Source organism: Natator depressus, chromosome 20, assembly GCF_965152275.1.
Source record: "Natator depressus isolate rNatDep1 chromosome 20, rNatDep2.hap1, whole genome shotgun sequence".
In the NCBI taxonomy this organism is placed as follows: domain Eukaryota; kingdom Metazoa; phylum Chordata; order Testudines; family Cheloniidae; genus Natator; species Natator depressus.
Window position 1 is genome coordinate 19249021 of NC_134253.1, and position 143621 is coordinate 19392641.

The window sequence follows — 143621 nt, forward strand, 5'->3', positions numbered from 1 at the left end:
AACGAAAAATGCAGGCCATACTTACAGGATGAGAGACTCTATCCCAAGAAGCAATGATGCTGAAAACCACTTGAGTCATGGCAGAGAATCAGTTGAGCATAAGGTGTCCCAATGCGAAGTTGTGGCCAAAAGGGCTGAAATGATCCTTAGAGGCATAAAGAGAGGAATCTTGACTAAGAGTAAAGAAGTTCTTTTCCCTCTGAATATGACGCTCATGTGAGCACTGCTGGACTGCTGTGTCCAGATCAGGTGTCCACAATTCAAGCAGGATGCTGATAAATTAGAGAGGATTCAGAGAAGAGTCCCAAGAATTCTCAAAGGATTGGAAAAGATACCTCTAGTGATAGACTCAAGGAGCTCAATCTATTTAGCTTTACAAAGAGAAGGTTAAGGAGTGACTTGAGGACAGTCTAGAACTACTCACATGGGGAGCACATTGTGAGAATGGGTTCTTCCCATTAGCAAACAAAGGGATAAGAAGATTCAATGGGGGAAAATGAAGCTAGACTAATTCAGACTGGTAATAAGGCATTGATTTTTAATGGTAATTTTAATTAACCATTGGAACAATTTACCAAGGGTTGTAGTGGATTCTCTGTCACTAGCAAATTTAAAATCAAGATTGAACGTTTTTCTAAAAGATACACTCTAGTTCCAACAGAGTCTATTTCGGGGAAGTTCAATGTTATGCAGGAGGTCAGACCGGATAATCACAAGGGTTCCTTTTGGCCTTGGAATCTAAGTAACTAGGAATCTAATAATAGGATGACACAGGTGTATTATGGCCCCGAGTTTGGCTCATTGTAGCTGGAACCTGGTCTGAAATATAGCTATAGGTCTCCCGGGGGGTGGGAGGGGGAGATGAAATTCCCACAGCTTCATAATGCTAAAGAAAACGTATTAGAAGTGTGATCAGTGATAAGTGTTCTTTAATGTCGTATGTTTGTCCAGGTGAAAAAGCACAAGAAGTTTCTTATGATCATACTGATCAGGGCCTTAAGTGACCCTTTCAGTTCTGAAGTCATTGGCGAGAGCATGAAAGCAGTGGCCAAAGTCCTGAAGGAGCTGAAAGAGAAGGACATAGGTTCTTCCTTCAGAGACCTCACCAACAGATCCGGACCTACTTTGACAACGTATGTGACCAGAACTCTCCAGCCCCAGTTCAACCGATCTTGATTAGACTCCATTTACTCCCTGGGCATTGCTCATGTCAGAGTGAAGAGATGTTTCGGCCCCAGGGAAGAGAGGTGTTTTACGGAGGAGGAGAACATTAGGAGGATGGGGATGACATCCCTGCTTCCACAGTCTCCCCCTTCTGTTCTTCTTTCTTGCCACTGAGAACCTCAAAGAAAGTCTGAATACTAGATTAGGTAGCTAGATAACCATGAAAAGGAGGTTCCAAGGTACAATAGAGAGTGTTGGGCCTGCTCTATACCATTTTTACATGAGAGGGTTGGAATGATTCCATTTTGCAGAGAATTCTGAGATTTCAAATTTTGGTTTTGTTCCTATTTGTGGGAATCCCTCTCCCCAAACTTCAAAACTCTTTGTGAAACAGAATGACTATTCTCAGCCGAGCTCTATTGAAAGCCTTGGGTCCGGGCAGTCTGCTCTCAATCTATCCCGGTGCTGGGAACCCAGGAAACTGTGGGAGCTAGAAGTGCCAGGGAGTTGCCAATTTGAGAGCTGGGGTCCCAGACGCTGGGGGTTTGGAAGCCCACGATCCCAGTCAGCCTGCTAGATGGGCTTCCAAGGAGCTGAATGGGTGCACTGGCAAGACAGCAGGCAGGTTTCTAAGGACCCCTGCCTGGCTTCTGGAGGAATTTCATCCAAATGGAACTGTCGCTAAAATAGTTTGATGAATCAGCAAATTCGAATCAAAAATTAGTTCATGAAAGTGTTTCCGACTAGCTGTAGTTGGAATCCCTCGACTTGAGCGTAGAAGAGATGGCTGTGCGAAGTACGTGATGTGATTGTCCCTTAGTTACTAACTTGTGGGGCTTTCTTGGCTGTAGGAGGACGATGCTCTTCGTTTATTGTCCTTTGTCCTGTTTGGCATCCTGGCCCGCCTGACCAAAAGAAAATGGAAGGGCTATTTCGCCGAGCAGGTTAGACAGAGCTGGGTCACACTTCTGCTTCACCTGCAAGACCCGAACCCCAGGGTTTCAGTGGTAAGACCGAGAGTGACTTATTTACTAAGCCAAAGGAATCTTCCTCCCAATGCCAGGGGAGCTCTGCTATTCCTGCCTGCTGTGGAGGCCCAAATTCTCCCCTCAGTTCATTGCCCTCCTGCTGAGTCAGTTCCCGCCAGGTTGCTCCATGGCTGCCTCACCAGAATCCAGGATAGGTCATGGGTCTGAGCTCGACAGCTCTCTATTCCTGTCTGTCTCTGCACCCCAGCCCCCTGCCTCCCCAGAACAGAAGAGAGACCTGGTGAAGCAGCTTTCATAAGTAGATCTGTTCCAAAAAGACATTGATGCTACCTCCAGGTTGCAGTGGAAGCTCTCCCCTCTATTAGTCATTCTTGCATGTTTTCTGCCAATTACATCCAGATGAATCCCTTTTTATCCTGGAATAGATGAGCAGTCAAGCAGATGAGTTCCCTTTGAATGACCAAAGCGCTCAGTAGGGAACAATTAAATGGTGTGACACGCTTTCTTTTTTTCAGGAATGCAGAGCTACGTTTCACCTCTGTGTCCCCTTTTTGGGACTGAAGAGGCTCCAAACTGCCGTGAATCAACACCTTGATGGCACAGCCAAGCTGAAGCCTGAAGAGCTCCAGGTGGACATTTGCAGACACCTTGTGAGTGAGCTGTTGAAGTGTCTGAGATTCTTGACTGGAGTGGCATGTGGTGGTATAGAGGTGTGGGGGGGATGTGTGATGGGTAATGGAAATAACGGTCAGAGTGGGATATATGACTGAGGGTGACGGAAAATGTAAATCTGCCACAGATCCCCATTTTTCCCACGTCCACCCAGTCACCTGTTCTTTCTCTGATTTACCTGTGGCTCGTAAAAGCATGTGCTGGCAGTCAAAGGGCACTTCTAGCCAGAGAGAGCTCATGTGTCCCTGATTTCCTCTAGGCCAAAGAGAATGCCGAGCTGCTGGAGAACTTGTACAAAAGCACCATCACGTACTTCTTTAGCAGCTGGGAAGAAATCCGGGCAGTTGCAGCCAAGTTAGCTGGTGAGAGATGATGCCCAGTGTCCCTTTTGGTATTCCCATTGAGGGGGAGAGAAAAAAATCCCACTGTGCAGCACTGAGCTGCCACTAATCTCTCTGTGCCTCAGCATCCCATACATAAATGGGGATGTTAATATCCCTACCTCTCCAGTGTGGTGGTCGGAGGAAATCATGACTTGCTATAAAGTGCTTTGGGATTGTTGCAGGGAAAGCACGGTGCAGTCATTTAGTAGTAGAGGCTGGGACACTGTCTCATAGGGCATGTTTACACTTGGAGCTGGGGTCTAATTCCCAGCTTGATGAGACATACCCGCACTAGCCCTGAGTGCTAAAAATAGAGAGTAGCTGCGATGGCAGGAGCAGCAGGAGGTTTAACCACCCCAAGTATGTCCCATCCAAACCCCAAAGTCGATTCTCAAGGTGGCTAGCTCCTCCCACTGCTCGTGCTGCTTTAGCTACATTCTAATTTTAGCATGCGAGCGCTGTGCGAGCTAGTGTGGGCCTGTCCCATTGAACTGGGAGTGATCCCCCTCGCTCAAAGTGCAGACCCACCCACAGTGTTGCTCAGTGCTCTTCACTACTACTTCATCATTGGGAGGCATGCAGCCCACATGCCCTCAGCGCCTGCTGTTTCAGGTTCCTGGCCACACCACCTTGTCAAGGAGGCAAAAGGTTCCTCCGCTTTGGCCGTCTGCCCTCTTCTCCCAAGCATACCCAGGTGAGACAGGCAGGCATTGTGGCCTAAGTCTCACCTATCAGTCACCTTGTGGGATCCCTGCTTAGAACTCACTTATTCCTGGCCCCAGTCCTTTGCTCAGACCACTAGACCAAGACACTAGCTTAGTATGTCTCCAATAAGTGACAGCAGTGGCAAGAGGAACACAGACTCTTTAAAGCAAATGGGTTTTGTGTAAACATTCTTAAAAAAAAAAAAGTCTTTCTCATTCTCTTCAGTGTGGACTCTAAACTGCACTAGCATCCTCTTGCCCACAGCTCACCCTTAGGCCCACAGTAGGAGAGGCCAAAGACCTGTCTAGGGGCTGCTAATATCACTTTGCATTCAACAAGGGAAGGTTTTATTGTTGTTGTTTGTTTTCCATTGTGTATTTAGGCATCATCCTGGAACACACAGACAGGCAGCGTATGAAATGGCTGGACCTGGAACATCTGTTGATCTGTAAGTAATAAATACAGCTGAAGTTCTGCTCATCCGTGAGTTCTAAAGGAATTTAGCTGACAAGCAGCAGTAACCGATACCACTGGTGCAAAGTGCATCAGCCACACATCAAGGGACAAATTCACTCTCGCCCAGTAGAAAGTCAGCTTTAATTTCCCCTGAAGGAGGCAGCTGCAGAGGGTGTGATGTGAGTCCGTGCATCTCCTGGTTGTCCTGGCAAGGCCCCCTCCGCAGCCAGTGCTATCCACTCTTTGGGCTTTATTGGCTCTCTGTGGACTCCCCAGGTGAGGAGAAATTGTAGCCACTTTCTGCTACCCCAAATTTCCCACCAGCAATTTTTCTTCCAGTAGGTGCCCTGCATCCTGCACAAAGCAGCTTGGACTTGGCCTCTGTTCAATTCCAGGGTTATTGGAGCTCAGACCGTGGCTCCTGAATAGAGATGGAAAATAAACTGAAAAGTGGAAGCTATTGAAACAATGGACCTTCTTCCATTTACAGCAGAGTGGATGACTTTCTGGTCAAGTCAGGGTCTCCCCGCTTGTTGGGAGCACGGAAGGGAGCCAATGGAGGAACCTAAAGCTTTCTTTCTATTGGAGAGCTTGTGTAGCGTGGTATTCAGAGGTAGTAAGTCTCCAGCTATTTCAGGCACAGGTGACAATATGAAAAGTGAGGCATATTCATCTCTCATGTATTTTCCATCCCAATAGAAGGACTGAGCCCAGTTTCACATTTTACCATGTGATCATTCTGCTCTGGTACTTCAAGATTCTGTGATCACGCTTAGCTGTGATTTGACAGTCTGTACACTAACATGTTGTCCTCTGTCATTTCAGCTCTCCGGGTCCTCAAGAAAGACCCAAGTCCCTCTGTCCAGCTGGTGGCAACTGAGGTCCTAAATGACATCTGTCCTGGCCGAGTGCTTGGGGAATGAAGCGGGAGACAAAGAGAACAAGGCGGTCCAGTAGTATAAGGCCCTACCGTCAATCAAACGTTAACCCCACCCTTGGCCCTCGTAAGCCTTGCCCACCGGTCACTGGAAGTCCCAAGCCATGAGGTATTACTTCCAGGGTCAAGGCAGACAAATGACCGGAAGCAACGTGTGTCATGTGACCCCTCTAAGAACTCCTCCCATTGTCCTCTACCAATCGGGATGGGGTTTGCCCTGATAGGAACGCCCCAAGAGAAGATTTGACCAATCGCGGGAGTTCCGGGGCAGGATGACCTGTCTGGAAGTGGTTCGTGTGACCCCTCTAAGAATTCCTCCCACCACTGTCTACCAATCAGTAGGTGTTTGAGCCACTGGGGACCACCCCGAGAGGAGGTCTGACCAATCATGGGGAGTTGCGGGGTGGGGTGATCTGTCTGGAAGTGGTTTGTGTGACCCCTCTAAGAATTCCTCCCACCGCCCTCTACCAATCAGGAGGGGTTTGAGCCACTGGGGACCACCCCGAGAGGAGATTTGACCAACTGGGGGGAGTTCCGGGGTGGAGTGACCCGTCTGGAAGTGCTTCGTGTGACCCCTCTAAGAACTCCTCCCTCCACCTTCTACCAATCGCGATGGGTTTCGGCTGCAGAGGACTGCCCTGAGAAGAGATTTGACCAAAATGGGGCATGTTCTCGGATTGGGTGAACCGTCCAGAAGAGGGTCCTGTGAGCCCTCTAAGAACTCCTCCCAACGCCCTCTGCCAATCAGAGTGCAGCACCATCACCCCATAAGTCCCAGCGCTGGGCAGAGTAAGCTATCTCTTACCAAGAAGACATGTTTTAGAAATTGTGGAAAGGCTGAAAGGAAACATGGACTCCTTTACCACCCCGTGAGACCTCCAGATTTTGTTTTAGCTCCGAGGACCTTTGGAGTTGTGTGGAGAAAGCGCTACGGCAGTGACGGTTCCGAGGAGGGCCCTTTGACTCTACCGTTGATGGATACGTCGGAACCCGACCCCAAAATCCAAACCTTTGTGAGGCACCCCGATGAGTGTGACAGCCTCTCATTGTCCATGCCCTAAAGTTGGAAGGCGATTGTGGCTTGGGGGAGTCACAAGGTGAACGGGAAAGATGGCGCTCAGGTAAATGAATGATTAAGAAGCGACGGTCGATCATGGGGGTGTAATGGGGTTAGGAATCAACCTGGCATTGCATAAATCTAAAAACAGGCAGTGGGGTGCTTACACTGTTTTTTGTCTGAAAATCTCTCAACAGCTCGACGATGCCTTTCTGGAGGCCTTTGAGAAGTTGCACGTCGGTAGCCCTGTGGGAGTAAATCCATCGCGCATCAGCTGTTTTTGCTCCTGTCTGAGACCCAGATCTCAAGAGGAAAATCCAGAAAAGGACAAAAATGGAAGAATGAACCAGCTCAGACTCCCTCATGGTAGGGATCATGGCGTCCTTTGTTTCAGGCGGCTGTAAAAGATTGTGTTAAACCAGGCGATTAATAAAACTTATTTAAATGTGTCAGAATGAACGTGTCCCCCTCCATACTTGTGTTCGTAAAAGACGGTCCCAGGAACAGTCATGTCTCCACAGACGGCTCTGTTAAAGAAAATCTGTTAAACCCCCAGGAAAGTTGGGGGCTTTGACGGGGTCAATCTTCTTTTTCAAGTGGCCAAAAAGCATCCTAAAACTTTAAATAGAAGACAGGTAAGAGCTTGGCTTTCACACCAGGATGCTTACACTTTACACAAACCAGCTCAAATACGTTTTAAAAGAACCAGGACCGTTGTTTCAGATGTGGACGCGCAATGGCAGGCAAATTTGGTCCGTATGCACCGCTTCTCCAAACACAACAGCGGTTTTAAGTACATCTTAACAGTGATAGACATTCTATCCAAATATGCCTGGGCCTTAGGCCTAAAAGACAAGATGAGCGGTGAGGAATCCAAGGCCTTTAAAGCTATTTCTTGCCAAGGTCGCGTGCCTCAAAAATGACAAACTAATCGGTGGAAAGAATTTTGAAACAAACCTTTTAGCAGATTGTTGAAACGGCACAGCGTTAACGCTTTTTGTTACTGATAATGAAGTCAAAGCAGGGGTTGTGGAGTGATTTTAACAGAACTTGAAAAAGATGTGGAGGATGTGGTGATATTTTACAGCCCATAACGCCTTTCGCCACATTGACCTGTTACCTGACTTTATGAAGAGTTACAACCAGAGCTTTTACAGAACTCTACGTACCAGACCCGCTGATGTTAACCCTTCCAATTCTCTGAAGATATGGAAACCGGTTGATAGAGACGGTTTTAAAATAAAACCGGTTGTTGCCCCTTTTAGAAAAGGCGACCACGTGAGACTATCTAAAACCAAAGGAGCTTTTGAAAAAGGTTGTGAACAGATGTTTACCAATGAGATATTTATAGTGGATGAAGCCTTAACCAGGAGCCCGAGACCTGTATACCGATTAAAAGATTACGAGGGTGAGACAGTTACTGGATCTTTTTACCCTGAAGATTTACAAAAAGTAAACCCCAAACAAGACAAGATTTGCAGGATCAAAAAAGTTCTAGCGGAGAAAGGAAAAGGGAGAAAAAAGCAGCTACTGGTGAAATGGTTTGTGGGTGGGGGGGGCGATAAGTTTACCAGCTGGGTGGAAGCTTCTCAATTCTGACGTTTAGACACAAACAAACAAAAAGATTCCTCCTGCAAAGACTGAGGGAGTGAAAAATGAGCGACAGCGGGTTTTACATGACTTTGCCCAGCAATGCCAGCTCTGCAGTTTTTCCTCAAAACACCAGCTCGAACTTTACAATACAGCTAATTAAACCCTTAGATCTCCCGGGTGCCTGGGAGGTGGGGTTAGTGGAAATACAACACCCGCACAGCTGGAACGCTATCAACGAGGACACCCCTTTTGAAATCACCTTTGAAGATATGGCATAGAGTTTTATCCTATGACGAGGTTATTACTCGTCCATACCCGAATGATTGGATCATATGAACAGTACCATGGCTCGTCCTCCCCCACCGCCTGAGGTGGTCATGAACGATGACCCTGTGGGTAGAAAAGTTACCCTGAAATCCGCTGATTTTACTTTTATGTTTTCTACCAGCAGGGAGCTAGCTAACATTCTAGGTTTGGGCCCCAAGCGCAGCGTCCAAAAATTCCCCTTCTGGGCAGACATCACAGGGGGAGTTAATTCCCTGTATCTGCACACAGATATTGTAGAACACCAGTTTGTGAGGGACTTTTCTGTTCCCCTGTTACGCTGTGTCCCTGTCTGAGGAAGGAACAATGAGTTTGTCACCATCACCTACGATAAACCTCATCACGTTCCTGTCAGAAAACACCACATCGATACCATTACCATTGAAATAAAGACAGATCAGAACAGATACGTCTCATTTGTTGAACGGAGTGGATGTGAAAATTTAAATTGACGCGCAGATAAGACGCTTTCTGTTTAATGGGCAGTGCAGCTGAAGGCTTTAAATTGCGCATTGTATCAGCATCCCTTTTTGTGAAGAAAGTACGGGTGGCCCTGAGCGTTCGTCTGGGGCACGCGGAGTCCCTGCTTACCACAAATGCTAAATATCCCGTGGACCGTGTGGGAATGAAAGTGTTTAGCATCCCCGTGGGCAGCAGGGTCAATAACCAGGAGAACCTGTTTTTTGGGACAGTTACCCAAAATGCTTGTCCTAGGGTTTGTCTTATGCCTTGAGTGGAAGTTACACTAAAAATCCCTTTCATTTTAAACATTATGATATTAATTTTGTGGCCTTGTATGTGGATGGTGAACAGATACCAACCAAGCCTCTGCAACCAGACTTCGAGGCAGGATGCTGCGTGAGAGAATACATGAATCTGGTACAGACACTGGTAAACACATGACAGATCGTTCTCTGTTAATCGACCGTGAGGAGTTTCCACAGGGTTACACCTTGTTTGCCTTTGACCTGTCTCCCGACCAGGAATGCGCCGATGACTATTCCCTGATTCAAACCGGGAACCTGAGAGCAGAAATATGTTTTGGGAAGGCTTTAACCATCACCATCAATCTGATCGTGCATGGGGTTTTTGACAACATCATAGAGAGAAATCAGAGGAGAGACGTTCTGCTTGACCATATGTGAACATGGACACCGTGCAGCTCTCGTGTGTCTTATCAAGGTGCCTTACACAAAAAAGAATTTCTTAGATGTGTTCCCTTGTGATTTGGCTCCCTGGCGACAAGCTGTCTCAGAGACCCCTAGGTTTGTATCGCGCATCCACACAACCAACCTGGTGAACAATGGCTTGCCTTGTGTCTGGCGGAGCGTAACCGTGGAGAGTTTTTAGACTCATACGGGCACCCCCCGAAGAGCATGTTGTTTCCTAAAAGCATTATGAAATTTTTAAACAAAAATGCCACAGGCATTGTGTTTCACAATAGATAATTACAAGACCCCCGCTCTGTCGCCTGCGGCTATCACTGAGTGTTTTTCTTACATCATCGGAGCAAGGGTTTATCTTGTGACCGGATTTTAAAATTGTATTCTAACGACTTAGTGCAAAACGACCAGATGGTGATGAATTTTGTAAAAAATACATTTAAATTCTTGGGCATGCCTAGCCTTGCTCAAAATGTGTTTCAAGAAGCCCAGACATGTGTATCTTGCAATGCTTTTTATAGCCATGTTATCCAATATTCTCAGGCATAACAGACAATGTTTTGTTTGGCATTATCCAACACATTTTTTACAAAGTAACTTTTCCCACTGTTGCTAGGCCCTGTGAGAATTGCAGAAAAGGGGTGTTTCCACCTCGTATCCATTTTAAAATCCGTAGGGCAGGGTTTTAAACCCTTCTCCTAGGACCCTCTTGTTGTAAATGACTTTCTGTGTTTTCTTAAGGGTTTTGGTCTCTATTTACCACTGATTTTTGTTCCTTACGATAGAGGGCTGCTGCACCTCTCTCTTTTTTGAGGTGTTTTCTCGCAGGCCCATGCAATAGTCCAGGACTAGATCTTTCAAACTGTCAAAGTTGATCTTTTGACAGTTTGCCAAGTTCAGGGTAATACCTTTGACTTTCATACAGGCCTTTCCTCCCGACAGCTTATACCCGTACGTTTTCGGGCCTGCCGACACAAACTCGGTGATGTGTTGATCTGGCGGGATCTCGCTCGTGAGGGAATTTAGAAAGAATTTAGCGATTTGGCGTTTAGCGGGGTTAAACCTGATCTCGTGTTGGCACAAACGCACGCCTTCTTTCTGGTAGAAATAGTTCATGTACTTATTTTGTTTTTCTTCGTCTGTGCACCAGCTGGGATACCCTGAAGCCTCTTGTTTCTGGCGGAGGTGTCATTTGATGTACTCTGAAAAGAGTTCATCAGATTTTTCATTAAAAAGCCAGATTTCATATATTTTTGCCACCGCGTACCCCTTCGCTATGGCCGCGTTCAATTCCACCGTGCACCAAGTCCCCAGGATGGCCCTCTCCTCGTCAGTATGGATGCACATCTCCCGCTGCTCAGTTTCCGCACAGGTTCGGCATATCGGGAACATAAGTTTGCCACCCACTCTGACAGGTAACAATGGGAAAAAGAAGCCTTGGGTGGGGTACACTTTAACTTTTGCAATTCCGAAATAATTTGCAAGGGGTCCAAATTTGTCATAAACTCTATTGGGGTGTCATAAACTCTATACCGATAGGGTATTCTTTGGTTTTCTTTACAAAAGGGTAGAAGCTGGTAAAATCATAATAGTGGATTTCTTCCCCGGAGTTAAGTTTGTAATATAGGCGGATAGCGTTTGTCCTCCCCCCAAAAAGAGCATCACTAGGCATGAGAGGCTAGGGCAACTGGGCTCATTTTAAATGCCTGCAAGCTCCCTGTCTGTTTCTGTCCTCACTTCCCACTCTTGCTCCCAAAGAGTCCTCACTACAAAACCAAGTTGTTTCAGATAGTCGGTCTTGAGCTGCGTCTTGTAATAAAGAAACCCAAAAGTTGTCCCCGTCATAGGGTTTTGTGCTTTTTCACAATGACAGGTGGCACAAGCGTGGAAAAGAACACCCGTTAAACTCCAAGGCTGTGTGTACCCTGTCAACACTGGCATAACCCTCTAAAGAGTAGGAGCCTACCTCTAGTTCCCCACCCTGTAAAGCATGCCGTATTTGTATAGTTTCTTTGTGAGAGGTATTCAACAGCCACTGAATAGATGGGGTTGAATATCTTTTTCTGCCTGTGATCATTGTCTGGAGGGAGAAGAGCTACCGTGTTAGGCTCCAAAAACAGAAACCTGTACATAGCCATGCAGACAGATGCCAGTGTTATGTATCAGAATGGATCTATACCCAGTTTTATCTCGGTGAATTTACCAGGTTCTCTCTCTACTAGATCTCCCTTCTCCATCATTTTCATAATCTCTTTTCTGTATAGGATACAAGGCTGTCTCAAAATTTTGACATCCTGCTGACAGTAATACGCGAGCTCTTTCTGCAAGTCAAATGTCTCCTCCCTGTGGGCCTGCTACCAGTCGAGAAACTCTGCTTTTTCCCTGGGCATCATGCTTTCTACACCATAGTGCTCCACACATAGGGGATAGGCCGCACGTCATTTTGATTTTTGAAAGTGTTCAAAAAATGTGGAAAATACCCTTTGCACCCTTCAAACCCCATCACCTGCGGGAGCTTACCAAGCTTCATGGGCAAGAAGTTTAAAGAGTCTAGAAAACGAATGCCCAGAGCCTTAACTTCCACACACATTAGTTTACTACCCTGAGTGATCAGTTCTAGGCACATCTTTTCCTTCAGTAACTGTCTAATGATGAAGTATGCATCATAACCTTTGGAATTGTGCGCCTGGAACGTGTAGACCCGGAACTCTTTGCCAATAAAGGTCTGAACAAACATAGAAAGACACTCATCACCCTTAAATTCCCAGGACTTTTCCGGCTTGAGGGACATAGCAAAAATGTAATTGGGAGTGTGCAACCCAGTCTCCTTTGTGTATTCGGAATCATAACAAATACACTTTTCTGAGGATTCGGGCTTTCTAAGGCTGTCTATAAAACCGAGGTGACCGTCTACATCACCAGCGATCAAACCCTGACCCTGCTTACAGCGCCTCCCTTTACACCTGTGAGGCTTGTCCACGTAAGACTGACCCTTATCGCACAATGTTTTAGACAGGCATTCAGCTTGTTCTGTCGATTCCCAGTCGATGTGTCTGTCTAAACGCTCTCTGGACTGACAATACAGTCTACGGCGAGGACACCTCAGCTGCACGTCCACGCTGTCTGAGCATGTTACGCTCAAGCAGAGGCAGCAGCTGGACCTGCAAGAGTGGCCGTGACTGTGCACCGTGGGGCAAAACTCACCATAATTTTTTGCTCCGAACAACTTTTTCACAACCAGAATCCCATAGTAATGCTCATCATGCAACAGGATGAAATAAGTCTTGGGGTAAACTGCCCCCCCGTTTAAAAAAAGCCCCTTTCGCCGCATACAGCACCACCTGTATGTTGACTCCTAAATGCTGTTCAGACATTGCTACGTCACTGAGCATAATCTTTTTTTGATCTGACCAGCCCAGTTTCTCATGCAACTTTCTCGCCCCCACTAACGATTCCGTGTCCGTAGGTTTATGGTCGGTCATGACGGCCAAGAGCCCACGCGCAAAACACAGATTGGTAGCCGTGTAAGTCAGGTCTACTAAACATTGTCTCTTTTTTATGGATGATTTGACTACTGAGGATAGAATTTAAAACTCTACGAGCGGCCCCCACCCCTGCTTTTTTACAACTGTCACAACGAGGTGCAATGTCCCATTGACATGCAACTCTATTGCTCTGTGGCAGCTTTGAGGTCTGATTGAAGAAATCCTCAGCAGACAGCTCATCCCTAGTTCTTCAGACCGAAAATAATGGGTTAGTTAAATTACGGCTCTCTAAATGTAACTGAACATAATCATCAGGGTCTACCCTACCATTAACGTCATGGAGAACTAACTGTATCCCCCTGTGTATGGCTTCAACAACCTGCTGAGCTGAATTTATTTGCTCAAGATTGACAAAATGAAATTCCTCACAATACACCGACCCCCCCCAAATCTAGGTAATTCACGTTGCCAACTTCTCACTCTCTCCATACACACCTCTGCATTTTCAGGGTTACTTGGGGGTTCCTCTACGGGACCATCTACATCAGATGCTATTTGAGAGTCAGACTGTGAGGCGCTTCCGTGAGGGTCATCGGGAGGAGATGGGGACCCATCATTCTGGAGAGCCCTCTGGGGAATTTTCGAAACCAGACTCTGTGTGAGAGTCTGATTCCACCTCCCCATTTTCAGACATGCCAGTTTGTGAGCCTCCAGTCGAGGGCATCTCTTTTTGTCCCCCCTCTCCATTACCTCTTTAGCCCTTTTTAAAATTTTTACAACGACCCTGGCCTGGAACTTTTTGGCAGCCATTTGTTTGTCCCCCCTTTTGTTTACACCTGAGCTGATGTGTATCCTTGAGGGTGCCCCTTTTACCCAGGCCCCTTTCCACGACTAGTCACGCCTGCGCAGAGCCAAAAATTGAAGTATTTTTCAAAAAGTCACCCACCAAAGCTTTTGCTTTGTTGATGTGCTTTCCAGCCCTCCTTTCTTTTAGACCCCCTGAAGATACACCGTTCACCGGTATTCTGAACGAAGCATCATATTTTCCCCAAACCTTTTTAGAATACCGTTCTTTTAGAACCCCCGAGGATACAGCGTCCCTCAGTCTTCTGAAGGAAGCATCGTAGGTGGGCGTTTTCACTCACGGTTTTCTCAGGGCTTGGTGTGGAGGTGGCCGCTGAGGAACTGGAGTTGTGTTTGCGTGGTTGGTTTTTACCAGAGTCTTTGGTTTTGTCTTTGGGTTTGACGTATTTGAGGTTTGGACTGCCCTGATGCTTCATCTGCACTCTTGGGCTGTTTTGAGTTGTAAAAGGTCTCCAAGCAGATTTCTGGTTCTTTGGCTGGTCTGGTGGAGGTGTCCCTGTAGCTCTGACTACAGCATTGTCAGGAGAACTGCACATACCCGATTAGGGGGGAAGGAACATATAACAAAACTTAACTTTACCATCTTTCTCACCCACACCGATGTATTTACTTAAAATACAAAACCTCATAACCTCACAAACACAGTATATTGACTGGGCTTCATCCATCCATCTGGTGAATTTTTCTTTTCAGCTGTCTCTTTTCTTTTTCTTTTAAGCTTGTTTACCCTCTGGTCTAAGGGTCTCTCATGTTTTGACCTTACTCTGGAGCAGACAATATTATTATTATTATTATTATTATTGTAAATTACATGAAACTGTCTTGTAAACTTAAAAATAAAATATTCATTAGGGTGTTTGTCTATTTAAAAAGTCAGAGCTTTAAAACAAAATAATCCATTTCAGGCTGTACAACAAACAGGATTTTTGAGTTTATTTCTACCACTTTAAAACAAAAAACAACAAACCTGCAAACATTTTTTTAAATACACCTCATTTTGCAAAATAAAAACCAAACTGCTTTTAAAATCAACTTTTAAAATCCAGTTTAAAACACATTTTGCACAGTAAAAAAACACCCTGTTAGTTTGAAATACACCATTACCATCAGTTTGCAGCCATATACTTTAAAAAAAAAACCACCTATGTTTTTTTACAGAGAGAGAGAGAGAGAGAGAGAGTTTAAAACACAGTTTGCAACAAAATACTTTTCAATAAACCCACATGCATTTAAAAGCCAATTGCAGAAAGTTACGCCCCCCACCCCCCACCCCACCCCACCCCCATGTGTGTTTGGGCCTTTGGATTAAAGAACAAGCAAAAATGTTAGTTAGTATTACCCCCAAATCCCTATCCAACCTGTGTAATACCTGAAGTTATTAAGCAAAACTCCAGTTAAAATAGTTTTTACCTTGGCCCGGTGATGAAATGCAGTTTAAAGTGACTGGTTCCATGCAAAACAGATCACACTGCAAGAAACATAGGCACCATTATTTACTAAGACAGCATGGCCAACGAGTGATAGAATAGAATATATATTTTCAGAGTTAAAAACAGGGAGCATGGCTCCTTTTGCAGTCCAGCAGCCATTCAAGAGAGTTTCTGTTGAAAGAGTCTCCAAAATACCTGAGGTTTTTACACCATCCTAAGCCTTTGTTTCAAACAGACTTCAAAATAGGAGCTAGCAGGTTGATTTGATCGCTACAACTCTCAAATAATAGCTACTTCAGGACGTTAGGCACCCCTCCCTAACATTCCCTTTTGTGATCTGGGGTGGGGGAATTTGTTATACCAATAAAATAAAAACCAGCAGGATCTTATTAAAAGGGAAAAGGCAAAATGCCACATTTATTGTGAATACAGAAAGAATCATAGTAAGCAGTTAGTTATAGCTATAACATTCCATTCAATTTCATATTTATTCACACATTCATTCATACACACACACACACACACACAGAGGTTCTGCAAGGTTGTTATCAGAGTTACCAGCCTTAGAGTTGCTCATGCCAAGCCACTGGCCAGGTGACCTGGAGACGAGGAGGGAGCAGGGCCTTGTCAGATGCACATCTGACGCTCCTGGAAGTTGGTTTGCAGAATCAGACCCCAAAGTTTTCCGTTTCTAGAGTCCATTTTTATAGGAATTTATTCGTATGCCAGCCTATGGGAATTGCTTCATCATGCTGTTGCTGAATCAATCAGCAGATGGCACATTCCTGACGGCTCCGTCTTGTTCTTCGGTTCTCCCATCCTTGAGGCTGTTGGGTGGATTCCAGTCTGCCCTCCGGGGGTCCTCTGGTTGACGCCTTCTTTGGCCGACGGACACTGGATTCTTAGGCTGGCACCTCCCTGATCATTCAGTTATTATCCACACCAAGCATCCATCCACATACATCCTCTATCTCTATTTTAAAGCACAATCGTTAACAAAGCCAGATAAATACAACAAAAGGGCAGGGAGTCTCTGTGTGCTGTTTCTGTTGTTACAAAGTATTGCTTTGAGAACAGACTCCGTCTAGGATGTACTAACACAATTAGCAGCTTGCAACTTTCACCCGGCGAGGGAGAGAAACAGTCCCAAAACCCAAGAGACCTCTTAATTAGTAATACCCTGGAATTTAAACTATGGGGAATCAAACTCATTTGTGATTTTAATACAGAACTTCTTTAGTATGATCCAACAAATTAAGCTGTCTGCACAACCGAGCTGCTTTTGGCCACATTTTTTTCCTTTTAGTTAAAATGCATTTTTCTGTAGGGCCTTCTTACAGTATTAAACAGTAAATCACGAATCCGTAATGTAACTGTACCCATTTCCAAGTGGGGACCCTTTGCAGATCTCAGTAAATGTCTTTGGGGCTTGTTTTTTAAACATGTTTCTTTCATGCTTCAAGTTTGGGGTGGGGGTTGAAATAAAATGGTTGTATCACAACCATAATAAGCACCCACAGCTTTTAAAAATTTCTCTTTCGAGCAAATGATTGTTCTAAAGCATGGTGAAGATTTGTGAACCCTTCAAACATTTCAGTTTGGGGTTAGACCCGTGTGTGTGTGTGTGTGTGTGTGTGTGTGTTTGTGTGTGTGTGGTGGGATTTTTTGGTTGGTTGTTTTGGGTTTTTTGGGTAAATATAGTATTTTAAACTTTTAATGGCTTTGAATTGCTAGAAAGAGTGACCCATAGCATTCAAACAACTCCTGGGTCATATTTAAACTGTCCAGTAGAGTTCTGCCAGTTCCTGGGTCATTTTCACTGTCCAATAGTGCTCTACCAACTCCAGGGATTATATTTAAACTGCCCAATAGCATCTGCGAATTCCTGAGGTTTTATTTCATTTCATATTAATCCGAACTCACCCACCCACCTCCCTTACTATGGGTGCACACCCATCAAATTTATCCCTATAGCAACAAGGGTAAGGAATCACAGTTACCTTCGCTATTCAGTGGGGGTGTGGTTCAAACCATTCAGTTCAACAGGATGAGTCAACTCTATTGTACTCAAACACATGTCTGAACCATCCCTGTTTTGTTTTTGTGTTGTAAGCAGAGGCAGGATGAGCTCTACCCTGAGATCTGGTGGTGAGTTGTGGAAAAGGACTTCAGGAGCTGATCTCCTTTGCACAGGACACTCACCCCACCTAGCATGAGCCCACAGGAGCCCAAATGGTCACTTTGGCTGCTGTGGGATCCCCAGTTTCTCTGTTCTTGGGGCAGGAAGAATAAAGTGTTGTTATCCTGATGATGTGAATCAAGGACAGTGGAACTGTCCTTGGCCTTTTATGACGGAGGGACTCGCCATCAACTAAGTAGCACTCGCTAGGCAAGGGACAAGGATTCCAAAAGCCAGTGAATTGAGAGAGTTTGGAGGTTTGTGTCTAGTGGTGTGAGCTTCCTTCTGAGGGCTCCAAACACCAATTACACTTTCTCTCCATTGTGTAATGTCAGAGGTAATTTTGATTCTATTAGGAGTTTGGTTACAGACTGCAGAGCTGAATTCACTTTGGGTTCAAGGTGCCCCAGCTCTGAGGCCCCCCTACTACTTAACACAGTATTCAGTGATTTCAACTTGTTGTAGGGGAGCTTCAGTGCCCCACTGGTGGGGGCTTGACCCGGTTTTGCGTCATGTTACTGGAATGGAGCTTCTAGATACTGAACCCAGCCCCTGTTGTGGCCAACTCTGATGGGCAGAAGGGTTACACTGTAAACACATTTTTAGGATTTGTTCCCCTCCCACTTTACAGCTTTTTGCTATAAATGGGTCTCTTTTACACAAAGACACAAGACCTAGGTTCTCACAAACCATTTTTTTAAATTTAAAAATCATACAGCTTCTTGAAAACAAACCCAGATGCTCCATTAAAACTTTTAGCTCACTTAAGGGCCAGAGACCTTCTAACAGAAACACAGATAATCACAAAGCCCTTTTCATTCAATTTTTTAAAATGTACAGCGACCAAGTTTTATATTGCACATTTGTCCCCTCATCATTCTCTCAATTAATCCTTTTAGATTTCTTACAAATAGTCTTTTTCTTAAGCAGGGTTCTGTCCCTTTTTGTGTGGACCAGGCAGTCAATGTAACGCTGTAAGCAGGCATCTTCCGGTTTGGACATTTTCTTTAAAACACGGTCAGGGTCTCCACTGAATTGCACAGCATTTCTCAAGGTCACCCCTTGCGCTAAATGTTCTTGGGTTAGGCACAGACGTTGCATAACATAACCTATGGCAATAATAGTCTTCAATAAGCTTTCCAAACACAGCTCAGCACACAGGCCCCAGAACTTGCAGTTTCTAGCCATTGAAGTCCAAGTCACAGTCATGGTGCCATTGGGCTGGGGCATCTATGACACAGCCCTCACAATTTTCAAAAAGCTTTTCCCTAAGACAGTGATGAAGAACAGCATAAACAGCAACGCGTACAATAGTCCGCATAACATTTTTACGCTCGTGACGTGGCACTGGCTCAGCGAGTTCCATGCCAGGCCTCCTCCTAAACTCCTCCTAGCCGTCCTCCTCGGAGTCATCTTCCACAATTTCTAGCGGCGTTGAGCAAAAAGAAGACGGGCCTGGTTCACCTTTCCTGCTTGATGCAACGCCGTCCAGGGCCTCCGGGTCCTCTAGAAAGGCATCGTCAAGCTGTCGAGAGATTTTCAGACAAGAAACAAGCGTAAGTGCCCACTGCTTGTTTTCAGATTTACACAACCCCTGGTTCCTAACCCCATTACACCCAATCATCGACCGTCGCTTCTTAATCATTCATTTACCTGAGCTACGTCTTTTCCATTCAACTTGTCTGCCAGTGCCTCCCCCAAGCCATGATCGCCTTCCTCCTCCAGGGTGGCGGATGACGAGAGGCCACCATGCTCATCGGGGTGTCTCATGAGCGGTTGGGCTTCAGGGTCGGATTCTGGCATATCCATCAATGGCTGGGCCAAAGGAATCCCCTTGGCTTCTCTCTCATCCTCTTCAGAACTGTCGCTGCTGTAGCGCTTTCTCCACACAACTCCAAAGGTCCTCGGGGCTAAAACAAAGTCTGAAGTTCTCACAGGGGTGGTAAAGGAGTCCACGTTTCCTCTCAACCTTTCCACAATTTCTAAACCACGTCTTCTTGGTAAGAGATGGCCTCCTCTTCCCAGCACTGGGACTTATGAGGTGATGGTGCTGCACTCTGATTGGCAGAGGGTGTTGGAAGGAGTCCTTAGAGGGGTCACACGATCCTCTTCTGGGCAGTTGAGCCCGTCCCAGAACCCACCCTATTTTGGTTGAATCTCCTTTTGGGGCTGTCCAATGTGGCCAAAACCCATCGTGATTGGTAGAGGGTGGTGGGAGAAGTTCTTAGAGGGGTCACACGAGCCACTTCCTGATGGGTCACCCCGTCCCAGAATTCCCCCCAATTGGACAAATCTCCTCTCGGGGTGGTCCCCAGCGGCTGAAAACCCTCCTGATTGGTAGAGGGCAGTGGGAGGAGTTCTTAGAGGGGTCACACAAACCCCGGAACTCCCCCTGATTGGTCAAATCTTCTCTCGAGGCGTTCCTGTGGGGGCAAAATCCATCCTGATCAGCAGAGGACAGTGGGAGGAGTTCTTACAGGGGTCACATGACACACCTTGCTTCCGGACATGTGTCCGCCTTGACCCCGGAAGTAATACTCCCATGAGGTGGGACTTCCAGTGACCCGTGTGCAGGGCTTACGGGGCCAAGGGGTGGGGTTAACGTTCGATTGATGGTAGGGCCCTTATACTACTCGCTCCCGCTACCCAAAATTGGAACAAGAGAGACTATAATACTGGAGAGAAAGAAAGGAATGTTTTAAATGTTTTAAATTCTTGTACTGTGCTGTAAATTCTTTTCCCTAAATTAATTCAAAACATTAATTTGTATTTTTTATTTTTCTATTTTTTTGTTGTTGTTTTATAACACAATACAGCAACTAGAATACTGGCCAGTATTATACTTTTATAAATAGAATACAACAACCATAATGCTGGCCCGTATTAGCCATTCTGCTACTGCTCAGATGCTGTAAGGGAGAGAAGGATCAGGCCCTGTAAAGTAGGCTGGGTTGATTTTTTATGACTCCAAGTGTTTTTATTACACATCAGGACATCTAGTCATTCTGATGGACGTGCAGCCTCTGGACACGCTCAGTGATAAGCATGTACACTGCTTGCTCAGGGGTCATTACTATAGAAACAGCCAAGTACTGGCCCAGATCCTCAAATACACCTGAGCTTTAGACTTTGGGTTGTTCTAAATTACGCTGGCTTGTAACAGCCATTGCTGTACGGGAGATTGCTGTAGCACCGGGGTCGGCAACGTTTGGCACGCAGCCCCCCAAGGTTAGCCCCGTGGCGGGCCGGGCCAGTTTTTTTACCTGCCGCGTCCGCAGGTTTGGCCGATCGCGGATCCCACTGGCCGCGGTTCCCCACTGCAGGCCAACGGGGGCTGCAGGAAGCCGTGGCCAGCACATCCCTCGCCCCGCGCTGCTTCCCGCAGTAAAACAGAAGGTTTATTAGACGACAGGAACATGGTCTAATACAGAGCTTGTAGGTGCAGAGAACCGGACCCTTCAGCTGGGGGGAGGGTCCATTTTGGGGGGCAGTGAGCCAGACAACCACATCTGCCCTTCACTCCATGTCCCAGCCAGCCCCAAACTGAAACTCCCTCCAGCCCCTCCTCCTCTGGGCTTTGTCCCTTTCCCCGGCCAGGAGGGCACCTGATTCCTTTGTTCTCCAACCCTTTAGCTCTCACCTTGCAGGGGGGAAGGGCCCAGGCCATCAGTTGCCAGGAAACAGGGTGTCGGCCATTCTCTGTGTCCAGACCCCTGCACACACCTGCCCTCTAGGGCTCTGCAACGATCATACACCCTTACCCCACCACCTAGATCCTTAAGAACTGCCTGGGGAAACCGAGGCACCCCCACACTATTCAGAGGAAACATTAAGAACAGTCCCACTTCGTCACACTGGGTATGAGATTTTGCTGTTTGTGCAGGGAGCTGGGAGCCCCAGGGCGCCCTGGTTAACCCTGGGACTTGGTGCCTCGCCAAGAGGCCCTGCAATGAGTGTTGGGCTGAAACCCAGCCAGCTTGGTTTACATCCGGCCCACAACAGCGTCAGATGGAGCGAACAGGCCAAAGTGAAAGCAGAGCCACTCCCCAAGCCTCTGGGAAAGACTGACCTGCCTTGCGGGGCGGGTGTGCAATTCTTAGCTTCTGCCTCCCTCCCGCCTGCTGTTAACGGGAGGCAAACAGAGACTGCAATAAACCCCTCTGGTAGGAACGAGCCTGCGCCACTGGGGAACGGAGCCACCCGGAGCGGATTAAAAGCCCTAGTCCCAGAGCCAGGGCAAGCGCTCTCCTCTGGACAGCGGTTGGGGACGTCATACAGGGCGGCTTTCGGGCCCAGGGTTCATCCTGGCGCTTCAGCTGCTAGTGACCTAGGGCCTCCTGTTCTGCAGCACTGAGTCCCACAGCTGCACTGAAGTCACTGGGGCAGATCCACTGCTCGTGTCAGTGACCACGGCTCCAGGAACGGGGCTGGAGAATGTGCTGTGCCCCTGAACAGGGCTGGGACAAACTGCCCCAGACGAGGTCTGCCCCGATGGGAGCTGTGGGGAGCCCAGTGTACTGGAAGCTGCTGCTGCCCCGGAGTTTGTGATGGAGAATGTGGGGTGACGGGGGAGGGAGGGGCAATTCAGCACAAACAGCTCCTTTCGATTTCCTCCCAGCCACCCCAGCATGCCTGGGGACTCCCCTCCCCAATCAATCAAAGCCCAAGACGGGGATCTGAAGCTCTATATGAAGTTAATCCTCCGCCAGCTGACGTAACCCACGCGCCTTCTGGGTGTGGTGTTGTGTCCCATCGAGTGGCACCAAGACCATTCGAGAGAGAGAGAAGATGAGTCTGCTCTGCAGCCGTCGCTAACAGCCAGGGGGCTTTTAGCTCATGCAATAGAGGCTCATGCACTAAGCTCCAGAGGCCCCAGGTTGGATCCCCACCCACCGACGACCAGGGTCTGTGGGTGTGACGCTGGCGTGGCTGGCAAGGGGCAGCAGGAAGGGTTTCCACTGAGCGTTAAGGGAAGGGAACTTGCTGGCTGTGGCACGGTGCAGCTGTCTGGTTGGCACACCGGGAAAGGAACATGGAGAAGAGCTCCAGCCCTGGCTGCGTCCCCAGCTCTTGTCTTGGCGTTCTAAGAGGCTAACAGATGCAGTGCGAGCTTTGAAAGCCAACACACCGTGTTCTGGGCCTGGAGCAGCGGCTGGGAAGCGTTCCCAATCAACAACCGCCCCGGGATCCCTGTAATCCACACCAGAGTGCAGGGGGAGGGGAGGGAGCTGGAGGGCCTTTGAAAACACAGACAGCTTGATGCCAGCCTTCCCTGGCTGCATGAAGCTATCCTCCAGAACCATGCCACCAAGGGCCCAGTCCTGCAGCGGGACAGCCGGAGGGTTGGTGTCGCTATCCTCCCATTCTACAGAGGGGGAAACTGAGGCACAGAGCTGGGCCACGTCAGGGCGCAGCTGGGGATGGAGCCCGTCAGATCCTCATGAGCTGCTGTGCGGTGCTAGCGCTTGTGTCTGCGCCAGCTATAAACACAGGCCCCCTTGTGCAGGCCCAGCCGTCCGTCCCCTGGCGGGCAGCAGTGCCCATGCAGGAGCACCCACGCAGCCCCCCACCGCCCTCGGCTGCAAAGCAGCCCCAGCCCCACGGCAGGGTTACGTTCTCCTCCCCTGCCCTGTGTTCTGGCTCCTCCAGGACCCTTCACGAGGCTGGCAGGGGAGCGCTGAGCTTGGAGCCTGGCCAGGCTGGAGCTGGCCCAAAGGAAACACCTCCACGGTCTTTCCAGGTGCCACCCAGTCCCCCAGCGCATGCAGGAAGGTTTGGGGTAATCACACACACACTGGGTCTCCCAGTCACCAACGCTTTGCCCGGAGCCTGGCTCGGAGGGAAGCGCAGACCCAGTCCAGCCAGCCTTGACGTCCCTCTCCGCGGAGCTGGGAGCGCGCCTGGAGCTGCCAGCCCAGTCCTGTCTACTCAGCGAACGGCTTGCTGCTGCTCTTTCCCGGGTCTCCTCCTCCCTCCCCAGCCCTGGAGCCAGACGAACACCCACACACAGGCCTACTGTGCCCATGGCTGTACAGCGGCTGCAGGGCTGCAGCCATCGCGTCCTGGACATATTCAAGGGGAGCCCGATGGGATTGGCCAGGCAAGGAGGGCATGAGCCCTGCCCAGCTAGGATGGGGCACTGTCCCCAGGCTGCTGCATCAAAGCCAGCCCTGGCTAGGAGCGATTCTGCAACCCAGGAGAGATTCTGCAACCATCCGCCTGCTGGAGAAAGACATCAAGGTGAACTTGTCCCAGCTTGGAACTCCTTGTAGCCAATGGGATACATTTGGGTTAGGAAAAAGAAAAGAAGTACTTATGGCACCTTAGAGACTAACCAATTTATTTGAGCATAAGCTCCCAGTGTCAGCTGTGCCAGGGCCACCAAGACCTTTGGGCCTGGATTGGGGGGGATCATGACTAGGGTGGAGCTGGGACCCAGGGACAGGTGAAGCTGCACCAGGCTTGCAGAAGAGCTCATCCTGCAGAGACCTGCATGCAGACCCTGCTGGAGGGAGATTGTTTGGGGCAGAGCAGGGTGACTTGGGGGGCTTACAGCAGGGCTGGGGGGAGGCAATGGGGGTAGCAGGGAGGGAGAGAGGTTTACAGTAACTGCAAGCTGTATACAGTGGATGGGTTGAGGGGCCAGGGCGTGATTTGGGGTGGGGAAGTGGGAGGCAGGAGGTGCGGGTGGGTGATACCCCCATGCAGCGGCAGTGCCCCCTGTAGGCAGCACGGGTGCATCCAATTGGCCCTAGAGGAAATATTGTCTAAAGATCGGAGTTCACCAAACCTAGGCTGAGCTAGCCCTGTCCCCAACCTGCCCATCCCTTGTGGGTATGGACTGCAGCCCGGTGTCCCCTGCCCTGGGCCTGGCCATGCTGGGGTCTGAGCGATCCCAGAATGATGCCCAGCGCACACCCCTTCTCCCGGGCAGGGACCCAGCATCTCGTCCCCCAGCCCTCCCCAGAGTCGGCCCCCAACTTCCAGGGCTGGGTGAGGGGTGGGGAAGGCGACCGGCCTGAGCCAAGTTCACAATTATGCAACCAGTCCATGTGATGCTGCTTATCATCTTACCGAGCAGCCCAAAGCCGGCTCACCCGCCACTTTCCTGGCATTTCGTTGCCTGAAATTAAATCACATTTCCTAATTACTGGGTGGGCTCCAGCTGCTGGGCTGGGCTGGGCTGGGCTGGGCTGGGCTTTAAGAAGGGGGCAGCGTAGTGTGATCAGCATCAGTCACAGAGACAGCCTGTTGGAGAGAACCCCCCCAAAGCCCGAGACCCCCCTCACCACAGCCAGCCCCCCAGGCTGCATCTAACGAGGCCCACTCACCTCCCTCTGCCCTGCAGGAAACTCAGCCTGGCTGGTTCCTACAGGGCCCATCCAGCCCAGTATCCCATCTCCCTGCTGTGAGCAAACGTCAGGCCCTGCCCACTTGCACGTTCCCAGAATCTGGCCAGCCCAGCGCTGATCGTGCAGAAACGCGCAGTCCTGGACAGTGCTCGGCACAAAGGACTCACACAAACACATTCCAGAAGCGTGGTACAAAAACCACAATATCAAGAATGGCACAAAAACATTCTCCAAGGATAACAGGAACACACTGAGCCCTCCTAAAAGATAAGGTCAAATAGCAACGTAATAAATACAAATGTTTTAATCAAACCAACATGTACAAAAAAGTGGACAATAACTAGCCAGGTCAGAGGGCAGTATCTAAGTCAGAGGGGCAGCTTTTTTGTATCAGGGTATCTCTGAGAGAATGTGTTGGTCCAGCCAAGGGGGAAATGGAAAGTCCCGCCATTCACTGAGCTGCATCCATTGTCACAGGCATACATGTCTTAGTATCCTCGTAGAGTCTGCCAGGTGCTATTACCATGCCTTGTCAACAATAAACCTGGCCGGGTGCCTTCGTCCCTTAACGGATCTTGTGGTCATTGGGCGGTTCACTCAAGGTCTGCTGTGCTGGCTGTCTGCGCAGAGCTGGGGCAGCACACAGAGAGAACACACACACGCAGTGAAATATCTAACAACAGAGGCAATCAGTAAGGATGTTTCACAATGGCTCGTTTGGTTTCAGAGGGCAGGCCCAGCACTTTACACTAATTCATGCTTCTCCCCTGTTGGGGGAGTTACACAGGCCATGGCTACACTACAAAATCAAATCGCCCTGCCTGCAGCCGCCACAGTAGTTACAGCACTTGTGTGTGTGTACACCTGGCTCCTTGTGTCTGTGGTGTGTGGTATCGATTGTACTGTCAGTGTGGGGCATTGCGGGACAGTCGATGTAAGCAACACAGTATGTACACTGACACTGCATTGACCTAACTACGCTGACTGGGGGCGGTGGCATGATTAAGTCAGCAAAGCAGGTGAGTTACATCAGCGGGAGCCAAATTTTAGTGTAGATGCAGTGTTAGGTGGACGTAAGCTGCCTTGCAAACTCAGTGGTGTAGAGCAGTTACAGAGGTTTACGATGCAAACATTCATTCTAACTTTATACCATGAGCTACAGAGGTTATGGGAGAGATCAATCCTGCAAGCAATTCCACAAGTCGAAACACTCCACACACGCTGATCAGCAGCTGTTTTCACACGGCTAACACACAGGCTGGGTCAAGCTCTGCATTTGTCCGTGTTCAGTGAGGCCTAAGGGCCTGGGCATGAGCTGGCACCTGGTCTGCTAGCGTCACAGGGCCCATCTAGCCCAGTACCCCGCCCTCTCCCTGCTGCCTCCTTCCCCAATTCAGATCAATGGGGCCAGCCACCCCAGCACCAGCTACTTCAGAGGAAGGTGCAAGAACCCCCTCCTAGTGGCTAATGATGACATAACCAGTCGTGGGAGGGGGGGAAGGGGGGCATATCCCCCTCATCCTGACAGTCAGCAGTGGCCTTGTGCCCTCTTTTCTAAATTCTGTCTTGACACCCTTGCTCCCCTACCCCCACCATCCTTGTCTGAATCCTGCCCGGCTCGCAATGTCATTGACATCTAGTGGCAGTGAGTTCCCCTGGCTAATTATGTAACTTCCCTTGACATTTGCTTTCACAGAGCGTCCCATTGCTCTTGCAACACTGGGGCAGGTGAAGGGGGGGCAAATAGGAGCACCCCCCTCCTTTCATTATATTCTGTACCTATTTCAACCCTGCTTCTTTCGCTCCTCTTTAAACAAAAGCCTGAGCTTTTTTGTTGGTAAATTGGCCTTTTTCTTGACAGTGTTGTAGAAAAAATTTGCTTCTTTCTAAACATTTCAGGTTTTTGATGAGCAATTTAAAAACAGCCTTCGAAAAATTACCCCTCCCTCCCCCATTTCTCTGCCCTTTGTCCTTTTCTCATTTGCCACTGGAAAGTGGATGGGAGGGGTGAAAAAAACCACACACACACACACACACATGTACATTTTTGGCTTTTGAAAATTTTTTGCAAGGGGTGAAAACATAAGGGTTCCACACACACCCCCAAATTTCCAAGGCAGCTCAATTGTGGGGCTGCTGCTCTTCCTGCTGCCCTTCTAGTGCCAGGGTAGACCAACACCCTGTCACACTTTAACCCTTAAACGGCCAGCGTTGCCAACGCCCATCATTGCATGGTGAGCCCAGCAGTGGGTGGGGGGTGAGTTGGAATGGGATCAGTCACGAAGAATCTTCGCTTTCGTTAGATAAAGTGCCCACCCTCGGCGTGGAGGAGAAGCCCCAGACCTCGCATCCTCCCAAACACAGCCATGCCAGAATGCAAACAAATATTAAAATCTTGTGATTTTTTAAGCAAATCTCATGATTTTGAGGCCTGACTAGTGACTTCTGAATGTTGGGACGCAAGAGGGGCACCAAAGCTGATGGGCCCGCTCGGCCTTCGTGCCACCTGGACAGAGGCACCTGTGTGGGACCCGGGGTGGCTCGTGCCTCCCCACACTTGGGACAGACAATACTAAACATCTCATGGCTCCCCCTGGCAGTGCATGGAGGGAAAGCCGCTCCCGAGCTATGGCCACAGAGTCAAGAGAGGCAGTGTGGCCTAGTGGGTAAAGCACTGAACTGGGATGTAGCAGACTGGAGGTCTATGGCTGGCTCTGCCACTGGGTGACCTTGAGCAAATCCCTTCCCTGCCCTCTGCCTCAGTTTCCCCATGTGTACAGTGGGGATGATGACACTGACCTCCTTTGGGAAGTGTTTTGCTGGACAGTGCTATGTAAGATGAATAATAATATTCTGGGCTGGCTAGGGGGCGTCTCTCCTCTCTGGGGCACGGGTTCGAATCTGTCCCAGGGAAGCAGTGTCTGACAGTGGGTGGTGGCTGTGGAGAGGGGCTCAGTCCAGTTCCTGTTGGGACAGCACCCGCGTTGCCTGCCGGCTGTGGGACTGGCACGCTGGGGCTACAGAGCCTGAGCTCCGCTCTGCCCCTAGATGGGTCCCTTCAGGGCAGGGCCGTTGGCGTGGGGGATGGGGGTGTGACGCAAGCCTTGGGCTCTGGGGCAGTCGAGCTGGCCCTTTCCCCAGTGCTGGAGTCCCCTCCACAAGGCCCAAAGCTCCCCAGGCCTGAATCCTGGCCCCACGGAGCCCGGCTCGAGGGGAGGGGGGGCATTTCCTGCAGCCGCACTGCCTCTCCGGTACAGCCAGTGGCCTTGGCACTCTGGGGCAAGGCAAGTCACTTTCCAGCCTCCACCCCTGGTGCCACGGGGCACAGGCCAGCCCAGGGCTCTGAGGAAGATGGGGCGTGCCCTCCGCCCCTCTGATTTAAACGTCTCTCTGTCCCTTCCCCCCGCTCCATGGCCCCGTGCACAGCTCTCCTCTTTCTGCATCTTCCCCTCCTGCTCTTTAGGATCTGGCCTCCTGGGGTACCCAGGTGTCAAGGAAACCTGCTCCCGGCTGGGGAGCCATGGTTGGCTTTTGGGCCCCAGGCTTCTGCATGGCCCTGGCTAACGAGCCCCCTGGGAGGGCAGCGCTGCCCTGCGTGGGCCCTGGGGCCTCGGCAGGAGCTGCCACAGAGAGCCAGCGGCAAAGCTGCCAGTGGAGGCTTCTCCAGTGCCCTGCAGAGTGGGGGAACTGGGCTGAACTGGGGCCAGCGTCAAGGCCATGGGAGGTAGCAGCCAGGTAAGGGGCTGGGTTCCCCACTGTTGGGCCCTATGGGGGTGCTGGCTGAGGGACCCTGTGCCCATGGTGTTAGAGGGATTGCAGGGACGAGGCCCTGGGGGCTGCTGGGCGTTTGGAGAGGGGTCTGTGTTCAGCTCCCATCTCCCCACACACGCTTCTGATCCAGAATGGCCTGGGTGCGAGACTTTCCCCTGGCTGGTGCCAAATGGCCAGTGTTTGCTGGGATGCTTTGGACCCGGCAGCTGCTCCCTGCCCCTGGGGGAGGTTCATCGCTGGGGCAGTGCTGCCAGCCCCAGAGACTGAGGGCCTGGGCCCCACAGCAGATCACTCTGTACTCCACCCCTTGCCCTGCCCGAGAAGGCGGGGAGGGCACTCTTGGCCAGTCCTTGGCTGTCAGCTAATGCCCGTCAGAGCATGGACCCATCCACCTAGGGACGGGGTTGAGACCCCCAAACTCATGTCACACATAGGCCTGCTGTGCGCTGGCAGTGGGGCAATCCCTTCCCTGCCAGGGACTGCGGGGGGAGGCTCTTGGGGCAGAGATGGGACCAGCGGGGCATCCCTGGCACAGCGGGGGAGCAGGTCTGTAGTCCTGGCCTGGAGAATCCGTTATCCACCGCTCATTACCCGCTGCCCAGTCGAGGCACCGAAAAGAAACCGTGTGATTTTAGGTGACCTATCGAGTGGCACCTAGTGCGACTCAGAGCGACATGGCTGGCACGAAGGGCTCGGTGAATGGGGGGGCTGGCTGGGAGCGGGGCACTGACTGAGTCACTGGGCTCCCACGGCCAGAAGAATCTCGGCCCCAGCCTTGCACCACCCCAGGGCCCCAATCTCTGCTGAGGCCTTGCCCACCTCCCTGGCAAGAGGCCCAGCAGCTCTGCTCACTCCCAGGACTAGAGTCACTTGTATTCCAGTCACTCAGTTCATCCCTGGGGTTGAGAAGTAGCCACCTCTGGGGTGGGGTGCAGGGGCTATTTATACAGGGATCCTTTGCCCAGCACTGAGATGCAGCCACCTCTGGGGTGGGACGGAGCAGCTGTTTAACAGCCACACAGCACAGTAGGTTAGGACAAGTGAAGAATCCCACATCTAGTTGCACTGCGCTGCACAGAGCGTGGGGAGCTGGGCCAGGGAGCCAGGGGGGAGGGACAGCTCAGTGGTTTGAGCATTGGCCTGCTAAACCCAGGGTTGTGAGTTCAATCCTTGAGGGGGCCATTTAGGGATCTGGGGCAAAAATTGGGGATTGGCCCTGCTTTGAGCAGGGGGTTGGACTCGATGACCTCCTGAGGTCCCTTCCAACCCTGATATTCTATGATTCTATGACCAGGCTGCACTGCACATGGGCTCCTTAGTGACAAGCGCTCAGGAGCTTAGATTTACAACCCCCAAAATAGCACAAATTGAGCACTATGCTGGGGCCGGCACAGACTAGAAGGGGCGAGTGCCCCCTACTCGGTCCTCCCACCCCACTCACTGCAGCCCCTAGCACCCCATAAGCTCCATCCATGCATAGTAAGGGGACTGGCACATGGAATTGCAAGCCCAATAGCAAGGATTTCTGATGACTGTAAACTCGGGGCGGGGGAGTGGAGAATTGCTAATATAGTTCCTATTTTTAAGAAATGGAAAAAAACGTGGTCCAGGTATCTCCAGGCCTTTTAATTTGACCTCAGCTCTCTGCCAGGTCTGGGGACAAATTCTGAGAGAGAAAGTAACGAAGGACAAAGGGGTGAACGGTAACTGGGATAAAATACACCCTGGTTTTACAATCGGTAGGTCCTGCCAGGCCAACCTGAGCGGTGTCTCTGCGAAGATAACTGAGGTTTCAGACAAAGGAAACGCAGTAGATCTAATCCAGTGGTTCTCAAACGTTTTGTATTGGTGACCCCTTTCGAACACCCAGCCTCTGAGTGCGACCCCCCCTTAAAAATTAAAACCACATTTTTGATATTTAACACCATGTTAAATACTAAATTTAAACCCTATTGCTTAAAATGAATTGACCTTTACTCACTGCTTTTAAATTAAGACTAAAACACAGCGGGTGGCGGGGCTCGGGGCTGACAACCCTGTGCGTGCTCCCGGCTGATAACCCTCAGCATGGCCGGGCTCCGCCTGAAACCCCATTACAGGGGTCGGGGCTCCCAGCGTCCTGGAGGCCCCAGCTCAGGGCTCACAGCCCCACTCCTGGTTGGGGTCAGGACTTGCAACCCCATGTGGCAGTCGGACTCAGGGATCACAGCCCCGCTCCTGGCCAGGGTTGGGGTCTGGGCTTGCAGCCCTGTCTGGGGGTTGGAGTCGGGGCTCGCAGCCACAATTCCCTGTCGGGGTCGGGACTCACAGCCATGTGCGCGGGTTGGGGCTCGTAGCCCAGCAGCTTCACACAGGGGTCGGGGCTCACAGACTGGCACAGGGGTCAGGGCTCGCAACTTACAGCCACGCGCTGGGGTCGGGGCTCGTGACCTCCCCACTTAACTGGGTTGTGACCACCCAAGGGGTCATGGCCCCCAGTTTGAGAACCAACGATCTAATCTACCTGGATGTCAGTGAGGCATTTGACACAATTGGGAAATTATTAGTTCAATTGGAGAAGATGGGGTTTAATATGAGAACTGAAAGGTGGATAAGGAACTGGTGAAAAGGACCTGCAGAAAAGGACCTGGGGTTACAGCAGATGAGAAGCTGGAGATGAGTCAGCAGTGTGCCCGTGTTGCCAGAAAGGCTAACAGCATATTGGGCTGCATTAGTAGGAGCATTGCCCACAGATCGAGGGAAGTGATTATTCCCCTCTATTCAGCACTGGTGAGGGCCTCATCTGGAGCATTGCGTCCAGTTTTGGGCCCCCACTACAGAAAGGATGCGGACAAATTGGAGAGAGTCCAGCGGAGGGCAATGAAAATGAGTAGGGAGCTGGGGCACGTGACTTATGGGGAGAGGCTGAGGGAACTGTGGTTATTTTGTCTGCAGAAGAGAAGAGTGAGGGGGGATTTGATCGCTGTCATGGAGTCCCCGGGCGATGCTCTGGAACTGCTCCCCATGAAGCCAGTCAGGACGCTGGGGAAGTCTCCTGTCTGTGAGCAGACTGTCTGCAGGACACACGGCTCACACAGCTTCCTGGGTCTGACCTCAGAGCATTCAGCATCCTCTGCCCCTCCGTGCGCTTCCCACAGCGAGTCCGCTCAGGCAGGGCTCCTGGGGAAGCCAGAGGGTCCTGCCCCCCAACTTCACAGTCAGATGTGACTCTCAGCCAGCCAGTAAAACAGAGGTTTATTAAATGACAGGAACATGGTCTAAAACAGAGCTTGTAGGTGCAGAGAACAGGACCCCTCAGCTGGGTCCATTTTGGGGGGCAGTGAGCCAGACAACCACGTCTGCCCTTCACTCCATGTCCCAGCCAGCCCCAAACTGAAACTCCCTCCAGCCCCTCCTCCTCTGGGCTTTGTCCCTTTCCCCGGCCAGGAGGGAACCTGATTCCCTTGTTCTCCAACCCTTTAGCTCTCACCTTGCAGGGGGGAAGGGGCCAGGCCATCAGTGGCCAGGAAACAGGGTGTCGGCCATTCTCTGTGTCCAGACTCCTGCACAAACCTGCCCTCTAGGGCTCTGCAGTGATCAGACACCCTTATCCCACCACCTAGATCCTTAAGAACTGCATAGGTGAAACTGAGGCACCCCCACACTATTCAGAGGAAACATTAAGAACAGTCCCACTTCATCACATCAGCGCCCCCACAACTTGTCTAGGATTTTATCGGTGGTAGGCATCGGACACGGTGATGGCACTGAACTTCCCATATCCACACAGAACCGGATCAACCCATCCTTCTTGGGGACCAGCACCATGGAAGAGGCCCAGAGGCTGGAGGATGGCTGGATCACCCCTAAAGCCAGCATGTCTCCAACCTCTCTCTCCAGGTCCTGGGCTGTTTTTCTAGTGACCCTGAATGGGGAACACCTGATGGGAAGATTGGCTCCTGTTTCCACCCGGTGAACAGCCAGGTTAGTGAGCCCAGGCCGGCTGGAGAACAGCTGCCGGTGTGAAGGCAGCACCTCTCTGATCTCTGCCTGCTGGGCAGGGGTTAGCTGGTCTGAGAGGAGAATTGATTCCAGCGAGGGGTCAGCCCCCCCCTCAGGGAGGAGTCCCACCAGGGGATCCTCTCCCTTCTCCTCCCACTGCCCACACCCAGCCAGCCCCAACTTCTCCCTGTCCCAGTATGGCTTCATCATGTTGACATGGTGCACCCGGTGGCGGTGTGCCCGGATGGACAGTTCCACGACATATTTCACTTCATTATCCTGTCTGATGACCTTGAAGGGGCCGTCCCAGGCAGCTTGCAGCTTGTGCTTCCTCATGGGGATGAGAAGCATCCCCTGATCCCTGGTAGCCTAGAAGCAGGCACGTGCTGCGCGGTCGTACCAGACCTTCTGCTTCCTCTGTGCCCTGGCTAGGTTTCCCCTGGCCAAGCCCATGAGCTCCGCGAGCTTTTCCAGAAAGGTCAGAACATACTCCATCGGGGGAGGCCTTCCCCCCGCACTCGTCCCTCATCAAGTCGAGGGGTCCCCTCACCCTCCTCCTATACAATAACTCGAAAGGGGAAAACCCTGTGGATTCCTGGGGCACTTCCCTGTATGGGAACAGCAGGTGGGGTAAATACTTCTCCCACTCCTGTGGGTGCTGGTCCAGAAAGGTTTTCAGCATCATCTTTAGGGTCCCATTGAACCTCTCCCCCAGCCTGTTGGACTGAGGGTGAGACGCTGAGGCCCAGGTGTGTCAGACCCCACACGTCTCCCACAAGCACTGGAGCAGGGTTGACATGAAGTTGGACCTCTGGTCTGTAAGGACCTCCTTGGGGAACCCACTCTGCTAAAAATGGTGAGCAGCGCGTCTGCCACGGTGTCTGCCTCCATAGAGGACATGGCCACTGCCTCGGGGTAGCGCATAGCAAAATCTACCACCACCAGAATGTATTTCTTCCCCGACTGGGTTGCCCTGCTGAGGGGCCCCACTATGTCCAAGGCCACCCTCTGGAAAGGCTCCTCTATGATGGGTAGAGGTCTCAGAGCTGCTTTACACTTATCCTGGGCCTTCCCCCCCCCCCCACTCTGGCAGGAGTCCCAGGCCCTCAATACTGTTGGACGGCATCAAAGGCCCCGGGCCAGTAAAAGTGCTGCAGCAGCCTCTGCCTGGTGCACCAGATGCCCTGAAAGGGGAATATTGTGGGCCAAATACAACAGTCTGTGGTGGTCCCTCTGGGGGAGGACCACCAATTGCCTCCTGGCTTTCCAAGGTTCAGTTGGCCCTGAACCAGCCTGTCATAAATATAAAGGGAAGGGTAAACCCCTTTAAAATCCCTCCTGGCCAGAGGAAAAATCCTCTCACCCGTAAAGGGTTAAGAAGCTAAAGGTAACCTCGCTGGCACCTGACCAAAATGACCAATGAGGAGACAAGATCCTTTCAAAAGCTGGGAGGAGGGAGAGAAACAAAGGGTCTGTGTCTGTCTGTTTGCTGCTTTTGCCAGGGACAGAACAGGAATGGAGTCTTAGAACTTTTAGTAAGTAATCTAGCTAGGTATGTGTTAGATTATGATTTCTTTAAATGGCTGAGAAGAGTTGTGCTGAATAGAATGACTATTCCTGTCTGTGTGTCTTTTTTGTAACTTAAGGTTTTGCCGAGAGGGATTCTCTTTGTTTTGAATCTAATTACCCTATAAGGTATCTACCTTCCTGATTTTACAGAGGTGATTCCTTTACTTCTATTAAAAGTCTTCTTGTAAGAAAATTGAATGCTTTTTCATTGTTCTAAGATCCAAGGGTTTGGGTCTGTGGTCACCTATGCAAATTGGTGAGGATTTTTACCAAACCTTCCCCAGGAAGTGGGGTGCAAGGGTTGGGAGAATTTTGGGGGAAAGACGTGTCCAAACTACATTTTCCCAGTAAACCCAGTTAAAGTTTGGTGGTGGCAGTGGAAATCCAAGAGTAAAATAATTTTGTACCTTGGGGAAGTTTTAACCTAAGCTGGTAAAAGTAAGCTTATGAGGTTTTCATGCAGGTCCCCACATCTGTACCCTAGAGTTCAGAATGGGGAAGGAACCTTGACACAGCCCATTCCCGGTACAGGAATCCCTTCTCCCACAGAAATCTCTCCCGGCAGTCCTCCCCCTGGGATCCTGCACCACTGTGGCCAGCAAGGGCCCTCAGTTTCTCTAAGGAGGGATCCTCCTGCAGCTCCATCTGGAATTCGGCTGCTGGGTTTGAGGGTACAGCCCTGGTTCGCAGTGCCTCAGTTTCCCCACCTTGGGACAGAGGCTCTGGCCCAACACTGTCAAGCCCTACCCTCGGTGCTTCGGTATCTCCCCCCCGCCCACCCCCAGCATAGCCCTATCGACTGCGGCCTCCTGGACCTGCGGTGCCCCCTCTTGGTGGGCTTCGGTTGACCCCCCCCCGCCGGGTTCTGCTCGGCTGCCATTTCCTCCATCTTCAGGCATTGAGCCACCTTGTGTCCTTTTTGGCCACAGTAATTACATTTCAGGTCCCTCAAGTCCCACGGGGGATTGGCCCACCCCGACCTTCAGGGGCACCCGTGAGTTGGGCTACCTGGAGTCCCACCCTGGAGAGGTCTCTGTGTGACTCCCCTTCTGAGTCATAGAATCATAGAATATAAGGGTTGGAAGGGACCTCAGGAGGTCATCTAGTCCAACCCCCTGCTCAAAGCAGGACCAATCCCCAACTAAATCATCCCAGCCAGGGCTTTGTCAAGCCTGACCTTAAAAATATCTAAGGAAGGAGAGTCCACCACCTCCCTAGGTAACGCATTCCAGTGCTTCACCACCCTCCTAGTGAAAACGTTTTTCCTAATATCCAACCTAAACCTCCCCCACTGCATCTTGAGACCATTACTCCTCGTTCTGTCATCTACCACCACTGAGAACAGTCTAGATCCATCCTCTTTGGAACCCCCTTTCAGGTAGTTGAAAGCAGCTATCAAATCCCCCCTCCTTCTTCTCTTCCGCAGACTAAACAATCCCAGTTCCCTCAGCCTCTCCTCATAAGTCATGTGTTCCAGTCCCTTGATCATTTTTGTTGCCCTCTGCTGGACTCTTTCCAATTTGCCACATCCTTCTTGTAGTGTGGGGCCCAAAACTGGACACAGTACTCCAGATGAGGCCTCACCAATGTCGAGTAGAGGGGAACGACCACATCCCTCGATCTGCTGGCAATGCCCCTACTTATACATCCCAAAATGCCATTGGCCTTCTTGGCAACAAGGGCACACTGTTGACTCACATCCAGCTTCTCGTCCACTGTCACCCATAGGTCCTTTTCTGCAGAACTGCTGCCGAGCCATTCGGTCCCTAGTCTGTAGCGGTGCATGGGATTCTTCCCTCCGAAGTGCAGGACTCTGCACTTGTCCTTGTTGAACCTCATCAGATTTCTTTTGGCACAATCCTCCAACTTGTCTAGGTCCCTCTGTATCCTATCCCTACCCTCCAGCGTATCTACCTCTCCTCCCAGATTAGTGTCATCTGCAAACTTGCTGAGGGTGCAATCCACACCATCCTCCAGATTATTTATGAAGACATTGAACAAAACCGGCCCCAGGACCGACCCTTGGGGCACTCCACTTGATACCGGCTGCCACCTAGACATGGAGCCATTGATCACTACCCGTTGAGCCCGACAATCTAGCCAGCTTTCTATCCACCTTATAGTCCATTCATCCAGCCCATACTTCTTTAACTTGCTGGCAAGAACACTGTGGGAGACCGTGTCAGAAGCTTTGCTAAAGTCAAGGAACAACACGTCCACCGCTTTCCCTTCATCCACAGAGCCAGTTATCTCGTCATAGAAGGCAATTAGATTAGTCAGGCATGACTTGCCCTTGGTGAATCCATGCTGACTGTTCCTGATCACTTTCCTCTCCTGTAAGTGCTTCAGAATTGATTCCTTGAGGACCTGCTCCATGATTTTTCCAGGGACTGAGGTGAGGCTGACTGGCCTGTAGTTCCCAGGATCCTCCTTCTTCCCTTTTTTAAAGATGGGCACTACATTAGCCTTTTTCCAGTCGTCCGGGACTTCCCCCGATCGCCATGAGTTTTCAAAGAGAATGGCCAATGGCTCTGCAATCATATCCGCCAACTCCTTTAGCACTCTTGGATGCAGCGCATCCGGCCCCATGGACTTGTGCTCGCCCAGCTTTTCTAAATAGTCCCGAACCACTTCTTTCTCCACAGAGGGCTGGTCACCTCCTCCCCATGCTGTGCTGCCCAGTGCCGTAGTCTGGGAGCTGACCTTGTTGGTGAAGACAGAGGCAAAAAAAGCATTGAGTACATTCGCTTTTTCCACATCCTCTGCCAGTAGGTTGCCTCCCTCATTCAGTAAGGGGCCCACACTTTCCTTTACTTTCTTCTTGTTGCTAACATACCTGAAGAAACCCTTCTTGTTACTCTTAACATCTCTTGCTAGCTGCAACTCCAGGTGTGGTTTGGCCTTCCTGATTTCACTCCTGCATGCCCGAACAATATTTTTATACTCTTCCCTGGTCATTTGTCCAGTCTTCCACTTCTTGTAAGCTTCTTTTTTGTGTTTTAAGATCAGCAAGGATTTCACTGTTAAGCCAAGCTGGTCGCCTGCCATATTTACTATTCTTTCTACACATCGGGATGGTTTGTCCCTGTAACCTCAATAAGGATTCTTTAAAATACAGCCAGCTCTCCTGGACTCCTTTCCCCCTCATGTTATTCTCCCAGGGGATCCTGCCCATCAGTTCCCTGAGGGAGTCAAAGTCTGCTTTTCTGAAGTCCAGGGTCCGTATTCTGCTGCTCTCCTTTCTTCCCTGTGTCAGGATCCTGAACTCAACCATCTCATGGTCACTGCCTCCCAGGTTCCCATCCACTTTACCTTCCCCTACTAATTCTTCCCGGTTTGTGAGCAGCAGGTCAAAAAGAGCTCTGCCCTTAGTTGGTTCCTCCAGCACTTGCACCAGGAAATTGTCCCCTACACTTTCCAAAAACTTCCTGGATTGTCTGTGCACCACTGTATTGCTCTCCCAGCAGATATGGGAGACTTCAGTCACCCTGATGAGAACCAGGGCCTGCGATCTAGTAACTTCTGTGAGTTGCCGGAAGAAAGCCTCGTCCACCTCATCCCCCTGGTCCGGTGGTCTATAGCAGACTCCCACCACGACATCACCCTTGTTGCTCACGCTTCTAAACTTAATCCAGAAACACTCAGGTTTTTCTGCAGTTTCAATCTTGAGCTCTGAGCAGTCATACTGCTCCCTTACATACAGTGCAACTCTCCCACCTTTTCTGCTCTGCCTGTCCTTCCTGAACAGTTTATATCCATCCATGACAGTACTCCAGTCATGTGAGTTATCCCACCAAGTCTCTGTTATTCCAATCACATCATAATTCCTGATGTGGAACTCCCTCCTGCCCCCTATCTGCTGTTCACAAACTCATCCAATAGTGCCCCTGCACTGCACAGATCTTTAGGCTTCCAGTCCACTAACCACATCCTAAGGTCTGGAGGGCAGATGTCATACAGCTGCCCCAACCCCACCAGGTTACACACCTCCTCTGTGGTAGTGGCCCCTGTGCCCTTCCCACACCTACAGGGATATTCCCCCAGCAGATTGGCGACCTCCTTGTAAGTGACACCTGGGGTCTTGCGTACACCCCGGAATCGTTTCCTGTACGCCTTGGGGGTCAGTTCATACTTCAGCAGCAAAGCCTCTTTGAACAGGTCATAGTCCCCCATCTCAATACCATCCATTTGGCTGAATGGCTCTATGGCCTTGGGACCCAGTAGGGGGGTCAGACAGTGTCATAACCATACAGCTAAGGGTAGCCTAGAATTCCTCCTTACCTAGTGTTGGCCCATTCCCAGCTTCTGGCAAACAGAGGCTAGGTACACTTCAGAGCTTGGGTTTGCATCCCTGCTCATCCTGACTAATTCATGAATTAATCTAGTTCTTTTTTAAACCCTGTTATAGTCTTGGCCTTCACAACTTCCTCTGGCAAGGAGTTCCACAGGTTGACTGTGCATTGTGTGAAGAAATACTTCCTTTTGTTTGTTTAATAGGCAACAGGCTTAAATTTCATTTGGTGATCTCTGGTTCTTGTGTTATGAGAAGCAGAAATAGCACTTCCTTATTTAGTTTCTCCACACCAGTCATGATTTTATAGACCTCAATCATATCCCCCCTTAGTCGTTTCTTTTCCATGCTGAAAAGTCCTAGTCTTCTCTCTCCTTATAAGGAAGCTGTTCCATACCCCTAATCATTTTTGTTGCCCCTTTCTGTATCTTTTCCATTTTCAATATATCTTTTTGAGATGGGGCGACCACATCTGCACACAGTATTCAAGATATGGATGTAGTGTGGATTTATATAGCGGCAATATGATATTAATTCTGTTAATGTTGCATTTGTTTAATCACTATACAGTGCCTAGCACAACAGATCTTTGTCCATGACTAGGGCTCCTGGGCACTATGCTAATACAAATAAATAATAACAATGATGATGCAGAATAGACCTGAGCTCTCCCTCCTGTAGCTGGGCTGGCTCTGCTGAGTTAAAACGAGCAAAATGCAACAAATCCTCCCCCTTCTCATTTTTGTCACTACCATCACAGCTCTGATTCCAACACACACACACACACACACACACACACACACCCCCCAGGCCAGCTAAGGAGATGCCATTTTTAGCCAGTCACGTTTCAGAGCAAAAGCACATCATGGTACTGAAGTGACAACTTCCAGAGGCCCCAGCATGGGCCGGGCAGCTTAGTCTAAGCAGGGCAGCCCATACTCATGAGCAGACACCCCTCCCTACTTGCCCACACTCCCAGCATACATAGGGTTGCCAGGTGTCTGGTTTTTGACTGGAACGCCCAGTTGGAAAGGGACCCTGAAAAGGGTCCCGTTAAAAGTCCGGTCAGCGGTGCTGCAGGGCTAAGGCAGGCTGGTCCCAACCTGTCCTGGCACTGCGTTGCGCCCCAGAAGCGGCCAGCAGGTCCAGCTCCTAGGCGCGGGAGCCATGGGGCTCTGTATGCTGCCCCCACCCTGAGCACCAGCTCCACACTCCCATTGGTTGGGAACTGCAGCCAATGGGAGCGGGCGGTGGGGGGGGTGTCAGTGCTTGTGGGTGAGAGCAGCGCACCGAGCCTCCTGGCCCCCAGCCTAGGAGCTGGACCTGCTGCTGGCCACTTCCAAGTCAAGCGCAGAGCCAGAACAGGCAGGGAGCCTGCCTTAGCCCCGCTGACTGAGGTAAGCATGTGCCCCAACCCCCTGCTCCAGCCCTGAGCCACTCCCCCAAACCCAGAGCTCCGTCCTGCACCCCCCAGCCCCACCCCAGAGCCTGCACCGCCAGCTGGAGTCCATACCCAATCCTGCACCCCAACCCCCTGCCTCAACCCACAGCCCCCTCCCGTACTCTGAATTCCTCAGCCCCAGCCTGGAGCCCCTCCTGCACCCCAAACCCCTCATCCCCGGCCACACCCCAGAGACTTCAGCCCCAGCCCCAGCCCTCACTCTCTCCCACACCCCAACCCCTTGCCTGAACCCACAGCCTCCTCCCACACTCTGAATCCCTCGGCCTCACCCCCCAGCCCGGAGCCCCCTCCTACAGCCCAAACCCCTCATCCCTAGCCCCACCCCAGAGCCCGCACTCCAGCTGGAACCCTCACCTCCTCCAGCACTCCAGCTCCCTGCCCCAGCCCAGAGCTCCCTCCTGCCTGAACCCCTCATTTCTGGCCCCACCCCAGAGTCTGCACCCCCAGTTAGAGCCCTCACCCCTCCCATACTCCAATCCCCTGCCCCAGCCCAGCGAAAGTGATTGAGGGCAGGGGAGAGCGAGCCACCGAGGGAGGGGGAATGTAGCGAGAGGGGGGCAGGGGCAGGCGCAGGGGCAGGGTGTTTGGTTTTGTGCAATTAGAAAGTTGGTAACCCTAAGCATAAACAGCTCCCAGACCCTCAAGCTGCACTCCCAGAGTGCACTGCTCCCCTCTCAGCTGATGTCCCAGCCTGCACCGCTCCACCTCGGACCCACGTTCCCAGCATGCACTGCTCCTGCCCCTCACCTGCTGTCCCAGCCTGCACCGCTCCACCTCTGACCCACGTTCCCAGCATGCACTGCTCTACCATCCAGGCTGCGCTCCATCCCCTGCCACCACTGCTGTCCCAGCCTGCACCATGGCCCCTTAGCCGCACTCCCCCATTCGCCCCGCCCTCCCAACACGGCCTGCTCCAATCCAAGCCCGACCCTGGGGGGCGCCAGCTAACCCCTGCGCCGAGTGCCCAGGCCCCTCCCTCCCCGCCCCTTCCGCGGGCGGGCTGACTTGAGCAGCCTCGCTGGGGTGCCCGAGGGGAGGGGGCAGTTGGAGCCTCGCTGGGGTGCCCGAGGGGAGGGGAGGGGGCGTGAGCACCTCGCTGTGGTCTCACGGCGCAGGACAAGGGAGCTTCGCGGTGCCTGCTCCGGAGCTCCAGGAGCCGCCTTCGCACTGAGACCACGCGCCCCTGGTTCGGCGCAAAGTCTGCTGGGTAACGCCTCCTGCCGGGTTCCCCTCCCCTCCCCCGGGCCGGTAACCTATTCCCTCTTCCCTCCCCCCGGCCGGGTAGCCCTTCCCCCTCCCCTCCTTGTCCCTCCCCCTCCCCCCAGCCGGGTAGCCCTTCCCCCTCCCTCCCCCTTCCCCTTTCCCCGGCTGGGCCGGCGGGGTAGCAAACATATTTTCTGATGAGCAACCAAATCTGAGATTCAGGTTGTCTCTAGACTGTGCAGTCCTTTAAATTCTCTCTTATTTAGACTTATAATCTTGGGGGGAAGGATTTTTTTTAGAGGACTGATGCATTCAAATTGTATGAATTGCAGTGAAGACAGGAGAGAATCTAACTCTTTGTGTTGTTTGTGTTGTTTGTTTGTTTGTTTTAACTAAAACATCAGGAACCAAGTTCTTCATACAGATCATGAGCCACAAGGTAGGTGTAAAAGTGTTGACCTCTCAGGAAGGTGGAGGGGCTCAGGATGGAGTATTACTTTAAGTGTGTATAAGAAAAGATAACTGAGCTCCCCAAATACATGGCTTAATTTTTCTTGGGAACTGGTTCTTTGAATCCTCTTAAATGTATTGGGAAAAGAGGATGTTTCTGACAAAAATCTGTGGATTTTAGCATCTTGGAGGAAACCTTTTCTCTGTGGAGCACAAGAATACGTGGTTCCCGGTACCCTACATTATACGTGGGCCCCCAAGAATAAGCTTGTATCCTATGCCTGCACAGCGTAGCTGTAAAGTCTACCACTTGCTGTAGTGCAGTTGATCTTTGACACTTAATAGCTGTGATGGATAAATTGAAATGACTTTAAAGTTATTTCCAGTGCCTGGAAGTTGAAGCTAGAAAAATGCAGAATGGAAATAAGGTTTATTTTTAACAGTGAGGATAATTAACCATTGGAAAAATTACCAACTGTTGTAGATTCTCCATCAAATTTTCAAAAGACATCCAATTTTGATTTCAAAAAGATCTGCTCTAGGTCAAATGGGAATTAATTCCTGGCAGTCCTATGCCTTGTGTTCTACAGAAGGTCAGCCTAGATCAGTAGTTTTCAACTTTTTTTCATTTGAGGACTCCTAAAAAATTTTGAATGGAGGAGCAGGACCCCTTTGGAAATCCTAGACATAATCTGTGAACCCCCAGGGGTCTGCCAGTGGCAGGTTAAAAACCACTCCTAGATTATCATAATTCTCTTCTGGCCTTAGAAATCTGTGAATCTCCTCATTTTTCGTCTGTAGGGTTGATATTTTTAGGAGGAGAGTGACACTCAGAGACTGGCTCAAAGCGTCCTCCAACAAAGCTTCAGTTCTTTCAGCATCAGTCAAATGGATTTAGAAGGCAACTATGGTAAGTGTTTCTTTGCTGGCTTCTAATATTCATGCAGGGAACTGGCCTAGATGACCTCTCGAGGTCCCTTCCAGTCCTGCAATTCTCTGTTTCTATTCATGGTTCCTGCAAAGATACAGTGAGAGATCGCTTCGATCTTTGAAAGTATCTTAAACTTGGTTAAAGGAGGGAGTGGAGTAACTTTCCGCTATAGGCATTAAGTTTGGTGAATATATGCTTCTGTGTATTAGAGCAGCAGTTCACAACTTCTTTCATTCTGGGATCCAAAACCAGGTGGAGTGGTGGTCTTGCAATTCAAAACCACACAAACGTTAGAGGCAATAAAGGATGATGTGGGTCAATATCACAGCAAGAAACAATACCTAGGTTTTTCAAGGTGGGTGTGAGACCGGCTGGGTAATATGTAGTTGTTGGGTCGGGGCCTGGGTGTTCTGAGACAAATGCTTTTAGGCAGTGTATTGGGTGCAGATACTCTACATCATGCCCCAACCTTTGTGAGCCAGGAAGGCTGGAGTGGGGGCGTAACTCAGCTGTGTGTGGTTCGTTTTATTAATTTAGTGTATGCAATCCGGCCAAGCCGCAGCGTTCTTATCAGTGATGTTCAAGGCATGAAGACCTGCAGGAAGTTGCCATTTTGCAGTCCTCCACAGTGTGCATCATGGTTTGTGGGTTCCCACATTGACCTAGTGGACTATGTCCCCCAGCTGCAGCATGTCTGTGGTCTGGAGAAATGGATGATCCAACTAGCAGATCAAATTTGCTGTGTGGGGTACAAACTGGTTATAAAGCTACAGTCATGTCTTGTGCAGCCAGGGCCTAAATCAATTTCCTGGGGATCATCCCAGTGAAGTGACTGTTTTTATTAAGGCCCTGTCCTTGCCATAATTCATAATAGACTTTATTCCCAGTGGCTGGCTCCAAAATGCGTTTTGCTCCAGACGCAACATGGTTAATATCCTGTTAGTACTAGGGCTGTCAAGCAATTGAAAAATGTAATCGCGCACTTAAAAATAATAGAATACCATTTAAACATTTGTGGATGTTTTCTACATTTTCAAATATATTTATTTCAATTACAACACAGAATACAGAGTGTACAGTGCTCACTTATATTTATTTTTCATTACAAATATTTATACTGTACAAAAAAACAAAAGAAATAGTGTTTTTCACTTGACCTAATACAAGTAATATAGTGCAATCTCTTTATCATGGAAGTTGAACTCGCAAATGTAGAATTATGTACAAAAAAAATTGTTTTGTTTGAGAATGCAATGTAAAACTTTAGAGCCTACAAGTACACTCAGTCTTGCTTCTTGTTCAGCCAATTGCTAAGACAAACAAGTTTGTTTACATTTGCAGGAGAAAATGTGTCCATGCTGATGAGTTCTGCTCAATAACGATCCAAAGCAGTGTGGCCCACACATGTTCACTTTCATCATCTGAGTTAGATGCCACCAGCAGAAGGCTGATTTTCTCTTTTGGTGGTTTAGATCTGTAGTTTCCACATTGGAGTATTGCTCTTTTAAGACTTCTGAAAGCATGCTCCACACCTCGTCCCTCTCAGATTTTGGAAGGCACTTCAGATTCTTAAACCTTGGGTCGAGTATTGTAGCTATCTTTAGAAATCTCAGATTGGTACCTTCTTTGTGTTTGGTCATATCTGCAGTGAAAGTGTTCTTAAAATGAACATCATTTGCTGGGTATTCATCTGCGACTGCTATAACAGAAAATCTGTGGCAGCATGCGGGTGAAACAGTGCAGGGGGCGCACCGCTCTCCCCCAAGGAATTCAGTCACACGTTATTTAACCCATTATTTTTTTAACAAGTGTCATCCTCATGGAAGCATGTCCTCTGGAACAGTGGCCGAGGCATGAAGGGGCATACGAATGTTCAGCACCTCTGGCATGTAAACACCTTGCAATGCCGGCTACAAAAGTGCCATACAAACGCCTGTTCTCACTTTCAGGTGACATTGTGAATAAGAAGTGGGCAGCATATCTCCCATAAATGTCAACAGACTTGTTTCTCTCAGTGACTGACTGACTGAACAAGAGGTAGGAGTGAGGAGACTTGTAAGGCCTAAAGTTTTACATTGGGTTTGTTTTTGGGTGCAGTTATGTAACAGAAAAATCTATATTTGTAAGTTGCACTTTCACGATAAAGAGATTGCACGTCAGTACTTGTATGAGGTGAATTGAAAAATGTGATTTCTTTTGTTTATCATTTTTACAGTGCAAATATTTGTAATAAATAGAATAGAGTGAGCACTGTACATTTTGTATTCTGTGTTGTAATGGAAATCAATATATTTGAAAATGTAGAATACACCCAAAAATGTTTAATACACACACACAATAGAATACCAATTGAAATGTAACTGTGCGATTCATTTTTTTTTTTAAATTTTTTTTTGAGTTAATCGCGTGAGTTAACTGTGATTAATCGACAGCCCTAATTAGTACCATGGTCAGGTAAGGGTGCTGCCCTCTCCAGAGGCCTAGCCAGGTATATGGTGTTGGTTTGAGGCATTGGGGACTTTTTTCCCCCCATAGTAGTAGTTCATGGGTGCACGGGCTTGGTGCTCTGGAACCATTGAATGAAGTTCAGGGCTTGTCTACGCTTCCGCTTAAGTTGTTGTCACTTATGTCAGTCACGGATATGAAAAAGCCACCCCCCTGAGCTGTCCGCATCAGCACTAAGTCAGTGGGACACACTCTCATTCTGTCATAGCTTCCACCTTTCGCTGAGGTGGAGTATTTATGCTGACAGGAAAGCGCTCTCTGGTCTTCATAGTGCGTTTACACTACTGCCCTACATTAGCGCAGCTGCAGTGAGTCTGGTGAAGACTAGCCCCCAGACCAGGACCCTCTTCCAGTGTGACTACCCCTTGGGGCACACTCTCACTAGGACAAGCCTCCTGGGCTTCAGCTCCCCCTTGGTCTGACCTCGGAGCATTCAGCATCCCTGTCGCACACCATAAGCTCCCTGCAGTGAGCCACCTGAATAGGACACCTGGGGAAACCTTACACGCCTTTCAAAGGGGCCATGCACCCCCGACTTCAGCAGTCAGGAGTGACTCTCAGCCAGCAGTGTAAAACAGAAGGGTTTATTAGTCGTCTGGAACACAGCATAGAGCAGAATCTTGTTAGCACAGAAAGCAGAAAGTTACAGCAAAGTTCAACTTGAGGAGACCCAGAGCCATGGGTGTCTCCTCCTGAGTCCCAAACCAGGAGTCTGACTAGCTGTCAAGGTTCCTCCCCCACTCTGAACTCTAGGGTACAGATGTGGGGACCTGCATGAAAACCTCCTAAGCTTACTTTTATCAGCTTAGGTTAAAACTTCCCCAAGGTACAAATTAATTTTATCCTTTGCCCTTGGAATATCCACTGCCACCACCAAACTCTAACTGGGTTTACTGGGAAACGTAGTTTGGACACGTCTTTCCCCCCAAAATCCTCCCAACCCTTGCACCCCACTTCCTGGGAAAGGTTTGGTAAAAATCCTCACCAATTTGCAGAAGTGACCACAGACCCAAACCCTTGGATCTGAGAACAATGAAAAAGCATTCAGTTTTCTTACAAGAAGACTTTTAATAGAAGTAAAGAAATCCCCTCTGTAAAATCAGGATGGTAGATACCTTACAGGGTAATTAGATTCAAAACATAGAGAATCCCTCTAGGCAAAACCTTAAGTTACAAAAAAGACACACAGACAAGAATAGTCATTCTATTCAGCACAGTTCCTTTCTCAGCCATTTAAAGAAATCATAATCTAACACATACCTAGCTAGATTACTTACTAAAAGTTCTAAGACTCCATTCCTGTTCTATCCCCGGCAAAAGCAGCATACAGACAGACACAGACCCTTTGTTTCTCTCCCTCCTCCCAGCTTTTGAAAGTATCTTGTCTCCTCATTGGTCATTTTGGTCAGGTGCCAGCGAGGTTCCCTTTAGCTTCCTAACCCTTTACAGGTGAGAGGATTTTTCCTCTGGCCAGGAGGGATTTTAAAGGGGTTTACCCTTCCCTTTATATTTATGAAACCAGCCTCCAGCAGTCCACCTACAGTCACACCCAGTTGCCCCCTCCTCCATCTTGTATGCTGTTCCCCAGGCAAACCGGTCACCTGGCCTCCACCTCCCTTTGTTCTCCAATTCCTCCAACTGGCTCTTGCAGAGGATGGGCCCCGGCAATCCGTTGCCAGGATACAACTATTGTCTGGGCCCAGGGAGCTAGACGGCACTTGCACCTTCCCTCTCGGGGTATCTGCAAAGGTCCCACACCCTTCTCCCCCCACCTAGATACTTGTGCAACACATAGGGAAAACTGAGGCGCGCACAGTATTCATACAAACACTAGGACACTTTCCACTTCGTCACAAGTAGCCATTTGTCCTAAGTATCTGTGTCAGTTTTTCTCAATGGCCTGTCCCTCAGATCTCCCTGACACTGTTTAGAAAGGCTGCAAGCCTTGGATTCACCAAGGGCAAGTCATGCCTGACCAACCTGATTGCCTTCCAAGATGAGATAACTGGCTCTGTGGATATGGGGAAAGCAGTGCATGTGATATATCTTGACTTTAGCAAAACTTTTGATACCATCTCCCACAGTATTGTTGCCAGCAAGTTAAAGTAGTGTGGATTGGATGAATGGACTATAAGGTGGATAGAAAGCTGGCTAGATTGTCGGGCTCAACGGGTAGTGATCAATGGCTCCATGTCTAGTTGGCAGCTGGTATCAAGCAGAGTGCCCCAGGGGTCAGTCCTAAGGCTGGTTTTGTTCAACATCTTTATTAATGGTCTGGATGATGGGATTAATTGCACCCTCAGCAAGTTTGCAGATGACACTAAACTGGGAGGAGAAGTAGATACGCTGGAAGGTAGGGAAGGGTCCAGAGTGACCTAGACAAATTGGAGGATTGGGCCAAGAGAAATCTGATAAGGTTCAACAAGGACAAGTGCAGAGTTCTGCACTTAGGAAGGAAGGAAGGAAGGAAGGAAATCCCATGCACTGCTACAGACTGGGGACCGACTGGCTAAGCAGCAGTTCTGCAGAAAAGGACCTGAGGATTACAGTGGATGAGAAGCTGGATATGAGTCAGCAGTGTGCCCTTGTTGCCAAGAAGGCCAATGGTATAATGGGCTGTATTAGTAGGAGCATTGCCAGCAGATCGAGGGAAGTGGTTATTCCCCTCCATTTGGCACTGGTGAGGCCACACCTCGAGTGTTGCGTCCAGTTTTGGTCCCCCCACTACAGAAGGGATGTGGACAAATTGGAGGGAGTCCAGCGGAGGGCAACGAAAATGATTAAGGAGCTGGGGCACATGACTTACAAGGAGAGGCTGAGGGAACTGGGGTTATTTAATCTGCAGAAGTGAAGAGTGAGGGGGAATTTGATAGCAGCCTTTAACTACCTGAAGGGGGGTTCCAAAGAGGATAGAGCAAGGCTGTTTTCAGTGGTGGCAGATGACAGAACAAGAAGCAAAGGTCTCAAGTTGCAGTGCGGGAGGTCTAGGTTGGATATTAGGAAACACTATTTCACTAGGAGGGTGGTGAAACACTGGAATGGGTTACCTAGGGAGATGGTGGAAACTCCATCCTTAGAGGTTTTCAAGGCCCGGCTTGACAAAGCCTTGGCTTGGATGATTTAGTTGGTGTTGGTCTTGCTTTGAGCAGGGGTTGGACTAGATGACCTCCTGAGGTCCCTTCCAACCCTGATATTCTATGATTCTAAGCTAGTCCCTGGTAGCAAAAAGGTTGAAAAACACTGATTTATGTAATCAATTTGGCCCGTCCCCCTTACTTCCAGCTATCTAGAAAACCTCCCACAGTCCATTGGCCCATGTTCCTTTCTGTGCATGCCCTCTGCACACTGATACAAACGCGGATAAATAGCATGGAAGGTGTGAGGGGAGACACATTTGTGATGGCAAGAAAGCTGCTGCATGAACACAAACTGAATCCTGAAGAAGAGGTGTATGTATGCTTGAAAGCTTGTGTCTCTCACTATCAGAAGTTGGTCCTCCCCTACCTTGTTCCTTCTGTGTAACTGTTAAGTGATTAAGGTGACTCGTGCCTGTCTCTGGGTCATAGTATGGACTAGGAGGGAACATTTTCAAAAAGTGCCTGTGACTTAGGCCCTCACTATGTTCAGTGAGTGTTGGGCTCTTAAGCACCTGCCAGCCTCTGCACTTTACAGGACCAAGGGCACTGTAGTGCAAATTGCATCCTTAACTCCAGACATGTTTGTTTTAGTTTGATTTTTTTCTTAATCCAGCAGAGATGGCCTTGGAGTCTGAAGGTAAATGCAAAAGGATTTACTTCAGAATGCCGTGCTTCTGCCAATCCTTAGCATGTCACTACTGTACAACTAGCTAATTTGGTAGCTTCAAGGGTTTTTATAGTAATGTTTATTTCTAGCTCACTGTTCTGCATAAGTATAGTCATTAATATGTACTGGCCACTCTGCACTACTGATTGCGCTTTCCTCATTTTTAATTTAATATTCTACTCACCCAAAATCCGAAGTGAATTTGGTTGGGTACACACAGTGAGTGCCAACTTAGCAGTTTAGCATTTTTGTCTCGGCTATTAAAAATTGATGGCTTAACCCCGTTAGAGGGCTGCTCCAGTACCTAGTATGTTTCCACTCTTGTGAATTGTGTTGATGATGAACTTAGATCTTGTTTTACAGAATGTTTTTTCCTTTGTCTTTTTATTCCTTCTCTTCCAGTTGATGCTTTGGATCCAGAGAGGTTAATACAATGTCCCTATGATAATGATCATCAAATCAGGGCCTGTCGGTTTCCCTATCATCTTATAAAGTGCAGGAAGGTAGGATGGGATGTTAAGGTCTCTAATGCACTTGGGAAATCATATTTTTGCAAATGCTAATGCATGGTGAGCTCAGTATGCTGTGCTGCCTTTTGCTAGAAGGATGCATTCACTTGCTATTAGGCTGGAAGAAGCCGTCTTTATTTCATATTTATATCGCTCCTCCATTTACCACTTCGTAAAAGCATCCAGTTCATATTTAGTAATGCCCTTCGGATCAGTGCATTTACCCTGAAGAAAGGCGAAACAGGTTCTTCAGAATACCTAGCTCAGTGATGGGATCCTATTCTCTTCCAACAGTTCACTCATGGGACCAGGGTATTTACTTCCCACTCAGGCCATGGAGCAAATGCAGCCAGTGTTATATGGATGCCTTCTGGCTGGCCAAAGCAGAAGTGATCTGATGTTGCAGTTAATTCTTTACTTTGCAATCAGAGCAGGAGAGCTGCTAAGCCATCTTTTTTTATACTGCTAATAACTCTAGTCAGTATACATCTGTCTGCAAGTCCCTCTTCGCAGTCTTCTATCCTGGGCAAGAATGCTGTATATTTAAGAGGAGAATCTGCTCCTTTCTTTTGTCCTCTCAGTCTAGTATCTTATTTTAAGCTCTCCAGTGCTAGTGTATATCAGTTGTACTGGTATAAGCGCACTTATACCGGTATAACTGCATCCACGTGTAAAGATGATGTCCTGGTCTGATTGTATTGGTTAGGAATCACACCCCTAGCCAACATAGCTCTAGTAATATAAAAGCCATGCAGAGCAAGCCTGAGCAGTGGGTTCTTCCTCTTTGTATTCTTGCTCTTTTCTAAGGGTAAAGGCTCTTCATTCAGTGGGGGCCAGTAGTGCTCTTTTATGTCCACACTAGTTTACCTATACTGGCAAAATGCTCCCAATATAGATGTGGCCTCAGCTGGAACATTGAGTAACTTCCCTCCTGTTTCAGGAGGGTTAAATTAACTGCAAAGACTTAAGCTCTAGCGCAGGCAGAGACTTATCATAGAATATCGGGGTTGGAAGGGACCTCAGGAGGTCATCTAGTCCAACCCCCTGCTCAAAGCAGGACCAATCCCCAACTAAATCATCCCAGCCAGGGCTTTGTCAAGCCTGACCTTAAAAACTTCTAAGGAAGGAGATTCCACCACCTCCCTAGGTAACCCATTCCAGTGCTTCACCACCCTCCTAGTGAAAAAGTTTTTCCTAATATCCAACCTAAACCTCCCCCACTGCGACTTGAGACCATTACTCCTCGTTCTGTCATCTGGTACCACTGAGAACAGTCTATATCCATCCTCTTTGGAACCCCCTTTCAGGTATTGGAAAGCAGCTATCAAATCCCCCCCTCCTTCTTCTCTTCTGCAGACTAAACGATCCCTGTTCCCTCAGTTTCTCCTCATAAGTCATGTGTTCCAGTCCCCTAATCATTCTTGTTGCCCTCCGCTGGACGTTTTCCAATTTTTTCACATCCTTCTTGTAGAGTGGGGCCCAAAACTGGACACAGTACTCCAGATGAGGCATCGCCAATGTCGAGTAGAGGGCAACGATCACGTCCCTAGCTCTGCTGGCAATGCCCCTACTTATACATCCCAAAATGCCATTGGCCTTCTTGGCAACAAGGGCACACTGTTGACTCATATCCAGCTTCTCGTCCACTGTCACCCCTAGGTCCTTTTCTACAGAACTGTTGCCGAGCCATTCGGTCCCTAGTCTGTAGCGGTGCATGGGATTCTTCGCTCCGAAGTGCAGGACTCTGCACTTGTCCCTGTTGAACCTCATCAGATTTCTTTTGGCACAATCCTGCAACTTGTCTAGGTCCCTCTGTATTCTATCCCTACCCTCCAGTGTATCTACCTCTCCTCCCAGTTTAGTGTCATCTGCAAACTTGCTGAGGGTGCAATCCACGCCATCCTCCAGATTATTTATGAAGACATTGAACAAAACCGGCCCCAGGACCGACCCTTGGGGCACTCCACTTGATACCGGCTGCCAGCTAGACATGGAGCCATTGATCGCTACCCGTTGAGCCCGACAATCTAACCAGCTTTCTATCCACCTTATAGTTCATTCATCCAGTCCATACTTCTTTAACTTGCTGGCAAGAATACTGTGGGAGACCATGTCAAAAGCTTTGCTAAAGTCAAGGAATAACATGTCCACTGCTTTCCTTTCATCCACAGAACCAGTTTTCTCGTCATAGAAGGCAATTAGATTAGTCAGGCATGACTTGCCCTGGGTGACTCCATGCTGACTGTTCCTGATCACTTTCCTCTCCTCTAAGTGCTTCGGAATTGATTCCTTGAGGACCTGCTCCATGATTTTTCCAGGGACTGAGGTGAGGCTGACTGGCCTGTAGTTCCCTGGATCCTCCTTCTTTCCTTTTTTAAAGATGGGCACTACATTAGCCTTTTTCCAGTCATCCGGGACCTCCCCCGATCACCATGAGTTTTCAAAGAGAATGACCAGTGGCTCTGCAGTCGTATCCGCCAATTCCTTTAGGACTCTCGGATGCAGCACATCCAGCCCCATGGACTTGTGCTCGTCCAGCTTTTCTAAATAGTCCCGAACCACTTCTTTCTCCACAGAGGGCTGGTCACCTCCTCCGCACGCTGTGCTGCCCAGTGCAGTAGTCTGGGAGCTGACCTTGTTCGTGAAGACAGAGGCAAAAAAAGTACATTAGCTTTTTCCACATCCTCTGTCACTAGGTTGCCTCCATCATTCACACTTCCCTTTACTTTCTTCTTGTTCTCTAGTTTGTCGCTTACTTAATTTAAAAATAAAGTGGCTGAATTATTTAGGGTTTCAAAGCACTTACTCCCCAGGTCGGCTTCTTAGGGCAATTTCATCTGTGCATTGAACCATGCCAGTGCTGACACTGCAACAATTTCACTGTGCTTGTTCTGGGGCTGATCTTCAGTCAGATAAATTCAGGGCATAGTTTAAATGTAAAAATAAACAAACATAGGCTGTAGCATAAAGGATGCGTATGCTTTGCTGTTTTTCCACTGCTTTTGTGCTCAGGTCCTGAACTAAGTTTGACTTTCCTTGTTTTAATTTTTTCAACCTATTTCTGGATGCAGATTGCACAAACCCTTCACTGGTGATTAGAAAACACAAGGGTTTGGGTGAATTCAGTGAGATAGCACATGCTTTTTCTGTTTCTCTAGAACCACCCTGAAATTGCAAAGCAGCTAGCCACATGCCCCTTTAATGCCCGCCATCAGGTTCCCCGAGCTGAGATCAGCCATCATATATCAAGCTGTGATGACAAAAGCTGCATTGAGGAAGACATTGGTGAGAAAATAGTAGACTCCTTTGGCTCTGTAAACTCACTTTGGGAACTCTTGGGCTAACGGAGTTCTAACGTAACTTTTGCTGTTAATGTTAGATTATTTTAATGCTCTATTATTCCATAAGCAACCCTTTACCTGTAGTGCTTCATGATCCTGAAGCAGCAGGAGTCCTTGAAGGCTTGAGTTTCATTCATTCTGTGTCCATGGAAATTCTCCTAAGCATCTGAGAAGCAACTGGCTTACATTACATGTGTTATCTGCCAGAGATTTTAGCATTAAAATGGGAACTGTGCATTATGCCATAAACTGTGTGTGTTGAATGAGATCTAGTTGGGAATCTGGATGGCTTAGAGAGGAAAGATAGTGGCCATGAGAGAGGTGGGTCTCCAGTGCAGATCTGACCTGATAGTGACCGAAAATCTTTATAGCCTGTCTAGTGGCATATGTGAAATAAATTGGTCTCAGTCCAGTTCTTAATGGACAAGTGTCTAGATCATAACAATCCTCCCTTCTGTTACATCCTACTTGACTATCTTAGCAGAAAAGCCATGACTGAGCCAGGGAGGCTGAATAACTTTCCCAACAGGAGTTGGGTTCCTCCAGTTCAGAGTGGGGCAAGTTGGGGAGGGGACTATGGAGAAGCTTCCCTACCACTGCCCATGCTGTCTGCTCTGTGATGAGGAGTTCACTATCCAGGTCTGTCAGCCCAGCACCTAAATCACTTGGTTATGTGGGTCGTGTTCCAGTTCTTCCCCCCACTGATATCTATACGGCTATCACTACACTGGAAAACATACCTATTCTCTGGCAAATGTAGAGTTGTACTGAAGATAGCAATGATGTGCATGTTAATGTAGACAGGGCTTAGAGCATGACAGTAGTGAAAAAACCCTGAGAAGATTTTTGTGACATGACAGTAGAAACACACCTGAACCCTCTCCCAATTCGTATGTTGGAGCAGCTGCACCATTGCTGAAAGATGTGTGCAGAATTGTTTAGCTTTAGAAAAGGCCTAAAACAGGCATTGGCAAATGGGGGCCACATCCACCCTGCCAGATCATTTGATTTGGCTTGCCAAACATTCGGTGTTGTAGCAAACCTTTCTGAGTTAGACAATATATAGCCTCTTAAGGTATGGCCCACCAAAGGGTTCTCATGGATTTTGTATCCCTTTGCTACCTTCAAAATGCCCATCCCTGGCCTCAAGAGTTTTGCTCCTAAGACTAGGGGAGTACCTGATCAGCTTCCAGTGTATGCTGCTCCTCTCCAAGGCCTAGAGCTATTCTACAGCTAGGTCAAAAAATGATTAATGTACCTAAAATAGGATTTTATTTTATCCAAAAAGATTTTCTCACTAAGACTCTTCTTTGCTTTAAGTGAGTCACTCAAATAACTGCCAGGGAGAGAAGATGAACATTGTCAGCATGTGGCAGTCGCCCCCATGTGACGAAGATTGGGATAGAGGTAAGGAAGTAGGCTGAGGACACGGGCTGTCAGCGCCTGCTATTCCCTTCTTCTTGTCCCCAAAGAAGTCACATGGACTAGGAGAGAGAGGTCCCATAGATCCTTCTGCACAGATCATGTGTTGGGACACCCAATTATACTGTCCCTGAACAAATTAAGTTCCCCTGCTTCACAGGCTCTTCCACATGCCTTCTATTCTTTACAGAACTTCTGTTGTTTTCCATATAGTCTGTTGCACCATCTGTGCTTTGATTGAAAATGGAAATTGATGATAACCTTTACACTTTATATTTCTCAGTTAAATGTCTGCTCTGCTGTCACTTATGCCAAGCCTTAGAAAATTCTCATTCCGTTTTGTAAACCTAGCAGCGTCTCTGTCGTATTTCTTATTTGATGTTGCTATGACGCTTGCAGAAGTTACTCGGTACTGAGCCACAGTGATGTCTGTTTCCTTTTGGCAGATCTACAGGAGCAATCAAATTCTACTTTCGTTTGGGGCACGTTCAGTAGTGGCGTAAACAACAGGTAGCAAAAGGTGTATTTCTTGTGACAGTGCTTTCCATAAATGATGTGCTTTCAGACTACTTTGAACTCTTGCTGCTGTGTTGTTGGGAAGATGCAATTTACTTTATGAATCCTATTTTTGGGGTGATGGTGGGGGCGTTCCCACTGGCATGACTCAACAGTCCTGTGCCCCTGGGTCAATGTTCCCTGTCTCCTTTTAGTGGCAGATCCATATGAGAGTATAAGAACATACTGTTGCTACCAGATAATGGTTACTCCTCTAGTTCTACCGTAGTACTATTAGTGCTGATGGTCGTGGGTTCAATCCCCACTGGTTCTGTATTTGTGTGTGTGGGGGGTTATTAAACGCTAAACTGTTATGCTGGGCTTGATAGAAATGCAGACTGATGTCAGCTGTTAAGCAATTTAGGCTTAAACTTCTGACAGCTAATCTAATCTCTCATGACCTGAGTCAGAAATAATCATTTTGTTGTTTGTGTAATCACAATGCGGGATTGGAAAATGAAGCATAATGTGTCTGGTCATTATCTCTGTCTCACCCCTGAACACCCAAATCATTGTACTGTGCCTTACCTGTCTAATCAGAGGTCATCAACATATGAACTTCTACAGCCTGTAACAGTGACATAGAATTGTAGGGCTGAAGGGACCTCGAGGTCCTCTAGTCCAGTCCCATGCACTCATGGCAGGACTAAGTATTCTCTAGACCAGTGGTTTTCAAACTGCGGGTCGTGACCCAGAACTGGGTTGCGGAATGAAGGGCACTGGGTCGCGGCGGCTCTCGTCAGCACTGCTGACTGTTAAAAGTCCCGTCGGTGGTGCTGCCCAGCTAAGGCAGGCTAGTCCCTAGCTGTTCCGACACTGCACTGTGCCCTGGAAGCGGCCAGCAGCAGGTCCAGCTCTTAGGTGGGGGGTGAGCCCCAGGGCTCCATGCGCTGCCCCCGCCCCGAGCACCGGCTCTGCACTCCCATTGGCCAGTTCCCGGCCAGTGGGAGCTGGGTGGGGCAATGCCTGTGGGCGAGAGCCATGCGGAGCTACTTGCACCCCTGCGCCTGGGAGCCAGACATGCTGCTGGCCGCTTCCGGGGTGCAGTGTTGTCCGTGGTGCCAGGAAAGGCAGGAAGCCTGCCTCTGCACCCCAGCTGCACCGCTGACCAGGAGCCTCCCGAGATAACACCACACCCCTGCCCCAGCTCTGAGCCCCCTCCTGCAGCCCCAGCCCAGAGCCCTGACCCCCTCCCACACTCTGAGCCCCTCATTCCTGGCCGCAGCCCACACCCCAGACTCCTCATCCCCAGCTCCTTTGGATCGCGGGCATCAACAATTTTTTTTCAACTGGGTCACCAGAAAAAAAGTTTGAAAACCACTGATCTAGACCATCCCTCACAGCTGTCTGTCTAACTTGCTCTTAAAAATCTCCAGTGATGGAGATTCTGCAACCTCCCTAAGCAATTTATTCCAGTGCTCAACCACTTGGACAAAAGGAAAAACTTCCTGTCAAACCTAAACCGCCCTTGCTGAAATTTAAGCCCATTGTTTCTTGTCCTATTCTCAGTGGTTAAAGAGAACAGTTTTTCTCCCTTTTCCTTGTAGCAACCTTTTCTCTACTTGAAAACCGTTATGTCCCTCCTCAGTCTTCTCTTCTCCAGGCTAAACAAACCCAATTTTTTTCAATCTTCCCCCATAGGTCATGTTATCTAGACCTTTAATCAGTTTTGTTGCTCTTCTCTGAACTTCCTTCAATTTGTCCACATCTTTCCTGAAATGTGGCACCAATCATTGGACACAATACTCCAGATGACATTTAATCAGCATGGAGTAGAGCAGAAGAATTACTTCTCGCGTCTTGCTTACAACACTCCTGCTAATGCATCTCAGAATGATGTTGACTCCTATTTAGCTTGTGATCCAGTATGACCCTCAGATCCTTTTCTTCAGTACTCCATCCTAGGCAGTCATTTCCCATTTTGTATGTGTGCAACTGATAGTGGAGTACTCTGAATTTGTTCTTATTGAATTTCATCCTGTGACGGGTTCCCCCAGGGGTGCCACCTGGGACTGGGGTTCCACTGAGCCCACTGACTCACCAGCCTGGGCTCCCTCTCAGCACTGTGCTGCTGTCACAGGCTATAGACGGCTCCTGGACCTACATTCCCAGCAGCATTCACACAGGCAGGGACACACCCAGCTGCAGTTTCATGCAGGCTTTGGACAGCCACTGCATGATCCAGCAATAGAGAGGCTACAGCCAAAATAACCCCCAGTCTGGGACCCCAGAGCTGTACCATCCCGCCCTGATCAAAACCCCAATCAGTATGAATTTATTACCCAGTTCGCCATTCCTTCAATGTGGAGAGGACAATGCATACTTGTGTTAACCAGGCTGAGATTTTTCCCCAGACACTTTGGTCACAGGCATACCAGTTTAGATAAAGCAAAAAAGTTTAACTACAAAAGAGAGATTATAAATGATAGAAAACAGACCAAAGCAGATTACCTCGTAAATAAACAGAACTGCAAACTATAAGCCGAAAATACTAGAAAGATTGGATATGAATTAACAAATTCTCACCCTAGGCTGATGATAGTCAGGCTTGCAGATTCTTAAGGGACAAGCTGCATTTGTTTTGCAGCTTGGGATCTCCTACCCTGTTCCAAGACTTTTTCTTTTAGAGCTTCTCTCTGTGGAGTTGTGGGGAAGTGAAGAACAACCAACGATGTCACTCCTTGCCTTATATAGCTTTTTCATATGGCAGGAGCTCTGTTTCAAACTTGGTTCCCAGACCAGTTTGTGGAAAAATTCAGGTACCCCAAATGGAGTCCAGAAGCATGGTCTGGTCACGTGCCCTTGCAGAGTCATAGCAGCCATAACTTACAGAGTGGCCTTCCACAGGAAGGCTAAGCTATTCCACAGTCCATTGTCTTTGTTGATGAGCCATTAGCACTGTTTGGCTTCTTCACTGTTGTACCTGAAAGGCTGGCTGTGGGTGTTTTCCAGAGTAAGCCCCTTTGAAATACAGATACCTAGTCAATATTCATGCATACAAATAGGATAATCATATTCAGCAAATCATAATTTTTCCAATGACACCTTACATGACCGATCTTGTACAAAACATCATAATTATGCCATAATCAATTATCCTAATAATAACACTATGATGAATATGGAGTGTTGCACATCCTATTTACTTCAGACCATTTCTCCAGTTTGTCCAGATCATTTTGAATTTTAATCCTATCCCCCAAAGTACTTGTAACCCCTTGCAGCTTGGTGTTGTCTGCAAACTTTATAAATGTGCTCTCTATGCCATTATCTAAATTGCTGATGAAGATACTGAACAGAAGCGGACCCAGAACTGATCCCTGTGGGACCCCACTCAATATGCCCTTCCAGCTTGACTGTGAGCCACCTACTCTCTGGGAACGATTTTCCAACCAGTTATTCACCCACCTTGTAGGAGCTCCATCTAGGTTGTATTTCCCTAGTTTGTTTATGAGGAGGTCATGCGAGACCATATCAAAAGCCTTATTAAACTTAAGATACACCACATCTACCATTACCCTCCCCCATCCACAAGGCTTGTTACACTGTCAAAGAAAGCTATTAGGTTGGTTTTGCCACGATTTGTTCTTGGCAAATCCATGCTGACTGTTCCTTATCGCCTTATTATTTTCTAGGATTCGGCAATTTGATTGCTTAATTATTTGCTCCATTATCTTCTCGGGTACTGATGTTAAGCTGACTGGTCTGTAATTCCCCAAGTTGTCCTTATTCCCCTTTTTATAGATTTGGCGCTATATTTGCCCCTTTTCCAGGCCTCTGGAATCTCCTGTCTTCCATGACTTTTCAAAGATAATTGCTTATGGCTCAGATATCTCCTCAGACAGCACCTTGAATATTTTAGGATGTATTTCATCAGGCCCTGCTGACTTGAAGACATCTAACTTGTCTAAGTAATTTTTAACTTGTTCTTTCCCTATTTTAGCCTCTGATCCTATCTCATTTTCACTGGCATTCACTGTTAGACGTCTGCATGAAGTCTGCATGTATAGAGATGACTAGGGCATGTGTGCTGAGATGCCATTTACAGTTGAGGGCAGTGCAATACTGATAATCAAGCTTTAACTCTGGTTTTTCTTGCTGTCTTTGGCTTATTTCTTTCTTGTCTGGATGACTGATTCTGGGGATTTTAGTCAAAGTAGATGGCATCAACATGTTGCACACTTTTCTCTAGCCTTTGCGAGGAGAAGTAACTGTTCTGATTGCATGAAGGTTTGTTTAAATTAACATACTCTGTTGTCTTCAGTTTTAGAAAAATACTTGAATATTTATAGTAAAAGGTACTTGGCTAAAAGAAGTACACATGTGTAGGATAATTTGTATTTGATCTCCTTCAGCCCTGGGTCCAGCGTAGTAATGGAAGAGAACAGTAACCTAATGTCAGGAATGAGAGCACCTAAGTCCTTACCATATAGCCTACCCTGGAAAAGCAGTAAGTACAACGGCTGGTGGTCTCCTCATGCTGTAAGCTGGGACCTACATGTTAGCTCAAAGTGGAACGGGATAACTTTTCTCTGTATTTTTATTCCGTGTGTCAGCATTCCCCTACATAAACTGAAATGCTTTTATTACCACCATCAGCAAGTGGAGATGGAGAGCTCTGTAACACAGTCCTCCCTAGAAGCAGCTGCATTTCTGTAGTGGATGGAGTGTCTTCTGTATCCAGGTTTTATTTTGCTGTAGGTGGCATTGTGTCAAAGGTTGTCAGGCTCCATGTATTGCCCCCATTACTGTAGCATCTGACATTTAAATTGTTCACCGCTCTTGGTTGAACAAAAGTCGAGGCTTACAAACAGGGCTGAGTTTGGCACAGTGGAGCTCAGCACAGTTGTAGCTCTTCGGGTTCAGCTGCTACTGAAGTCAGTGGACGCTGTACACGTGTGCAGCAGCTGTAGCATTTGGTTGGTTTTGCAAAACTTGATTGAAATCTCAGAGCTAGGGTGTGTCTATCCAGGAAAACCTACCAGTGTTACTTCCAAGGGGATGTAATCTAAACGAAAAAGGCCATTGTTTGGAATAAGTGTTCACGTAGGAAGTCACCCACTTAGTGGTGTAGTAATGTGTATTCCTTAGGGAATTCTGCACTAAAAAATTAAACATTCTGCACACAATATTTTAAAATTCTGTATATTTTATTTGTCAAAATAATAATATAATCACACCAGTTTCAATTATTTTGGTATCTTCTTTCAAACTACCTGTCAGCCAGTATGTCTGTAACAATACAGACAGCAAAAAAGATTCCCCCAGGAGTAGAGAGTCAAAGAAACTCCTACAGCAACCCAGTTCCTGTTTCTCTGTTATGCTTTTGTTGGGCACCTGTCTGAGTGTGTCACACACATCAGCTGGGCCCATCTTTGGGAGAAATCTCTGTCCCTCCAGTCTTAGGCATCCACACCCCCTACCCTCCCAGAGTCCAGCTGTGGGGGACTAAGGGGGTGCCCCAGACACCTGCACCCCCTACCACCCAGAACCCAGGGATCCAGAGGGAGAAACAGCCTGATGCTGGGTCCCAGGCTTGTACAGAGTTTCCTGCATGCCACTTTCTTCCTTCAGGACATGCTGGGAACTGCACCTGCATGGAAAAGTCCAGCTCCCCCTCGCCCTGGCAGTGTCATGTATTTGCAAGCTGGAGAGCCAGGCTCTGCTAGGTCCCGCATCTGCTACTGACAGCCAGCAGCTTTGCAGCACTAATTCTGCTCTGGGGGGAGGGGGGAAATGAAATTATGTGCAAATTCTGCACTGTGTTGTGGCACAAAATTCCCCCTGGAGTAAATGTTGGTAATTTCCCCTATATACAAGCCTGGGTCTGTTCCCAATGGTGTCTATGGATGAGTCTATTGTAGTTGTTGGGGAGTGTGGGCTCAAGACTTGGCATTTTTCTCAGTCATCTGAGTCCATCCCTGATGAGCTGAAATGGCTGTTATCCCTCCCAAAGTCAGATCCTGAGCTTCAGCTCCATGCCTTACTCTGAATGCCCTGTCTCAGCCCTTTGCTGCATGGCTGCCGTGCTTTCCTGTCCACCACATGTCCTGCTAGTGGAGGGGACGTGGATCTCCGATCCGCAGATGTCAGGCTGTGGGGACTGGAAACGGCTCAGAAAAGAGAAGCAAAAATTACCCAGGGTCTGGAATGGCTTCCATACAAGGAGAGACTAAAAAGATGACTAAGCGGGATGTGATAGAGGCCTATAAAATCATGATTGTTGTAGAAAAAGTGAATAGAGAAGCATTATTTACCATTTCACACAATACAAAAACCAGGGGGTCACCTGATCAAATGAATAGGCAGTAGATTTAATACAAACAAAAGGAAGTACTTTTTCACACCGTGCACAACTAACCTGTGGAACTCATTGACATGGGATGTTGTGGTGACCAAAAGTGTAACTGGGCTTAAGCAAGAAGTGGATAAGTTCATGGAGGATAGCTCCATCAATAGCTATTAGCCAAGATGATAAGGGATGTTACCCCATGCTTTAGGTGACTCTAAATCTGTAACTGCTAGAAGCTGGGAGTGGAAGAGAGGGGTGGATCACTCCATAATTGCTCTGTTGTGTTTACTCCCCTTGAAGCTCTGGTAGGGGCTACTGTTGGAGACAGGATACTGAGCAAGATGGAATATGATCTGACCCAGTATTGCAGCTCTTATGAGCTCTTGCCACATATGACTCTTCACAAGGTTTTGTTCTTTAAAAACTGATTCAGTTGCCCAGTGTCCCAAGAACCCGATTCCCAAAGCATTGAGTTCAGGGTAACTATTATTAAACAGCCTGGTGGTATTCCATGCCATTTGGATCTTAGGGAGGGAGTTTCATGTACTTACACTATACTTAATTGAAAATCTTTTACCCCTTAAACAGCAACAAGCATTAACTGGAAGGAGGTGTGACCCATTGAGCGTTTTTCTTGGTCCCCTTGTCAAACTGTAGCCGTGACGGACTGGCCATAAAGCTGTCCTGTTCCGGGGATGCCTGTGGCTTGAAAGAAAGCAAGATTTTGCAAGAGAATTCCTTTGAAGTAGCCATTAGTTTAAACATTGGGGAGGATTATGGTCTTTTACTTCTGAGTATATGACAGAGTTTCTGTGATCTGAGCATCTGTTCCCAGTGTGAGCCCCACTTGCTACAGAGACTGTCTCCTTGATCTTGGGCAAGTTACTTAAGCTCCCCGTGCCTCAGTTTCCCCATCTACAGAATGGAGGGATGGTAATACTTACCCTGCAAGTTAAGTATTACTAGTTAGCTGAGAAGATAAACATGCAACTTATAACGCATCCTCAGATGAAAGGTGATGGAGAAGCACAAAATAGCATTTTTGCGGTTTACACTTTGGGTAGGAATTTGCCAGTTTAAAAAAAAAGGCCTCCACTTTTGCAGGAGATCCCCATTGAAATACACACGTTACTTGACGCCTGCTGTAAATTGCCAGGCAAAAGCGTGAATGAACTGAGAATGCAGCATCGTGGACACAGTTATTTGCAGTACAAAACACACTCCACATAAATGGGGGCTTGGTGTGAAGCTTATTTCTGTAGTTTATTTTTATCACTGTATTTTGAGCTAGTAGGTCAGGATTCATGTAACTGTAACTCTGAGGTGCTGAGCGATGAATACATTTCAAAAGCATAACGTCTAATAGTCTGGTTGCAATCTGATTTAAGAAAAATCTGAAAATTGTAATACACTATGCTAATCGACTCCTTCTTTGCACCAAGCAGGGTATTTTTTTTTTACCCTTTAAGTGCAGTTGTCCTGTCAAAAGCAGCCTTACATAAAACACATGGGCGGGGGAACAAGAGAGATGATTAATTCCCAAGTTTTCCTCAGGTGTTAGGCCAGAAAATTCATGATGATATTATTTATATCGTTGTTACAACCAGGATCTCATGGTGCTAAGGGCTGTACAAACAGAGAACAAAAAGACAGTCCCTTCCCCAAAGAGCTTAGAATCCAAGTAAGAATCTGAAAGTCATGCTGGCTTGTGCATTGCCAAGAATTAGAGATTCTGCAGCTAGAACTCAGTTTGACTAATCTGGCTATACGCAAGCCAGCTCTCCCTCTCAGCTTTGCTGGCTTTGCAGTGCTAGCAGAAGTAGTTTGGTCAGTAAAGTAAGCAGAAAGATAACAAACAAATGCACATAAGTGGCAGGTCAGAGTAAAGGGAACTGTCTAATATCCTCGCTTTTCAAGCCAGAACTAAACTTTAAAAATGTTCCAGTACTTCGAGCAGCAGTGAAGCTTGCATTTTGCCTTGAAAACACCTCTTTTGGACTCCTTTTTAAGCAGACCGATTAGGTACAACCAGATGCTTAATCACCTCCCATGATTAAAAAGCCAGGCAGCCCAGGATATTGTACCAATTTCACAATAAAATCTGCTGGGTGCATGTGTCTAGGGAGTACAGGGTGCGTTGTCGGCAGCCCTCTGCTTTTTTTTTTATGCTGAGGTGCATGGATGGGAAATTGGTACTTGAAAAATGACTGCTCATCAGCTTTTGCTACGGTCATCACTATGGGCTGGCTGGCTGTGGTATGGAATAGTCGACCATTTCCAGATGCTGGACAGTAGGTGTCCTGATTTCAGGTGGAGAGTCCACAGGTATCATTGGACAGGTACTGGAACATTTCACAGACAAAACCTGCAATCAGTCTTGTCGCTGTATGGGCAGGCCACCTTGGGATTGTGTGCACCTGTATCTGATTAGATTTTCTAGTATATTAATCTTGTGAGATGAGGTTTTCTAAGGAGGATACTTGGGTGAAAGGGGGAATGGCTTAGCTCAGTGCCTGAAGGTCACAGCATTGATAAACACACACTGGAGATGAGTTCAGATGTGTCTGTGTACATTTGGATTGGTTGAGAGTGAGCTAAAGCAGAAGGACTTACTCCAAGTCTGTGGTAACGACCCTTAACGTGCCCAAATAGAGCAGCTGGTCATATAAAGCTTTAGCCAGCTTTCTAGCCAAGGTGTGGTGAGGATCCAGTCTAGCAGGGCTTCCTGGAGACCTACAGAACGTACCTGTGCTTCATATTTGATCTTTCTTAATGAATCATTGCACTATGGGCTGATGCATGGCATCAGCCTTGTTCTGCTGGGTCGGCTCCCAAAGACACAGCAGTAAGGACGGTTGCTTGGTTTTCATTCCACTGAAGGTGTTGGAGCTCCAGCCAGACAGGCTGGGTCTATTTTTGGGAAGGAACTAATGCTGAGCTCTGGGCTCAGGTTGGGCACTAGTCCTGATCTTGCATGAGCACAACCAAAGGGGCAGGAATAAGAGCATCGTCACCATACACTGGGACTCTATATAGAGCAGTCAGACATCTGCTTCCCCCAGTTAAGGAGCTTTTCCTGCATGTTGCTTGTAAACAGAGAACAGTTTGTCTAATAAACTGCCCCCTTCTCTGTGTATATGAAAGGGCCCCTAAGCCCTTATCCAGGCCTCCAGTCCCATTCCCCTACTCCCTGGTGTGCTGACCAAGGAGCAAAACGCTAGCTCCCTGTGCTAGTACAGGAGTTGCTTGTGCTCTGGTGGTGGTAGCATGAGGAGTGCTGCGTCGCTGCTTTGGGGAGACCGCAAACTGCCTGGCTGTGAGCACGAGTGTGCAAGAACAGTCCAAGTGTCTGCGTTTCAACACAGTGATTGACTTTGGTGAGGGGGTAGCTTGTGGACCTAGACTGAGTCCAAAGCAGCTTGTCTGTTGCTTACAACTGGGGGATGATGTTAGAGCTGCTATTGTTGACTATCTAAAATGTCTTGCTTTTTAATCTAATTGCAGGAGCCGGTAACTGAAGACCAGAGAAGAGGCTGCTATTGAGTGCTCATCATCTGTTTCCTTTAGAAATGTGAGGTGCTGGTTAGGAGACTCAGACTTATAAATTCCCTCTGTGTTGGCTAAGCACTCGCAGCCCTAACCTTCCTGCAGAACTGTTCTTCACATATCGGCTGCTGTCCCAAAATTATCCCGACCAAGGTAATTAGACAGAATGCTGTTAACCCTTGATATCAGAGATCAAACCCTCAAAAACTAACTCCACACACGCTGATGCCAAGGAGCTAGCAGAGTTCAAACTGTCTGGATCAGCATGCTCTACAAGTTACCTCCTGTAGGGTGTTTGTGTAAATCATTGCTCAAGCCCTGCATGTCTTTGGATTTAAATGCGTTGCAGCTGTTTACCACTGCATGGTGCTGATGGTACGTCCCTCTCATAGGGATTGCTGTGCCAGGTCAGACCATTGCTCCATGTGAGCTCACACTGGGGGTAAGCTCTCGGTGGTACATCTCTCCCCGATGGGGAGTTAGGCACCTGAATGTTTGGTTCCCTCTGTTTCCCTCCAGAGACCTTGAATGTGTTTGTGTGTCCCAGGATCAGATCAGCTGTAGCTCTAAGGCCTGCCTGTTATGCGCACCCACCTAGATGTGAAAAAGGAGCTGCCATTCAGACTGTAGATGGTGTATGGGGGAGTCAAAGCAAAAAGTCTTAAAACAAAATATTCTCATTGCTGTTTAGATTAGGCCTAAAAGTTCATCTGTAAGAGAGCTGGGATGGGGGATTCTGCTGAAAAGTGGCTGCCTTATCAATAAAACAGTTGCACTGTGCCCTCCCACCGTGGCAGCCCTAACACCACACTTCACATATGTGATGCCCAGTGCATGCTGCTGCTTGAGCACCTCTGGCCTGGTGCCCCTCTCTAGTCTCGCTCAGACTCTCTTGGGCTGTGGGGACTTGCAAATGATTTTTGTACTCCGTCACAGGGAGCGCCATTTAGTTCTGAGCAGGGGCATGTGTGGGTGTCCTTGTGCTTCATGGAGAAGGTGAGGGAATGTTAATTGTTGTAAGAACAGGGCTGGGGTGGCAGGAACATTACGCATCCTGGAACATCCACCCAGTCTAACACCTGGTGTCACGTGATCTGGACAACATTAAAGCGTGAGAATATCCAGCCAGATCCTGGTCTGTAGCTCTGTCCCATCTGTGTCTGTCCAGCAGAGCAAAGGGAACAGAGGGCAGCCAGGAATTTCCCTGACATCATAACGAGTTTCATGCTACCTGCTCCCTTCTCCTGGGCAGAGAAGTGCTGGAGTGGGCCTCCCTAAAGCAACATACGCTCCAGCCATTCTTGGCCCAAAGAGCAGTCTCGGGAGAACTGTGGTAGTCAGCATAATTTCAAGTAGTCCTTAGCCGGCATTAATTACACTAGAAGATATTTCCATCCCCAGCTGGCTCCAGCATCTGCATGTCAGCCAGACATAGGATCTGGCCATCACATTCTAGTCAAACCTGTCTTGTCCTGTTCCCCTCCACCGCACAAAAGAGAAGATTTGATATTCTGAGTAAAGAGCAAAGGCCCCTCCTTGCTCTTAGCCGAGCATCACTGCTTGATCCTGTACAGGAAGAATAATCCTGCGCCTGACATCCGCTTGTCACCGTGGAAACAACTATAGGGCTGGCCCTTTGAGGGAGTGAAGTGTGTTTGGTCAGAAGGCAAGTGTAGCAAAATCCGCTTTTGCCACCCTGCCATTCTGACAAGAAATAAATATGTGCTCTGGTTAGTGAGCTCTTCATACACCCATTGTTGCATCCATGAGATACTCTCTTGGGAGGGATTTCAGTGTTCCACTCCTGGCATTGTGGTTTAGTAGGTCCCACTTGCAAACCTGATGAGAGCAATGTCTAAAAAGTTGTGATAACGGGTAATAGCACCTTCCCCTCCATTAGCAGCAGCTCTGTGATAAAACTTGTTGCGTAGTTTTTTTAAGTCTTTGCAACTTGAACATATTTCTCTTGAGGGCAGAGTTAAGTAGTCAGCTTCTTAGCAGCAAAGCAAACTATACATCTTTAGTTTGGCCATTAAAACTAGTCTGTGGAGATCCCAGTGTATGCAGAATAACTCTCCCTAACAATTGTACATAGTGGCAGCATGTCACTAACCTCCGCACTCCAGATTGGCGCAGTCTGTAGCGCCTCCATAGAATACATTCTGCGTGTCCTGTTAGGTCAGCATGTTCACCTCCAGAGGACAGATGTCATGGGACTTCTTTTAGGCTAGCTATTCTGATTCATTGCCTCAAAGATTTGTGGAGGCAGGAAGGTGCACAGACCTCAGACACTGAGCGTGCCCATCAGCACCAGGGCAGGAACTGAAACAGCGTTGCGTGGAGCTACCTCTGGGATTTCCCAAAGGGCTTGGTGTTGGCCTTCAAGCTTGTCTACAGTGGGAAAGTTATTGAAATAGCTGTTCTGGATTAACTCCCTGTGTGGACATTTACTGCTGAATAAGAGTATCGTTTTCTAATTTAGTTTAAAACTTAATCCACCTCCAAAGTGGATTAAGCTAAATGAGAAAAAGGCACTCGTATTCTAGAACAGTATGTCTGCACGGGGCCTGAGACAGATGTCGCTATTCTGGGAGACTTCCGTGTGTAGAGACCCTGACTGCTCCTGGTGACGCTAGTGGAAGGCGCTGGCTTCAGTGGAGCAGTTAGGCCAAAGCTGCATGTTTCTCAAACTCCCACTCTCCAGGATTAAAGGGCAAGAAAATTCTCAGCTGGGTTTAGGGCAGAGTACCCCTTCCCCCACTGTGTGATCATGGAAATAATCCCCTGTTGTCAGTCAATGCTGTGTCTTGTCCCAGCCTGTCACCTGCAGCACTCATACTGACAAGCTCTGACCTTACCCTGCCTGCCCCACCTTAGTAGGGCGTTAACATAATGTACATGTGACCTTACAGCTAACTTGTTATCAGAAGCTGGGTTGAGTTTTGATCTAAAAGATCCATGCAATAAATAACCAACATACACACACACACACCCCTCCCCCTTTCAAAGCATACCCAAAAGGGGTCTGGCAGTTTGGGGGAGCCTAACTGCAATAGAAGCAAGCTGTTTATAACCTTTTATCTAGTAGATTGCAGATAAGGTACTGCAACTGCAAGGGGACATCTTAGAGAAAAGGAAACCTACTCTGATGTCCCCTCTGCTCTGGCAGAGTTAGGCAAAGCGCTCCTGAACTCTGCACTCAGCTGCTCTTGTCTCTTGAGGTTACAAGCTCTCTGCTGCTCTAACACCCGCACATTTTTCATTTGTGGGTTTGGATTGTGAGGAATCAATCCTATTGATTCTTTTCAACCCTCTCTCCATGTTAGTTATCCTGGGTTAGTTAGGATTAGTTAGGACCCACCAAAGGCACTTGTACCTGAGCTGGAAACCAGGGCTATGCTGTCAGAGACTGCCCAGCACCATCTGCCTTGTGTAGAAATATAGCCCTTTTCCAAAATCGGAGCCAGATCTGGTGTTTGGAGAGTGCCTCCTGCAGAGAGAGACGGGGCCCAGTTCCTTGGTGCCCTTGCACTTGTGGTAGCATGTCGCAGCAGCTTTGCGGTGGTGGGAGTGACTGTCTCAAGGCACAGGACAGCAGTGAGCTGGGGCAGAATGTCTGTATGCAGGATAAATCAGTGGTGGTCTTCCTTACAAAAAAGCTTCACCTGACCACCCAGCAACTTGATGCTCCTCCAGGGTTAGAAACAAGGGGAAGTTTGAGAAGCCCGTTGGCAAAAGTTACTCTCTGGTTTCCTTTATTGAAAAAAAAAAAAAAAACAAGTGCGTTGAGCTAAAGTTTTATTTGTGGAAGTGTTCAGGATGGGCTGAAAACCTACAACTTGCTAGTCTGATTATGGGTACATAGGGCCATTAGCAACAGTGGTACTAGCTAATAGCCGCTGGGCCACCATTCCTGCGCTGGTTAGATGCACTTGTGAAAATGGGGTCCCACAACTTGGTAGCAGATTTTCAAGATTACCCAGGAGCGCCCCTGAAGAAGAATGGAGGCTACCGGGAAACCTGGCCAAACGCGCTCAAATCAGCATTGTGGAGGGAGCTGCTTTGGCTGCACTTAAGTGCTTTTGGGGACATCACTGTGCGTTTGTTTGCGCGTTGCACAGCGCCGTAATGTTACACTGCATAAAGCTAAAACAATGAGCCATGTAGAGAAAAGAGACACTGTTAAGAGTTTAGTTCATTTCTCAGGGGTGAAAATAACCTGAGTTTGAGCTTTTGTTTTGTTCCCCATGTTTTGGAAATGCTGTTCCTAAAAGCTGTCCATGGCTGTAATTTTGTTTGTATTTCAATAAAACCTGCTTTTTGGATTGCTCACACTGCCTTGTCATCTTACACCACTTTAGCAGGCCATTTTATTTCCTTTTCCTTTGTCTTCTGACAAAAATGAAGAGAAAAATAACCTGTTTATAGCATCTCTCTAATCCTATAAGCAGCCCTATCTGCTCTCAAGAATTCCATCGTCTCAGAATGGTAGATTACATTACCTCCAGCACCGACCGGTGAATTCTAGATTGTAGTGAGATTGGTGTGAATGAGCTGTGTATGCCTTTAACAAGGTGGTGCATTGAAGAATAAATCTGATTTTAAGGAGGCAATTGATCCAGTCTAGCAAGAGGAAAATGAGCCCCCACTAGTGGCAACCTAGAACAGCACAAATAGAGTTTAGGCTGTAGGTAACATTTCCAGTGCTTCAATTACTTAAGAGCCTTTGGCCTTGTTGGTGTGGGAAAATATTTTTTGGTTTAAGTGAATGGTTAAAATTCAGACTTTCTAGCTGCATGGGTCTGATGCTCGTGGACACTGAGTTCAGTATCCAAAGGGCCTTGGTTTGGTTTATATCAATTGAGGAAGGGGTTTAAGCTAAACCACCCCCAGTAACCCACTCTTCTACTGGAATAAGAGTGCCCCTGCAGGCGGGTTACACCACTGGCATCACTATTTCCAAACAGCTGCATTGACCTGAGTTCCAGTCATGCCCATCACTCATTTCTCAGTTTCCAATGCAAACAATATTAGGAAATACAAAATTAAGATTTCAACATAAATTCCATTGTCTCGTAAAACAGCAAGACTCCTAATTTATTCTGTCACAAAACCAACCCCACCCCCCCAGCCTTAGCTTGAACCAAATTACCAATTCTAATGAACGTAATGTTGAGTCTGAAGTGCACTAGCTACTGCATCTGTCAGTATCTTCCTCAGTTTGTATAACTTGTGGTAAAGTAATAACATAGACACTGACCTTACATGTCAACAAAATACCAATCACAATGACTAACCTAATCTTCAGCCTTGGCAGTCTGCAAAACATATCAGTCAGTTTCATGGGATTCCCTTGATAGCCAAGACCTAAATCCCATTTTCAAAAGTGAATGAGAAACTTGAGTCTAAGCTCATTGAAAATCAAAGGAGTTCACCATCCTAAGTCAGTTATTGAAAATATGAACCTGTTACCAGTTTAGTGTAAACAGAGATTGTTCCTTGAACACTTGTCTGTAATTCTTCACACTTTTCTTTTGGAAGCTATTTCTAAAATCTTTCATGAATGAAAGAAAAAATCCCCATAGTTTTGAAGCCTGTGACACACAATTTAAAACAGAAGGACATCATCAGCTAGGGGAAACTGTCAGAACTCTACATTGGAGCGATGGCAATCTATGCCAGCAGCCAGCTGTGGCCCAGAGCTAACAAAGAAGGTGACTTAAACCTGGTTGTATAAAGGCTTATCTAAATGTGCTTCTCTGTAGTCACCTGTGGTCCCATTGAATACATTAAATACATGTTTGCAGGACCCAGGCTTACAAGTCAGCCATGCATGTCACACGAGTTTGGCTTTCAGAAGCAGAGAACTTTTACGTTGGGATAGGTTTGTTCTGTTGCTGTTTGGTGCTGTGCCCTTAGAACTTGAGCTGAAGCGAGAGCTCACCGTTTGAATAGTCCCTAGGACAATTCCGCTTTGGGAAGGTTCTTTAAGAAAGTGTTAAGTTCCCTGGTGCTGCGGTGCATCAGCTCTGCTACCTTTGCTTTGATCACATTTTTTAGCTATCAGTTTAAAATAGTCTCAAAATTGTGTTTTGGGTACTGCAAAAGGAAACAAACACTTCAAGCACCTGCCAGAATTAATCCAGGTAAAAATGTCTGATTTGGGGAGGTGGGGGAATAAACTTTTAAATAACCCCTCCCAGGTCCCTGCAGAGCTGGGGTTCTCATAACGCGCGTGACTCCTTGTTTATCTTTGCTGCCTGTGACTACATTTTTTAAAGCACAAACGGCTCCAAGGCCTGCAGCTGTGCTTGTCAGACAGGAGTTTGAAATCCCCTTTATTTATGTGCGGAGCATTTAGAGCAGCCTGGAAGCTGAGCATCCATCCCACCAGGCTGGACAAGCATCTCAAACACTGTTGACCCCTTTATGGCACCTTAAGAAGCAGCATATTTCTGTCAATAGCTTCAGCGAATTGTCTATTTCATGTTGTCTGTGAAATACAGACCGCCTAATGGAAACCTTATTTCAGAATGTCAATGCTGGGACTTTTGAAGGGCAGGCAGCCCTTGCAGCCCTTGCATTCACTCCTCTCACATGCGGCGGGCACCCCACGGGGCCGAGAGTTGCTTTTCTTTCTTTCCACGCTTTCCGAGGCGCTGTGTGGCTGGAAGGCTGCAATTGAGGCTTTGCCTGTGCAATCTCCTTCTGGGCTTTGCTTCCAGACTTGTTTAAGTCGGGTTCTTTGCAGACCTGCTTTTCTCAGCCTCATGTTTGTGTTTCAGCCTGAGAGGATAAAAGCATTTAGCCACAACCCACTCCACTGTGGAGTGAATAATCCCCATGAAGCCCTGCAGGCTGCAGGTGCGGGGAGGGTGGCAGGTATACTTCTTAATTGCAAAAATAAAGCATCGACCCAACTGTTAATTTGGCATTTTATCTGTAACCAGCGAGCGCTGGGGCAGGCCTGTTCCTGAGGTAAGCTGCAGCTGATGGGGGAAGGGCAAGCTAGAGGCCTTATCCTGTTACTGCGGATACGAGGAGCCGGGGGGGAACAGATTAAACTCTGGGGTGGATGTTGCCCAGTGAGCTGAGCCAAGGTCGGATTCCAAGGCGGGGTGGCTGGCTGGAGTCACTAGGTTTGGGGATGGCAGGATGAGTTTTAGAGTGCCTGGTTTGTTTCTGGGTCCCTGGGGGACTCCCCATTCGCTTTGGCTTGGGAGGGTGGCGAGGTGGCAATTGCCCCTCAAGATGCTGTCCTGGTAGGCATGGCCCTGTGGCATTGTGGGAGACAGGACAGGAGTGACCTCTGGAGGGAGGGTTTGAGTCCGCCCCTTACACCAGCAACCCCTCCCCAGCCACAGCAGAGTGCAGCCCACCCTGTGGGCGTGAGGGGGAGCTGGGATCTGCGTGCCCCTGCGCAGCAGCCTCCCTCAGGGCAAAGCACCCCTGGCTCCTGACGAAATGGCCTGGCTCCTCAGCCTCAGGCACTGTGCAGCCTGTCCCACCCCAGCCCTTGAACACCAGCCCTGGCTATTGGCCATGGTCCTTGCCCCAAGGACAGCACAGTCTGGCATGGCCAGGAGAGGGGGGAGGGGAGAAGAGGAAGAGCCCCCTGCTCTTCCTCCCCCCTCCCAGTCTCAGGGCTAGTCTACACTGGCACTGCTGTGGCAGCGCTTTAACGAGGCTTGTGTGGTCAGGGTACAGCGCTGGGGCTCCCAGCGCTCTAAAAAAACCCACCTCCACGAGGGGAATAGCTCCCAGCCTGGGGCCTTGTCTACACGGGCACTTTGCAGCGCTGAAACTTGCTGTGCTCAGGGGGGTGTTTTTTCACACCCCTGAGTGAGCAAGTTGCCGCGCTGTAAAGTGCCCGTGTAGACCAGCCCTCACCCTCTTCTGCCGAGCAGCAGGGCCCCACGCCGGCTGAGCCTTTCTGGAAACCAGGAGGATGGTGGCGTAGTTCATCTTAACCTCTGAGGATGGGACAAGAAGCCATGGGCTTAAATTGCAGCAAGGGAGGTTTAGGTTGGACGTTAGGAAAAACTTCCTACCTGTCAGGGTGGTGAAGCACTGGAATAAAGTGCCGAGGGAGGTGGTGGAATCTCCATCACTGGGGATTTTTAAGAGCAGGTTGGACAAACCCCTGTCAGGGATGGTCTAGATAATACTTAGTCCTGCCTTGAGAAAGAAAAGAGACTCAAACATTTTGCCTCCAAAAAAGGCTACAATAAGTTATAATGCCATTTGTTTTGCGGAATCACTCTGTTTTAATATAAACACTTGTTTTGATTTTGTTCTTGTGTTTCATCAAAAAAATTTCATCTTGAAAATAAATGCTTAAGCCAGGGCCTCTGTAAAACAAACCGGGCTCCTGGGGCAGCAGATGGCACTGGAGAGCTGGTATAGGGAATCCCTTTGTCAAGTCTCCCTTGCCTTCTTCACGGGTGGGAGGGCAGGTGGTCAAGTGGTTAGAGCAGAGGGACAGCGAATCAGGTCTCCAGGACTGTGTTCCCAACTCTGGGGTGGAAGTGGGGTCTAGTGATTACAGCAGGAAGGGGGAGGGGCTGAGAGCCAGGACTCCTGGGTTCTATTTCCTGGCTCTGTTGCCTGGGGAGGTGAACACGGCTTCCCACATCAATAACAACATGGCTCTACAGAGTGCACTGAGCACCCCACCACCAGCACCATGCTGGGACGGGTGCCCGAGGGATTGTCTGCCAGGCTCAGGGGGGCTCCATTCCCCAGTGCCCCCCCACCACCAGAACCTGCATTTCCAGGTGCCAGGCATGCCTGGAAACCTAACTCTCCCTGGGCCAGGAGCCTCGGAAACTGCCAGCAAGTGATGGCACCCAGGCCAGCTGGGAGAGGCTGGAAAAACTGGCTGACTCAGAGAGGAGATGGATGAAATGGGACCTGCACTGACCCAGCCCCTACCTTGTTCTGCCCCCACCGCCATCCTGCTTTGGCAGGGCAGCACAGGGAATGGGGCTGGCAGTGCAAGGGGACAGCAGTGGGTTGGGGGTAGCAGTAGCAGCGAGGAGGGGCTGCAGTGCAGCAGTGACTCCGGGACCAGCCCACGTCCTGGGCTGGCTCCCGATGGGGGTGGATCTAAGGAGTTCTCTCCAGGCTGCAGGCCATGGGGCTGGGCATCCTGCTGGAGAGGGAGAGGGGGGTTCCCTTGGCATCGCTCAGGGTCTCTCCCAGCCCTGCAGGTCTGGGCCATTGTTAGGCAGGCAGCCCAGGGGACCCGCTCCCAGTGGCTGGGCTTTGGTGAAGCATGTAGGAGGGCAGGGCTGGGGGCTTTCTCTGGGGCAGAGCAGTCACATAAACACCTGCCCCAGGGGATGCTTGGAGGCTGCTATCTCATCGGGGGAGTGGGAAGGGGCTGTCCCTGCCCCAGTGCCCTGGAGCTGCTAGTCACTACAGCTATTACTGATCCCCTAGAGATGAGGTGGGAGCCCATCCCCCACAAGCTGCAGACTTAACTAAAAACTGCTTAAGAAGTGCTCCTGTCTCCAGCACTCAGATACCCAGCTCCCAATGGGGTCCAAACCCCAAATAAATCTGTTTTACCCTATATAAAGCTTATACAGGGTAAACTCATAAATTGTTCGCCCTCTATAACACTGATAGAGAGATACGCACAGCTCTTTGCCCCCCAGGTATGAATACTTACTCTGGGTTAATAAGTAAAAAGTGATTCTATTAAATAAAAAAAGTAGGATTTAAGTGGTTCCAAGTAATAACAGGCAGAACAAAGTAAATTCCCAAGCAAAATAAAATGAAACACACAAGTCTAAGCCTAATACAGTAGAAAACTGAATATAGATAAAATCTCACCCTCAGAGATGTTTCAATAAGCTTCTTTCACAGACTGGACGCCTTCCTAGTCTGGGCACAATCCTTTCCCCTGGTACAGCCCTTGTTCCAGCTCAGGTGGTAGCTAGGGGATTTCTCATGACTGCAGCCCCCTTTGTTCTGTTCCACCCCCTTATACATCTTTTGCACAAGGCAGGAATCCTCTGTCCCTTTCTGGGTTTCTAAATGGAAAAGCACCAGGTTAAAGATGGATTCCAGTTCAGGTGACATGATCACATGTCACTGTAAGACTTCATTACCCACTTGCTAGCACACGTATACAGGAAGACTTACAAGTAAACAGAGCCATTTACAACCAATTGTCCTGGTTAATGGGAGCCATCAAGATTCCAAGCCACCATTAATGGCCCACACTTTGCGTAATTACAAATAGGACCTCAGAGTTATATTTCATATTTCTAGTTTCAGATACAAGAGTGATACATTTATACACATTGGATGAACACACACGGTAGATTATAAGCTTTGTAATGATACCTTACAAGAGACCTTTTGCATGAAGCATATTCCAGTTACATCATATTCACGCTCATTCGCATATTTTCATAACATCATATGAGTGCACCGTCACAGTTAGCAAATGGTGGAAGGGGCCAGGTGCGGTAGAGTGGCCTGTTAACATAGGACAAAAAGGGGGGCTAGTGGTTAAGGCTCAATTCCTAACGGCTAGACACTGAAAATCATGGGCTGAACAGACACTGGCTCTCCGACTTATTACAACCACCTGTAACCCACCAGCCCCCTTGTTCTCCTGCCCCTGCAGCGATGTTAACGCACCACCACACCTCACAGGTCACTTACAACATATGCTGACTCCTTACGCTGAGCAATCTGTGCACTTGCCCCTTGCTGTGAGCTGGGAGAACTTCACACCCGAAGAAGGGCTTGGTGTGGCTCTGAAGCTCTCTCTCTCCAGCAGAAGTTGGTCCAATGAAAGAGATTCCCCCTGCCCCCCCTCTGTATGCTGGGCCCCACTTGGCTACAGCTACACTGCAAACACTAAGACCCCCGGGCATAGACAGCTGCCCCTTGCCCACTGGCTGTCTGTGAGGGCGCCATGGGGGGAGAGGTAGTCTCCTCCCACCCATTGGGTTCCACTGCACCATGCACCTATCTGGCCTGGACTGGGGACATCAGCTGTAAGTTCAGCCCTGTGCTTCCCCAGCCAAGCTGGTTGCAGCACCATGGAGGCAGGTAGCTTGGTACTGCCAACCCAGTCACCTCTACTGCCCACCTCATTCTTCCACACAAGCCCACAGCACCAACTGCCTACAAGACAATCCTTGAGCAACACCGTGAAGACAACCTCTCTCCTCGACTACAACCCCCAGCTTTGTAGCTCCACTACAGCCGAGCATCCCTCCCAGCTCAGCCCAGCCCAACCCTCTGTTGCCCCCCACCATCCCTCCCAGCCCGACCCTCCATCACCCTCCCAGCATCCTCCCAGCTCAGCCCAGCCCAACCCTCCATCACCCTCCCAGCATCCTCCCAGCTCAGCCCAGCCCAACCCTCCATCACCCTCCCAGCATCCTCCCAGCTCAGCCCAGCCCGACCCTCCATCACCCCCCAACCATCCCTCTCAGCTCAGCCCAGACCGACCCTCCATCACCCTCCCAGCATCCTCCCAGCTCAGCCCAGCCCGACCCTCCATCACCCTCCCGGCATCCTCCCAGCTCAGCCCAGCCTGACCCTCCGTCGCCCCCCAACCATCCCTCCATCACCCTCCCAGCATCCTCCCAGCTCAGCCCAGCCCGACCCTCCATCACCCCCCAACCATCCTCCCAGCTCAGCCCAGCCCAACCCTCCATCACCCCCCAACCATCCCTCCCAGCCCGACCCTCCATCACCCTCCCAGCATCCTCCCAGCTCAGCCTAGCCCAACCTTCCGTCGCCCCCCCACCATCCCTCAGAGCCCGACCCTCCATCACCCTCCCAGCATCCTCCCAGCTCAGCCCAGCCCGACCCTCCATCACCCTCCCAGCATCCTCCCAGCTCAGCCCAGCCTGACCCTCCAACACCCCCCAACCATCCCTCCCAGCTCAGCCCAACCCTCCAACACCCCCCAACCATCCCTCCCAGCCCGACCCTCCATCACCCTCCCAGCATCCTCCCAGCTCAGCCCAGCCCGACCCTCCATCACCCTCCCAGCATCCTCCCAGCTCAGCCCAGCCCGACCCTCCATTACCCCCCAGCATCCTCCCAGCTCAGCCCAGCCCGACCCTCCATCACCCTCCCAGCATCCTCCCAGCTCAGCCCAGCCCGACCCTCCATCACCCTCCCAGCATCCTCCCAGCTCAGCCCAGCCCGACCCTCCATCACCCTCCCAGCATCCTCCCAGCTCAGCCCAGCCCGACCCTCCATTACCCCCCAGCATCCTCCCAGCTCAGCCCAGCCCGACCCTCCATCACCCTCCCAGCATCCTCCCAGCTCAGCCCAGCCCAACCCTCCATCACCCTCCCAGCATCCTCCCAGCTCAGCCCAGCCCGACCCTCCATCACCCCCCAACCATCCCTCTCAGCTCAGCCCAGACCGACCCTCCATCACCCTCCCAGCATCCTCCCAGCTCAGCCCAGCCCGACCCTCCATCACCCTCCCGGCATCCTCCCAGCTCAGCCCAGCCTGACCCTCCGTCGCCCCCCAACCATCCCTCCATCACCCTCCCAGCATCCTCCCAGCTCAGCCCAGCCCGACCCTCCATCACCCCCCAACCATCCTCCCAGCTCAGCCCAGCCCAACCCTCCATCACCCCCCAACCATCCCTCCCAGCCCGACCCTCCATCACCCTCCCAGCATCCTCCCAGCTCAGCCTAGCCCAACCTTCCGTCGCCCCCCCACCATCCCTCAGAGCCCGACCCTCCATCACCCTCCCAGCATCCTCCCAGCTCAGCCCAGCCCGACCCTCCATCACCCTCCCAGCATCCTCCCAGCTCAGCCCAGCCTGACCCTCCAACACCCCCCAACCATCCCTCCCAGCTCAGCCCAACCCTCCAACACCCCCCAACCATCCCTCCCAGCCCGACCCTCCATCACCCTCCCAGCATCCTCCCAGCTCAGCCCAGCCCGACCCTCCATCACCCTCCCAGCATCCTCCCAGCTCAGCCCAGCCCGACCCTCCATTACCCCCCAGCATCCTCCCAGCTCAGCCCAGCCCGACCCTCCATCACCCTCCCAGCATCCTCCCAGCTCAGCCCAGCCCGACCCTCCATCACCCTCCCAGCATCCTCCCAGCTCAGCCCAGCCCGACCCTCCATCACCCTCCCAGCATCCTCCCAGCTCAGCCCAGCCCGACCCTCCATTACCCCCCAGCATCCTCCCAGCTCAGCCCAGCCCGACCCTCCATCACCCTCCCAGCATCCTCCCAGCTCAGCCCAGCCCGACCCTCCATCACCCCCCAACCATCCCTCCCAGCCTCACCCTCCATCACCCTCCCGGCATCCTCCCAGCTCAGCCCAGGCTGACCCCCTGTAGCCCCCGCAGCATCCCTCCCAGGCTGACCCCTCCACAGCCTGCCTACAAGCCCCACTCACAGGGCATCTGAATGCAGGAGGTGGCTTGAGAGCAGAGAGGTGCCTCCCCACTGGCACAGGCGCTGATCCCCCCAGGGGCTGATCCCCCCAGGGGCTGCCCCCCCCAGCCCAGTGCCCCTGGGGCCGAGGTGTCACTCAAAGCTGAGCAAAGTGCCAGGCCCAGATTCAGATTGTGCCTCCCCTGACCCAAACAGCTTCCCAGGGGGAAGGGCAGAGGGGCGACCCTGCCCCAGTGGAGAGTGACCCCGTTCCCCACAATCTGCTATCATGGCCACAGGCCGCGGCTCCTTCTCCCCATGGCTGTGGCTCTGCCCTTCTCGCCGTGACCCCGGGGCTCCCTGCTAACGCAGGGTCCTGGGGTGTCTGTCGTAGGAAAGGGGCACACAGGCCTTTCTGCGCCGGCAGTTTCAGGCCTCAGTAGCCCAGAGCCCAGTGGCGCTGGTGCCCCAGCACAGACAGGCAGAGCTGCCCCAAGTTGCAGCTGGCACTGGGCCACGCCCCGCCGGCTGCAAAGGGCAGGTCCCCGCGGCACAGCTAGCTCAGCTGTGCACCAGGGAGTGGGCGGGTTGTTTTCCTGCACGGTGATGCCAGGGCGGTGCGTTGAACTGGATAAAACCCACAGCGACAACAGTCAGCTTGTGGGCTCTGGGGAGGAAGGCAGAGGTGGCTCTTTGAGCCCTGCTGTAGGGCGCACCCAAACCCAGCACCACTCCCATCCTGCCAGCTCTGGGTAAGGTGGCCCCCATACCTCCAGTGCCTGGGCCCCTCAGGGGCTTCAGTGCCTTTATCCTCACAACCCTCCCCCAACTGCAGGGCCACTACCCTCATCATGTGAGGGAAACTGGGGCACGGGAAACTAAGGGCTGGATTTAGGCACCAAAGTCCCACTGAACCCCAGCAGTTAGGCACCTACATACCTGTGGAAGCCTGGCCTGAAGGGCAGTGCAAGGGCACGGCTCCCCAGGGCCTGCACAGAGCTCAGCAGGGACAAGTTTCTCCCTGCCCCGTGGACTCACCAGCAAAGCTTTGGGGCAGGCTCTTGTATCTGCACTGGCCAGGTGAGCCCCATGGCTCCCTGATGGGGCAGGACCCCTGTGCAGCCAGCAGGAGGCAGTGCAGCACCTGAGGGCTGCACGTGGCTCTGTGGGCAGGGCCTGTGCGCTGCACGGGGGAACAATCCCCTCTGCAGCCAGCCAGAGCAGCCAGCGGCCTGGGCAGGGGGGATTCTGCACCCCTGGGGGCGGAGGGGCAGCTCATGGAGGGGGGGTAATCCGGGGGAAGGGGGGGGCTCTGGAGCCATGTTTGGCCCAGACAATGCCTCAGTAAGGAGATGAACTTGAGGGTTCCCCAGGCTAAACCGAGCCCTGCCATAGCTGTACCCTGTGACCCCCCCCTGCAGATGGGGCTGGCTGGTGCAGAGGGGCTGATCTCTCCTGGAGGGTGACACAGCATCAGTGATCTCCAGCGGCTGCCTCTCAGGGCCCCAGCACGGTGCCTGCTGCTCCCATCCTGGCCAGCTCCTGACGGCTGTCACAGGGTGAATCACGCCCTGAGCCTGCAGCCAGTGGAAGTGACTCTGAGGAAACAGAACAGCGGCCTCCAGCTTCCGGCCCATCAGCTCCCCACTCCCCCAGGCCACGTGTCCCACGTCCAGGCTGCCACATGCCCCATGGCCACGCTGCCCATGCTGGCGTCAAGGGGTCAACCCGCCCCACCAGGTCTGTCCCCCCAGCCCCAGCCAGCCCCGACAGGCAGGGTGCAGGGGCATGGCACTCTTTGGCCTGAGACCCGAGCTAACCCTGTGGAGGGCCAGAGCTCAGGCCTGGTGCCATTCAGCCGCCTGGGCTGGCTCTAAGCGCATTCACTAGCCCGTGCCTCAGTTTCCCCTGTTGTTAAATGGGGGTGACAATCCTGACTCCAGTCCTGTGTGAGAAGGACTGTTATGCACACAATACTTCGTTACTCACACACTCTAGGGGCACCAACCCGTACCCAGTTCCTAGGGCTCAGGCGTAACCTCACGCTCTAGGGCATCCACCATTACCCTTCCGTGGCCCCAGGGCGTAACCTCACACTCTGCAGGTTTGTGGGGTCTTTTACCAGTGAAAGAGCCTTACACAGGAATATCCTTAACCTCTATTTATTGACAGTCACCAAAACAGAATGCACCCGCTCCGCATACAATGCTCACCACTCACTACTCCCAATAAGGCAGCTGACCTTTTCTTGATTGCCAGCCAGGGTCAGGTCATCTGGGGGACTCCAGCTTCCACACGGTGTGATTGGCGGGTGTTGAGGTCTGGCAGCTCCGACCTTGGGGCTGTGTCCTGGAGTTGGTTCCAAAGAACTTCCTTTTGGACCCACCTTTATGTAGTGAAACTTGAGTCTTGCTTAGCTCGACCTTAAACATCATTTTACTAAAATATTACAAAACAATTTTCTAATTAATCCTAGCACATTGCAAAACAATTCTTTAACCAGTCATACCCCAGCACCTTAATTGATTGACACCATCGCTCGCTCTCCCCCACTCTTACTCACTTTCACCAGGCCGGGGCAGAGGGTTGGGGGGCGGGGGTTAGGGCTGCTGTTGGGGGTGCGGCCTTTGGGGTGGGACTGGGGATGAGGGGTTCAGGGGCTCTGGGCTGGGGCCAAGGGGTTCAGAGGACGGGACGGGGCTCAGAGCTAGGGCAGGGGGTTGGTGTGCGGGGTGTGTGCGCGCGGGCAGTGCTTACCTCAGGCAGCTCCTGGAAGTGGCCGGCATGTTCCTGCGGCTCCTAGATGGAAGTGTGGCCAGGCAGCTCTACAGACTGTCCCCAGCTGCAGGATCTGCCCCCACCGCTCCCATTGGCCACCGTTCCCGGCCAATGGGAGCTATGGAGCTGATGCTCAGGGTGGGGGCAGTGCACAGAGACCCCTTGGCTGCCCCTGTGCCTAGGAGCCGGACATGCTGGCCGCTTCCCAAGATCCACACGGAGCCAGGGCAGGTAGGGAGCCTGCCTTAGCCCTGCTGTGCTGCTGACCGGACTTTTAGTGGCCCAGTCAGCAGTGCTGACCGGTGCCGCCAGGGTCCCTTTTCGACCGGGAGTTCAGGTTGCAAACCGGACACCTGGCAACCCTAGTTCTGTCCCGGCTCTGGGAGGGGAGCAGGGTCTGGGGGTTACAGCACGGAGGCTGGGCATCAGGACTCCTGGGTTCTCTCACCAGCTCTGCCGTCCCCCAGCTGACTCACTCAGCTTCCAGGGGGCAAGGGCCTCTGAGGTGTGGCCCAGAAGACACAGAGGTGAGCTGGTCTCAGCCCAGTTCCCCGCAGCACAGGGCTGACAGCGCAGACATCCCCCACCCCCAGCAGAGCCAGAGGGCACAGAAATGCAGCCAGAGCACAGCTCCGAGCTTCTCCCTCGCCCTGGCACCTGGCGCCCCTGCGCCAGCTGGGGCACTCACTGGCTCCTCTTGCAGCTTGTTCAATGGCCTGGTCACCTGGCGGGTGGGGGGTCCTCGATAGGGATGCAGTACACAGGGGTCGGGGGGAATGATTCACTGACTGACATGGAACAACTGACCCACACGCCTCCTCCCTGCACCCACCCCACTGATCCACTGCACTGACCCACACGCTTCCTCCTCCTTGACCCACATGCTTCCTCCCTGCGCCCAACCCACTGACCAACGCACCTCCTCCTCCCTGCCCCACCCTACTGACCCACACGCCTCCTTGCCCCAACCACAGCCCCACTCCCCCCTTACTCTTCATGCCCCCCACCCACAACCGCAGTTCCACCCCCTCCTCACCCCTCATTTCCCCCACCCCACCTCCTTACCCCCTGCCCCCATCGCACTGCCTCACCCTGCCCCCCCCCCCACTTCTTCCAGTTTCTCAAGTCAGGTTAAAATGAAAAGCATATGGTGGAAAAAGGGAGGTCGCTGACGGGTGTGACTCCCTGGAGCTGGGGGGACAGGCCTGGGGTAGGGGGCTGATGCAGGGGGCAGACAGAAAAGGCAAACAGGGGACTCTTTACTGAGCTGTTCCCAGGACCTTCTGGGGGCGCTTCAGGCTGGACACTTCAGGAGGGAGCTGCTGGTGCTAGGAGGGGCCTTTGTTTTGGGGGTTGAGGCTGGTGAAAGGTGCTGGGGTTGCAGCCTGTTCAAACTAGGGGCTGCAGCTGTCCTGCTGCATCCCCTTTGCCAGCCCACCCAGCGAGTGCCAAGGGGGTGGATGTTTGTCTCAGCACAGGTCTGGGAGCCAGGAGCACCGAACACTGGCTCAGGCACCCACTGGGCCAGCCCCTCACCTGCTCTGTGCCTCAGTTTCCCCCTCTGTGAAATGGGGGTGATGACACCCATCACATCGGGGAGCCATGTGCTAAGCATCATCTGGGTGGCCCAGCTACATCGGCCTAGCGGGCAGTAGCCTGGGAGTCAGGACACCTGGGTTCTATGCCTGGCTCTGACCTGCTGCTGGGGGAGAGGGCCGAGGGGTTTGTAGTGTTGGAGGGGTCTCCAGGCTGGGGAAGGGGGTGAGGGCTCCGGCTGTGGGGGGGATGTGGGCTCTGGGGTGGGGCTGGCGATGAGGGGTTTGTGGTGCAGGCAGGGTCTATGGGCTGGGGCCAAAGCGTTTGAAGTGCTGGACTGGGCTCAGGGATGGGGCAGGGGGTGGGGTGCGGAAGGAGGGGGTGCGGTCACTCCCCTTCCCTGTGCCTGTTTCCCTCCCCCTTGGTCTAGGAGCTCGCCTCTGCAGCGGCACCCGAAGAAGGATGATGAGACCCACCCAGCTCATGGCACCTATCAGCCAGTGCAGTGTCGCCGATCACTCCTAGCCAGGGCTGGCTTTGATGCAGCAGCTTTACCAGCTTCGGTCAAAACTTCCCCAAGGTACAAAATATTCCACCCTTAGTCCTTGGATTGGCCGCTACCACCACCAAAGAAATACTGGTTACTGGGGAAGAGCTGTTTGGACACGTCTTTCCCCCCAAAATACTTCCCAAAACCTTGCACCCCACTTTCTGGACAAGGTTTGGTAAAAAGCCTCACCAATTTGCCTAGGTGACTACAGACCCAGACCCTTGGATCCTAAGAACAATGAAGAATCCTCCCAACACTTGCACCCCCCCTTTCCTGGGAAATGTTGGATAAAAAGCCTCACCAATTTGCATAGGTGACCACAGACCCAAACCCTTGGATCTGAGAACAATGAAAAAGCATTCAGTTTTCTTACAAGAAGACTTTTAATAAAAATAGAAGTAATTAGAAATAAGAAATCCCCCCTGTAAAATCAGGATGGTAGATACCTTACAGGGTAATTAGATTCAAAACATAGAGAACCCCTCTAGGCAAAACCTTAAGTTACAAAAAAGATACACAGACAGAAATAGTTATTCTATTCAGCACAATTCTTTTCTCAGCCATTTAAAGAAATCATAATCTAACACATACCTAGCTAGATTACTTACTAAAAGTTCTAAGGCTCCATTCCTGGTCTATCCCCGGCAAAGACAGAATATAGACAGACACACAGACCCTTTGTTTCTCTCCCTCCTCCCAGCTTTTGAAAGTATCTTGTCTCCTCATTGGTCATTTTGGTCAGGTGCCAGCGAGGATACCTGTAGCTTCTTAACCCTTTACGGGTGAGAGGAGCTTTCCCCTGGCCAGGAGGGATTTCAAAGGGGTTTACCCTTCCCTTTATTTTTATGACACCAGGGCTGGCTTTGATGCAGCAGCCTGGGGACGGTGCCCCATCCTAGCTGGGCAGGGCTCATGCCCTCCTTGCCTGGCCAATCCCATCGGGCTCCCCTTGAATATGTCCAGGATGCGATGGCTGCAGCCCTGCAGCCGCTGTACAGCCATGGGCACAGTAGGCCTGTGTGTGGGTGTTCGTCTGGCTCCAGGGCTGGGGAGGGAGGAGGAGACCCGGGAAAGAGCAGCAGCAAGACGTTCGCTGAGTAGACGGGACTGGGCTGGCAGCTCCAGGCGCGCTCCCAGCTCCGCGGAGAGGGACGTCAAGGCTGGCTGGACTGGGTCTGCGCTTCCCTCCGAGCCAGGCTCCGGGCAAAGCGTTGGTGACTGGGAGACCCAGCGTGTGTGTGATTACCCCAAACCTTCCTGCAGGCGCCGGGGGACCGGGTGGCACCTGGAAAGACCGTGGAGGTGTTTCCTTTGGGCCAGCTCCAGCCTGGCCAGGCTCCAAGCTCAGCGCTCCCCTGCCAGCCTCGTGAAGGGTCCTGGAGGAGCCAGAACACAGGGAAGGGGAGGAGAACGTAACCCTGCCGTGGGGCAGGGGCTGCTTTGCAGCCGAGGGCGGTGGGGGGCTGCGTGGGTGCTCCCGCATGGGCACTGCTGCCTGCCAGGGGACGGACGGCTGGGCCCGCACAAGGGGGCCTGTGTTTATACCTGGTGCAGACGCAAGCGTTAGCGCCGCACAGCATCTCGTGAGGATCTGACGGGCTCCATCCCCAGCTGCGCCCTGACGTGGCCCAGCTCTGTGCCTCAGTTTCCCCCTCTGTAGAACGGGAGGATAGCGACACCAACCCTCCGGCTGTCCCGCTGCAGGACTGGGCCCTTGGTGGCATGGTTCTGGAGGATAGATCCATGCAGCCAGGGAAGGCTGGCATCAAGCTGTCTGTGTTTTCAAAGGCCCTCCAGCTCCCTCCCCTCCCCCTGCACTCTGGTGTGGATTACAGGGATCCCGGGGCGGTTGTTGATTGGGAACGCTTCCCAGCCACTGCTCCAGGCCCAGAACACGGTGTGTTCGCTATCAAACCTAGCACTATATCTGTTAGCCTTTTACAAGGCCAAGACGAGAGCTGGGGACGCAGCCAGGGCTGGAGCTCTTCTCCATGTTCCTTTCCCGGTGTGCCAACCAGACGGCTGCACCGTGCCGCAGCCAGCAAGTTCCTTTCCCTTAACGCTCAGTGGAAACCCTTCCTGCTGCCCCTTGCCAGCCACGCCAGCGTCACACCCACAGACCCTGGTCGTCGGTGGGTGGGGATCCAACCTGGGGCCTCTGGAGCTTAGTGCATGAGCCTCTATTGCATGAGCTAAAAGCCCCCTGGCTGGTAGCGACGGCTGCAGAGCAGACTCATCTTCTCTCTCTCTCGAATGGTCTTGGTGCCACTCGATGGGACACAACACCACACCCAGAAGGCGCGTGGGTTACATCAGCTGGCGGAAGAGTAACTTCATATCGAGCTTCAGATCCCCATCTTGGGCTTTGATTGATTGGGGAGGGGAGTCCCCAGGCATGCTGGGGTGGCTGGGAGGAAATCGAAAGGAGCTGTTTGTGCTGAATTGCTCCCCCCCCGTCACCCCACATTCTCCATCACAAACCCCGGGGCAGCAGCAGCTTCCAGTACACTGGGCTCCCCACAGCTCCCATCGGGGCAGACCTCGGCTGGGGCAGTTTGTCCCAGTCCTGTTCAGGGGCACAGCACATTCTCCAGCCCCGTTCCTGGAGCCGTGGTCACTGACACGAGCAGTGGATCTGCCCCAGTGACTTCAGTGCAGCTGTGGGACTCAGTGCTGCAGAACAGGAGGCCCTAGGTCACTAGCAGCTGAAGCGCCAGAATGAGAACCCTGGGCCCTAAAGCCGCCCTGTATGACGTCCCCAACCGCTGTCCAGAAGAGAGCGCTTGCCCTGGCTCTGGGACTAGGGCTTTTAATCCGCTCCGGGTGGCTCCGTTCCCCAGTGGCGCAGGCTCGTTCCTACCAGAGGGGTTTATTGCAGTCTCTGTTTGCCTCCCGTTAACAGCAGGCGGGAGGGAGGGAGAAGCTAGGAATTGCACACCCGCCCCGCAAGGCAGGTCAGTCTTTCCCAGAGGCTTGGGGAGTGGCTCTGCTTTCACTTTGGCCCGTTCGCTCCATCTGACGCTGTTGTGGGCCGGATGTAAACCAAGCTGGCTGGGTTTCAGCCCAACACTCATTGCAGGGCCTCTTGGCGAGGCACCAAGTCCCAGGGTTAAACAGGGCGCCCTGGGGCTCCCAGCTCCCTGCACAAACAGCAAAATCTCATACCCAATGTGACGAAGTGGGACTGTTCTTAATGTTTCCTCTGAATAGTGTGGGGGTGCCTCGGTTTCCCCTAGGCAGTTCTTAAGGATCTAGGTGGTGGGGTAAGGGTGTATGATCATTGCAGATCCCTAGAGGGCAGGTGTGTGCAGGAGTCTGGACACAGAGAATGGCCGACACCCTGTTTCCTGGCAACTGATGGCCTGGGCCCTTCCCCCCTGCAAGGTGAGAGCTAAAGGGTTGGAGAACAAAGGAATCAGGTGCCCTCCTGGCCGGGGAAAGGGACAAAGCCCAGAGGAGGAGGGGCTGGAGGGAGTTTCAGTTTGGGGCTGGCTGGGACATGGAGTGAAGGGCAGAAGTGGTTGTCTGGCTCACTGCCCCCCAAAATGGACCCCCCGCAGCTGAAGGGTCCGGTTCTCTGCACCTACAAGCTCTGTATTAGACCATGTTCCTGTCGTCTAATAAACCTTCTGTTTTACTGCGGGAAGCAGCGCGGGGCAAGGGATGTGCTGGCCACGGCTTCCTGCAGCCCCCGTTGGCCTGCAGTGGGGAACCGCGGCCAGTGGGATCCGCGATCGGCCAAACCTGCGGACGCGGCAGGTAAAAAAACTGGCCCGGCCCGCCACGGGGCTTATTCTGGGGGGCTGCGTGCCAAACGTTGCCGACCCCGGTGCTACAGCAATCTCCCGTACAGCAATGGCTGTTACAAGACAGCGTAATTTAGAACAACCCAGAGTCTAAAGCTCAGGTGTATTTGAGGATCTGGGCCAGTACTTGGCTGTTTCTATAGTAATGACCCCTGAGCAAGCAGTGTAATGTACATGCTTATCACTGAGCGTGTCCAGAGGCTGCACGTCCATCAGAATGACTAGATGTCCTGATGTGTAATAAAAACACTTCGAGTCATAAAAAATCAACCCAGCCTACTTTACAGGGCCTGATCCTTCTCTCCCTTACAGCATCTGAGCAGTAGGAGAATGGCTAATACGGGCCAGCGTTATGGTTGTTGTATTCTATTTATAAAAGTATAATACTGGCCAGTATTCTAGTTGCTGTATTGTGTTATAAAACAACAACAAAAAAAATAGAAAAATAAAAAATACAAATTAATGTTTTGAATTAATTTAGGGAAAAGAATGTACAGCACAGTACAAGAATTTAAAACATTTAAAACATTCCTTTCTTTCTCTCCAGTATTATAGTCTCTCTTGTTCCAATTTTGGGTAGCGGGAGCGAGTAGTATAAGGGCCCTACCATCAATTGAACGTTAACCCCACCCCTTGGCCCCGTAAGCCCTGCACACGGGTCACTGGAAGTCCCACCTCATGGGAGTATTACTTCCGGGGTCAAGGCGGACACATGTCCGGAAGCAAGGTGTGTCATGTGACCCCTGTAAGAACTCCTCCCACTGTCCTCTGCTGATCAGGATGGATTTTGCCCCCACAGGAACGCCTCGAGAGAAGATTTGACCAATCAGGGGGAGATCCGGGGTTTGTGTGACCCCTCTAAGAACTCCTCCCACTGCCCTCTACCAATCAGGAGGGTTTTCAGCCGCTGGGGACCACCCCGAGAGGAGATTTGTCCAATTGGGGGGAATTCTGGGGCGGGGTGACCCATCAGGAAGTGGCTCGTGTGACCCCTCTAAGAACTCCTCCCACCACCCTCTACCAATCACGATGGGTTTTGGCCACATTGGACAGCCCCAAAAGGAGATTCAACCAAAATAGGGTGGGTTCTGGGACGGGGTCAACCGCCCAGAAGAGGGTCGTGTGACCCCTCTAAGGACTCCTTCCAACACCCTCTGCCAATCAGAGTGCAGCACCATCACCTCATAAGTCCCAGTGCTGGGAAGAGGAGGCCATCTCTTACCAAGAAGACGTGGTTTAGAAATTGTGGAAAGGCTGAGAGGAAACGTGGACTCCTTTACCACCCCTGTGAGAACTTCAGACTTTGTTTTAGCCCCGAGGACCTTTGGAGTTGTGTGGAGAAAGCGCTACAGCAGCGACAGTTCTGAAGAGGATGAGAGAGAAGCCAAGGGGATTCCTTTGGCCCAGCCATTGATGGATATGCCAGAATCCGACCCTGAAGCCCAACCGCTCATGAGACACCCCGATGAGCATGGTGGCCTCTCGTCATCCGCCACCCTGGAGGAGGAAGGCGATCATGGCTTGGGGGAGGCACTGGCAGACAAGGTGAATGGAAAAGACGTAGCTCAGGTAAATGAATGATTAAGAAGCGACGGTCGATGATTGGGTGTAATGGGGTTAGGAACCAGGGGTTGTGTAAATCTGAAAACAAGCAGTGGGCACTTACGCTTGTTTCTTGTCTGAAAATCTCTCGACAGCTTGACGATGCCTTTCTAGAGGACCCGGAGGCCCTGGACGGCGTTGCATCAAGCAGGAAAGGTGAACCAGGCCCGTCTTCTTTTTGCTCAACGCCGCTAGAAATTGTGGAAGATGACTCCGAGGAGGACGGCTAGGAGGAGTTTAGGAGGAGGCCTGGCATGGAACTCGCTGAGCCAGTGCCACGTCACGAGCGTAAAAATGTTATGCGGACTATTGTACGTGTTGCTGTTTATGCTGTTCTTCATCACTGTCTTAGGGAAAAGCTTTTTGAAAATTGTGAGGGCTGTGTCATAGATGCCCCAGCCCAATGGCACCATGACTGTGACTTGGACTTCAATGGCTAGAAACTGCAAGTTCTGGGGCCTGTGTGCTGAGCTGTGTTTGGAAAGCTTATTGAACACTATTATTGCCATAGGTTATGTTATGCAACGTCTGTGCCTAACCCAAGAACATTTAGCGCAAGGGGTGACCTTGAGAAATGCTGTGCAATTCAGTGGAGACCCTGACCGTGTTTTAAAGAAAATGTCCAAACCGGAAGATGCCTGCTTACAGCGTTACATTGACTGCCTGGTCCACACAAAAAGGGACAGAACCCTGCTTAAGAAAAAGACTATTTGTAAGAAATCTAAAAGGATTAATTGAGAGAATGATGAGGGGACAAACATGCAATATAAAACTTGGTCACTGTACATTTTAAAAAATTGAATGAAAAGGGCTTTGTGATTATCTGTGTTTCTGTTAGAAGGTCTCTGGCCCTTAAGTGAGCTAAAAGTTTTAATGGAGCATCTGGGTTTGTTTTCAAGAAGCTGTATGATTTTTAAATTTAAAAAAATGGTTTGTGAGAACCTAGGTCTTGTGTCTTTGTGTAAAAGAGACCCATTTATAGCAAAAAGCTGTGAAGTGGGAGGGGAACAAATCCTAAAAATGTGTTTACAGTGTAACCCTTCTGCCCATCAGAGTTGGCCACAACAGGGGCTGGGTTCAGTATCTAGGAGTTCCATTCCAGTAACATGACGCAAAACCGGGTCAAGCCCCCACCAGTGGGGCACTGAAGCTCCCCTACAACAAGTTGAAATCACTGAATACTGTGTTAAGTAGTAGGGGGGCCTCAGAGCTGGGGCACCTTGAACCCAAAGTGAATTCAGCTCTGCAGTCTGTAACCAACTCCTAATAGAATCAAAATTACCTCTGACATTACACAATGGAGAGAAAGTGAAATTGGTGTTTGGAGCCCTCAGAAGGAAGCTCACACCACTAGGCACAAACCTCCAAACTCTCTCAATTCACTGGCTTTTGGAATCCTTGTCCCTTGCCTAGCGAGTGCTACTTAGTTGATGGCGAGTCCCTCCGTCATAAAAGGCCAAGGACAGTTCCACTGTCCTTGATTCACATCATCAGGATAACAACACTTTATTCTTCCTGCCCCAAGAACAGAGAAACTGGGGATCCCACAGCAGCCAAAGTGACCATTTGGGCTCCTGTGGGCTCATGCTAGGTGGGGTGAGTGTCCTGTGCAAAGGAGATCAGCTCCTGAAGTCCTTTTCCACAACTCACCACCAGATCTCAGGGTAGAGCTCATCCTGCCTCTGCTTACAACAGGAAAACAAAACAGGGATGGTTCAGACATGTGTTTGAGTACAATAGAGTTGACTCATCCTGTTGAACTGAATGGTTTGAACCACACCCCCACTGAATAGCGAAGGTAACTGTGATTCCTTACCCTTGTTGCTATAGGGATAAATTTGATGGGTGTGCACCCATAGTAAGGGAGGTGGGTGGGTGAGTTCGGATTAATATGAAATGAAATAAAACCTCAGGAATTCGCAGATGCTATTGGGCAGTTTAAATATAATCCCTGGAGTTGGTAGAGCACTATTGGACAGTGAAAATGACCCAGGAACTGGCAGAACTCTACTGGACAGTTTAAATATGACCCAGGAGTTGTTTGAATGCTATGGGTCACTCTTTCTAGCAATTCAAAGCCATTAAAAGTTTAAAATACTATATTTACCCAAAAAACCCAAAACAACCAACCAAAAAATCCCACCACACACACACACACACACACACACACACACACACACACACACACACACGGGTCTAACCCCAAACTGAAATGTTTGAAGGGTTCACAAATCTTCACCATGCTTTAGAACAATCATTTGCTCGAAAGACAAATTTTTAAAAGCTGTGGGTGCTTATTATGGTTGTGATACAACCATTTTATTTCAACCCCCTACCCCAAACTTTAAGCATGAAAGAAACATGTTTAAAAAACAAGCCCCAAAGACATTTACTGAGATCTGCAAAGGGTCCCCACTTGGAAATGGGTACAGTTACATTACGGATTGGTGATTTACTGTTTAATACTGTAAGAAGGCCCTACAGAAAAATGCATTTTAACTAAAAGGAAAAAAATGTGGCCAAAAGCAGCTCGGTTGTGCAGACAGCTTAATTTGTTGGATCATACTAAAGAAGTTCTGTATTAAAATCACAAATGAGTTTGATTCCCCATAGTTTAAATTCCAGGGTATTACTAATTAAGAGGTCTCTTGAGTTTTGGTACTGTTTCTCTCCCTCGCCGGGTGAAAGTTGCAAGCTGCTAATTGTGTTAGTACATCCTAGACGGAGTCTGTTCTCAAAGCAATACTTTGTAACAACAGAAACAGCACACAGAGACTCCCTGCCCTTTTGTTGTATTTATCTGGCTTTGTTAACGATTGTGCTTTAAAATAGAGATAGAGGATGTATGTGGATGGATGCTTGGTGTGGATAATAACTGAATGATCAGGGAGGTGCCAGCCTAAGAATCCAGTGTCCGTCGGCCAAAGAAGGCGTCAACCAGAGGACCCCCGGAGGGCAGACTGGAATCCACCCAACAGCCTCAAGGATGGGAGAACCGAAGAACAAGACGGAGCCGTCAGGAATGTGCCATCTGCTGATTGATTCAGCAACAGCATGATGAAGCAATTCCCATAGGCTGGCATAGGAATAAATTCCTATAAAAATGGACTCTAGAAACGGAAAACTTTGGGGTCTGATTCTGCAAACCAACTTCCAGGAGCGTCAGATGTGCATCTGAAAAGGCCCTGCTCCCTCCTCGTCTCCAGGCCACCTGGCCAGTGGCTTGGCATGAGCAACTCTAAGGCTGGTAACTCTGATAACAACCTTGCAGAACCTCTGTGTGTGTGTGTGTGTGTGTGTGTGTATGAATGAATGTGTGAATAAATATGAAATTGAATGGAATGTTATAGCTATAACTAACTGCTTACTATGATTTTTTCTGTATTCAGAATAAATGTGGCATTTTGCCTTTTCCCTTTTAATAAGATCCTGCTGGTTTTTATTTTATTGGTATAACAAATTCCCCCACCCCAGATCACAAAAGGGAATGTTAGGGAGGGGTGCCTAACGTCCTGAAGTAGCTATTATTTGAGAGTTGTAGCGATCAAATCAACCTGCTAGCTCCTATTTTGAAGTCTGTTTGAAACAAAGGCTTAGGATGGTGTAAAAACCTCAGGTATTTTGGAGACTCTTTCAACAGAAACTCTCTTGAATGGCTGCTGGACTGCAAAAGGAGCCATGCTCCCTGTTTTTAACTCTGAAAATATATATTCTATTCTATCACTCGTTGGCCATGCTGTCTTAGTAAATAATGGTGCCTATGTTTCTTGCAGTGTGATCAGTTTTGCATGGAACCAGTCACTTTAAACTGCATTTCATCACCGGGCCAAGGTAAAAACTATTTTAACTGGAGTTTTGCTTAATAACTTCAGGTATTACACAGGTTGGATAGGGATTTGGGGGTAATACTAACTAACATTTTTGCTTGTTCTTTAATCCAAAGGCCCAAACACACATGGGGGTGGGGTGGGGTGGGGGGTGGAGGGCGTAACTTTCTGCAATTGGCTTTTAAATGCATGTGGGTTTATTGAAAAGTATTTTGTTGCAAACTGTGTTTTAAACTCTCTCTCTCTCTGTAAAAAAACATAGGTGGTTTTTTTTTTAAAGTATATGGCTGCAAACTGATGGTAATGGTGTATTTCAAACTAACAGGGTGTTTTTTTACTGTGCAAAATGTGTTTTAAACTGGATTTTAAAAGTTGATTTTAAAAGCAGTTTGGTTTTTATTTTGCAAAATGAGGTGTATTTAAAAAAATGTTTGCAGGTTTGTTGTTTTTTGTTTTAAAGTGGTAGAAATAAACTCAAAAATCCTGTTTGTTGTACAGCCTGAAATGGATTATTTTGTTTTAAAGCTCTGACTTTTTAAATAGAAAAACACCCTAATGAATATTTTATTTTTAAGTTTACAAGACAGTTTCATGTAATTTACAATAATAATAATAATAATATAATATTGTCTGCTCCAGAGTAAGGTCAAAACATGAGAGACCCTTAGACCAGAGGGTAAACAAGCTTAAAAGAAAAAGAAAAGAGACAGCTGAAAAGAAAAATTCACCAGATGGATGGATGAAGCCCAGTAAATATACTGTGTTTGTGAGGTTATGAGGTTTTGTATTTTAAGTAAATACATCGGTGTGGGTGAGAAAGATGGTAAAGTTAAGTTTTGTTATATGTTCCTTCCCCCCTAATCGGGTATGTGCAGTTCTCCTGACAATGCTGTAGTCAGAGCTACAGGGACACCTCCACCAGACCAGCCAAAGAACCAGAAATCTGCTTTGAGACCTTTAACAACTCAAAACAGCACAAGAGTGCAGATGAAGCATCAGGGCAGTCCAAACCTCAAATACGTCAAACCCAAGGACAAAACCAAAGACTCTGGTAAAAACCAACCACGCAAACACAACTCCAGTTCCTCAGCGGCCACCTCCACACCAAGCCCTGAGAAAACCGTGAGTGAAAACGCCCACCTACGATGCTTCCTTCAGAAGACTGAGGGACGCTGTATCCTCGGGGGTTCTAAAAGAACGGTATTCTAAAAAGGTTTGGGGAAAATATGATGCTTCGTTCAGAATACCGGTGAACGGTGTATCTTCAGGGGGTCTAAAAGAAAGGAGGGCTGGAAAGCACATCAACAAAGCAAAAGCTTTGGTGGGTGACTTTTTGAAAAATACTTCAATTTTTGGCTCTGCGCAGGCGTGACTAGTCGTGGAAAGGGGCCTGGGTAAAAGGGGCACCCTCAAGGATACACATCAGCTCAGGTGTAAACAAAAGGGGGGACAAACAAATGGCTGCCAAAAAGTTCCAGGCCAGGGTCGTTGTAAAAATTTTAAAAAGGGCTAAAGAGGTAATGGAGAGGGGGGACAAAAAGAGATGCCCTCGACTGGAGGCTCACAAACTGGCATGTCTGAAAATGGGGAGGTGGAATCAGACTCTCACAGAGTCTGGTTTCGAAAATTCCCCAGAGGGCTCTCTAGAATGATGGGTCCCCATCTCCTCCCGATGACCCTCACGGAAGGGCCTCACAGTCTGACTCTCAAATAGCATCTGATGTAGATGGTCCCGTAGAGGAACCCCCAAGTAACCCTGAAAATGCAGAGGTGTGTATGGAGAGTGTGAGAAGTTGGCAACGTGAATTACCTAGATTTGGGGGGGGTCGGTGTATTGTGAGGAATTTCATTTTGTCAATCTTGAGCGAATAAATTCAGCTCAGCAGGTTGTTGAAGCCATACACAGGGGGATACAGTTAGTTCTCCATGACGTTAATGGTAGGGTAGGCCCTGATGATTATGTTCAGTTACATTTAGAGAGCCGTAATTTAACTAACCCATTATTTTCGGTCTGAAGAACTAGGGATGAGCTGTCTGCTGAGGATTTCTTCAATCAGACCTCAAAGCTGCCACAGAGCAATAGAGTTGCATGTCAATGGGACATTGCACCTCGTTGTGACAGTTGTAAAAAAGCAGGGGAGGGGGCCGCTCGTAGAGTTTTAAATTCTATCCTCAGTAGTCAAATCATCCATAAAAAAGAGACAATGTTTACTAGACCTGACTTACACGGCTACCAATCTGTGTTTTGCGCGTGGGCTCTTGGCCGTCATGTCCGACCATAAACCTACGGACACGGAATCGTTAGTGGGGGCGAGAAAGTTGCATGAGAAACTGGGCTGGTCAGATCAAAAAAAGATTATGCTCAGTGACGTAGCAATGTCTGAACAGCATTTAGGAGTCAACATACAGGTGGTGCTGTATGCGGCGAAAGGGGCTTTTTTTAAACGGGGGGGCAGTTTACCCCAAGACTTATTTCATCCTGTTGCATGATGAGCATTACTATGGGATTCTGGTTGTGAAAAAGTTGTTGGGAGCAAAAAATTATGGTGAGTTTTGCCCCACGGTGCACAGTCACGGCCACTCTTGCAGGTCCAGCTGCTGCCTCTGCTTGAGCGTAACATGCTCAGACAGCGTGGACGTGCAGCTGAGGTGTCCTCGCCGTAGACTGTATTGTCAGTCCAGAGAGCGTTTAGACAGACACATCGACTGGGAATCGACAGAACAAGCTGAATGCCTGTCTAAAACATTGTGCGATAAGGGTCAGTCTTACGTGGACAAGCGGCACAGGTGTAAAGGGAGGCGCTGTAAGCAGGGTCAGGGTTTGATCGCTGGTGATGTAGACGGTCACCTCGGTTTTATAGACAGCCTTAGAAAGCCCGAATCCTCAGAAAAGTGTATTTGTTATGATTCCGAATACACAAAGGAGACTGGATTGCACACTCCCAATTACATTTTTGCTATGTCCCTCAAGCCGGAAAAGTCCTGGGAATTTAAGGGTGATGAGTGTCTTTCTATGTTTGTTCAGACCTTTATTGGCAAAGAGTTCCGGGTCTACACGTTCCAGGCGCACAATTCCAAAGGTTACGATGCATACTTCATCATTAGACAGTTACTGAAGGAAAAGATGTGCCTAGAACTGATCACTCAGGGTAGTAAACTAATGTGTGTGGAAGTTAAGGCCCTGGGCATTCGTTTTCTAGACTCTTTAAACTTCTTGCCCATGAAGCTTGGTAAGCTCCCGCAGGTGATGGGGTTTGAAGGGTGCAAAGGGTATTTTCCACATTTTTTGAACACTTTCAAAAATCAAAATGACGTGCGGCCTATCCCCTATGTGTGGAGCACTATGGTGTAGAAAGCATGATGCCCAGGGAAAAAGCAGAGTTTCTCGACTGGTAGCAGGCCCACAGGGAGGAGACATTTGACTTGCAGAAAGAGCTCGCGTATTACTGTCAGCAGGATGTCAAAATTTTGAGACAGCCTTGTATCCTATACAGAAAAGAGATTATGAAAATGATGGAGAAGGGAGATCTAGTAGAGAGAGAACCTGGTAAATTCACCGAGATAAAACTGGGTATAGATCCATTCTGATACATAACACTGGCATCTGTCTGCATGGCTATGTACAGGTTTCTGTTTTTGGAGCCTAACACGGTAGCTCTTCTCCCTCCAGACAATGATCACAGGCAGAAAAAGATATTCAACCCCATCTATTCAGTGGCTGTTGAATACCTCTCACAAAGAAACTATACAAATACGGCATGCTTTACAGGGTGGGGAACTAGAGGTAGGCTCCTACTCTTTAGAGGGTTATGCCAGTGTTGACAGGGTACACACAGCCTTGGAGTTTAACGGGTGTTCTTTTCCACGCTTGTGCCACCTGTCATTGTGAAAAAGCACAAAACCCTATGACGGGGACAACTTTTGGGTTTCTTTATTACAAGACGCAGCTCAAGACCGACTATCTGAAACAACTTGGTTTTGTAGTGAGGACTCTTTGGGAGCAAGAGTGGGAAGTGAGGACAGAAACAGACAGGGAGCTTGCAGGCATTTAAAATGAGCCCAGTTGCCCTAGCCTCTCATGCCTAGTGATGCTCTTTTTGGGGGGAGGACAAACGCTATCCGCCTATATTACAAACTTAACTCCGGGGAAGAAATCCACTATTATGATTTTACCAGCTTCTACCCTTTTGTAAAGAAAACCAAAGAATACCCTATCGGACACCCCAATAGAGTTTATGACAAATTTGGACCCCTTGCAAATTATTTTGGAATTGCAAAAGTTAAAGTGTACCCCACCCAAGGCTTCTTTTTCCCATTGTTACCTGTCAGAGTGGGTGGCAAACTTATGTTCCCGATATGCCGAACCTGTGCGGAAACTGAGCAGCGGGAGATGTGCATCCATACTGACGAGGAGAGGGCCATCCTGGGGACTTGGTGCACGGTGGAATTGAACGCGGGCATAGCGAAGGGGTACGCGGTGGCAAAAAATATATGAAATCTGGCTTTTTAATGAAAAATCTGATGAACTCTTTTCAGAGTACATCAAATGACACCTCCGCCAGAAACAAGAGGCTTCAGGGTATCCCAGCTGGTGCACAGACGAAGAAAAACAAAATAAGTACATGAACTATTTCTACCAGAAAGAAGGCGTGCGTTTGTGCCAACACGAGATCAGGTTTAACCCCGCTAAACGCCAAATCGCTAAATTCTTTCTAAATTCCCTCACGAGCGAGATCCCGCCAGATCAACACATCACCGAGTTTGTGTCGGCAGGCCCGAAAACGTACGGGTATAAGCTGTCGGGAGGAAAGGCCTGTATGAAATTCAAAGGTATTACCCTGAACTTGGCAAACTGTCAAAAGATCAACTTTGACAGTTTGAAAGATCTAGTCCTGGACTATTGCACGGGCCTGCGAGAAAACACCTCAAAAAAGAGAGAGGTGCAGCAGCCCTCTATCGTAAGGAACAAAAATCAGTGGTAAATAGAGACCAAAACCCTTAAGAAAACACAGAAAGTCATTTACAACAAGAGGGTCCTAGGAGAAGGGTTTAAAACCCTGCCCTACGGATTTTAAAATGGATACGAGGTGGAAACACCCCTTTTCTGCAATTCTCACAGGGCCTAGCAACAGTGGGAAAAGTTACTTTGTAAAAAATGTGTTGGATAATGCCAAACAAAACATTGTCTGTTATGCCTGAGAATATTGGATAACATGGCTATAAAAAGCATTGCAAGATACACATGTCTGGGCTTGTTGAAACACATTTTGAGCAAGGCTAGGCATGCCCAAGAATTTAAATGTATTTTTTACAAAATTCATCACCATCTGGTCGTTTTGCACTAAGTCGTTAGAATACAATTTTAAAATCCGGTCACAAGATAAACCCTTGCTCCGATGATGTAAGAAAAACACTCAGTGATAGCCGCAGGCGACAGAGCGGGGGTCTTGTAATTATCTATTGTGAAACACAATGCCTGTGGCATTTTTGTTTAAAAATTTCATAATGCTTTTAGGAAACAACATGCTCTTCGGGGGGTGCCCGTATGAGTCTAAAAACTCTCCACGGTTACGCTCCGCCAGACACAAGGCAAGCCATTGTTCACCAGGTTGGTTGTGTGGATGCGCGATACAAACCTAGGGGTCTCTGAGACAGCTTGTCGCCAGGGAGCCAAATCACAAGGGAACACATCTAAGAAATTCTTTTTTGTGTAAGGCACCTTGATAAGACACACGAGAGCTGCACGGTGTCCATGTTCACATATGGTCAAGCAGAACGTCTCTCCTCTGATTTCTCTCTATGATGTTGTCAAAAACCCCATGCACGATCAGATTGATGGTGATGGTTAAAGCCTTCCCAAAACATATTTCTGCTCTCAGGTTCCCGGTTTGAATCAGGGAATAGTCATCGGCGCATTCCTGGTCGGGAGACAGGTCAAAGGCAAACAAGGTGTAACCCTGTGGAAACTCCTCACGGTCGATTAACAGAGAACGATCTGTCATGTGTTTACCAGTGTCTGTACCAGATTCATGTATTCTCTCACGCAGCATCCTGCCTCGAAGTCTGGTTGCAGAGGCTTGGTTGGTATCTGTTCACCATCCACATACAAGGCCACAAAATTAATATCATAATGTTTAAAATGAAAGGGATTTTTAGTGTAACTTCCACTCAAGGCATAAGACAAACCCTAGGACAAGCATTTTGGGTAACTGTCCCAAAAAACAGGTTCTCCTGGTTATTGACCCTGCTGCCCACGGGGATGCTAAACACTTTCATTCCCACACGGTCCACGGGATATTTAGCATTTGTGGTAAGCAGGGACTCCGCGTGCCCCAGACGAACGCTCAGGGCCACCCGTACTTTCTTCACAAAAAGGGATGCTGATACAATGCGCAATTTAAAGCCTTCAGCTGCACTGCCCATTAAACAGAAAGCGTCTTATCTGCGCGTCAATTTAAATTTTCACATCCACTCCGTTCAACAAATGAGACGTATCTGTTCTGATCTGTCTTTATTTCAATGGTAATGGTATCGATGTGGTGTTTTCTGACAGGAACGTGATGAGGTTTATCGTAGGTGATGGTGACAAACTCATTGTTCCTTCCTCAGACAGGGACACAGCGTAACAGGGGAACAGAAAAGTCCCTCACAAACTGGTGTTCTACAATATCTGTGTGCAGATACAGGGAATTAACTCCCCCTGTGATGTCTGCCCAGAAGGGGAATTTTTGGACGCTGCGCTTGGGGCCCAAACCTAGAATGTTAGCTAGCTCCCTGCTGGTAGAAAACATAAAAGTAAAATCAGCGGATTTCAGGGTAACTTTTCTACCCACAGGGTCATCGTTCATGACCACCTCAGGCGGTGGGGGAGGACGAGCCATGGTACTGTTCATATGATCCAATCATTCGGGTATGGACGAGTAATAACCTCGTCATAGGATAAAACTCTATGCCATATCTTCAAAGGTGATTTCAAAAGGGGTGTCCTCGTTGATAGCGTTCCAGCTGTGCGGGTGTTGTATTTCCACTAACCCCACCTCCCAGGCACCCGGGAGATCTAAGGGTTTAATTAGCTGTATTGTAAAGTTCGAGCTGGTGTTTTGAGGAAAAACTGCAGAGCTGGCATTGCTGGGCAAAGTCATGTAAAACCCGCTGTCGCTCATTTTTCACTCCCTCAGTCTTTGCAGGAGGAATCTTTTTGTTTGTTTGTGTCTAAACGTCAGAATTGAGAAGCTTCCACCCAGCTGGTAAACTTATCGCCCCCCCCACCCACAAACCATTTCACCAGTAGCTGCTTTTTTCTCCCTTTTCCTTTCTCCGCTAGAACTTTTTTGATCCTGCAAATCTTGTCTTGTTTGGGGTTTACTTTTTGTAAATCTTCAGGGTAAAAAGATCCAGTAACTGTCTCACCCTCGTAATCTTTTAATCGGTAGACAGGTCTCGGGCTCCTGGTTAAGGCTTCATCCACTATAAATATCTCATTGGTAAACATCTGTTCACAACCTTTTTCAAAAGCTCCTTTGGTTTTAGATAGTCTCACGTGGTCGCCTTTTCTAAAAGGGGCAACAACCGGTTTTATTTTAAAACCGTCTCTATCAACCGGTTTCCATATCTTCAGAGAATTGGAAGGGTTAACATCAGCAGGTCTGGTACGTAGAGTTCTGTAAAAGCTCTGGTTGTAACTCTTCATAAAGTCAGGTAACAGGTCAATGTGGCGAAAGGCGTTATGGGCTGTAAAATATCACCACATCCTCCACATCTTTTTCAAGTTCTGTTAAAATCACTCCACAACCCCTGCTTTGACTTCATTATCAGTAACAAAAAGCGTTAACGCTGTGCCGTTTCAACAATCTGCTAAAAGGTTTGTTTCAAAATTCTTTCCACCGATTAGTTTGTCATTTTTGAGGCACGCGACCTTGGCAAGAAATAGCTTTAAAGGCCTTGGATTCCTCACCGCTCATCTTGTCTTTTAGGCCTAAGGCCCAGGCATATTTGGATAGAATGTCTATCACTGTTAAGATGTACTTAAAACCGCTGTTGTGTTTGGAGAAGCGGTGCATACGGACCAAATTTGCCTGCCATTGCGCGTCCACATCTGAAACAACGGTCCTGGTTCTTTTAAAACGTATTTGAGCTGGTTTGTGTAAAGTGTAAGCATCCTGGTGTGAAAGCCAAGCTCTTACCTGTCTTCTATTTAAAGTTTTAGGATGCTTTTTGGCCACTTGAAAAAGAAGATTGACCCCGTCAAAGCCCCCAACTTTCCTGGGGGTTTAACAGATTTTCTTTAACAGAGCCGTCTGTGGAGACATGACTGTTCCTGGGACCGTCTTTTACGAACACAAGTATGGAGGGGGACACGTTCATTCTGACACATTTAAATAAGTTTTATTAATCGCCTGGTTTAACACAATCTTTTACAGCCGCCTGAAACAAAGGACGCCATGATCCCTACCATGAGGGAGTCTGAGCTGGTTCATTCTTCCATTTTTGTCCTTTTCTGGATTTTCCTCTTGAGATCTGGGTCTCAGACAGGAGCAAAAACAGCTGATGCGCGATGGATTTACTCCCACAGGGCTACCGATGTGCAACTTCTCAAAGGCCTCCAGAAAGGCATCGTCGAGCTGTTGAGAGATTTTCAGACAAAAAACAGTGTAAGCACCCCACTGCCTGTTTTTAGATTTATGCAATGCCAGGTTGATTCCTAACCCCATTACACCCCCATGATCGACCGTCGCTTCTTAATCATTCATTTACCTGAGCGCCATCTTTCCCGTTCACCTTGTGACTCCCCCAAGCCACAATCGCCTTCCAACTTTAGGGCATGGACAATGAGAGGCTGTCACACTCATCGGGGTGCCTCACAAAGGTTTGGATTTTGGGGTCGGGTTCCGACGTATCCATCAACGGTTGAGTCAAAGGGCCCTCCTTGGAACCGTCACTGCCGTAGCGCTTTCTCCACACAACTCCAAAGGTCCTCGGAGCTAAAACAAAATCTGGAGGTCTCACGGGGTGGTAAAGGAGTCCATGTTTCCTTTCAGCCTTTCCACAATTTCTAAAACATGTCTTCTTGGTAAGAGATAGCTTCCTCTGCCCAGCGCTGGGACTTATGGGGTGATGGTGCTGCACTCTGATTGGCAGAGGGTGTTGGGAGGAGTTCTTAGAGGGCTCACATGACCCTCTTCTAGACGGTTCACCCAATCCGAGAACCTGCCCCATTTTGGTCAAATCTCTTCTCGGGGCGGTCCTCTGCAGCCGAAACCCATCGCGATTGGTAGAAGGTGGTGGGAGGAGTTCTTAGAGGGGTCACACGAAGCACTTCCAGACAGGTCACCCCACCCCGGAATCCCCCCAGTTGGTCAAATCTCCTCTCGGGGTGGTCCCCAGTGGCTCAAACCCCTCCTGATTGGTAGACGGTGGTGGGAGGAATTCTTAGAGGGGTCACACAAACCACTTCCAGACAGATCACCCCACCCCAGAACTCCCCATGATTGGTCAAACCTCCTCTCGGGGTGGTCCCCAGTGGCTCAAACCCCTACTGATTGGTAGACGGTGGTGGGAGGAATTCTTAGAGGGGTCACACAAACCACTTCCAGACAGATCACCCCACCCCGCAACTCCCCATGATTGGTCAAACCTCCTCTCGGGGTGGTCCCCAGTGGCTCAAACCCCTACTGATTGATAGACGGTGGTGGGAGGTATTCTTAGAGGGGTCACACGAACCACTTCCAGACAGGTCATCCTGCCCCGGAACTCCCCCTGATTGGTCAAATCTTCTCTTGGGGCGTTCCTATCAGGGCGAAACCCATCCCAATTGGTAGAGGACAATGGGAGGAGTTCTTAGAGGGGTCACATGACACACGTTGCTTCCGGTCATTTGTCTGCCTTGACCCTGGAAGTAATACCTCATGGCTTGGGACTTCCAGTGACCGGTGGGCAAGGCTTACGAGGGCCAAGGGTGGGGTTAACGTTTGATTGACGGTAGGGCCCTTATACTACTGGAGCGCCTTGTTCTCTTTGTCTCCCGCTTCATTCCCCAAGCACTCGGCCAGGACAGATGTCATTTAGGACCTCAGTTGCCACCAGCTGGACAGAGGGACTTGGGTCTTTCTTGAGGACCTGGAGAGCTGAAATGACAGAGGACAACATGTTAGTGTAGAGACTGTCAAATCACAGCTAAGCGTGATCACAGAATCTTGAAGTACCAGAGCAGAATGATCACATGGTAAAATGTGAAACTGGGCTCAGTCCTTCTATTGGGATGGAAAATACATGAGAGATGAATATGCCTCACTTTTCATATTGTCACCTGTGCCTGAAATAGCTGGAGACTTACTACCTCTGAATACCACGCTACACAAGCTCTCCAATAGAAAGAAAGCTTTAGGTTCCTCCATTGGCTCCCTTCCGTGCTCCCAACAAGCGGGGAGACCCTGACTTGACCAGAAAGTCATCCACTCTGCTGTAAATGGAAGAAGGTCCATTGTTTCAATAGCTTCCACTTTTCAGTTTATTTTCCATCTCTATTCAGGAGCCACGGTCTGAGCTCCAATAACCCTGGAATTGAACAGAGGCCAAGTCCAAGCTGCTTTGTGCAGGATGCAGGGCACCTACTGGAAGAAAAATTGCTGGTGGGAAATTTGGGGTAGCAGAAAGTGGCTACAATTTCTCCTCATCTGGGGAGTCCACAGAGAGCCAATAAAGCCCAAAGAGTGGATAGCACTGGCTGCGGAGGGGGCCTTGCCAGGACAACCAGGAGATGCACGGACTCACATCACACCCTCTGCAGCTGCCTCCTTCAGGGGAAATTAAAGCTGACTTTCTACTGGGCGAGAGTGAATTTGTCCCTTGATGTGTGGCTGATGCACTTTGCACCAGCGGTATCGGTTACTGCTGCTTGTCAGCTAAATTCCTTTAGAACTCACGGATGAGCAGAACTTCAGCTGTATTTATTACTTACACATCAGCAGATGTTCCAGGTCCAGCCATTTCATACGCTGCCTGTCTGTGTGTTCCAGGATGATGCCTAAATACACAATGGAAAACAAACAACAACAATAAAACCTTCCCTTGTTGAATGCAAAGTGATATTAGCAGCCCCTAGACAGGTCTTTGGCCTCTCCTACTGTGGGCCTAAGGGTGAGCTGTGGGCAAGAGGATGCTAGTGCAGTTTAGAGTCCACACTGAAGAGAATGAGAAAGACTTTTTTTTTTTTAAGAATGTTTACACAAAACCCATTTGCTTTAAAGAGTCTGTGTTCCTCTTGCCACTGCTGTCACTTATTGGAGACATACTAAGCTAGTGTCTTGGTCTAGTGGTCTGAGCAAAGGACTGGGGCCAGGAATAAGTGAGTTCTAAGCAGGGATCCCACAAGGTGACTGATAGGTGAGACTTAGGCCACAATGCCTGCCTGTCTCACCTGGGTATGCTTGGGAGAAGAGGGCACAGGGCCAAAGCGGAGGAACCTTTTGCCTCCTTGACAAGGTGGTGTGGCCAGGAACCTGAAGAGCAGGCGCTGAGGGCAGGTGGGCTGCATGCCTCCCAATGATGAAGTAGTAGTGAAGAGCACTGAGCAACACTGTGGGTGGGTCTGCACTTTGAGCGAGGGGGATCACTCCCAGTTCAATGGGACAGGCCCACACTAGCTCGCACAGCGCTCGCATGCTAAAATTAGAATGTAGCTAAAGCAGCACGAGCAGTGGGAGGAGCTAGCCACCTTGAGAATCGACTTTGGGGTTTGGATGGGACATACTTGGGGTGGTTAAACCTCCTGCTGCTCCTGCCATCGCAGCTACTCTCTATTTTTAGCACTCAGGGCTAGTGCGGGTATGTCTCATCAAGCTGGGAATTAGACCCCCAGCTCCAAGTGTAAACATGCCCTATGAGACAGTGTCCCAGCCTCTACTTCTAAATGACTGCACCGCGCTTTCCCTGCAACAATCCCAAAGCACTTTATAGCAAGTCATGATTTCCTCTGACCACCACACTGGAGAGGTAGGGATATTAACCTCCCCATTTATGTATGGGAAGCTGAGGCACAGAGAGATTAATGGCAGCTCAGTGCTGCACAGTGGGATTTTTTTCTCTCTCCCTCAATGGGAATACCAAAAGGGACACTGGGCATCATCTCTCACCAGCTAACTTGGCTGCAACTGCCCGGATTTCTTCCCAGCTGCTAAAGAAGTACGTGATGGCGCTTTTGTACAAGTTCTCCAGCAGCTCGGCATTCTCTTTGGCCTAGAGGAAATCAGGGACACATGAGCTCTCTCTGGCTAGAAGTGCCCTTTGACTGCCAGCACATGCTTTTACGAGCCACAGGTAAATCAGAGAAAGAACAGGTGACTGGGTGGACGTGGGAAAAATGGGGATCTGTGGCAGATTTACATTTCCCGTCACCCTCAGTCATATATCCCACTCTGACCGTTATTTCCATTACCCATCACACATCCCCCCCACACCTCTATACCACCACATGCCACTCCAGTCAAGAATCTCAGACACTTCAACAGCTCACTCACAAGGTGTCTGCAAATGTCCACCTGGAGCTCTTCAGGCTTCAGCTTGGCTGTGCCATCAAGGTGTTGATTCACGGCAGTTTGGAGCCTCTTCAGTCCCAAAAACGGGACACAGAGGTGAAACGTAGCTCTGCATTCCTGAAAAAAAGAAAGCGTGTCACACCATTTAATTGTTCCCTACTGAGCGCTTTGGTCATTCAAAGGGAACTCATCTGCTTGACTGCTCATCTATTCCAGGATAAAAAGGGATTCATCTGGATGTAATTGGCAGAAAACATGCAAGAATGACTAATAGAGGGGAGAGCTTCCACTGCAACCTGAAGGTAGCATCAATGTCTTTTTGGAACAGATCTACTTATGAAAGCTGCTTCACCAGGTCTCTCTTCTGTTCTGGGGAGGCAGGGGGCTGGGGTGCAGAGACAGACAGGAATAGAGAGCTGTCGAGCTCAGACCCATGACCTATCCTGGATTCTGGTGAGGCAGCCATGGAGCAACCTGGCGGGAACTGACTCAGCAGGAGGGCAATGAACTGAGGGGAGAATTTGGGCCTCCACAGCAGGCAGGAATAGCAGAGCTCCCCTGGCATTGGGAGGAAGATTCCTTTGGCTTAGTAAATAAGTCACTCTCGGTCTTACCACTGAAACCCTGGGGTTCGGGTCTTGCAGGTGCAGCAGAAGTGTGACCCAGCTCTGTCTAACCTGCTCGGCGAAATAGCCCTTCCATTTTCTTTTGGTCAGGCGGGCCAGGATGCCAAACAGGACAAAGGACAATAAACGAAGAGCATCGTCCTCCTACAGCCAAGAAAGCCCCACAAGTTAGTAACTAAGGGACAATCACATCATGTACTTCGCACAGCCATCTCTTCTACGCTAAAGTCGAGGGATTCCAACTACAGCTAGTCGGAAACACTTTCATGAACTAATTTTTGATTCGAATTTGCTGATTCATCAAACTATTTTAGCGACAGTTCCATTTGGATGAAATTCCTCCAGAAGCCAGGCAGGGGTCCTTCGAAACCTGCCTGCTGTCTTGCCAGTGCACCCATTCAGCTCCTTGGAAGCCCATCTAGCAGGCTGACTGGGATCGTGGGCTTCCAAACCCCCAGCATCTGGGACCCCAGCTCTCAAATTGGCAACTCCCTGGCACTTCTAGCTCCCACGGTTTCCTGGGTTCCCAGCACCGGGATAGATTGAGAGCAGACTGCCCGGACCCAAGGCTTTCAATAGAGCTCGGCTGAGAATAGTCATTCTGTTTCACAAAGAGTTTTGAAGTTTGGGGAGAGGGATTCCCACAAATAGGAACAAAACCAAAATTTGAAATCTCAGAATTCTCTGCAAAATGGAATCATTCCAACCCTCTCATGTAAAAATGGTATAGAGCAGGCCCAACACTCTCTATTGTACCTTGGAACCCCCTTTTCATGGTTATCTAGCTACCTAATCTAGTATTCAGACTTTCTTTGAGGTTCTCAGTGGCAAGAAAGAAGAACAGAAGGGGGAGACTGTGGAAGCAGGGATGTCATCCCCATCCTCCTAATGTTCTCCTCCTCCGTAAAACACCTCTCTTCCCTGGGGCCGAAACATCTCTTCACTCTGACATGAGCAATGCCCAGGGAGTAAATGGAGTCTAATCAAGATCGGTTGAACTGGGGCTGGAGAGTTCTGGTCACATACGTTGTCAAAGTAGGTCCGGATCTGTTGGGTGAGGTCTCTGAAGGAAGAACCTATGTCCTTCTCTTTCAGCTCCTTCAGGACTTTGGCCACTGCTTTCATGCTCTCGCCAATGACTTCAGAACTGAAAGGGTCACTTAAGGCCCTGATCAGTATGACCATAAGAAACTTCTTGTGCTTTTTCACCTGGACAAACATACGACATTAAAGAACACTTATCACTGATCACACTTCTAATACGTTTTCTTTAGCAGTTATGAAGCTGTGGGAATTTCATCTCCCCCTCCCACCCCCCGGGAGACCTATAGCTATATTTCAGACCAGGTTCCAGCTACAATGAGCCAAACTCGGGGCCATAATACACCTGTGTCATCCTATTATTAGATTCCTAGTTACTTAGATTCCAAGGCCAAAAGGAACCCTTGTGATTATCCAGTCTGACCTCCTGCATAACATTGAACTTCCCCGAAATAGACTCTGTTGGAACTAGAGTGTATCTTTTAGAAAAACGTTCAATCTTGATTTTAAATTTGCTAGTGACAGAGAATCCACTACAACCCTTGGTAAATTGTTCCAATGGTTAATTAAAATTACCATTAAAAATCAATGCCTTATTACCAGTCTGAATTAGTCTAGCTTCATTTTCCCCCATTGAATCTTCTTATCCCTTTGTTTGCTAATGGGAAGAACCCATTCTCAAAATGTGCTCCCCATGTGAGTAGTTCTAGACTGTCCTCAAGTCACTCCTTAACCTTCTCTTTGTAAAGCTAAATAGATTGAGCTCCCTGAGTCTATCACTAGAGGTATCTTTTCCAATCCTTTGAGAATTCTTGGGACTCTTCTCTGAATCCTCTCTAATTTATCAGCATCCTGCTTGAATTGTGGACACCTGATCTGGACACAGCAGTCCAGCAGTGCTCACATGAGCGTCATATTCAGAGGGAAAAGAACTTCTTTACTCTTAGTCAAGATTCCTCTCTTTATGCCTCTAAGGATCATTTCAGCCCTTTTGGCCACAACTTCGCATTGGGACACCTTATGCTCAACTGATTCTCTGCCATGACTCAAGTGGTTTTCAGCATCATTGCTTCTTGGGATAGAGTCTCTCATCCTGTAAGTATGGCCTGCATTTTTCGTTCCTAGATGGAGACATTTACACATGGTCATATTAAAGTGCACAGATTGTTTGCTTATGCCCAGCTTAGCAAAGGATCTAGCTTGCTCTGTATTGACTGCAAAGAGGTTACTCGGGTATGCGGGAGAGCAGAATTTGGCCTAGTGCATTGTGTGCAGCCTCTGTAAACTCCGAACAACTGTTTCCCTTGGTTTCTCTAGTTATGCTGCATTCTAGTCAGTATTCTCTCTTACCTTCTCAGGCGCCCCATAGACTAAATTTCCCAGGCCTCTTACAGCCATCTGCCGGACAATGCTGTTCCTATCATGGGACTTTTCTTCCAAGATGTGTAAGACTGGCTTAAGGAACTTCTTCTCCCTGAGCATGGGATCACTCATTAGCTGAAAGAAAATCAACCTGTCCATTAGCCCCAATATGATCGTTAAGATTGGGAATAGAATTTGAGCCGACATGTCATACACTAAAAACAACAAGGAGTCCTCCTACAGCCCCAGTCTTGAGGATACAGACAAATATGGCTACCCCTCTGATACTTGGCACATAATACACTGTCACTTTAGTATTCCACACAAATGAGAAAGGTCTACAAAACATGGAGCTTTATTTTTGGGCACTAAAATAGGGGATCCACTCACCTCTTGAGAGCCTCTTAGTGGCTGGGTATGGTATCACAGTCCTTTTCTCACCCCTGGTGCACCCTGCCAGCCGACCTCAGTGAGTCTTCTGTGGCTCAGGCCTCTGGCTGAGTCCCAAAGTCCAAATGAACCCCTTCTGGGGTAGTCCAGAACAGTCCCATTGCCCTCACTAGGGTCTCCAGCCCCAGCTCCGGGTCCTTTACATTCTGCCCTTTGTTCAAGCTCTCCATTAGCATTGTCCTCTCCATGGGGCTTATGCCACTGTTGGTGGTAGGGGAACCTGGGCCTGCCCCTAACTCTGGGTTCCAAACCATGGATCCTATAAACAGGAGCTAGGCACTGCTTGATTTCAGTTCATTGTCGCTTCTTCCTACCCGCCACTTTTAGCTTCACCCTCACCTCAGGGTTAAAGTTCTTCGGGACTCTCTTCCTGAAAACCCAGCTTAAGTAAAGGCTGCCAGAATCAAACTCTGGCTGTCCCCTGAATTTCTGTGGCCAGAGAGCAGCGCCCTTTCTTGCCCCTCCAGTTCCTGCCAGAAACTGACCTGCTAAAGCCCTTCATAGAATCATAGAATCATAGAATATCAGGGTTGGAAGGGACCTCAGGAGGTCATCTAGTCCAACCCCCTGCTCAAAGCAGGACCAATCCCCAATCAAATCATCCCAGCCAGGGCTTTGTCAAGCCTGACCTTAAAAACTTCCAAGGAAGGAGATTCTACCACCTCCCTAGGTAACGCATTCCAGTGTTTCACCACCCTCCTAGTGAAAAAGTTTTTCCTAATATCCAACCTAAACCTCCCCCACTGCAACTTGAGACCATTACTCCTTGTCCTGTCCTCTTCTACCACTGAGAATAGTCTAGAACCATCCTCTCTGGAACCACCTCTCAGGTAGTTGAAAGCAGCTATCAAATCCCCCCTCATTCTTCTCTTCCGTAGACTAAACATTCCCAGTTCCGTCAGCCTCTCCTCATTCAGCTCCTTTTAGCCGAGCCTGATGGGCTCGGATTGGCTGCTTTCATGAGGCCTCTCTAGACAGACCCAGATTGGGGGCTTCTTTTCCTGGGGCAGGGTGTAATAGGACCACGGGGCCTCTTGTAAGGAGCCTTAAAGCCCAGGTACAGCCCGTCATAGGCACAGAGAGGTTGTTTTTCTTAGAACCAGATAAGCTCCGAAGATAGTTGCTTAGCATAAGTGGGAAATATGATGCAGATGTTGGAGGAAGACTGTGGAAAGGGAGGATGCTCCAGCAGGTATCCCCACACTAGCCTAGGACTTAGGAGACCCAGGTTCCATTTCCTGCTCCCTCAAAGACTTCCTGTGTGACCTTGGGCAAGTCACTTAGCCCTTCTGTGCATCAGTTCCCTGCCTGTAAAATAGGAAACATAGTGCTTCCCTACCTCGCAGGAGTGTGGTGGGGATACAGACATTAAAGAGTTTGGAGCTACTCAGATACTAGAGTAATGAGAACCTAAGATAGACATCAATGTAGTTGTAGGTTGCTTGGTTGGTAGTATTAGGACGCTCGGTTCATTCAGAAGATGTGCTGAGCTAAACCAAAATCAGGAGCTGTTGGTTAGGATCAGCACTAGGACTTGGCAGAAGAGGTCCACTCATCCAAACTCTGTCCGTATCTCTCTCAGCCAGCACCTGTGGTTGTGTAGCTAGTATAGGCAATGACGGCAATAAAAACCACAGAGAGAGAAGGACTCAGAAAGGTATCGTGAAGTTCCTGGTGAGGTTTCCATATAAAGGAGGAGCTATTCTACCGTCTAAAATGACAATTACTCCTATGAACTGAACTGTACAACTCCCGAAAGAAAGGCAGACAAGAGTCTAATGGTGAAACTGCTCTTCAGAGCCCTGTGTCTTACCTGGGCAAGGAAAGCTGTGCTGGTGACTCGGTGGTTTTCTGAGGGGGAATTCACCCAGGGGAGGAGGCTCTGTATGATCTCAGGTGTTATGAGTCCAGATCTTAGCAGAAGACTGGAAGACAAAAGAAACCGCTCATGGGCTAGATTGCACACTTCAAAAACTCAGCTGCTCTGAGCATACAGCTCTGATAGCTAGGAGTGGGAGCTGTGTGTTTCCACCCAGGACACCCCCGCACCCCCTGCCCACAAAACTATAAACGGGAGGTTCCCTCTCAGCCACTCTATTGGCTACTCATTCCCAAGGATAAAATGATGCCTCCTAGATCTCTTACCTCACCAGCAGACACACTCCCTCATGGTGAGTCTTGGGGTTTTCCACAAGAGTCCAAGTCCTCTGCTTCCTGAGCGCTCTCACCAGTCTCTCATTGCCACCCTTGAAAAGCACAGATTCTAATGCTTTGATAGAAAGCCTGGGGAAAGAGAGGCACAGAACTGCAGCAATCAGGAGGAAGGTGCAGCTTGAACAGAGAGTCAGGAAGCTCCAGTTACTTCTCAGGTCTGCTGTTCAATCGGCAGTTCATCCATTGGCAATGTCCTGGACACCAGTGTCCCTGGAAGGACTTGATGCTGGGAGGTAAGTTTCAGTCTCATACATCTCATAGTTTTGCTAGGGACAAAATTTTGCAGTCCTTTTTCTCTTTCTGCAAGCAGTATGGGCACTAGCAGAGTACAGTGATATGGAAAAGATACATGATCAGGACCCAGAAACAGGGGGCATAGAGTGTGGTGATCACTAATGGACATTTTGGGGTCATATCTCCAGATATGAGGTGACAGAGTGCTGAGGGTTTGCACTTGAGTCAGCACTCTGGTCACTATTTGTACTAATTCGGTTCCTCACAGAAGGCCTAATTGGATAGAGGTGTACCCGATTACGAGGTCAGATTGGGGCTAGTGAGTCAAGGAACCAATCATTCCATTAACAGGGAAACTGTATAAAAGGATATGGGCAGGAGCCCTTTGAGGGGAACAGACAGAGAAAGAAACTTGGGTGACCAGATGTCCCGATATTTGGGGCTTTATCTTATACAGGTGCCTATTCCTTCCCCCGCCCCCCGCTTCCACCCCCGTCCTGATTTTTCACACTTGCTGTCTGGTCACCCTAAGAGAAACAGAAAGACAAAAAGCTAGGAGAGCCTGACAAAGTGAGGTCTCTGAGTGGAAACACCTTACCCCCCACCTGACTTTTGGAGAAGAGTTTAGAAAGTTGAGATACAATATAAAGGTGCTATGTATTGGTAGGGGGATTAAATAGACTATACGTTGGTGTTTACAAGCAAAAAAGTCTCAACGCAGTCTGTGTTTGTGGAAGATGTGGGGGTGCAACACCCCTCTCTGTCACAGCTGGGGGCTCATCAGGGATTTCCCTGTTATCTATGCAAATGGAGAGCCTGTTGGAGAAGCCGGTGTAGAGGTCTGGCAGTCCGGGTGATGGAGGGAACACTGAAATGGGTGATGAAGCAGCAAAGAGAAGTGTAAAACAGGGGTTCTCAACCTTTCCGTTTCTGAGCCTCCCCCCACCCTCAACATGCTAAAAATACTCCATGGCCCAGTTCCAGGCCTCTGCCCCGCCAGGCATCAGAGTTTGGGGCTCCTGGCTCCAGATTTTAACCCCACAGGGTGCAGGGACTTGGGGCTTTAGTACAGGTGCTGGGCTCAAGGCTTCAGCTTTCTGCCCTGAGCCCCAGCTAGTCTAAAGCCAACCCTGCTTGGCAGACCCCCTAAAACCGGCCCGGTTGAGAACTGCTGGTGTAGAACAGTGGTCTCCAAATGTTTTGGCTCACGCACCCCCAGGGTGACCTGCCGCAGACTCGCCACCGATGGAAGACCTGCCGCAGGCGGGCCGCCAGAGGGGAGCACCAGCCGTGGACGTGCAGAGCTGCTGCCGAAGGAAAAAAATGGCGGAGTGCAGTCCGGCGGCGCTACTGCTGCCACGCACCCCCCGGGATCATCCCACACACCCTAGTTTGGAGACCACTGGTGTAGAAGACCCGACAGACCTTCCAACAATCCCAGCAGACAGAAAAACAGCCTTTCCTTGCCTGGTAGGTTTAACAGCAAAAGAGTCGGCAGGAATTTATACGGGAGCAAGCCCAGGTCTGGCAACAACTCCTCCAAAGTTTGGTGAGTCCCGTGACAGGAAATGGAAACCAGGCACAGGAGATCAGACTGTAAAATGGGACCTGCGAACAACCCCGATGTGTTTTTGGTTACTCTTCAAGGAGGAGCAGTGAGACCTCTTAGGGACAGAACAATGTGGGCCCTTCAACTGACACCCTATTTAACCGGGGAAGCACATATAGGGCTTTTAGTGATGAGCAGGCAAGAGATTATGACATGATTAAGGCAGCCATGCTGGACGAGGTGGGGCCTGTCCACGGAAAAGTACTGCCAGAAATGTAGAGTTGAAAGATGGATTGAGGGATTATGCCTCTGTGCATTTGGACAGAAATTAAAAGATTGGGCCACTCATTGGTAAGGCCAGATACTCAGACTGTGGGGGAGATCATGGACTGCATGGTTCTGGAAGTTTCTTCAGAGTCTCCCTGAGCATACCCGAGTATGGGTTCTGTGGCGCCAGCCAGTTCATCTGGACCCCACAGTTCAAGTGAGAGGAATTTGCAGAGGCGGACATTCCCAGAGTGAGTCAGTGGTTTAAGGGACTAGATTTGAGAAGGACCAGAGTGCCTACAGCTGGGAAGGGCAGCAAGAAGAAGAGGGAGGAGCCTCAAGGAACTGTAGTGGGAGCTCGGCCTACGGTGTGCTTCCGACATGGACCTGAAGGACATCTAAAAAGAGACTGTCCGAAAATGGACTGTGGGTTTGCCCAGTTTTGTGGTTGGGACAAGACTCCCAGGCAGGGAAGAAAAAAGAAAGTACCTACCATATCGGTCTGGGTAGGGAGGAGCCACCAAAGGGACTAATGGACACAGCTTCATCCTGTTTGCTAATCAGGCAGGAGTTAGTGAAACCCCACTGGATACTTCCCAGAGGTAGGATCAAAACTGAATACCAGGTCCATGGGGACAATAAATTCTGCCCAATGGCAGAGGTGACTCTGAAAATTAAGGGGAAGTTTAGGCAGAAACATGGAGGGGTAGTGGATGGATTGCCCCACTGCCTTCTACTGGGCATGGACTGGAATCCCTTTCTAACAGGGACACCAAGGCAGGTATGGAGGCCCAGGAGGGCGGAAATAAAACCTGAAGGGCCAGGTAAAGAGGAAATATATATAAAGGGGCTGGAGGAACCTAGACACGAAAGTATAGACAAGAGGGAGGAGAAAGAAAACAAAGGTCAAGCGTAAAGGTGACTTAAGATCATCCATTGGGGTCAAACAGTCATCAGAGCCCTTACCACCAGGATCTCAGGAGCAGGCATCCCTAGCACACTTTGGAGGGACTCAGAGCAGTCTGTGTCCATGGAAGAGGCCGGGGCACAGCCTACCACCCCGTCACATATAGGTACCTAAAATGGGCCTGCACATGGGCCAACAGCATGAGCAGAATATATACTCGTGTCTGCAGCGCCAGCAATCACATAGCTAGGTACCCATCCATCTGAACAAATTCAAGTTTTGTGGACAAAACTGAGGCACCCATCTTGAAAACCTGACCCACTGTGGCCACTACATAAGATCAGCCTTACTGGCTCAGTCCAATGGTCCATCTAGTCCAGTACACTGTCTTCCAACAGTGGTCTATGCCAGCTTCTTCAGCAGGAATGAACAGAACAGGGCAATCATGAAATGATCCAATCCCTGTTCTCCAGTCTCAGTTTCTGGCGGTCAGAGGCCTAGGGACACCCAGAGCTTGGGGTTGCATCCCTGACCATCTTGCCTAATAGCCATTGATGGACCTGTTCTCCATGAACTTATCTCATTCTTTTTTTTTTTTTTAAACCCAGTTATACTTTTGGCCTTCACAACACCCCTTGGCAATGAGTTCCACAGGTTGACCGTGTGTTGTGTGAAGTAGTACTTCCTTATGTTTATTTGATACCTGCTGCCCATCTGTGAACAGAGCTGAGATCCTGGTTTCCTAGGAAAATTCAGAGACATTATAAAACCATGAAGTCTGTAATTTGAGCACCTTGTTGGCAGTGAATAAAGAAATACAACAAGAAGAGAAACTAATAATGTTGTGAGATTGGTGGGAAATGTACATGAATGTGCTACCAGAGCTGAAGTCAACTGAGGACTCAGGAATCTTAGTGTTAACTGGCGAGGGGCACAGAGTGGGTGCCGAGGGGCCTGGTACGTACATTCTAGCTCACTAAAAGATTGCCCCATGAGTCTCAAATAAAAGCCCATGTCACCAACATCATTGTGAAATGCATGTACAGATGCTGTGTCAAGAGTCATGGATATGCGTTGAAAATTACATTCTTAGGATCTGTGTCTCGGGACTAGTCACCAGGAAAGGTGACAAATGGTTTTCTTTCAGGCAAGAAATGTTTATCCATCTCTTTGTTTACATGTACATTAAGCATGCAGGGTTCACATTCAGTTGAGAAGGCCTGTGAGAACTTCAAAGAAAGAAAAGTAGCAGGAAGTAGACAGGGGGTGGGGACCCAATTTTGGGGTACACATCAAAGGTTTGCTCTAGTCTATTTGGGGGACATATTTCACTTCGGAAGTAGATGGACCGCGAGTTTGCTTCATGAAAGAGGGGTCGCGATCAGGCTTGGTTGAGAACTTTGGGTGAGAAACATCTTTAGACAGGAGGTTAACCTGTTGGTTAAGTTTAGTTTCTAGGAGCAGGATATGATTTCATTTGAAATGTAACCATTTTTTGCTTGCATTCTTACTCACGGTCACTGGAATCTCTGTTCTTCGAGAATCTCGGTTCTTGTTTTCACTAGAAATATATCTAGGTGCTGTGTGTTTTGCAGTACAGAGTATAAGTATCTAGTGTAGAGTCTAAAGTAGAAGTAATAAACTGGTGTGTCCTGTTCCATTGGGAACAGCAGGCCTGATCATTCTGTGGGAGTTCAGTGGATAAAGGTCTGGACACTCTACGGAATGGTCAGAAGACTCGGGGGTTGGTGTGTGCTTATCATTAACCTGTACAAAGAGACTGAGGTCTGAGGAGGCCTGGGTGGCAGCGTTTGTTTTGCCAGCGTTTGTTTCAGGGAACTGACCCACAGCAGGCACAGACAAGACTTCCTCACTCGAAGGGCATATGATGGTAAGGTGCCTCGTAACCCTGGGAGCTCCTGGGGAGCGTCACACAACTCTACTGGAATTCTCTTTGTTTCTCTCCCTTCCTTCTAATTACCGGCAAGGGTTCCCCTCAGTAAGTTGTAGCCCTCTTCGCAATTGGCTCGGGCTGCTTCTCGTTGGCAAAGGCAGCTTTTGTCCGAGGGTTTGGCTGACCTGCTGCAGGAGAACAGGAAACAACTCTGGGAGCAGTTCCTGCACAGCTTTGCTCGACTGCAGGGCTGACACCACCTCAAAGATGGCACATGTTGCCTGAAAGGAGAGCATGGTAAAAAAGGAGATCTCTTCCCAACGCCATCACACCCTGTCTCCCCTTCTGATATCTGCTGTACTAAATTCTCCCTTCTGCCAGTAACTTGAATGACAGCGAGCAACTTGCTTAACTCGTGGCTTACTTTCCCACATCTGTACAAATGTGTATGACCTCCCAAGGCATGCTGTGAGTCCAAACGAAGATTTTCAAAGCACTGTGAGAAACCTGCTCCAAAGACTTTCTAATGGCCAGAGAGTATTAAGTAAATCAGTAACGTATCTAAAACTGCCGTATTTGTTCCACAGACAGCAGAGCCGGACTCAGGGAAACAGTCCATCAGAGGAGATAGTGCCCACACACCAATATTATACCACACTTCCCGCTTTCCATCAGCGGGATTGTCACAGGGCACAGGAAAGCCTGAAAGACGTGTCTGTCATCTAACTTACTGAGAGAGGTTCAGCAGCTGCCAAATGCCTGTCAATTTCTGTCTCTGAGGTGATGCTGCCTTCTGTTCTTGTTGGAGTCTTTATCTTCTCTATTAGGGCTTGTAGGACTTGAGTGGCAAGCAAGGGGTCTCCCCCCAGAGATCTCCACAGCTCAGCGGTGTCACTGCAGTTTAACAGAAGTTACAGGTGAGCCCTGGACACTTTTGTGGCTCACACTGAATGCGTCATATTTTAGTAAAGACCAAATGTTCTCCTTGCCTATGATGAGAGAGTTAGGAGTCCTGTCCTCCTTTAACGCTCCTCGTGTTTAAATATGGAGTTTCCAGTTACAGAACTAAGTTAAATGACCTAGTCTTCCTGCAGCCTAACCATTAATACTAGACTTCAGAAGAACAGGACACAGAGCGCCAACCTCACTTCCTGTTTGCTCCACTTCCCAGTCAATATGGAATCATGAGCATGTGGCTCCCGAAGAGCTAGGGTTTGGAAGGCAAGTGGATGAAAGAAAAGCCAGATTCCTACTAGATGGACATACAACTATGAGAACGAATATTCATGGCCATCCTAGGTCCCCTTCACAAATGGTGTCCCTACCCTCTGTTTGCCAGAAGCTGGGACTGGGCAACAGGGGATGGATCACTTGACAATGACCTGTTGTGTTCATTTCCTCTGGGGCATGTGGCACTGGTCACGGTCGCAAGACAGACTACTGGCCTAGATGGCCTTTTGGTCTGACCCAGTATGGCCGTTCTCATGATCTTAGATTCCAGCACTGATCACTGATAACTCAGTTAGGGATCTTTAAATGAAATGATGGATCTGCTTCCAGTCCACTTTTAAGTACCAAGGGTGGCAATTCTGCTCTGGCGGCCACACCCTCACTAATGCCAAGCAGAGGTCTGATGATAATATTGGCCCTAGTCTTTGCAATCAGCCAGGGATTTGCACCTGAAGCTGTCATGCTACCAGGAAACCAATAGCCACTGCTCATTTCCAGAGTGAGCTCAATTCAGGCGTCTAGAGAGGTAGATGTTTCCAACAATACACTCCAGTTATACCAGTAAAAATAGGTCTTTAGGATGTCAAAGCAGCTATTAATGAATGGAAACAGGATGACACTTAATTTCTCTCCGCACCCCACCTTAACATGTTCTTGGACCTTCCTGCAGAAAGAGCCAGGCTATTAACCCTTAGGAATGATCCCAAACTGTCTGCTGCTTAAATGAAGCCCTACATCTCCTAGTAAAGCTGTGGGATCCATGTTTTACCATGATGAATGCAATAGGTAGCGGTATATACCTGTCCATCGGCAGACCTTTGCTGAGGAGGCTGGAGATCACTGCCTCTTGGTGATGGTGAGCTAAAATGGACACTGCCTCCACCAGGAACTGCCTCAAGCTGCCCTCCTGGATAGTAGGCATGTGGCGATATAGTATAGCCAGGATATCGGGCACCTGGAAGGAACAAAACCAGAAAGAAATGTCCCTTTTTCTTTCTCTCCATTCAGTCTACAGAATCAAAACCTTTCTTTAGCCATTTGCTGCTTTTTTAAAAATGCCTCACTTCAAGAAGCAAATGTTCAAATACGTCTGCGTAACTTGAACCCACACAAATTGCCCACACACGGCTGTAAAAATTAACACTGACACACACATAGACATACCAGGTAATTGAATGTGGTGGTGCCCAGCTATGCATTACATAAACCAGTTCACATGCACAAAAGGCGGCTTTGCTTGCCCAGATTTTGCAGGTGTGATTTAAGCAGCCAAATCTGACCATTTGCCTCGAAGAATGCAGAGCTCATCAACAACCACAAGCACAAAATATGCAAGTGCTTTCAAGACAGTGTGTAAATGCCTGGGACTGTGAACAGGGGACTACCTCTCATATTCATTCCTAGCCCTTCACATCTTCAAAACACTGTGCAAACATGGCAGTTCTGCTGCGAGGGTTCCCTGTCCTGAGGCCTTTCACCAGCCTTCTTAGAAGATTTGTGGAGAGCTCCTTTCATCTAGCCCTAATGCACTGGGCTCCAGAATAAGGCATATAAATAGTGGATCCCAAAGACACTAGAGTTTTCTCCCTCCCTCCTTCTCTTCTTAAAGGGAGGGTAGGTCTACACAGCAAAAAAATACCACAGCACTGAGTTTCAGAGCTCAGGTCAACCTGGGCCTGTGGGGCTTGCATGATGGGGCTAAAAGTGGAGCTGTTCCTGCTCGGGCTGGAGCCCAGGCTCCGAAACCTGGCAAGACGGTGGCAATAGCCCAGTGCTCTTTTTAATCCATGTAGCCCTTAGCCATAGGCCTCCTAATACCTGGAGGCCTCCAAGTGCCAGTCATTCTGTCTTCTTGTATTTTCCCCAGAGTCTGTTTTCTCAAGCCTTTCTTGGCTGAATACTATGGCAACAAGCTAGACCAATAAATAACCAACCATCTTCCTTTTCCCTTGGATTATCTCGGTCTACTGCTGTTGATTCGGCCATTGCCTATCTTAGGGTAGGAACAGAGATGGAATCGACTCTATGTCCGAGGGGGAGAAACAGCAAGATTTTTCTTCCTTACACATGAGGGCAAAGATCAAAAAGCCTAGAGTTTAGGCAGAAAAGCTCTCCAGTTCCCAGTTTTACCTTGTCCAGCATGGCATCTCCACACTCCTTCAGGATGATCTTCATCCACAGTCCAGCTGCCGTGGCACAGGTGGGGCTAGCAGACAGCAGACCACCCAATGTGGCCTCAGTAAAGTCAGTGGCCTGTTCGGAGGGAAAGTACTCACTAACAACCTGGGAACAAATCAAAAACAGGAGAGACCGCAATGATGTTTGGCTCCAGCACTTTTAAAAATGGAAAAATATATATACCTGCATCAGCAAATGGCGAATTAGCCTCCTGTCTAGCTCGCCATTTGGGATTACAATTCTCTCTCTAGTCTATAGACTACATTTTTGTCTTCTACACTAATGATATCAGGTTAGAGGCAAAGACTCTGTTGCACAGTCAGCACAACATTGTACTGGATATGCAGGAGGTAAGTTTCCCCTTTGTAGTCTCTTACATACACTGCATCTTTTTACAGCACATAGAAGTCAGTCAAGAGAGGCGTGCACACAAATATCGGCGAAGGCAAACCCACAAGGTGACAGAATGAATCCTGGGTGGTTTCTCAGCTTGATGTTCCACTAACACAGTTTTTCTCCTGGATGGCTGGATGGCAGGGCCGGCTCCAGGCACCCGCCGAGGAAGCTCGTGCTTGGGGCGGCAGATTGCAAGGGGCGGTGTTCCGGACAATCTTAGGGCGGCATGGGGGCTCTTTTATTTCATTATTTTTTTGTGCTTCACCGCTCCGGATCAGTGAAAAAGCAAGAGCCGGCCCTGCTGGATAGTTACATGTGTGTGCATCCGCGTGCGCATTTTCATGGGTGTGCAACGTTCTGTGGAATCTGGTTTTTACGCGGCATTCAGAGCACACATCTATGAAAAGCATCTTGCTGGTTACTAGCAACCAACGCCCCGCTCCCACAGCTCGCTCCGAGTACGGAAAGGCATCATGAAAGAGCAAATGTCAAATGAACGGTGCCCGGTCACTCGCACATCCGCACAAGCTTTTTGAGTCAGTTACCCTGGCCATTTTGGAAGATGCCTGAAACAGAGCCTCGGGGTCTGGAGCTGTTACTGCTTCACGGAGACATCTCAACTCCTCCTCTGCTGAGCCCAGGTTTATGGACTGGCCTGGAGTGGAGAAAAGGAGAAAAAGTACTGTAACGATGAAGGAAACTGAACCCCTACTGCATGGTTCTTCATACGGGAGGATCCATGTGCTATGTTGTCATCAGCATAGTGTAAAATCTTGGCCCCACTGAAGTCAATGGCAAAACTCCTGGTGACTGGAATGGAGTCGGGATTACACCCTGAAATGTCTGAACGTTACCAGTCGTGGTATGTTATTGTGAATGATCCAGGATTGAACAAGCTCTGTGTTCAGCTTGGAGCAGCTTTCTGTGGGTGTCTGGTTTCAGTAGTCTCTCTGCTCTCACTATTTACATCTCAGCTCCTATTCAAGTGCAACTCATGCAGGTAGATCAGAGGTTCCAGTTCAGAGGTGAATCCCTCCCCCAAACTCTCCTTGTAAAAGAGACGGGGATAGACAAAAAACTTCGGCAAGAAACCCAGGCTCATCAGTCACTTCTAAACAATGCTGGGATTACTATGTCGTACATTCAAAGGTTGGAGTCCTTTATTCTGTTTCTGAATCACCAACACTGTTTTTAGGACTGATTAAGAATAATTGGAAATAGGGTGACCAGGGGTCCCGATTTTATAGGGACAGTCCCCATTTTGGGGTCTTTTTCTTATATAGACTCCTCTTCCCCCCCACCCCCTGTCCCGAGGTTTCACATTTGCTGTCTGGTCACCCTCATTGGAAATGGCCTTAAACGATAACCAAGCTCTATCCCTTAACATCTAACCATTAGGTGAAGAGAATATCCTACTCTTTCACAGAGGGGAAAAATGGCCTCTACTTACTCCAATAGCTCTGAATGCTCATGACAGAGGGCTGCTGGAAGAACTTTTTGTTTACAGAATTATTCCAGGAAACCCCTCCAATCCAGCCAGTGGCAGGGGAAAGAGAATGAAAATGTTTAGTACCAAGGGCTTGTCTCCATGGAGATATTCAAGAAAGCTAATCCACATTCATTTTCAAAATGCATTAGTTAAACTTCATTAAACACCTATGGGGACACACTTATTTAGAATTAAAGTGGCCTTCATTCAGGTTAGTTTCATTCATGGAATTCACTACAATTAATAAGGCCCATTTTAATTCAGAATCCGAGCATCCACACATGTGTTTAATGCCATTTACCTCATGCACTTTAAATGGACACCTTTAGTTCATTTGGATTAACTTTCCTTAGTGTCCCTGTGTAGACAAGCCCGAAGGAATTTAGCGCTTATCTACCTGTATGCAGACCATTTATTAGTTGTACAGTTCCCAAAAGTGTGCTAGGCTCTTTACACATCAGAATCTTCTCTTCTAATGAGGTATTTACAAGATGCCCACCATTCTGTTATCTAAGCGACAACAGACAGGACAGAAAGAACTAGATATGCAGACAAATGGACATTACAACAGTGAAAGAAGGTGAAGAATTCCTTATACCTGCTAATGGTCTCCTCACCTTGTATACAGAGAAGGCAGCTGATACAGTCAACCACCCACTGACGGGACGTGGCCAGCGAATCACAGCTGTATGGTGCTATGAGTCCAATCAGAGATCCAAACCCATCAAAAGTTCCCTGAGTCTAATGAAAAAAGAACGAAAAACGAAGAATGAATGGTCTCCAGTTGGACTAGACTTCACTTGCCATCCTTATTGTTCAGACCAGTCAGCTCTGTGTTTTTGGGGAACCAGGGCACAGTATCTAGCCTGTCTGACTCATGAAAGACACCCCCCGCCCCCACCAGTCTCTGTTTGATCCAAAACCCATCAGAGAAAAGGCTTGCAGAGAACAATGAAGGGTGTTGGGAGACACACCTAGACCCCTCCTGAGAAGGGTGACAAGATTAAGACATCTCTATTTGCATACAGAATGAAGAACAGAGACAACTCCCCTAGCCTCATCTGCATGAAAGATGGGATAGGAATTAGCATGAAGAATGAGGAACAGAGAACCGCACTCAACTCTGGGACCAGAAAAGCAGGGACGCACTGCATCATGGGAATCCCTGCTCCAGATGCTAATGAACCTACGCCTGCACACACCTAGCTCAGCAATTATCAGACCAGTTCTAGTAATAAATCTTTATTATCCTAAAATACTGAAGCAGCCTAGTTGTCTTGTGAGCTCCCTGGAAAAAACCACCACCCATACCCAAGAGCGATCAGCTCCTATTGTCTAGCCTAAAGAAAACCCTTGAAAACCCATCAGTTTACCCATAAACAAATCTAGTGTTCTCCCTTGAACCACTGTATTTTCTCTACAAACCCCCCTACCTATGCCCAAGTAAGGGTTCTGATATACAGACCCAAACTCTGCATCAGTTCCACTGGGATTCCATCTCCTGACTGATCGTGCTGGGGGCTCTGCCTGTCTCCAGCACTCAGGACCCTGAGCTACCACCATCACCTGGGAACCCCGCCGAGTTCAAGCCTCATGGAGTGGGTGAGATTCCCCCCCCCTCGCCCCTCCGTTTTCTTTTCTTCCTCAGGTATTAACCTTTCAAATGTAACCATTATGTTTGTTTAGCCCTCCTTGTGTAGTTACCACTATTATTCAATAAATAACTTTTATGGTTCAGCTGGTTGCTTCTCTCTCTCCCTCTCTCTCTCCAAATTTTACTCTGTATTTTCCGCTTCCCCCATTTACTCTGCAGCAACCCTTCTTTTACCTAAGCTAAAGATCCCGGTAGCGCCCAAAAATACTGTGGGGTTTGCTCATGAAGTGGGTTACTACCAGTACAATTGTAACGTGAAAGTGGGATAGGGATGTGTTAAACTTGGGGCACATAAGAGGGGATGTCATAAATATAAAGGGAAGGGTAAACCCCTTTAAAATCCCTCCTGGCCAGAGGAAATCTCCTCTCACCTGTAAAGGGTTAAGAAGCTAAAGGTAACCTCGCTGGCACCTGACCAAAATGACCAATGAGGAAACAAGATACTTTCAAAAGCTGGGAGGAGGGAGAGAAACAAAGGGTATGTGTGTCTGTCTATATTCTGTCTTTGCCGGGGATAGACCAGGAATGAAGCCTTAGAACTTTTAGTAAGTAATCTAGCTAGGTATGTGTTAGATTATGATTTCTTTAAATGGCTGAGAAAAGAATTGTGCTGAATAGAATAACTATTTCTGTCTGTGTATCTTTTTTGTAACTTAAGGTTTTTGCCTAGAGGGGTTCTCTATGTTTTGAATCTAATTACCCTGTAAGGTATCTACCATCCTGATTTTACAGGGGGGATTTTTTTTTTTATTATTTCTATTTACTTCTATTTCTATTAAAAGTCTTTTTGTAAGAAAACTGAAGGATTGTTCATTGTTCTTAAGATCCAAGGGTCTGGGTCTGTAGTCACCTAGGCAAATTGGTGAGGCTTTTTACCAAACCTTGTGGTTTTGGGAAGTATTTTGGGGGGAAAGACGTGACCAAACAGCTCTTCCCTAGTAACCAGTATTTGTTTGGTGGTGGTAGCGGCCAATCCAAGGACAAAGGGTGGAATATTTTGTACCTTGGGGAAGTTTTGACCTAAGCTGGTAAAGATAAGCTTAGGAGGTTTTTTTCATGCAGGTCCCCACATCTGTACCCTAGAGTTCAGAGTGGGGGAGGAACCTTGACAGGGGAGCAGCTGAAAGTGCTGCTTAACCCAGCCCATTGAGTACAGGGACATACGAGAGGATCAGCTGGAGAGGGCTGATGGACCTGGTCCGCTCAGACTTGCTCTGCTAGTGTGTGCGTGCGTGCGCGCGTGTTCATCTAGTTCTAGGGCTGGAGGGACCCAGCCCTGGGGAACCGAGGTCCTGCAGGGTAGCTCCATTGGGAGGGCACTTGCAGAAGGAAGGAGTAGAGCTCCATAGGAACACACAAGTGACATAAGCAGCACAGTAATAGAATTACAGACCCCGCCCCCAAGAAGAGTAACCCTAATCAATGAGCCTACCCCAAAGTAACAGGCACATCTGGTAACATTGTGCCCCTGATTCCTGTACCGTACTGTGTAATGCACATTGGAAAACATAATCCCAATTGTACATAGAAATGGATGGGGTCTAAATTAGCTGTTATCACTCAAGAAAGAGACCTCAGAGTCATTGTGTACAGTTCTCTGAAAGCAGCCGCTCAACATGCAGTCAAAAAAGTTAACAACATGTTAGGAACCCTTAGGAAAGGGATCGATAAGAAGACAGCAAATATCATTATGCCACGATATGAATCTACAGGACCCCCACACCTTGAGTACTGCGTGCAGTTTTGGTCATCTCATCTCAAAAAAGATGTGTTAGAATGGGAAGAAATACGGAGAAGAGCAACACAAATTAGGCCTATGGGATAACTTCTCACCCAAGGGAGATTAAAAAAAGAGCGACGTTTCAGCTTGGAAAAGAGACGACTAAGAGGGAATATGCTAGAGGTCTATAAAATCATGACTGGTGTAGAGAAAGTCAATAAGGAAGTGTTATTTAGCCCTTCACCTAACACAAGACCAAGGGGTCCCCCAATGAAATTAAAAGCCAGCAGGTTTAAAACAAACCAAAGGAAGCATATCTTCACACAATGCAGTCAGAAGACAGGATACTGGGCCAGATGAACCATTCTTTTGCGGGAGGCAGGTTAGCCATTCTTATGTTTTATGTTCTTAGCTGGTTAAATAGAAATTTTCCTTTACCACCCTGGGAGCATAAGAACCAAGAATGCATTTGTGACACTGGCAGACCAGGCAACCTGTGTATGACCCATAATTACTTAACAAGAGGCACTTCCACTGTATCAAGACAGTTCACTTGCATGTGAATTTCAAAGAGAGGGATTAGACTAGCAAACATCAACTCATTCAAAAATGAACAATAGATGCTAAGCCTATTTGTCTGTGTTGATCTATACGCGGTTAGAAGTTTCACTATGTAACCAAATTAGCTTGTAGATGCTCATTCCCTTTCAGGTCTTCATTATGTATGCAAGGTGTTCAGTTAACCTTAAAATCAAAGATGTAAGATACTGCAGGAAACTAATAATTTCTACATTGTCTTCAGCTTAACTCTCTGTGTTATAATGGAAGAACGGCTAATCACCTTATGCGAATGAGTAACTAGTTTACTGTGTATGCACACGCAATAGAAGATTAGCTTCAAAGCCAAGTACAGGAGGCGATCTGCATTGCCTACTCTTTCTCGGGGGAAGGTCCTGCTGTAACCATTTTTGTGAGGTAGGCTTGTCAGCCTGCTAGAATAGCTAGAAAAGAGAAGGCTCGGGCCTCATCCTGTCATCTCTAGTCTGCTGAAACTTTGAACAGGGAAAGTGTAAGCCATAAGACAGAGAGCTTCCAAATCATCATTTGAAAGAACCTGGAAAATGCATGGAAAAACTAACAGACTTTACATCTAAGCTGCCTTTGGATTCTGATCTGTTGGGATGATTCCAGAGAGACTTGTACAAGCCAGCAGTTTATTCCATTACTGTTGTGATCCTGAACTATGAACATTGACAGTCACTTGTATGGATATTGATCTTTTAACCATTTGTAACTCTCTTCTTTCTTTTAAGAAGAAATCTTCAATTTAGTTATTAAGGATTGGCTGGCAGCATGCTATTTGGGAAAGACCTGAGATTCACATTGACCTGGGGATAAGCATCTGGTCTTTTATGATGGGTGAACCTCACATATGGTGAATCAGGTTTTCAGTAACCCCTCACTATATTAGACTGGGCTGTTTAGATGGGAGCCTAGGTCTGGAATGCCAAAAGGGGACCGTGTTTGGCATTTTGTTAACTAGGGTGGAAGGTCTTTTGCTGTTGACTTGGTGAATGTAATTCTAGAATAAGCCATCAGTTTGGGGGATTGTCTGCCCTTTACTTCTTGCAGTCTGCCCGGAGTGTGGTCACAGCATTGTTGTGTAAACCTCTCTCTTATGGAAGCAGAGGGATCTTAGTCACTTTGAGATCCCAGCTGCTGCCCTGGAAGTGTTTTTCATGCATTTGCGTTGAGTGTCAGATCGGATATAAGCAGGGAAGTCAGCTCAAGGAAGAGGAAGGCTATACTCACTGTGCTATGAACTGTCTCTTGATAGGCAGTCAGCAGCTGGATGGTGGCCTGCAAGGCCCTTTCTCTCTCCCACTCCTTCTCTGAACGGAGCCATGTCTCTAATAGCTGTTGGTAGAGCAGGGGAATGGACAGAGTTAGTACCAGAAAATCCCTCCCAAAAGTTCCTCTTAAACAGGTTTAATTGTCACTAAAATCCCTCTCCAAAGCATCCGACCTCCATGGGGCGAAGGAATTACATGTCTAATGGAAGTCCCAGGGACCAGATTCATCTCTGAGTGATTGAAGCCAAAGGAGTTACATGAGAGATGAATCTGGGCCTGTGTACGTGATGTCTCCTGTAGACTGTCTGATGGGAGCTGTCTACCACATTGCATGCTGTTTGATGTCTGCTGCTGTGTTCTGTTTCCTGGGCAACTTCTCCCACGTGGAGTGGCCAAATGACAGAGAGGAGCATTTCTTTTTATTGATTTGAAGAAGAGCAGAGAAGTCCCCCCCTGCCCAGCTCCTTTTAGAACTTCATTTTTATACTGAAGGTGCATCAAACTCCCCACCCCTCAGCTCTTCAGGATATTCTGTTCATGTCTGAGGAACAGGAAGTCTCCTCTGGATGAGTTTCCATACACAGGGCTTAACTCAATATGAATGAATTCCTCTTTGAAGAAGTGATCAGTTTCAACTGGTTCTCTTGGATTTGGCTACTGCAGTGGTGATTTTCTTGCCGGTCCAAGTAGTGTCAACTACATTGTAAGAAGTTGGTCCCAATCCAGCCCTGGCATAAAATGGCATAGCTTCTGTGGATTTCAGCGGGGCACATGCCTGCTTATCCCAGGAAGAATTTGGTGCTTTTTCCCCCGACAATTCACTCCATTGTGGAAAATTCCTCCACAACTGAAGCTTGACCCCCTAAATCTCTGACTCTTCCCTGCAGTAACACAACAAACAAACAAACAATCTCCACCATGGTTCAATGGTCTACTCACTTGAAACATTTCCTGGAACCAGTGTGCGGTTGGTTCTTCCTCCAGCAAAGTCTTCATTAGCTTGCCAAGGGCTTCCAAGGACTCTACGTACAGTGACTGAAACCAGAAGAGAAGGAGTGAGACTCAGCACAGATAATTTGTGTGTGTGGGGGGGGGGACGGGACTGGGGCCTGGGGAAAGCTAACCATAACCTTGCCAGGGAGGCCATGTGTGACTGCCATCACCCAGTGCCTGCTGGGCAGAAATACAGTGGATGGTGCCTGAGGAGAATTGTTGTCACGTACCTGTATAGGCAGAGCATCCTTTGCTGTCTCACCTTCCTCTTTCATCATCTTCTCCAAGGGAGGGAGGGGAAACAAACTTTTGAAACACTGATGAAGGAGCTCACGGTTTTCCTTCAAGGTCAAAGACGGTTTGAGTTTGCTGGCAGAAGAAAGAGAGAGAGAGAAAAGTCATGCATTAGACTCAGTACCACCTCCAAGTAAACGAAATGGGTCCAATGACTGGAGATTGTCTCAATCTAAAACCCCAAATGCACACAACCCTTCACTTTGCAGCTGAGCACCTCTTTGCACCTCTATTAAGTATTGGCTCATCGAGAAGTAAAGCTAAAGCTTCAAGTCCCCTTTTTAGAGAAACCCACAAGCTTCCTTCCCCCTGCCAGCAAGCCAGACACCTCCCTCCCCATCTGAACTCTCCTGCATTGTACTGCATGCCCCACAACCTCCAAGTTTGTGTCTTTCAAGCACAAACCTCCAAATGGACACATTCAAACCCTCAAGAACTAAAGTTCTGCTGGTGAGCAGCATGTGAGCCAAACTCGGCAGACATCAAACTGCTCCCAACCTGGCACTCATGAACTAACAAAGACGACGTCACAGTGCCAGGAAATATGGCAGAAAATAGCCTACCTCAGATGTCTAATGGCAAGAATTGCCTTGTAGTGAACTGGAGATGCCAGGGAATCCAGTGGTTCCTTTTTAATGAAGTCCTGAAATGCATGAATAGGGAAATGAAAAAAATGGGAAATGGGTTTGAAAGGCAGAGAGGCTTTCCTCTCACACCCTGAAACAGGGCCATATGCCAGACCTGTAATAAACAGACACCGTGCTCGGCAGGCTCTCTGCCTCAGAAATGGACCGTAGGGCCATCTGCAGGCTATACAGAGGACAGAAAGATAACTCGCCAGACGCAAGCCATTCCTGCCACTAACAGCCCACAATAGGTCGGCATCCCTGCCAAGGTCAGAGTGGACCCAGCAGCATTCTGGGTGCCATGCAGGTAGCTTATGAGACTGCAGTGGTACAGTCACAGCCAATGGATAAAACAACATCTACCTGGAAAACCAGTCTTATGACATTACAACAAACTCCTTTGTACTTCAGTCCTCAAAGCTCCTAATCACTCACCAGCATGTAGCCAAGGAGCTCCAGTTTGTAAGAGAAGTTGAACTTCTGGGAGTCTCTGGTCTCCAAAATGGCACAGCTAATCTCCGTGACATTCTGGATGAGGGTTAATTTTAGGTGCATGTCCTACATAATCCAGAAGGAGAAACAAGAGGATGTGGATGAGAAACGGAGAGAAGAACCAGAGTCCAGAAGATAAAGATCAGGAATTAAATCTAGCCTCAGGAGAGGAGAGAGGTGTCCACAGACTCCAGAAGGCAGAGGACCCTGGCTCTGCACCCACCTCAGAAGAAGAGAAAACCCAGGTTCATGAAAGAAATCCAGGGCCACTTACACCAGAGCAACCAGGACTCCTGCTTGATGTAGCAAGGAAATCAAGCTCTATGCAATTTAAACAAGCAACTTGTGGATAGAAAAGGCAAGAGCTGAGGGCAGATTATTTAGAATTTACCTTGTTTGTAAGAGCGATGCCCAGCACCTGAAAAACGAAATGCAAAACAGCTATTAGCAATGTCTATAGTCCCACATAACACACATCCTCAAAATGGCCTGGCTGGTGAATATGGAGCAGAGAGAAATCATGATTGTTAAATCTTCCAAAAGGCAGGAAATGTATCCAGAGGGGGTGTTTTGCAGAGGTCAAGATCAGGGGCCATCCTACGGAATATTTGCATTTGTGAACTTCTGGAAGATATCCGTTTGGTTCAACTGTGATCAACTTTTTTGACAAAGGCTAAATGAGATTCTCACTTAGACAGGACAGAATTGAATGGCAAAGTGACGTGGCGAGGTTGCACTGAGAGGAGAGTCAGTACCAGCAGTCAAACACCTAGGGAACAGAAATAACGAGCGCACAGACAAACAAGACGACAGAGAAGAGGTAAGGGAAGTAGTGAGTCCAAGAAACAGAGTGACAGCAAAGAAACTAAATACAAGTTAGCACCATTCTCTCTTGGTTAGCAAAAGATAGAGCTAGATATACATACATATTAGGGGAGTTAGAGTGTTATTCTGAATAGCCTGAGCGTGACTGCGTCTGAATTACTGTGTAGCTGTGCTCGACAGAATTTCAGAAGAATATAGAAAAACTAGAGAAAACACAAAGAAGAGCAACAAAAGTGATACAACATGTGACAGCTCACGCTCCACCCATTACAGTTTTAAATTTCAGTTATGTGACAAATTATTGCTCAAAGGAGAGTTTTAGAAAATACAAGCCCTCTCTCTATAAACTGAGAGGCAATGCTGTAACTTCAGGGTAATGCCCCTCACAGTTGTCACGCAAAAGCTCTTACCTGACAACTGGTTCTGTAATGGTGAAGGACGTTCCTTGTGATGTCTGCCTCTACTCGGGAGAGAAGCTGCTCTTTTGGAGCATGGACAGCCACGTTGCTGTATGTCAGCATCAGGGTGCGGCGAGTCTTGCCTCTTGTCCCATGCTGGTAATCCTAGACAATAGGAAACATCACTAGAGACAAGTTCTTCTGATTCATTTGGCCTTGGAATGAATCAAACATTGGTGGAGCCGGGCCCCCGAGCCTTGAATACTGCTGGAGCCCGGGCACCATGAGCCCATAGAACTCGCCGCCCCGTCGCCATCATTCCCACTGGGTAACTCTGACCCAGAGAGCCGAAAAGGCTGAACCGACAGCAGTGGAGTACACGGGAGCTTAGTCATTGACACTGGTGGGTACAAGATCAGGCGCTAAATGTCTTGCCTAAGGCTGCACAGTGAGTAAATGGCAGAGCCAGCAATGGGAGCCCAGAGGCCTAGTCTCCTGCTCTATCCTCAAGATCAGTGGTGTTCAACCAGGGGGACTTCTGTACTCCTGAGGGTCTGCAGGGGTCTTCCAGGGGGTATATCAACTCATCTAGATATTTGCCTAGTTTTACAGCAGACGACAAAGAAAGCACTTGCAAAGTTACTAACTCAAATTTCATACAATGGCTTCTTTAGACTACTCTATATACTGCCCACTGAAATGCAGGTACAATATGTAGATTCCAGTTGATTTATTTTCTAATTCTAGGGCAAAAATGGGAAAATAGGCAGTCTTTTTTTCAGGAATAATGTGCTAGGACACTTTTATAATTTTATGCCTGATTTTGTAAGCAAGTAGTTTTTAAGTGAGGTGAAATTTGGGGTACACAAGACAAATCAGACTCCTGAAAGGGGGACACTAATCTGGAAAGGTTGAGAACCACTGCTCTAAATCAGAGGTTCCCTAATTGTCATCCGTAGACCACTGGTGGTCTACCTAAAGCGGGTTGATAAGCCTCATGCTGCTTGCAACACCTCCTCATTTCCAGCTACTAACCTGGAATAAAAAACAGCTAAAAATACCTTCAATGCTTTTCCATGCAAGCAACTGATGTAGTTCCCACACATTGTGCATGGGAGGGGCGCTCAAGCCATGAGACATCAGACCATAAAAATCATTTGAGAGAACCCCAGCTCCACATTGTGCTCCTGTCTGCTTAACGGCAGGCATCACGTAGAACGCATACATTGGGGGACAATGCTAGCTGACCGGAGCAGACACTACCGCGGGGCTGCTGCCCCTGCTTTAGAGGGAGAGGAAGTTTGAGAGAACCCCCTGGCTCCTTTACCTTCAGGCGGCTGACGAACCCAGAAATCTTAACCTGGCTCATTGCAGCCCCAAACTCCTGAAGTGCCTTCAAGGTGAGGTCCAAGTGGCTCGCAGCACAGACTGCGAGGATGGAAATGACTCCCTGTCACCCAAGAGAAATACAGGTTAGGATCGAACCAGGTGTCTGATCGAGCCCACAAGTCCATTCCTTTCACCCAAAGTGGTGTAAAGTGCCAATCAGGCCTGAGACACATGGGGAGCGGGCGCTGAGTGAAATAGCAATCAAGAGGATAGGAAGCAAAATGGCATCTGTCCCAGGCCAACTCAGAGCTGAGCCCCACAGGGAGCATTCAGGGATTACTTGGTAAAATGGGGAGAGGGACCGAGGCCTCACCTGTCTCTCAGGGGCTTCCATATAATCTGCTGTCATCAGAAGTGTATGAATCTGTGATTTAACATGGACCAGGTCCCGACAAGCTGCTAAGGACGTTCCTAGCGCCTTATACAGGAAACTCTGAAAGAAAGAGACCAGCCCTGGGATATCAGGAACACAACGTGCCTGTCAGTACAGACCCAGCTCAGCAACACTCAGGAAGGAACAAGACAGCCAAGTCCAAGCACCCATGCTGCAGAAACATCCCATCGTCTAGCCCAGCCAGAGAACCAACAATGCAGTACAGAGAAGCAGCCTGTCCAAGCAAATATTGGAAGGGCAGGGGGGCAAGAGAGCAGGGAAGAAGTACAAACACATTTTATACGCAGAATAAAATATCAAATAATGAAACCTTGAGAGAAGCCTTTTGCAGCCCTCCAATCAGAATTTCAGGGGAAAGTAGCTAGAAACTAAACCTTAACAGAGAACAAATCTTCTCTTTGGAGGGGCTGGCATAGCCGCCCATCTGCCAGCTCAACTCAAGGGATATCTGGCTGCTCCAGGCACTGTCGTCTATCATCTCCAGAGATGTTCTTAGGAACTGAGTGTAAAACCAGAGTTAAAGCAGATGGTTAATTGCAAGAATGTGGGGGTTGTTTTGGGGTTTTGTTTGGTTGGTTGGTTTTTGCTTCCTTGTTCTGTTGTAAACTTTCCAATATTCAGGTGTCATGGGAAGATTATTTCCCTATGAGAACTATAAACATTGACAACCTAGACTTCCTCTGCCTCTTGTTCTTGAACCTTTGCCTGAGGATTCCTCTCAGTCCCCAAACCCAGATGGACAGTGAATTGGAGAATGAGATGGAGCCAAGACATCTGACCATGGAGGAGTGATTTTCGAGTGGATGGACGATGGGTCTAGTCAACTTGAACAAAGGGCCCTGGACTACGAAGGACCAGGCACCTTCTCTGAAGTGCTATGGACCCTTTAGGACACCTCCCGAGGGTACCCAGGGTTGTGAGGGACCTCACTACCACCTGCCCTTAGCACGAGGAAGCCTTCTCTGTACCTGCCAAGTGTCAGCTCCTGACTCTGCCAGTCACAGGAAACACAAGCACACCCTTCTCACCCCATCCAGGCTCCACTCTCCTTCTACAGATAAGCAATCGGTACACTCCACCCGCCCAGCCCTCTGGGCATCCCCAGAATGTCCAGCCCCTGTTCCACTGGACACTCACAGAATTCAGAGGTTTGCTACACGCCACCTTACCAGTTTCACCTCAGCATCACCGCTCCATTTCACACACTTCGATACATTGACAGTGAAAACAAGTAGAGTTTAATTCACCAAGATCAGAGATTTGAGAAGCAGCAAGAAAAATTAATGGAAACAAATGGTTACATAAAAATAAAATCCTAACACACTTCTAGAGCTTCAACTTAAAGAACCAAACAGTCCCCTGTCTCACAAGGGATAGCTCCCCCAAATCTCTCTCCCAGCAGGAAACACCCAGACCAAATGTGATCCTCCATTCATAAGCCACTTGGCAATTTGTCCAATAGGTGAAGGATACCTGGTGCAGGATACCTCTGGACCTCCAGATATAGTTCCAAGCATCCATTGTCCGCTTGTAAACAGGGTACCCCCTATTGTTTGTTTGTTTTTCTTGTCTTGAATCTCCTCTGGAGACTTTGCAATCACTTGATTAGAATTTTGCTCTATTGATTAGCATCCACTGGGAATAATTACTCAGTCTACATACAGCCATTCAAGCAGGTAAGCATCTTCTGCCTGAAAGAAACTTCTTTATCGCCTTCTGGTGACCAGCCCCAACGCACAGACCTTCAAAGCATCAATTTCAGTCGACAACCAGAACGCCTTAGATATTATCCATCCAGTCACTGTGCAATGATTATGAGGATTATGCCGTGTGGCACAGGCATCCAGGAAAGGCTTTACATGACACCCTTTGATGATATAGAGATCAGATCCAGGGAATCCTGGGAACCCTATGCACTCCTGTGGCCTCTGCCAGTGGGTACCCAAAGGACCCGGGGTCACACCCTCAACTCCCATTGAAGTCAGCCAGAGGTTAGTAACTCTCAGCACTTTGCTGTTTCAGGCCCGACTTTTGAACAGCAGCCAGGAAATATCAGAAACCTCACAAGAGAACCTAATCTTAGTTGATTTTTGAGCCCAAAGAATTTCAAATGAGGCTGGATCTGGACTGGGAAATTCTAGAGTGTAATCCAACCCCAAATGGAACTCCAAACCTTCTGGGGCTTCTTTGTCACTAGGTCCTTTCCTTTCATTTTCAGCCCTCGCCATAAAAATCTTCCTTCTCTGGATTTACATGAGGCTGTAAAGAGCTCTTTCTGACCACAAAGGCTTCTCCATGAGATACAGACACCAAACCTTGTCTTGTCTCTTTTCCTTTTTGGGTTTCTCAGAGCAAGTTTTCTTTTGAGTGGCAAATAGAAAAAAAAAATCCTTTAGACGTCCCCCAGTGATGCATTAGCACCATTAGCATGCTGGGTTTCTGGTTAAGTTTTGTGTTGTTCCCAGGGGTAATACAGAGGGATTTATAACTAGAGCTGGTTGAACAATAGTAAGTCCATTTCACAAAACAAGTGGGATTTTTTTGTTTTCTTGATTTTTCAACATACAAATGAAAAGTGAAAACACAAAAATATTTTGCTTTTCAAAATCAAAAATGACCATTATTCCATTCTTTGTTTTCCCCATTTCCTTCCCTTTATCCCTCGTCCCCGTGCTTTTTCCCCCCTCTTCCACTTGTGATTGAAAAGGTCGGGGGGGGGGGAATGGGGAAGGAGACAAACAGCAAAGCAACTGGAAAAAAAATCAGCTTCAGTTTCAAAAAACTAAACATTTTCTATTTGGGTTGGGCTTATTTTGTTTTGGTTTTTTTGTGTGTGTGTTTAAAAAAAAAAAAAAAGAACCCTGAAAAATTTGAAAATGTCCCATGAAAATAAAAAGGCCATTTTTAATTGAACAAAAGTTGCAAATGAAATGGTTTGACCAGCTCTGCTTATAATGAATAACTTATCATTATTTTTTCCCCAGCTGATACATTTGGAGGGGGAAGGGAGGACTGTGACAATACATCTGAAAGCCATCCTCTACCTGAAGCAGCATGTGCTCCCAACGTGCATGGTCCAGGGAATTCTCTGTGTTTCCTATAAAGCAGGAGGCAAAACAATAATGTCACCTAGATTAGCAAGAAGAGTCATCCCAGGTATCTCCTTTGCAATGAGTCCTTCTAAAACTCCTGGTCTGCCAAGCTGTAACATACCTGGGCTTTCAAGGCGAAATGGGACTGTACCTATTGGGTTCTGGGAGAGTCACCCCGCTCCTGTCCTGAGGGGCTTAAAACAGCCCTGGGCGAGGGCTGTAGGAGGGAAAGAGGTGAGAGGTTTTTTGCAGGAGTGGGTGGGTGAGATTCTGTGGCCTGCGTTGTGCAGGAGGTCGGACTAGATGATCATAATGGTCCCTTCTGACCTTGCTATCTATGAATCTATGAAAGGGATTAACAACAGCTGGGCTGACGGGGAAAGCAGCCAGAGCTGTAGCCAGGGTAATCAGGGCCCAGCTGGCCCTTATAAGAGGGCCGTGGGCCAGTAGGAGAAGGTCTTTCTCTCTAGTTTTGAAGGGAGCAGGGCCTGCCTGCAGAAAGGGTACTGGGAATGAGGGCGGGCTGGGGAAAGGCCAGAGGAGCAGGGAAGCTCTAGGCTGGCAACTCCCCAGGCTATCGGGCCTGGTCCAAGGCCCATAGGGGTACTGGGTTGCAGGGAAAGGCAGCAGACCCAAACCCCCTTGCCTGTGGTGACTGGCTCTTACACTGCAATCTGCCCCAAGGTGCAGGGGCTTGATAATGATGATGCGCAGTAGCCCAGACTGAGGCAAGGTGGGGATTAGAGGGTTGGGCGTTCCCCAGAGAAGGGAGACCCATAGAGACTGAGGGGGTACTGCCAGGGGGCAGCACCCTGGGTAAAAAGGGCACCGGGGTCTGAGAGGGACATGGGCCTGCAGAGGGTGCTCTGTGCTGGAAAGAGCTAATTCCCAGATGGCCAGCAGGAGGTGCTGCAGGGGTGAGTCGTTGCGCCGTCACAGGGACCTGCGCCAACGTTCTTTGTTGGACCAACAGAAAATGTCCTGTTTCAGAGTAGCAGCCGTGTCAGCCTGTATCCGCAAAAAGAAAAGGAGGACTTGTGGCACCTTAGAGACTAAGAAATTTATTTGAGCGTAAGCTTTCGTGAGCTACAGCTCACTTCGTCAGATGTTACGTACCCCGCTGGCATTTTTATTCAGGGTCCGTCAACCCACCAGGAGTGAGATGCTGAGCCCTCCCAATTCCTCTTGACTTGAATGGGAGCTGAGGGTGCTGAGCACCTCACAAAACTGTTCAGCACATCAGAAGACTGGGTTTAATAGGAATACAAACTTTTCCTGCAGAATCAGAGATTCTGGACTTGATCCGAACTGGATGTAAATCGGTGTAGCTTCACTGAAGTCAATGGAATTATACTGATTTACATCAGCTGAGAATCTGGCCCTGTTTCTGAGTGTCCAGCTCTAACCTAGCCTTCTTTAATGTCAGCACAATGTAGCGCTGGGGACTCTGTACAGCCACAGCAAGGAGGGAAGATACAGCTCATTTTTTAAAATCTTTTTTGGAATATCAAACCCACTTGTCCATTGGGGGGTTCGACGTTCATGAGAAACATATCGGGCTTGTGCTGCACTTAGGGTCTGTCCTGCTCCACAGAGACTAGACAGGCGCTGCTACGTCCCTGGAGCTCTGCTGGCATAACGCCATCGTGTAGACGCAGCCTACACTGACTGAAGGGTTTTTTCCATGGACGTCAATAGATTCATACCACTGTAAAATTGGGGAAAGACATTATTAGGCCCACAATACCTAGATTCTCCCTAGGGCACCCACTTGGCCAACCTAGCTTTTATGGCTTAGGTTTCCTTACAGAAAGACAAACTCTGGGTTTTTTAATTGAATCCCCCTTGAAAGTAAACATGGGGTTTAATTTTCAGAAAAAGTCCGTTTGCAAAATCAGACTCTATATGTAACCCCAAAATCTTTCACTAACCTCCAGCTTCATGCGTATTGACCTTCCCAAAAAATAACCTAGCAAAGGTGTGGGGGAAACTGCTGTGAAATTTCCATTCAGCTGAAACCTTCCTGGCCTGATTCTGCCCTGTTTGAATTGGCCTCAGTGGTTCACAGTTATCCAGAGGAAGGAAAAGTGTGGGCCTAGAAGCCCCATTTCAATTCCCCACTGTTCCCACGTACTGCAACGGGAATGGCACAACACACGTCAATACGAAGCTGCTTTTTCTGGCTTCCCTTCTATTCTCCATGGACCACACTCCTCCTAACTAGCACTTTACCTTCAAGGTACTGCAGCAGAGATGGGATCTTTACTCCCCACATCTCACCCACTGCTGCATGGATAGTTTGGTGCAGGGCCTTTAGTAACTGCAAGGCAGCACATCCGTGTCCTTCTCTTTCATAAGGGGATGAGGCTACTACCTGTCAATGAAAGAGAAAAAACAGGCTAAGTTTTGTCGGCACAATACCCGTTTGTTCCTGAGGGAGGGAATAGTTCAGAGACTCTCATTGTGGAGACAATCCAATGGAGTTGTTGCTTCTACTGCAGTGCCTTCCTGAAGAAGAAAGCATTCTAGCTAGTAGGAGGATGCAGAACAGTGTGTCTCAGGAGAGGCCGGAGAGAGAGAGACCCAACCATACACATTCCTCAGCCTAAGTCAAGCATCTAGCTACAAAACAAATTTGTATAGTTAACTGTCCCATTCCACAGAAAACCTATTCTCATGGTCTACTCACCAGGAGTCGCGCCAGCAGCCCCTGGGGTGTAGGGAGTTGCACTAGGGAAAGAAACAGAATAGCGTTAATTATGCCAGGCTTTGCAGAGAGTCCTGCTGATGTTCTTCACCTATCCATTTCCAACATGCCCACCAATGTTGCATACAGCTGATAATAATTTGCATTTCCATAGTGCTTTCAGTCTGAGCATCTCAAAATGCTCTACAAACATGTATGAATTCCACCTCACAGCACCTCTGTGAGCTTGGCATGAATTACTCCTTCATTTCACAAGTGGGGAAGCTGAGAGAGAAAGATCAAGTGATTTCCCCAAGGTCACATCAGAATTTTGGTGGCGAGCTGGGAAAAGAACCCACATTTCCTAGCTCCCTCCCATGGCCGTGTTGTAATCACAAGACCATCCCTCATTCATTTGAGCCTCCTGATCACAGATGAAAGAACTGGAGAAGACTGAACCTGTTCATTTCATAGTGCCTGGAGAGAAGAAATGAAAGAGTTTCTGTTATAAACCTCGTCCACTGTAGTCGAGGCAAGCAGCTGCTTCTCCTTCCTGCTGCTTTTTCTCAGCCAGTTCCCTCAGGCATCTGCAGAGAGGCTTCAAAGTACCCGTGTACTGAGCTGGCACCACATACTCCAGCAGCCTGGGCCATAACACCTGCAGAGAAGAGCGAGACTGTTCAGTACGGAGCTATTTCCGTTCCCCCACCTCCAGTATCCTGCTGTCTGAATCCCTCCCTGTCATGTAGCTTCTCCTTTGATTCATCACGGACCCTTCCCTAACCTATCACCTCATCTCTCTCTCCCCATTAGCTCACTCTACCTGTCCGCTGCCCCCTCACTCTGTCTTTTAAAGACACTATCTTGTTTGGTGAGCAATTGGGCTCTCACCCAGAGATGAATCCTCTTTCCCAGCATTAGAGCATTATGGAGATATTTCGATAGTACCATAAGCTTACCCAGAACTTGACAGACCTATATAAGGCACAGTCCTAGCCCCAATATCTCTTCAAATCCAGGATCACCAACTCTACATTTCAGAAGTATTCATGGGGGATCTAAGGGGAAGTCACACTCAGACAGTGGAAAGAATTAAGAGACGATCTCTGCAACATGATTCCTTCCAGTTATGTTGCTTTATAGCTTTTCTCTAATGTGAACCGCTTACTCCATGATGAAGGGGTCACATCATCCCTGGCATGAATTTGACATGCTGATCCTCCATTATGCTGACTTTCAGAAAGCTTCCTTGTGGAGGGGTACAAGGAACGTAAGGAAGAAGGTCCCTATTTAAGAAGCAGTAGCAAGAGGTCACTTACTTGGGTCATTCCATTGACTGAGGTGTCCAGAGATTGCAGGATGTCAATGCACAGGGTTTGGATCGTGCTTTCTTCCTCAACACCCTGGGCGAGAAGTGTTGTTCCCTGCTGTGAGATAGCTACATAGAACTTATTCGCTAGTAGTAAGACACTGGCAATAGAACCAGTGTCCTTCTCTTACAAAGCCATCTTGAGCATTGACCTGTGCCTGCTTTTCTACGGCACTGGAAGTGCACAAACGTCTGAAGGGAAGAGAATAATAGAAACTCCCAACTGGTGGGTCAGATCCCAGGTTTAGGAAAACCCTAAAATGAAGGGAATGATTCACTGAACACAAAAGAGTTCCCCCAACAGTGTTCAATTTTTTAAAATTTGAAAAACTGTTTCATCTTTTGATCTCTGAGGAAAAACATTCCAATTCTGCCCAGGGGAAACAAATATGCAGAACCAGGGGGATCCAATCTCTTTCTTCTGATGCCCCAACCAGCTTGGTCATTCTGTGTGTAGTGAGTGTGATTCTATCAGTGGGCCTAATTCTCTACTGATTTCAGTTTAAAGGAGACCAAAACTGGCCTGATGAGAAAAAGCAGCCTTCTTTAAGAGTGTGTGTGTGTGTGTGTGTGTGTGTGTGTGTGTGTGTGTGTGTGTGTGTGTGTGTGTGTGTGTGTGTGTGTGTGTGTGTGTGTTGCCACAAGCTCCAGCTTTGTAGAAAAGGGGCCAGGCAGAGCTAAGATCTTCAACAACTTACTGTCAAGTTGAACTCTTTATGTTCATACATATCATGGATTCAGTCATGGAGCACAAAGTGTCTGGAGCCCGGGGCTGTGTCCATGGATAGAAATACGGATTGAAGATATTTTTAAACTAGTACATGTAGAGTCGAGCATGTAGTGAGTGAAAGATGCAGCAAGCTTGTCCAGGCTCCTGAGACAGTCTGTGATGCAGCCTGCATAACTGAGTGTTTTGCTGATAGTTTAGGTCTGCTTTGACAGCCACAGAACGGGGCATCGTTCTGTTTTTTGGAGAGTCTATTTGAAACAAAAAGATGTGCTTCCTTGTACAAGAACACTGCACTGAAGAATGGTGTTTTCTGACTGTTCAATGACTCATCAGAGGTTGGAGCAGCACAGATAACTCTGTTAGATGGAAATACCCAGTGTGAGATTCTGGTCTCTGTTACACTAGCATAAATCCAGAGTAACACCACTAAAGTCAGTGGAGTTACCTTGACTTTACACCAATATCACGGATCCGATTCTGGCTCTATTCATTCAGTCCAGCTGTCCTGGAGTCAAAACTCCCACTGAAGTCAAGGGGAGCAATCAGCATGCAAGAATGGTAGGACCGAGTCCTGAGTGATAAGAACTCTCCTTACCAGTTTGCTGGTGGACACACTGAACTCGCTGAAAACATATGCTACCAGATCCCATGCTGCACAATTCTCCACACTTCCTGAACTGAGCAGTGTCCTGATGAAATGAAGAGCTGCCTTCCTCACCTGCAAGGGTAGAGATTACACACAGCACTTCTTGTTAGCCCTTCTGCCTGAACTAGGAGCTAGGATATGATAGGAGAGTCCTTATGCTTTTGATTTTGTCTCCTTGGATTAGAAACATGGAGACATTTAACACCGGCAGGAGAATGACATGCCTTCTCTATTCTGCAGTCTCTCATCTGGATCGGAATGAAAGCTCCACCCAGATATCCATTCATCCCATAACACTGAAAAAATTGAAATATTCACTGTTCCACACACAATCTTACCGTAGCATTCTGATCACTGAGAGTGGATTTCACTGCCTTCACAATCAGAAGCTTTTTAACTCTTGTCTCAGGCACTGAAAGATAAGGAGAGGTGTACAGTACTTCTTTGTTCCACACACACTCACTTTCCACACTGGAATTAATCCTGGATTTCAAAGGGCCCTAGTTAAGAACAGTACCAAGCTCCTCTCCTCTACAGAATCAGTGGGGAAAACGTAGGACCAGATTCTGGTCTCAGTTGCACCAGTGTAAATCTAAAGTAATTCCATTTCTCTAAATAGTGCCATCCTACTACCATGATGGAAATATAATAAAGGAGTTTGATAGACTGAGGAGACTGAAGTTAATCTGTGTTTACACCAGCATAACAGGACTCAGAATCTAGTCTAGAGTGTATAATACTTAGGATTCTCGAGTCAGGAGTATTATTCTATTTTTATCTGATTATTGTTATCATGCATTAGCCCCAAGTTAACTTCTATATTGGAAGTTGAAAAAGACCTTGACAAATATCTTGGGCTACATTCAGCACTTAGTTGAACCTGTTGATTTCCATATGGGGCCATATGGGGGTAACTTAGGGCAGCATTTAGTCCCTTAGTGGATCTCCAAACCACTGGTGACTGTGTGTTCTAGAGCCTCTGTGCCCCAGGTGCAGAGGTGATGAGTCTGTTGCAGCCCTGCCGTGCCTACAGAGCCTTGGTTCTTTAGCTCAATCTCTAGTAGCTCAAGCTTTTAGCTCTGGATGTCCTCAACTCAACCCTCAGCATGTCGGCCAAGAGGGCAGCTGGCACAGTTGCTCCTGTGTTACTTACAGTCAGCCCCAACAATAGCTCTCAGGAGCTCTAAAGACGCCACACGAACGGCCTAATGCTCAATCTCCAGCTGCTCGTGTAGGAATGCTAGCAGGTCATCAGGAGAAGAACGGGCTGCAAGGGAAGAAATCACATCCTCGCTGTCTGCAGAACTCTTCTTCTTACCGTACCTCACAAAGGTAAGGAAGTTACAAAGAAACCACTGTGTAACTCAGAGTCTCTTCCCCTTACCTAGCAGAAGTACACAATGGAAGAGCTCTTTGTGGTTTTCTATGCTGAGCTGCTTAGCTGGAGAACAGATCTGTGGGAAGAAGGGAAATGGTCAAAGAAAAACTAATCAGAAGCAATGGAAAAGAAAAATGTTCAATTAGTTTCTGAGCTTCCACTTCCTGCTGCTCCAACTAGAGGTCTGAACCCCAGGGAGATGGTCCTGCACGCACAGCAAGACTCAAAGACAATGACCAATCCATTAGATAAGAGAAGCTAAAGCGTTTTGAGCAGCAGAGCTGACCTAACCAAGACACAGCCACAGTTTTCACTTTACAACTCTGACTCCCCCTGGTAATCGGCTTATGGTGAAATTGCTTTACAAACTGAGCTGGATAGTAGCTAAGAAAATGAGAGCGCTCCCTGCTTACTCTTGAGCCTGCAGAAATCAGTAAGGCATGAGGAGGTCCCCAGGCTCTGCACGATCATTCCATCGATTTTTCAGTGTTAATATGCTTCAGATCTGCTGTGCCTAAGCTCCAGGGATCCAAGCAAAACCACCCCTCACCTGGTTGTGCAGAGCACTGCAGATGGCTTGAAACTTCCCTTTAGGTAGAGGGATCTTATATTCACCAGAGACCTCCAAGAGCTGGCTCAGACTCTGCAACAGAGGGCGAAAGTCAGATGGTGGGCACACAAAGGAGCCATATGTAGTGACTGAAGCAGATTCAGGGGATTCCTAGATTCCAAAGCAGAACCGGATTCTTGCCATCATCTAGTCTGACCTCCGGTCGGTATGACACAGGCCATAGACCTTGCCCAGAATAATTCCCAGAGCAGAGCTTTTAGAAAAACATACCAATCCTGATTGAAAAATCGTCAGAATCCGCCTCGGCCCTTGATAAATGGCTCTAATGGTTAATTATCTCACCATTAAAAATGTACACCATATTTCCAGTCTGCAAGTGTCTAGCTTCAGTTTCTAGCCATTGGATCAAGTGACACCTTTCTCTGCTAGACGGAAGAGCCCATTAGATAATAGGAGTCCCTCATGTAAGATATTATAGACTGTAATTAAGTCACCCTGTCACAGGATAGGTCCACCCCGTCAGGGTGGTATCAGGTTGAGGAGGAATTGAAGTAGATCTGGAGCGGCCCAACTGGCCTAGTCTCCCTAGCCACCACAGCAGTCCGGGCTCCTAGGGCAGCATCGCCTAATGGTCGGGATCAGTGCAGCAGCCCTTGGGTGAGGGTCCGCGGCCCAACAGCCTGAGTCACTTGGGCTGCCCTCCTAGGGATGGCAGTGCGGCCTAGTGGCCAAAGTCACTAGACCCACCCTTGGCTGCAGGGCAATGCGGCCTAGTGGCCAGAGTCGATAGAACCACCTTTTGCGGCAGGGAAGTGTTGCCTAGTGGTGAGCCCTTCTCCACTGGGTCCTACCTATTCCACAGGGCCCCAGCCCAGGGCGCAGGGGTATCTGCCACCAACTCAGCGGGGATCCTTCCAAAGCATGCTGAGTCAAGCCTGCTACCTCAACTGGATCAATGCTTCGTCCACCTAGGCTGCTTCCCACCCGTTCTTCCGCAGCTGGGAGTCTCAGGGATTCTGGGGTCTCTCCTCCATCTCTGGCATTGGGTGCCTGGGGGTCAGCTGCAGCCACAGTCCGGCTGGCCTCTGAATCCTGGAGCACTGGCAGTCTCTCTGCAGGAGCTGCAATGCGCCTCCGCTCCCTTCGGCAGCCATCCCAGCCTGAGCTGAGCGGCTCTCTTTTGTATCCTGGGTCCAGCTGAAGCATGCCCAGCAGAGATGAGGGGGCATGGCCTCCTCGGCCCACAAAGCATGATTAACCCCTGCTGAACCAAGGCGGGGTAGGTAAACCCCATCACACACCCTTTTACTTTCTGTGTATTAAACTAAATAGATTGACTTCCTTGATTCTCCCTCTGTAAGGCATAGTTTCTAATCCTTTCATCACTGTGGCTCTTCTGCCAATTTATCAACACCTTTTTTGAATTGTGGGCACTAGACCTGGACACAGGATTCCAACAGTCGTCAGACAAGTGCCAGACTTAGAGGTAAAATAACCACTGTGCTCCTCCTTGAGATTCCCCTTTTTATGCATCCCAGCTTTCGCTTTTTTGGCCACAGCATGAGTTCATGTTCAGCTGATTATGCCCCATGACCCCCAAAATCTTTTTCAGAGTCACTGCTTCCCAGGACAGCATCCCCCATCATGTATGTCTGGCCTAAATCCCTTGTGCCTAGACGCATACATTTACATTCAGCCATATTTAAAGGCATATTGTTTCTTTGCGCCCCGTTTGCTAAGTGATCTAGATCACTCTGAATCCGTGAGCTGTCCTCTCCATTATTTACCACTCCCCCATTTTTATCTCATCTGCCAACTTTATCAGTGATGATTTTATGTCCTCTGCCAGTTTATTGATTAAAAAAAAGGTGAAAATCGAATTCCTTCCTGCATCTAACTCACTTTTCTCCTTTGCTGCTTGAAGCTTCCCGAATGTCTCGGATGCCATCTACATATTTTACTATGTTTACACAGTTGTGTAGTGCCCTGATGCTATCAAACAAGTCCATGATGCATTGGTTCCCTCCAAATCATGGTTATTTCAACCCCCAAAGTGACCACATACTCTGTACTAGAAAGCTTCAACCAACATAGACGGTGAGTAAATATCACTACCAAGAAGTCAGAGCTGTCTCATGACTTCCTTTACAACTGTGTAGCCGCACGGAAGACAGAATATGGCCCCTTACTTCTCGCTCATGTGGTACTGAGGGGGGATGAAATAGAGAGACAAGGTGAGTGAGACAATATCTTCAATTAGATTATCACACCCC

The 143621-nt window shown here is 48.7% G+C and overlaps 2 protein-coding genes across 2 annotated transcripts; one reads left to right on the plus strand and one right to left on the minus strand.

Moving 5' to 3' along the window:
* Positions 1 to 48285: 48285 nt before the first annotated feature.
* On the plus strand, positions 48286 to 59206 carry LOC141975317 (gametocyte-specific factor 1-like). The gene is made up of 7 exons (XM_074935611.1): positions 48286 to 48292; positions 49123 to 49223; positions 52388 to 52514; positions 53891 to 53977; positions 54439 to 54502; positions 58903 to 59029; positions 59147 to 59206. Exons 1-7 carry the CDS (start codon positions 48286 to 48288, stop codon positions 59204 to 59206), a joined length of 573 nt encoding a protein of 190 aa, XP_074791712.1.
* Positions 59207 to 60530: 1324 nt separating this feature from the next.
* On the minus strand, positions 60531 to 109764 carry LOC141975318 (protein maestro-like). The gene is made up of 5 exons (XM_074935612.1): positions 109694 to 109764; positions 107419 to 107565; positions 106054 to 106236; positions 105016 to 105171; positions 60531 to 60650 (listed from the first exon to the last, which is right to left on the minus strand). Exons 2-5 carry the CDS (start codon positions 107560 to 107562, stop codon positions 60531 to 60533), a joined length of 603 nt encoding a protein of 200 aa, XP_074791713.1. The 5' UTR covers positions 107563 to 107565; positions 109694 to 109764.
* Between the last annotated feature and the right edge of the window lie 33857 nt (positions 109765 to 143621).

Bases quoted from the DNA above. Each gene is read 5' to 3' on its own strand.
- LOC141975317 (XM_074935611.1), top strand. The intron at 52,515-53,890 runs GTGAGAAAATAG...CTTTGCTTTAAG, and splicing joins CTGCATTGAGGAAGACATTG to TGAGTCACTCAAATAACTGC. The intron at 59,030-59,146 runs GTAAGCTGGGAC...TACCACCATCAG, and splicing joins GCTGGTGGTCTCCTCATGCT to CAAGTGGAGATGGAGAGCTC.
- LOC141975318 (XM_074935612.1), bottom strand. From the start codon at position 107,562: ATGAGTGATCCCATGCTCAGGGAGAAGAAGTTCCTTAAGCCAGTCTTA. The intron at 106,237-107,418 runs GTAAGAGAGAAT...ATGTTTGTCCAG, and splicing joins TCTATGGGGCGCCTGAGAAG to GTGAAAAAGCACAAGAAGTT. The intron at 105,172-106,053 runs GTATGTGACCAG...TCTTGGCTGTAG, and splicing joins TCCGGACCTACTTTGACAAC to GAGGACGATGCTCTTCGTTT.